Source organism: Eutrema salsugineum, unplaced genomic scaffold (genome assembly GCF_000478725.1).
Source record: "Eutrema salsugineum unplaced genomic scaffold, Eutsalg1_0 scaffold_9, whole genome shotgun sequence".
NCBI classification, from domain to species: domain Eukaryota; kingdom Viridiplantae; phylum Streptophyta; class Magnoliopsida; order Brassicales; family Brassicaceae; genus Eutrema; species Eutrema salsugineum.
The window spans coordinates 898,478-1,020,373 of NW_006256342.1; the positions used below are offsets into that span (position 1 = coordinate 898,478).

General features: G+C 36.7%; 28 protein-coding genes, 1 non-coding gene and 1 pseudogene across 37 annotated transcripts; 21 read left to right on the forward strand and 9 right to left on the reverse strand.

The window, feature by feature from the left end:
- Positions 1 to 1,400: 1,400 nt before the first annotated feature.
- Positions 1,401 to 2,141, reverse strand: LOC112089938 (annotated as a pseudogene).
- Positions 2,142 to 4,327: 2,186 nt separating this feature from the next.
- LOC18007955 (alpha,alpha-trehalose-phosphate synthase [UDP-forming] 1) lies at positions 4,328 to 13,382 on the forward strand. Of its 3 annotated transcripts, XM_024150820.1 has the most exons (19): positions 7,154 to 7,656; positions 7,818 to 7,872; positions 8,002 to 8,451; positions 8,625 to 8,722; positions 8,854 to 9,242; positions 9,483 to 9,597; positions 9,734 to 9,835; positions 10,006 to 10,156; positions 10,374 to 10,462; positions 10,763 to 10,811; positions 10,907 to 11,007; positions 11,128 to 11,315; positions 11,460 to 11,577; positions 11,705 to 11,881; positions 11,955 to 12,077; positions 12,171 to 12,258; positions 12,338 to 12,468; positions 12,561 to 12,659; positions 12,764 to 13,382. In XM_024150820.1, the coding sequence occupies exons 3-19, from the start codon at positions 8,070 to 8,072 to the stop codon at positions 13,217 to 13,219; spliced, it is 2,856 nt and encodes a 951-aa protein (XP_024006588.1). In that variant the 5' UTR covers positions 7,154 to 7,656; positions 7,818 to 7,872; positions 8,002 to 8,069; the 3' UTR covers positions 13,220 to 13,382. The 3 variants fall into 3 exon arrangements, with proteins under 3 accessions (XP_024006583.1, XP_024006588.1, XP_006389973.1); XM_024150815.1 differs by lacking the exons at positions 7,154 to 7,656; positions 7,818 to 7,872 and adding an exon at positions 4,328 to 4,516; XM_006389911.2 differs by lacking the exon at positions 7,818 to 7,872.
- Positions 13,372 to 16,330, reverse strand: LOC18007882 (trifunctional UDP-glucose 4,6-dehydratase/UDP-4-keto-6-deoxy-D-glucose 3,5-epimerase/UDP-4-keto-L-rhamnose-reductase RHM1). Its single transcript, XM_006389912.2, has 3 exons — positions 16,137 to 16,330; positions 14,118 to 15,707; positions 13,372 to 14,027 (listed from the first exon to the last, which is right to left on the reverse strand). The coding sequence occupies exons 2-3, from the start codon at positions 15,681 to 15,683 to the stop codon at positions 13,584 to 13,586; spliced, it is 2,010 nt and encodes a 669-aa protein (XP_006389974.1). The 5' UTR covers positions 15,684 to 15,707; positions 16,137 to 16,330; the 3' UTR covers positions 13,372 to 13,583.
- Positions 16,331 to 17,018: 688 nt separating this feature from the next.
- Positions 17,019 to 19,173, forward strand: LOC18008939 (probable sodium/metabolite cotransporter BASS1, chloroplastic). Its single transcript, XM_006389913.2, has 7 exons — positions 17,019 to 17,555; positions 17,786 to 17,879; positions 17,976 to 18,009; positions 18,103 to 18,157; positions 18,240 to 18,323; positions 18,417 to 18,704; positions 18,801 to 19,173. Exons 1-7 carry the CDS (start codon positions 17,055 to 17,057, stop codon positions 18,951 to 18,953), a joined length of 1,209 nt encoding a protein of 402 aa, XP_006389975.1. The 5' UTR covers positions 17,019 to 17,054; the 3' UTR covers positions 18,954 to 19,173.
- Positions 19,133 to 21,319, forward strand: LOC18009104 (protein SRG1). Of its 3 annotated transcripts, XR_002897440.1 has the most exons (6): positions 19,133 to 19,234; positions 19,315 to 19,595; positions 19,692 to 19,939; positions 20,013 to 20,337; positions 20,440 to 20,738; positions 20,873 to 21,319. XR_002897440.1 is itself a non-coding variant. In XM_024150600.1 (4 exons), the coding sequence occupies exons 1-4, from the start codon at positions 19,341 to 19,343 to the stop codon at positions 20,680 to 20,682; spliced, it is 1,071 nt and encodes a 356-aa protein (XP_024006368.1). In that variant the 5' UTR covers positions 19,260 to 19,340; the 3' UTR covers positions 20,683 to 20,831. The 3 variants fall into 3 exon arrangements, 1 of the variants encoding a protein (XP_024006368.1); XR_002897435.1 differs by lacking the exon at positions 19,133 to 19,234 and having other exon boundaries at positions 19,260 to 19,595; XM_024150600.1 differs by lacking the exons at positions 19,133 to 19,234; positions 20,873 to 21,319 and having other exon boundaries at positions 19,260 to 19,595; positions 20,440 to 20,831.
- LOC18008365 (SH2 domain-containing protein B) lies at positions 20,923 to 24,688 on the forward strand. Its single transcript, XM_006389915.2, has 11 exons — positions 20,923 to 21,375; positions 21,659 to 21,850; positions 21,942 to 22,151; positions 22,246 to 22,320; positions 22,402 to 22,479; positions 22,581 to 22,742; positions 22,999 to 23,247; positions 23,340 to 23,590; positions 23,676 to 24,176; positions 24,267 to 24,344; positions 24,443 to 24,688. The coding sequence occupies exons 1-10, from the start codon at positions 21,217 to 21,219 to the stop codon at positions 24,337 to 24,339; spliced, it is 1,950 nt and encodes a 649-aa protein (XP_006389977.1). The 5' UTR covers positions 20,923 to 21,216; the 3' UTR covers positions 24,340 to 24,344; positions 24,443 to 24,688.
- Positions 24,689 to 25,089: 401 nt separating this feature from the next.
- LOC18007953 (receptor-like serine/threonine-protein kinase At1g78530) lies at positions 25,090 to 26,646 on the forward strand. Its single transcript, XM_006389916.2, has 5 exons — positions 25,090 to 25,249; positions 25,341 to 25,688; positions 25,787 to 26,044; positions 26,140 to 26,273; positions 26,369 to 26,646. Exons 1-5 carry the CDS (start codon positions 25,114 to 25,116, stop codon positions 26,564 to 26,566), a joined length of 1,074 nt encoding a protein of 357 aa, XP_006389978.1. The 5' UTR covers positions 25,090 to 25,113; the 3' UTR covers positions 26,567 to 26,646.
- Positions 26,647 to 27,565: 919 nt separating this feature from the next.
- LOC18009162 (glucan endo-1,3-beta-glucosidase) lies at positions 27,566 to 28,440 on the forward strand. The gene is made up of 4 exons (XM_006389917.2): positions 27,566 to 27,639; positions 27,806 to 27,834; positions 27,920 to 28,157; positions 28,246 to 28,440. The coding sequence occupies exons 1-4, from the start codon at positions 27,585 to 27,587 to the stop codon at positions 28,275 to 28,277; spliced, it is 354 nt and encodes a 117-aa protein (XP_006389979.1). The 5' UTR covers positions 27,566 to 27,584; the 3' UTR covers positions 28,278 to 28,440.
- Positions 28,441 to 28,738: 298 nt separating this feature from the next.
- Positions 28,739 to 31,146, forward strand: LOC18009095 (solanesyl diphosphate synthase 1). Its single transcript, XM_006389918.2, has 6 exons — positions 28,739 to 29,270; positions 29,572 to 29,696; positions 29,786 to 29,913; positions 30,013 to 30,116; positions 30,208 to 30,335; positions 30,412 to 31,146. Exons 1-6 carry the CDS (start codon positions 29,045 to 29,047, stop codon positions 30,958 to 30,960), a joined length of 1,260 nt encoding a protein of 419 aa, XP_006389980.1. The 5' UTR covers positions 28,739 to 29,044; the 3' UTR covers positions 30,961 to 31,146.
- Positions 30,984 to 33,019, forward strand: LOC18009394 (heme-binding protein 2). Of its 2 annotated transcripts, XM_024150083.1 has the most exons (4): positions 30,984 to 31,087; positions 31,406 to 31,437; positions 31,621 to 31,839; positions 32,282 to 33,019. In XM_024150083.1, the coding sequence occupies exons 1-4, from the start codon at positions 30,995 to 30,997 to the stop codon at positions 32,682 to 32,684; spliced, it is 747 nt and encodes a 248-aa protein (XP_024005851.1). In that variant the 5' UTR covers positions 30,984 to 30,994; the 3' UTR covers positions 32,685 to 33,019. The 2 variants fall into 2 exon arrangements, with proteins under 2 accessions (XP_024005851.1, XP_006389981.1); XM_006389919.2 differs by lacking the exons at positions 30,984 to 31,087; positions 31,406 to 31,437 and having other exon boundaries at positions 31,527 to 31,839.
- A 4,210-nt stretch (positions 33,020 to 37,229) lies between these two features.
- LOC18009196 (gibberellin 2-beta-dioxygenase 1) lies at positions 37,230 to 38,593 on the forward strand. The gene is made up of 3 exons (XM_006389920.2): positions 37,230 to 37,600; positions 37,871 to 38,225; positions 38,345 to 38,593. Exons 1-3 carry the CDS (start codon positions 37,230 to 37,232, stop codon positions 38,591 to 38,593), a joined length of 975 nt encoding a protein of 324 aa, XP_006389982.1.
- Positions 38,594 to 39,615: 1,022 nt separating this feature from the next.
- On the reverse strand, positions 39,616 to 41,400 carry LOC18008381 (interactor of constitutive active ROPs 4). Its single transcript, XM_006389921.2, has 3 exons — positions 41,227 to 41,400; positions 40,795 to 40,846; positions 39,616 to 40,673 (listed from the first exon to the last, which is right to left on the reverse strand). Exons 2-3 carry the CDS (start codon positions 40,806 to 40,808, stop codon positions 39,710 to 39,712), a joined length of 978 nt encoding a protein of 325 aa, XP_006389983.2. The 5' UTR covers positions 40,809 to 40,846; positions 41,227 to 41,400; the 3' UTR covers positions 39,616 to 39,709.
- A 2,310-nt stretch (positions 41,401 to 43,710) lies between these two features.
- LOC18007846 (protein SIP5) lies at positions 43,711 to 46,913 on the reverse strand. The gene is made up of 9 exons (XM_006389923.2): positions 46,590 to 46,913; positions 45,886 to 46,308; positions 45,737 to 45,788; positions 45,599 to 45,644; positions 45,429 to 45,510; positions 45,171 to 45,315; positions 44,963 to 45,056; positions 44,592 to 44,658; positions 43,711 to 44,492 (listed from the first exon to the last, which is right to left on the reverse strand). Exons 2-9 carry the CDS (start codon positions 46,075 to 46,077, stop codon positions 43,941 to 43,943), a joined length of 1,230 nt encoding a protein of 409 aa, XP_006389985.1. The 5' UTR covers positions 46,078 to 46,308; positions 46,590 to 46,913; the 3' UTR covers positions 43,711 to 43,940.
- A 984-nt stretch (positions 46,914 to 47,897) lies between these two features.
- LOC18008327 (VQ motif-containing protein 10) lies at positions 47,898 to 48,648 on the reverse strand. The gene has a single exon (XM_006389924.2). It carries the CDS (start codon positions 48,540 to 48,542, stop codon positions 48,213 to 48,215), a length of 330 nt encoding a protein of 109 aa, XP_006389986.1. The 5' UTR covers positions 48,543 to 48,648; the 3' UTR covers positions 47,898 to 48,212.
- A 2,996-nt stretch (positions 48,649 to 51,644) lies between these two features.
- LOC18008558 (exopolygalacturonase) lies at positions 51,645 to 53,092 on the forward strand. The gene is made up of 3 exons (XM_006389925.1): positions 51,645 to 51,800; positions 51,931 to 52,758; positions 52,862 to 53,092. The coding sequence occupies exons 1-3, from the start codon at positions 51,645 to 51,647 to the stop codon at positions 53,090 to 53,092; spliced, it is 1,215 nt and encodes a 404-aa protein (XP_006389987.1).
- A 15,737-nt stretch (positions 53,093 to 68,829) lies between these two features.
- On the forward strand, positions 68,830 to 70,844 carry LOC18008196 (9-cis-epoxycarotenoid dioxygenase NCED9, chloroplastic). The gene is given in 3 exon segments (XM_006389926.2): positions 68,830 to 68,891; positions 68,893 to 68,979; positions 68,981 to 70,844. Coding segments are annotated over 3 exon segments (2,013 nt in total).
- Positions 70,845 to 75,191: 4,347 nt separating this feature from the next.
- Positions 75,192 to 77,575, reverse strand: LOC18009393 ((S)-2-hydroxy-acid oxidase GLO1). Of its 2 annotated transcripts, none has more exons than XM_006389927.2 (11): positions 77,454 to 77,575; positions 77,180 to 77,350; positions 76,951 to 77,075; positions 76,824 to 76,870; positions 76,673 to 76,750; positions 76,402 to 76,593; positions 76,256 to 76,318; positions 76,094 to 76,163; positions 75,878 to 75,978; positions 75,671 to 75,775; positions 75,192 to 75,592 (listed from the first exon to the last, which is right to left on the reverse strand). In XM_006389927.2, exons 2-11 carry the CDS (start codon positions 77,314 to 77,316, stop codon positions 75,401 to 75,403), a joined length of 1,110 nt encoding a protein of 369 aa, XP_006389989.1. In that variant the 5' UTR covers positions 77,317 to 77,350; positions 77,454 to 77,575; the 3' UTR covers positions 75,192 to 75,400. The 2 variants fall into 2 exon arrangements, with proteins under 2 accessions (XP_006389989.1, XP_006389990.1); XM_006389928.2 differs by having other exon boundaries at positions 77,180 to 77,353; positions 77,454 to 77,570.
- Positions 77,576 to 81,170: 3,595 nt separating this feature from the next.
- Positions 81,171 to 82,610, forward strand: LOC18009015 (glutathione S-transferase U19). Its single transcript, XM_006389929.2, has 2 exons — positions 81,171 to 81,589; positions 82,045 to 82,610. Exons 1-2 carry the CDS (start codon positions 81,275 to 81,277, stop codon positions 82,387 to 82,389), a joined length of 660 nt encoding a protein of 219 aa, XP_006389991.1. The 5' UTR covers positions 81,171 to 81,274; the 3' UTR covers positions 82,390 to 82,610.
- A 1,328-nt stretch (positions 82,611 to 83,938) lies between these two features.
- On the forward strand, positions 83,939 to 85,216 carry LOC18008541 (glutathione S-transferase U20). The gene is made up of 2 exons (XM_006389930.2): positions 83,939 to 84,376; positions 84,673 to 85,216. Exons 1-2 carry the CDS (start codon positions 84,062 to 84,064, stop codon positions 85,018 to 85,020), a joined length of 663 nt encoding a protein of 220 aa, XP_006389992.1. The 5' UTR covers positions 83,939 to 84,061; the 3' UTR covers positions 85,021 to 85,216.
- Positions 85,217 to 85,729: 513 nt separating this feature from the next.
- On the forward strand, positions 85,730 to 86,881 carry LOC18007870 (glutathione S-transferase U21). The gene is made up of 3 exons (XM_006389931.2): positions 85,730 to 86,126; positions 86,289 to 86,615; positions 86,660 to 86,881. Exons 1-3 carry the CDS (start codon positions 85,809 to 85,811, stop codon positions 86,675 to 86,677), a joined length of 663 nt encoding a protein of 220 aa, XP_006389993.2. The 5' UTR covers positions 85,730 to 85,808; the 3' UTR covers positions 86,678 to 86,881.
- Positions 86,882 to 87,156: 275 nt separating this feature from the next.
- On the forward strand, positions 87,157 to 91,979 carry LOC18008510 (glutathione S-transferase U21). The gene is made up of 3 exons (XM_024152904.1): positions 87,157 to 87,533; positions 87,673 to 87,937; positions 91,895 to 91,979. Exons 1-3 carry the CDS (start codon positions 87,213 to 87,215, stop codon positions 91,975 to 91,977), a joined length of 669 nt encoding a protein of 222 aa, XP_024008672.1. The 5' UTR covers positions 87,157 to 87,212; the 3' UTR covers positions 91,978 to 91,979.
- A 542-nt stretch (positions 91,980 to 92,521) lies between these two features.
- Positions 92,522 to 93,529, forward strand: LOC18008507 (glutathione S-transferase U21). Its single transcript, XM_006389933.2, is given in 3 exon segments — positions 92,522 to 92,644; positions 92,646 to 92,846; positions 93,030 to 93,529. Coding segments are annotated over 3 exon segments (669 nt in total). The 5' UTR covers positions 92,522 to 92,527; the 3' UTR covers positions 93,381 to 93,529.
- A 273-nt stretch (positions 93,530 to 93,802) lies between these two features.
- LOC18008316 (glutathione S-transferase U22) lies at positions 93,803 to 94,771 on the forward strand. The gene is made up of 2 exons (XM_006389934.2): positions 93,803 to 94,219; positions 94,381 to 94,771. Exons 1-2 carry the CDS (start codon positions 93,905 to 93,907, stop codon positions 94,720 to 94,722), a joined length of 657 nt encoding a protein of 218 aa, XP_006389996.1. The 5' UTR covers positions 93,803 to 93,904; the 3' UTR covers positions 94,723 to 94,771.
- Positions 94,772 to 97,776: 3,005 nt separating this feature from the next.
- On the forward strand, positions 97,777 to 98,958 carry LOC18009390 (VQ motif-containing protein 9). Its single transcript, XM_006389935.2, has one exon. It carries the CDS (start codon positions 98,003 to 98,005, stop codon positions 98,933 to 98,935), a length of 933 nt encoding a protein of 310 aa, XP_006389997.1. The 5' UTR covers positions 97,777 to 98,002; the 3' UTR covers positions 98,936 to 98,958.
- A 644-nt stretch (positions 98,959 to 99,602) lies between these two features.
- Positions 99,603 to 101,341, reverse strand: LOC18008555 (14-3-3-like protein GF14 omega). Its single transcript, XM_006389936.2, has 4 exons — positions 100,720 to 101,341; positions 100,429 to 100,551; positions 100,071 to 100,187; positions 99,603 to 99,976 (listed from the first exon to the last, which is right to left on the reverse strand). Exons 1-4 carry the CDS (start codon positions 101,197 to 101,199, stop codon positions 99,914 to 99,916), a joined length of 783 nt encoding a protein of 260 aa, XP_006389998.1. The 5' UTR covers positions 101,200 to 101,341; the 3' UTR covers positions 99,603 to 99,913.
- A 3,791-nt stretch (positions 101,342 to 105,132) lies between these two features.
- Positions 105,133 to 107,294, forward strand: LOC18007877 (serine/threonine-protein kinase SRK2C). 2 transcript variants are annotated; one of them, XM_024156996.1, is made up of 7 exons: positions 105,133 to 105,321; positions 105,566 to 105,720; positions 105,850 to 105,924; positions 106,006 to 106,107; positions 106,207 to 106,260; positions 106,391 to 106,780; positions 106,861 to 107,294. In XM_024156996.1, the coding sequence occupies exons 2-7, from the start codon at positions 105,601 to 105,603 to the stop codon at positions 107,143 to 107,145; spliced, it is 1,026 nt and encodes a 341-aa protein (XP_024012764.1). In that variant the 5' UTR covers positions 105,133 to 105,321; positions 105,566 to 105,600; the 3' UTR covers positions 107,146 to 107,294. The 2 variants fall into 2 exon arrangements, with proteins under 2 accessions (XP_024012764.1, XP_006390000.1); XM_006389938.2 differs by having other exon boundaries at positions 105,134 to 105,720.
- Positions 107,295 to 107,334: 40 nt separating this feature from the next.
- LOC18008366 (F-box protein At1g78280) lies at positions 107,335 to 112,655 on the reverse strand. Of its 2 annotated transcripts, none has more exons than XM_006389937.2 (16): positions 112,187 to 112,655; positions 111,805 to 111,915; positions 111,618 to 111,673; positions 111,356 to 111,498; positions 111,006 to 111,203; positions 110,696 to 110,895; positions 110,243 to 110,342; positions 109,583 to 110,161; positions 109,358 to 109,480; positions 109,175 to 109,255; positions 108,767 to 109,098; positions 108,459 to 108,677; positions 108,273 to 108,360; positions 108,027 to 108,189; positions 107,770 to 107,959; positions 107,335 to 107,681 (listed from the first exon to the last, which is right to left on the reverse strand). In XM_006389937.2, exons 1-16 carry the CDS (start codon positions 112,348 to 112,350, stop codon positions 107,555 to 107,557), a joined length of 2,874 nt encoding a protein of 957 aa, XP_006389999.1. In that variant the 5' UTR covers positions 112,351 to 112,655; the 3' UTR covers positions 107,335 to 107,554. The 2 variants fall into 2 exon arrangements, with proteins under 2 accessions (XP_006389999.1, XP_024012755.1); XM_024156987.1 differs by lacking the exon at positions 112,187 to 112,655 and adding an exon at positions 112,037 to 112,179.
- A 229-nt stretch (positions 112,656 to 112,884) lies between these two features.
- LOC18007968 (UDP-glycosyltransferase 85A4) lies at positions 112,885 to 114,907 on the forward strand. Its single transcript, XM_006389941.2, has 2 exons — positions 112,885 to 113,760; positions 113,845 to 114,907. The coding sequence occupies exons 1-2, from the start codon at positions 113,244 to 113,246 to the stop codon at positions 114,786 to 114,788; spliced, it is 1,461 nt and encodes a 486-aa protein (XP_006390003.1). The 5' UTR covers positions 112,885 to 113,243; the 3' UTR covers positions 114,789 to 114,907.
- Positions 114,908 to 115,219: 312 nt separating this feature from the next.
- Positions 115,220 to 118,569, reverse strand: LOC18008315 (RNA-binding protein 24). The gene is made up of 6 exons (XM_006389942.2): positions 118,227 to 118,569; positions 117,995 to 118,118; positions 117,410 to 117,533; positions 116,919 to 116,955; positions 116,365 to 116,662; positions 115,220 to 115,460 (listed from the first exon to the last, which is right to left on the reverse strand). Exons 1-6 carry the CDS (start codon positions 118,410 to 118,412, stop codon positions 115,363 to 115,365), a joined length of 867 nt encoding a protein of 288 aa, XP_006390004.1. The 5' UTR covers positions 118,413 to 118,569; the 3' UTR covers positions 115,220 to 115,362.
- A 2,931-nt stretch (positions 118,570 to 121,500) lies between these two features.
- TRNAM-CAU lies at positions 121,501 to 121,585 on the forward strand. The gene is given in 2 exon segments: positions 121,501 to 121,538; positions 121,550 to 121,585. It is a non-coding gene; the product is annotated as a tRNA-Met (tRNA).
- The last annotated feature ends 311 nt before the right edge of the window (positions 121,586 to 121,896 follow it).

Sequence of the window (121,896 nt, forward strand, 5' to 3'; positions counted from 1 at the left end):
GTGGATTTGTGCAATTTGAATTACTGTTGTAATTAAAAAAATCTTTATAAATGTAAATGTGATCAGATTCCACATCAAAAATAATCTTTATAAATATAAAAAAATCTTTGTAAATGTAAATGTACAGGCCAAGGACAATTCGCTTTACCGAATTTGTGATAAAAATGGAAATGTTTGCCTGTCAGACTTATTCGCCAAACCACTCCAAGTGGCGAAACTATCTTTGTTTTTGTGTTTTTGTGTTTTTTTTTTTGGTAAAATTGTTTTTGTGTTATGCTCAAGCGTTTTGGAATAATTAATTAGGTAACCCTATATAAGAATATCAAACCAAATTATGATGATTTAACCACTCCAAGTGGCGAAACCATCTTTGTTTTTGTGTTGTGCTCAAGCATTTTGGACTAATTAATTAGGTAACCCTATATAGGAATCTCAAACCAAATTATGATGATTTAACTCGTAGTGCTTCTGAATGATCTGTCCGATAAAAATCTTCAGAAGCTGGCAAGCAATATCATCTTTTTCGTTTTTGTTTTTGTTAGGAAAGGAGGCAAAAAAAAAAGTTGTAAGAAGTAGAGTAATAATTTAAAGCTAACACTACGTGCATGGAAAGATCAAACTACAAACAGTGACCAATCTCTAATCTTTATCTTTTTTTAGCGCGTGGGGTACAGTCTCCTCAGCAATTGATCATCGTTTTTGAATATTGCTTTCTAAAACCAAATCAATTTGTAATCACATATTTCTCCATCACATAGTTATATCAAAATTAATCCAAATACAAAGGTCAAATCTTCACACTAGTAAAAAAAAATCGTATAGCCACTGAACATTTCGTGGCTAAGACATAATTTCCGTGACTATATCATCATATAGCTACAGAGAGTCACGAAAATAAATCGTGTCTATAGAATCGTGACTAATTTTTTTGTGGCTTTTCGTATCTATTTAGTCACGATTTAGACACAGTATTTTTGTAGCTGATTTAGTTACGAAAAAGCCACACAATGATCGTTGTGGCTATATAGCGAGTGTTTATTTCGTTGTTATTGTGTGGGTAAAATTGCCACGATATTCATATGACTAAACCGTGGCTAAGTGACTAGCCATGAAATTGTCGTGACTATGTTTGTGACTTTTAATTTCGTGGCTAAACTCTAAAGCTACGAAAATATCACATTACCTTATATGGCTAATCTTAAATTAGGCAAAAAAAAAAAAAAAAAAAAAATAAAACCTGATATCTTGAATTTGAAATTCCAATATCATACATATACATTATGAAAGGTTATACAAAAGATCTAATCATACATTAGCAAAAGATTTATAAAGTTAAAAGTCTTACAAAAGATGCAAACTTTAACTTAAAAAGCATTAACACACCACTAATCTAAGTTAGACTATTGTGCTTGGGTAGTAGGAGAAGGTTCAGTAGTAGCAGGAACCGAAAGTTGGAGAGTAGTGATATTATCACCGAGATACTTTAGGATTGCATTTAGTGTAGCTCTTTGGTCCATCATATCTGCCTTAAAGTCATTCTTCAGCTCCACCATGTTGTCTTTGAGTGTTATCATGTCAGATTTGAGCTCTTGAACATTGTTGTTGACAGCTTCATGATGAGTCTCCAAACCAGATATGCGTATCTCTGTGTCAAGGTTGCGTTTAAGAGAAGCAGGGAAGGTTCAGATGGAGTGATATCCCTGTCTTGTACACTACCAATTCCATAAATACGCCCTCTAGTAGTTAGACCTCGCTGTGTCAAAAGAAAAAACCAAATGAGCTTCATTTAAGACGAAGAAAAGTAAAAACCGCTTAAGTCCTAGTTTTTATTTTCTTTTGCTAATGCAACGTTTCCATTAAGAACTATTTGAAGTCAAGCATTGAATATCTAAAATCAAATCCAATATGCACACAAACTCATTCCTTCAAATCAACAATAAGGAGATACATAATTAATCAACAAACAGCAAAAAAATTCATATTCTTGGTTGAGCTGTAATACAATAATGAAAGAATAAGTGAGATTTTCCAAGTACCTTGAGATATTCTTGGTTGAGCTTAATGCGTGAAGTAGCAGCTGTTGAGGCATTGGGAGATCCATCATCAGTTGTCATCTATGTAACAGCTTCCTCTACTTCAAGCACAATGGACTCAGCTCAGGCATCAATAAAAGTTCCATCTTTGCGTGTGTGTCTTCCACACAAGCGCTGTGTAAGGTGATGGTTCAGCAGAACCAGACTCAATCATCTGCAAAAACAAAGGAAAAATGAAGGATAAAAAAAGATATGACAGATTAAAAACTAAAATAGAAAAAAAGTAAAACAATTACCATATCATACTCAATCTTTCCAAAATGAACTGGACTAGCGAAATAAAATAAAACAAGATATTTTAGTTAAGTAATCTAAATTCAAACCAAACTCAATTGACATAACCCAAATTAACTGCATATCGAAGAATTATCTATCAAATATGAAACACATAAAAATTGCTGTCAAATGACAAATCTGAACCAAAAGTGAAGGAAACCAAATCATCAGCTTTTTTTACCCTGGTCGAACTTTTCTAGATCACACGATCTGCTTAAGTGATTAATATATCAATTTGGCCATCCAAACTTGAAACTCAAAACAGTTATTACTGTTTGAAAAATAAAACTTGTCTTACTATATATGTATTATATTAATGGAACCTTGGGGTATATGGTCCTTATGAAACAATCTATTTAAATCTGTTAATTATTTGATTTAGAATAGTGCTTAACTTTCAATAAATATCAAGAGTACAAAAGAAAACACAATTTACTCAACTGACTACGGCGGAACTACCGGTCAATGGTCATTTCTGAACTCTCGACTTATGAAAAACAGTAGACTTAAATGAATAAAATGTTGATGATGACGACAACCCAAAAAAGCCATAAATATGTTAATTAAGAAAAGCAAAATAAAAGTTTAGCAAAAAGTGATCCATGCGACCACGAGAAGCATCTTTAATTTATTACATTTCTCAAGTTAGAATCTATGGGAAATTATTTCTAAGCACTTTACAAGTTGCAGCCTTTGTAAAAGATTCGATGTATTATTGCAAACTATTTTAATTGACGATCTAAACCTCAGTCCTCTGAAACGGAATTTCGTCTGCACTGTATCTTCACTCACACACGTTGACGCAAGTCACGCAGTCAGATTTTATATAATATAAACAAATATATAAACCGTGTGTAAGCATAAACCCAAAAGACTTATTAAAAAAAACGTTAAAGAGTTAGATCGTTTTGAGATTGGAGACACTGGATTTATATCGACGGTACGGATCGTATGCAAACGCTTCAGGTCTCGAAGTTCTTGATCTATATCTATTTAGATAATCTATTCTCTGATATTGTCTTTATAATGGTGTTCTTCTTTTAGGCAGTTGGTTCTCGATCGATGATTAGATTCTGTCATTTACTTTTTGTAAAGTTTTTGGTATATAAGTTTTCGATTTATGCAGCTTTGTAATTTCTTTGGTTATTAGAATATAAATTATTGGTTAATAATTATAAAACAATAATAATCTAATGATAAGAACGTCAATAACAGCAATAGCTACATAAAATAATCATCGATTAATTAGTGATTATATTGGGATGAGTCAGATGATACCCATGAAGAAAAAGTTATATATACGCTGACGTAAAGGTCCTCGTCGTGGTCTCTCATGCGGCCAATCAACATATTATTGTATTATTTATGTAGCTTCACCATATTTTAATTTTCTATCGTACTAAGCTTTTGACCATAAAAAGTGTATAATAATTTTATTTAGCTTCAAATTATGAGTTTTTGCAAAATTCTAAATTATAGATAGTCAGAGGGTTTAATATTTTCGATTAATAATAAATGTAAATCCAAACCAACTTTTTGATTATCTAATTGGATGTGCCAAAAGTCGTAAATTTTCCAAACATAACATTAACTAACTCTATTTCTATCTATCAAACTTTCTGCAATCTGAAAAGATTTTACCAATGAATATTGTATATGTTTTATACCACAAAAAAATCCATTGAAAATAACAATGAAGCTCTTTGTTAGGATTTAGTGCATTACACACATTACTTTGACTTGGAAACTATAATTATAAATATAAAAAAAACCAAAAAGAAAGTAGTCAGCAGCAAAAATAATAATTATAGATTTGATATCGTTACTTTTGGTTGTGGGTGGGAGAAAACTGAGAGTAGTCCTGATTTTTTCTTTCCCCAAAAAAAAAAAAAAGAAGAAGAAATTTAAAAGGTGAAAAAAAGGGGGAACAAATTCCCTCCAAATGATTGGGCCATAAACCACACAAGGCTGCTCTCTCTATGCTCCTCCTTCCTTGCGCTCTCTATTTCTCTCTCTCGCCACAAACCTTAAGAGCTCTCTCTCTCTGTATCGATCTCTGATTGGTGACTCGATCGCTTCGTCGCTCTCATCATCGGCTTTTGTTGCTCTCTCCGGCGACTGCTTCGTTCGTTCGTTCGTCGATCTAGGTTAGTGTTCCCGTCAATCTCATCTAATTGCAAGCTAGATTCGTTGATTTGCTTGAATCTGTTTTTCCCCGAGAGTCGTTTCGTCTTCCTTAATCGCCGCCTTATGTTCGTTCAATCCCGATGATTGGGTTTATCGTTTTTCACTGGTGACCATCGATTGATATATTGCCTGATCTGCTTCCAAACGCCTTTCGATTCCAAATAGATTTATCCTACTCTCTTTTTTTCTTTGGTCGCCGAGGTCGATTTTGTTTTATCTCGAGATTTTGAGTTTGTTAGATTTTTTGAATGTATTGCTCTGTTTGAAAAGAAGCAGAAGCGAAATCAGCGTCAAGCTTCCGGAATTTACTCTTACGTTACTTTGACGCTCTTTTGGTTGATTTCAAATTTAGGTTCTGGAGTCAATCACTGACTTCTCTCCTCTTTATTTGTTTGTTTTTGTTTTCAAGTCAAGATCATTAGAATTTGAAATAGAAGCGATTAAAACTTGGCTGAAAGTGTTTGGATCCTAGACATTCATCCTATGGAAACATTGGGATTACTCATATATAACTGAGGAAGGTTTTTTTGTGCCAATCTAATAATCAGATTGACAGTAACTTCCAATAAATTAAGATTAGATTAGATTTACCTGCGTCTTGTTTCCTGATTAAGGTGTGTTTACAAATCTTTTGGTTATGATACTAAGCATTAATTTATAGTATTAAAAATTCCTAGATGCTTTTCAAGATCCAAAAAGGATAATAATGATGATATGATTTGTGTTCGTTGAGTTAAACATCCTCATCTCAACTTATGATTGGATTTGGATAACATCTTATATTTAAAGAAAGAATGAACCCATTACTTAAACAGATCATCTAGAGGGAAATTTATCTATTTAGTGATAAATGGTCCAGATCTTTTTCAAAGGGATGTTTTTTTTCTTTCTTTCCTCTCAATTTAGAAGATCTTGGTGGGGTCCTCGTGATTGTGGATTCCGTGCCTACTTGAATGAGTCACTGCTTTATGACTGCAGTCTTCACGGGAAAAAAGCAATCTCAATCTTAAGCGTTCTTCATATCTTTCATAGTTTGAAAATGGTTGATACAGTGCCACTTGGTTGTAGAATAGTTTTAGACGTTAATTAGAAACAAGTGCAAGGTGTGAGAGTTTCTTGTTGCCTAGTCATGCAGTTTTCTAGTGTTATTTTATTTATTTCACTCACATGCTTTGTGGGGTTATAAACTTATAGTTAGACTTTCAACAAAATTTATTAAATAAACGGATATACTGTATAACAATAGCCAAAGCAAAAGTGAGAGCAAATCGTATAATTTTTTTTCATAAATATATGATGCTTAGATTTGCTGTCTTATTAGGTGGACCACAAGTTTGTTATACTTTCTTTTTCCTTGCCTTTTGTTGTTACCGACAAATACTATTGGACGCATCGTATGTTGTTGTCCACGCACACACAATGTAAACACTAGGTCGGATCTTCTTCTTCTTCTTCTTCTACCATATAAACGGAACATCGTGTCCTCGTGCTTGTTTGTTGGCTTGGGAAATCATGTGACTTTTTGTTTCTCTTCTTCCAAAGTCAACATATGAACAGTGACGCGTTAACAAACAATAATGTTTTCCTCTTTATAAACAAGAAAATTTTCATCCCGACAAGAGACAGTAACCATTTCTTGGTGAACATTAATTTCAAAATGTGCATATCATTCAAAAGTTTGACATTGTTTGTTTATCTCTGCAAGAGAGTGTGTTGTAGAAAGTCAGTTGTCGAGTTTACCCTTTAAAAAGGCACATTTAGGTCAGTGCTGGGAAAAGAAATACTTTTTGTCTTTCTGACTTAAAGCATCTGATTCCCTTTTCTTCTGCGTTACTAAGCAAGAGTTTGCTTGAGGGTCCTCTCTTTTCTAACCTTTGTTCCTTACTTGGAAAATAAAAAAGGGTTTGTTGAAATGTATTCCATTTCGTGTGCACATTAGAACACGCACGCTATAACTTAATCATCCTCGTTTGCAAAATTTGGTTCGAGTCCTCACTGTTAGAACGGATATGATGTTTGGTTGTAATTGATCTTTGATAGTGTGGCTAGTGGCTACCAACTCTTGTTTTCCACACACTAATTTAAATCTATGTTTAATAGGGGTAAAAAATTCCGCTTTGTTTTTTTTTCCCCTTACTGGTCTACTGAAAACCAAAGTAATCCATTTCCAATGAAAGAAAAACAAGGGAGATCTTTCTTCGTTGTATTCCCCAAAATAATAATCCGAGTTAGTGTGAGGGGTCAATTTCAGCTTAAACTTTTTGAATGTCAATGCTCATAAAAAAATGACGTATATTGGATTAATATTTGGGTCTCCTTAGGTTAAAAAAAAACTTAAAAATTTATGTATTTTAAAATAAGAGAAAGGTTAAAAAAAGTTTGGTCAGGCGGAGGAGCGGCTCCAGGTTCCGGATAGGCGGGGGACCCACATGGCAAGTTGGCTATATGTAGGAGAAGAGAGGAATCCTTCAATGATTATTACGTCATCCCGTGTTATAGCAATAATCAGATCAGTCTTTAAAAAACAAAACCTAATATTTAATTCAAAACATTTTCGTTATAATATCGCCGTGATTGCGAAGTGATCTTTCTCCGCCCCCCCAAATTACACTCCGGCGGTGTTGAATCAACTGATTAGTTCTGGGGGAATTAATAAGATTTCGAGACTTTTTCGTAAAAAAAAAAAAAAATTAAAGTCTAGTCTCTGTTTTCAGACCGAATCTTGTGGTGTATCACTTGCATGGCTGTGAGGGCTCTGTGTAGTCTGTAAAGCTTACACGAGGATTTTGTTGCTCCCTCCCTATATCTCCTTCTCTCTCTCTATGATAATGTCTCTCCCACCGTTCCCTTTGGCCTTCTCTCTATCTGTTTTCATCTCTCTTTCGTTTTCTTTTGGCTCTATTTACTTGCCCTCCTTCTCGATGATAACGACTTGAAACCCACCTCAAGGAATTTAATTCCCTGATTATTAAATCCCCTACCCCCTTCTTTTTCTCTGTCTTGCTCGTGTTAAGGATCACTGGGCTCTTTTTTTTTTTTTTCGTTTGTATTTTTCTTTTGAATGGCCGTGAAGGCGTGATTCGGGTGCCTACCCTTCCTGGTTAGTATTCAGGAATTTTTTCCATTTTTTTTGTTCTCTTTCGAAATTCTTGGCCTGTTACGACCTCAGGATCTTGTGGATCCTATTCTCTTTGTTATCGTCTTCAGTGTTTGACACCATCTTGTGCATTTTTTTGTTTGTTTCTTTTTCAATAACTTTAGATGCTTATTCCTTGGCCTGATGGGTTCTTTTACATTCGGCAGAAGTGAAATCAGTGTATGGTGATAGACAACGACATTTGAGTTTCTTTTTTTTTTTTTTCATTTTCTTCTTATGGTTAAATATATACTTACTTGACACTTGGTTTCTTTATGTGGGCTGACTTTATTTAACAACAAAATGCAGGTTACCGTCGTTCTCTGGAGGGCGCATAACTTGAAACTGGGCTTTTGGTTCTGTTTTGGTGTGAGCGTATGCCTGGGAATAAGTACAACTGCAGTTCGTGTCATATCCCTCTCTCTCGCACAGAACGGCTCTTGAGAGATAGAGAGCTTAGAGAGAAGAGGAGGAGCAACCGGGCTCGTAATCCTAATGAAGCTGTTGGCAATTCCGACAACTCTGAGAACGACCTGCGTTTAGAAGGGGACAGTTCCAGGCAATATGTTGAGCAGTACTTGGAAGGCGCTGCTGCTGCAGGGGCGCACGATGATGTCTGTGAGAGGCAAGAAGCAAGGCCTTATAACAGGCAACGTCTGCTTGTAGTTGCTAACAGGCTCCCGGTTTCTGCGGTGAGAAGAGGTGAAGATTCATGGTCTCTCGAGATCAGCGCTGGTGGTCTTGTTAGTGCTCTCCTAGGTATATCATTATTTTTCTCATCCTGTTGCAACTCACTTATCCGTTCCACTTTTCACTTCTCATGCAGCATTCTTGAACAAGCATGAAACAAGAAGGCCTTAGTAGTCCTTTTGATGTTAGTCTTTTTAACCGATATATTTGTTGGCTGACATTAAAACTTTGGCGTTTTGAAGGTGTAAAGGAGTTTGAGGCCAGATGGATTGGATGGGCTGGAGTTAATGTACCTGATGAAGTTGGGCAGAAGGCACTTACCAAAGCTTTGGCTGAGAAGGTACAGAGTATCTCTTATTGATATGATGTTGCTTCCAATGAAAATGATCTTGTGTAAATATTTGTTGTCTTAATTGGTTTCCCTCCTGCTTAGACACTCTGTCATTCTGTCTATATTTCTCCAACTTGCAGAGGTGTATCCCTGTGTTCCTTGATGAAGAGATTGTTCATCAATACTATAATGGTTATTGCAACAACATTCTGTGGCCTCTGTTTCACTACCTTGGACTTCCACAAGAAGATCGGCTTGCCACAACCAGAAGCTTCCAGTCCCAATTTGCTGCATACAAGAAAGCAAATCAAATGTTCGCCGATGTTGTAAATGAGCACTATGAAGAGGGAGATGTCGTCTGGTGCCATGATTATCACCTTATGTTCCTTCCTAAATGCCTTAAGGAATACAACAGCAAGATGAAAGTTGGATGGTTTCTCCATACACCATTCCCTTCGTCTGAGATACACAGGACACTTCCATCACGATCAGAGCTGCTTCGCTCAGTTCTTGCGGCTGATTTAGTTGGGTAAAATCTCTACTTTATTTTATTTCTTGCTAGGACACTACCATGGTAATGGCTCAATGCGACAGGTTCAACTCTTTACGTTATTGTTGCAATAAGCTTTATTTGATTTGTCTGAATTTATCTCCAAGGTACATATATAAGGGTGAAATAGTTACCCATGGGTTTCTTGATATAGCTAGCTAGTTACAGTTCTGAAAATTTAACAGAAGTGTGTTAAATCTCATATTGTTTACTTTTCAGTTTCCATACCTATGACTATGCAAGGCACTTTGTGAGTGCGTGCACTCGTATTCTTGGACTTGAAGGAACACCCGAGGGAGTTGAGGATCAAGGCAGGCTCACTCGAGTAGCTGCTGTATGGCCATTTAATTACTTCAACCCTTACATTATTTGACAATTATCACCCCACAGTGACCAAATAACTCATAATACCCTGTCTATTTTCTTAAAGCCTTGTAACATTATCCTTTTTTTTTGGCTTTGGATTCCAGTTTCCAATTGGCATAGATTCTGAGCGGTTTATAAAAGCACTTGGAGTCACTGAGGTCGTAAAACACATGACTGAATTGAAAGAAAGATTTGCTGGCAGAAAGGTGCGTGTTTTTTCTATCTTTGATATTTTAGAACTTAAAAGTCGAAAGAGCCAGTTACCATGGGAAACCGAGCTGCGTTCGAAAGTTCTTCTGAGGGCAGTCAATGAACGTTTTACATAGAAGTATTTATCCTCCCTCTTCACTAACTTTTTTTTTATTTTTATTGACAGGTGATGTTAGGTGTTGATCGCCTTGATATGATCAAAGGGATTCCACAGAAGATTCTTGCATTTGAGAAATTTCTCGAGGAAAACGCCAACTGGCGTGATAAAGTGGTGTTATTGCAAATTGCGGTGCCAACAAGAACAGACGTCCCTGAATGTAGGCTTTCTTTCTTGGAGTCTCTTTTTGCATGGTAGCTCTTCAAATGGTTTTAATTTACTTCACTCATGAGACATTACAAAACATCTGCTCAATGGTCTCTTTTAGTTTATCTATAGCTGGTCAAACACTTTGGTAGGATTAGCAACCTAACCTCTTTTCAAGGCAGAGTATTTTGAAACCCGTTGCTAATGGATGTAGTTTTCTTTTCTTACAGATCAAAAACTCACAAGCCAAGTTCATGAAATTGTTGGACGCATTAATGGTCGTTTTGGGACACTGACTGCTGTTCCAATACATCACCTGGTCTGTTTTGCCCTCTCCATGCTTGGTCAGCGAGTTGGATATTATGATTTCTCACTAGTTGTAGTTTATATTTTGTGCTAGAAAAATGATCTTGTGTTTATACAATTGAATGTTAGACTTGTACGGGAGTTAGCTTTTATGAGTCACATGCATCCTTTTTATGTTAGGTGTTGAAAATTGTTTAGCAGATCATTCTTTCTGGTACCATGAAATTATCTGCATCATGCTACGTATTTGGATCTCATCGTTTGAACATGGAACACTGAGATAATGCTGATAAAAATTCTCATTCCATGTCAGGATCGTTCTCTGGACTTTTATGCTTTATGTGCACTTTATGCCGTCACAGGTAATTGTCTTAGCATGGCTTGTTACTTTCCAAGTCTCAGGCAGTATGTTCCTTTCCGTCATGATCTGATAAGTTTCTTCGATTTGTTTCATCAGATGTTGCACTTGTCACATCTCTCAGAGATGGGATGAACCTTGTCAGTTACGAATTTGTTGCTTGCCAAGAGGCCAAAAAGGGCGTCCTTATTCTCAGTGAAGTAATAACTCGTACTTCGCAGCTTTAATTTAAAAGAGCATAAGATTCTGGTTTTAGGTGGTTTAGAGACTTATTTATGTGTTTCCATCGAAAGTCGTCTTAAGTTGCATTTGTTCTACAGTTTGCAGGTGCTGCACAGTCTCTGGGTGCTGGAGCCATTCTTGTGAATCCTTGGAACATAACAGAAGTTGCTGCCTCCATTGGACAGGCCCTGAATATGTCACAAGATGAACGAGAGAAAAGACATAAGCATAATTTTCATCATGTGCAAACTCACACTGCTCAAGAATGGGCAGAAACTTTCGTGAGGTATGCAAAGTTAATTAGCAATGCCTTATTTCTTTCTTTGCAGGAAAAAGAGCTATTTATCTGGAAATTACTTATCATTTTCCTAGCTTTTAATGAGATGATCCTTGCAAGCTATTGAAATGCAACTCTATAACAAATCTGCAGTGAACTAAATGATACTGTAATTGAGGCCCAACTACGAATAAGCAAAGTCCCACCGGAGCTTCCGCAGGATGATGCAATTAGACGGTATTCAAAGTCAACCAACAGGTTACTGATCCTGGTAAGTGGTTGACGTCAACTTGTTTAGAAAACTAAGAATCTTGGAAGTACATTCATGTTATGGGGGTTGCCTCTTACCATGCTTCTGGTCACTTTAACTTTCTCTTGTAACTTATAAAAACATTCAGGGTTTCAATGCAACGTTGACTGAACCAGTGGATAATCAAGGGAGAAGAGGTGATCAGATAAAGGAGATGGATCTTAATCTTCACCCAATGCTAAAAGAACCGTTAAAGGCATTATGCAATGATCCAAATACAACAATAGTTGTCCTAAGCGGAAGCAGCAGAAGCGTTTTGGACAAAGTATATTTTCGATCTATTGTTTCCTTTTCTTGTTATCACACTTACACTGACCGACTTGGTTTACTTAAATCAGAATTTCGGAGAGTATGACATGTGGTTGGCCGCAGAGAATGGGATGTTCCTGAGGCTTACGAATGGAGAGTGGATGACGACAATGCCAGAACACTTGAACATGGAATGGGTTGATAGCGTAAAGGTATAAGTACATCTGCTGTCTAGACATACCGCATCTCAAACTCACTGAGCTTCTATTCTGTTCTTACTTTTTTTTTTCTTTTTCTATTTGTAGCATGTTTTCAAGTACTTCACTGAGAGAACCCCCAGGTCACACTTTGAAACACGCGATACTTCGCTTATATGGAACTACAAATATGCAGGTACTTCATCAATTTTACCTGATTGTTTTCGTTCTTTTGGATCGCCCCTGAAACACTTGTGATCTCACTCTTCATGTAGATATCGAATTCGGAAGACTTCAAGCAAGAGACTTGTTACAACACCTATGGACAGGTCCAATCTCTAATGCATCAGTTGATGTTGTCCAAGGAAGCCGCTCTGTTGAAGTCCGTGCTGTTGGTGTTACAAAGGTAAACAAAAAGAAAAACACTTTTTCCTGTCTACTCTGTATCAACCTTATCAAAATCAAGAGTCTTACTTTCCGGATTCTCTTCTTTCTCAGGGAGCTGCAATCGATCGCATTCTAGGAGAGATAGTGCATAGTAAGTCGATGACCACACCAATCGATTACGTCTTATGCATTGGCCATTTCTTGGGGAAGGTGACTAAAGCTTTTTTTTTTTTTTTTTTTTAATAATCTACCATATCGGATTCTAGTGTCTCGAGTGATTCTGATACAAAATGTCTCTGAAAATGTGTCTACAGGACGAAGATGTTTACACCTTCTTCGAGCCAGAACTCCCGTCCGACATCCCAGCCATTGCACGGTCCAGACCATCATCTGATGGTGGGACCAAGTCATCATCAGGAGACCGAAGACCGCCTTCAAAGTCGACACACAACAACAAAAGCGGTTCAAAATCTTCATCCTCCTCTAACTCTAACAACAACAACAACAACAACAAGGCCTCACAGAAATCTATGCAGAAAACAGAGAGAAAAAGCGAATCCAACCATAGCTTAGGGAACTCAAGACGTCCTTCACCAGAGAAGATCTCATGGAACGTGCTTGACCTCAAAGGAGAGAATTACTTCTCTTGTGCTGTTGGTCGTACTCGCACCAATGCTAGATATCTCCTTGCCTCACCTAACGGTGTTGTTTCCTTCCTCGAAAAGCTCGCCGACACTTCCGTGCCTAGCTCATCGTCGTCCTCATCTTAAAATTCCGAGCCGGTATGAATATATGAAGTTTGAGTTCGTGTAACCCAATAAATAATTGTTTTGTAACGAAAAGTAACCATTACCAGACTCTTTTTGTTGGTTGATTCTAATATAATAAGAGTAGAGCAAGTGATAAATAAAATCCATTAAACAAAAAAAAAACATTTTATGACAAAAACAAGATATTAGTAAATCAAGCTCTTATTAAATACAATAATAATCAAACTACAATACACCCCTAAGCAAATCTAATGAAAGAGTAAGGGGTAAAATTAAACAATAGAGCAAGCTGAACAATAAACGAAACTGATTATTAGAGGTGATGACTCTAGTGACGAATCACAACCTCTCTCTCTCTCTCTCTTCAGGTTTTCTTGTTTGGCTCGAACGCATACTTAATCAAAGACTCCTTGATGGAGAGTAGCTCAGGGAACTCTTTCTTGAGCTTAGAAGCATCCATCTCGTTGTTGCTTCTTGGAGCCACAATGACTTTAGCTTGCTCCTCTAATGTGAAGTTTGCCCATTTGAATTCAGGGTTGATGTACTCTCTGTACATCTCTAGGATCTCGTTGTGACTCACCACACCTGGGTTTGTGAAGTTCCAGATTCCTTTCAAGTTTCTCTTCGCCATCTCGATGGAGATTGGTAACAGCTCGTCCAACACCGTCATGCTGTTTGGGATGTTCACTACTTTGTTGTACCTTGAGATCTTGGTGATGAAGTTGCGTGGGTTGTTTAGATCCGAAGAAATCGGCATCCTTACCCTCAATGTGCATACGTTGTCAAACTCCTTTAGCAGCTCCTCCACCTGTAAGAGAAAGGAATTAGCATACGTACAGAAGGGAGAAAAACGTTAAAGATTAGAGCGTTGGATCTTGACAGAGCAAGAATGAATTACCATGGCTTTGGTTTTTGAGTAGAAAGAGCCAGTGAAGTTGGGAGTGTCTTCCTCTTTGAAGCCAATTCCTGAACCTTCCGGATGCTTGTCATCATATTCGAATATACAGCCAGTAGCGAAATTCATCATCAGGAGGCCATGCTCTCTGCAGACATCAGCTAAGGTCAAGGTTCCAGCTACGTTGGCACGGATAGTCTCGGTCTTGTGAGATTCACACCAGTCAACATTGGGCCTCCCTGTCACACCAGCGGAATTGAAAACATGCGTTGGCTTAACACTCACAATATCCTGCAAAAGAGACGATCGATCCTCCAACCTCCCTTTCCCATACTCGTAAGCAATTCCTTGCTTCTCACATAACTTTCCAAGCAGACCACCGATCCATCCGGTTTTGCCATATATCAAGAACTTCAGAGAAGGCTTCTGCGGTGTGCTGCTGCTCCTTGGGCTTGGAACCACCATGTGGTTCTGACTTGGTTTATCGGTGAAAGAAGCTGCCAATGAATTCTCCTCGGATCCATCAAAGTGTCGCCCACCAGGCATCATCAGCATCCTTGGATGAGGAAGTAATGCTCCAGAAACATCACCCCACCACTCGGGGTTCTGTGTGTACCACTCCATAGTTTTCTTCAACCCTTCTTCCCATGTGGTCCTCTCTGACCATCCCAACTTTTTGAGCTTCTCATCATCAAGGAAGTACCTTTGGTCGTTAAAAGGTCTGTTCTCGACAAACTTGATGCTCGCCTCAGGGTCCATGTTGAAGAGTTTGCAGACGTCTCTGGCAACATCATTCACTCTCCTCTCCTTCTTGGTTCCAATATTGTAAACATGGCCAACTTCTCCCTTGTGAAGAATAACTTCAAACGCCTCAGCAACGTCTTCACAGTATAGGTAGCTCCTGACATTTGAGCCATCTCCATGAATAGGAAGCACTTTTCCCCTCATCGCCAGCAAGATGAACTTAGGAATCAACTTCTCAGGAAACTGATTTGGGCCATAGACGTTATTCCCACGAGTGGTAATAACAGGCAACCCGTATGATCTACCATAGGCCATAACAAGCATCTCGGCACCAGCTTTTGTTGCAGAGTAAGGATTGGTTGGGAGAAGCTGAGAAGCCTCATGGTTACCGACAAGAGCATCCTCATCGGTTTCACCATAGACTTCATCAGTACTCACATGGATGAACCTCCTGATCTGACCAGTGACTTTACAGGCCTCGAGAAGTACATGTGTTCCATAGATGTTGTTCTTGGTGAACTCGAAACTGTTACCGAAAGAATTGTCGACGTGTGTCTGAGCAGCGAAGTGCATGATGGTGTCGATACCTTCCGTGATGAGGAGATGATTCACAAGATCAGCACTTGCAATGTCACCTTTGACAAACTTGAAATTAGGAGACTGCTTAGAGGGATTGAGATTCTTGAGATTGGAACAGTAATCAAGCTTGTCAAGAACAACAATTTTGTAATCAGGATAGCTCCGAATGAGCCTGTTGGCGACATGAGATGCAATGAAACCAGCAGCGCCGGTGATAAGAATGTTCTTGGGAGTGTACGAAGCCATTGAGAGAGAAGACACGATTATTTCCTGCGTTTTAGAATGGAATCACATTAGCTGAAATCGAAACAATTTGCATGTAGCAAGCTGAGAGAATTTCCAATAAAAATTATGCTGATTCACTAGTTTCGCTTCCACACATAAAAAATGCGATCTCGAAGTGCATAAGTAACGAGGAACGATTACTTGATCGAGGCTAGAGATCGAATCAGAGCGGATCTAACGAGTAATCAAACGTAAAACATCAAAACTAGCTATTTTTCATTGCGAAAACCTTAGATCCAGATCAGGCAGAGCAGAGTTAAAAACAAAAACACCAAAAATCTCGATTCTGTAACGACGGTGAGCCATCGGATCCAAGAAAAGTAAACAAGTTCAGAAATGAAACTCGGTGAAGAATTATGATCATGAAGAATTCGAGACAATGGCTATGCAAGGAGAGAAGATTGTCGAACATACCTCTGAATTTTCAGATCTTCACGATCAACAATCGTAGATCGGGCAAGAGAAATGGAGAAGACGATAGAAATATCGGAGAAAAAATGTGAAGAAATTCGACGGTGAGAAGCTGAGGAGAAGCGAAAGTAACGGAGAAGAACAAATTCAAAAAAGAGTCTTCTCGAGAGAGCAAAAATAGAGAACGCAAGACTCCTGGAGAGGGAAGGAGACTACAGGAAGGAATTCTTTATATACAGCTTTAAGTTACGAAAATATCCTTCGATCTCTCTCTGATTTACAGAAGCGAGTTGGTACACGACTTGAGTCGCGTGTTTGAGATCGCGCGTTTCGTCAACATTGACTTCGCATGTTATATTAAAAGTTACCGATCCATTCTAGTCGTTAGACTAAATTTTTGATTTAGAAAGATTCTGATTATAAGACTAAATTTGGATATGAAATTAGGGAGGATATTACCAAGTAAGGAAAGTAAAGGACGGTGGTCCACATAGCGTTTGCGTTTGCGTTAGCGATTGTGGTAGTGGTAGGTGCCATATATGGTGTTGGCTCTCTTCGTATAATACCAATGTACTATAAAGGACTCTTTCGTAATTGTACAAAGCAATGGAATTCTCGTATTAATAGTTGTCTAATTGATATGCAATCATTTATTGTGGTTGTCCATATGCTCAATCAGATCACCGACACATTCAATTATGGTAGTCACTTGTTAGTCAATATATAACTAGAATATAAATTCAAATTTATTGATTTGATTTTCTTAATTTATTCGATCGTTAACAATTTGAGCGCCTTTGTAAATAGGGGTTTTATTCAAGGACCATATTTGTAAATAAACGTTCGTGAGAGCACGTGCGTACACACATGTTTGGGTTTCATGTTTCACCGGCCCGATCAGAGAATCGCTGAGAAGAAAAAATGGCGTCCGCGATTTATCTCTCTCTCTCAAATGTAACAACGCCTTTGAAATCGACCTCGCTCCACAAGTCTAAACTCACTCCACTACATCTTCGTCTTATCTCTTCCTCTTATGCTTCCTCGAATCGCGAAACTTCTCTCGGATTGCGTTCCAGTTTCGACCGAGCTACAGTTCCTGTTTCGTGTAGGCGCCGGTTTGACTTCCTCCCTCGTTGCGGCATTTCGTCGAACGACTTTCCTGCGGAGAGAAAGAAGAGCTTCGGCGAGTGGGTTGAGTTTGTGGGAGAGGCGGTCTCGACTGCGTTTCCGGTATGGGTTTCTCTGGGATGCTTGTTGGGGCTTATGAGACCAAGTACTTTCAATTGGGTCACTCCCAATTGGACCATTGTAGGTCTTACGATCACGATGCTCGGAATGGGAATGACTTTGACCCTCGACGATCTTCGTGGCGCGTTAAAGATGCCCAAACAGCTCTTCGCTGGCTTTCTCTTGCAGTACTCGGTCGGTTTCTCTCTTACTGCTCTTGTCCCTTGATCGAATTTGAGATATCCGAGACTTTTTCCTTTCTTCTGCTGTGAATTGGGAATTTATAACTAGTTTTGTTGGGTTTGGTAACATAAGCTTGTGGAGTGTTTCAGCTAGCCTTGTTGCAATTACCAATTCTTTGGTTTGAAAGGGTACTATCAGAGCAGGAAAAAGGTCGTAACTTTCTGATGAAAATCGTGTTGCAGGTCATGCCATTATCAGCATTTCTAGTGAGTAAGCTCTTGAATTTGCCATCGCATTACGCAGCTGGTCTCATATTGGTTGGTTGCTGTCCAGGCGGTAAACAAAAAAACACATTTTTCTACTTGATTGTAATTTTATAGCCTTTTGGTCCATTTATCTCAGGCTCTGATGCTCGTCACTTGTTGTTTGAAGGTACGGCAAGTAATATTGTCACGTACATTGCGCGGTCTGTACTCTAAACAAAAGATATGTTTTTGAGTTCTACATATTGCTTGTTATACAACTAGATGATCTGAATTTCCCTTTTTTTCATTTACAGTGGAAATGTCGCACTATCAGTGTTGATGACAGCAGCTAGCACTGTTTCAGCTGTGGTTAGTGTCATCGGTTTTTCTCTTCTTCTTGTAGATTGAGGAGACCACATTCAGTAATCTTTTTCTCGATTACGTTTTATAGATTATGACACCGCTTCTTACGGCCAAGCTTGCCAAGCAATATATCACAGTTGATGCCCTTGGATTACTAATGTCGACACTACAGGTATGGTATGTACAGTTAGTTTGTTGTTTGAATTATAAAGTGCGAGTTTTCTGTTCATTGGATTAACTCTTCTTGGTTCTTTTGTGGCCACAGGTGGTTCTTCTCCCAGTTTTGGCCGGGGCATTTCTGAACCAATACTTTAAAAAGCTGGTGAATTTTGTTTCCCCTGTGATGCCTCCAATTGCGGTTGGGACCGTTGCAATTCTATGTGGGTATGCTATTGGTCAGAACGCGTCTGCAATACTCATGTCTGGGAAACAGGTAGTACTGGCTTCTACGCTTCTTCACGTCTCTGGATTTCTCTTTGGGTATCTGTTTTCAAGATTACTTGGAATCGATGTGGCATCGTCCAGAACTATCTCAATCGAAGTTGGCATGCAGGTAAGCAACACTTTCTCAAATGAAACTGTATACGAGCTGGTTTTGAAACTCAATTTCAGCTGATGCTGTTTCCTTTTTCTTTTGATTTTGGTGAAGAACTCGGTGCTTGGAGTTGTTCTTGCGACACAACATTTTGGGAATCCGCTCACTGCAGTACCGTGTGCTGTTTCTAGCGTCTGTCACTCGATCCTTGGTAGCATGTTGGCTGGAGTTTGGAGACGCAGTGCACCAAAGCAGATTGAAAACTGAAAAGAGAAAAAAATGGGTACTTCATGGAGTTTCTCACTGTTGCTCAAATTCGACAGTGATATTAAAGGTTTCTGAATAAAAGGATTATGTCGTGTTTTGTTCCGATATGGTGAAATTACCTTGGAATGTTTTGTTTTCTTAAGTATCAAGATGTCTTCGTGATCTATGAACAATAATCATTTTGTTGTAGCAAAGCAACGAGGTTAAAAAAGGCTATTTTGTAATTTCGAGTATTCTTGGAGTGTATTATTGGTATTTTCAGAGGATTAAAGACTTTAAAGGTCGTCTTCTCCAAATCGATTTTTTTCTTTTCTTTGCCTTTTCTCTTGGGTTTGATTTCGTTTTTGATCTTGTTCTTTAGTTAATTTGTTTTGGTGCTGGAAATCCATGGAGGCCGAAGGAGAAAGACAGTGGAGTTCTCTCATAGTACCTTGTGTTCTAGAGATGGTTAAAGAGCAAAACTTGACGACCGTTCCTCCGAGGTATGTTCGGTCTGATCAAGAAACATCTGAGAATTTAGATGATTCTAGTATGAGTTCCGAGATTCCAGTCATCGACATGAAACGCTTGTATTCTGTTTCCACCATGGATTCCGAGCTCGAGAAACTCGATTTCGCTTGCCAAGATTGGGGATTTTTTCAAGTTAAGTCCCTTTCTTCTAACACCTTGAATCTTAGTATCTCTCGCGGAATATAATTTATGCTAAAGCTCTCTTGGTGGGTTTCAATCTGTCCACAGCTTGTAAACCATGGAATAGATTCGTCTTTCTTGGACAAACTGGAGACCGAGGTTCAAGATTTCTTTAACCTCCCCATGGAAGAGAAGCAGAAGTTTTGGCAGAGAAGTGGTGAATTCGAAGGATTCGGACAAGTGAATGTTGTGTCCGAGGATCAGAAACTGGACTGGGGAGATATGTTCATCCTCACCACTGAACCAATTCGATCTCGCAAATCTCACTTGTTCTCCAAATTACCTCCTTCTTTCAGGTAGAAACTGCCGAGTTGTTATTACTGTCTAATCTCACAAGTATCAAACTGAAAATCCGTTTTTCTTTTGCAGAGAAACTGTAGAGACTTACTCCTCTGAAGTGAAGAGCATAGCTAAGATCCTCTTTGCGAAAATGGCGAGTGTTCTTGAGATCAAACGCGAAGAAATGGAAGATCTGTTTGAAGATGTTTGGCAATCTATCAAGATTAATTACTATCCGCCATGTCCACAGCCAGATCAAGTTGTCGGTTTGACTCCACATTCAGACGCCGCAGGTCTCACAATACTATTACAGGTGAATCAAGTGGAAGGACTCCAGATCAAGAAAGACGGCAAGTGGGTTGTTGTGAAACCTCTTCGAAATGCTTTAGTTGTTAATGTTGGGGAAATCTTAGAGGTAAGAGATGACTGAAAAGGCTAGTATTACCCATTGTTATGAAAAAAGATGTTTTTTGGTGCTTCGTTCTTCTGATTGTGAGTGTTTTTTTTTGTTGTAAAGATCATAACAAACGGGAGGTATCGAAGCATCGAGCATAGAGTGGTGGTGAATTCAGAGAAGGAGAGGTTATCGGTTGCGATGTTTCATAGTCCGGGAAAGGAGACAATCATTGGTCCAGCGAAAAGCCTTGTAGAAAAGCAGAAGCAACGTTTATTCAAAAGTATGAGCACACAAGACTACTTTGATGCCTTCTTTGCTCAGAAGCTCAATGGCAAATCTCACCTTCATCTTATGACTATTTAAGGACTGGACCCTCATAAACTCCATGTTTCCAGCAATACATAGGTTCTTTTTAAATGGTAAACCTTGTAAAACTCGTAGATATGTGTATTCTTTTTTCTTCTTGTAAAAGTCGTTAATGCTAATTGTAGTAATTATGGGTTTGTTCTTTACTCTGGTTCGCTTCTAATTAAGGCTATTGAAAATAATGCAGAAAGTTAAATTTGACTTATAACGTCAATCCAAAAGGAGGGTCATTGGCTGTTTAGTGTAGTGTTGGGTGGACGCGAAGCAGCAGATTATAGCATTTCTCTCTTCCCCACAAACTCAACCAGTAAACCACCGGAAGAAGATACCAACCGTTATTGTAAACAGCCGTCGGAGAAGCACAAAATACGCGAAACGCGAGGCAAACAAGAGAAGTCGAAGGATCAATTCATCACGTCTCTTTTAGCTAATCGATGGGTTTTTGTTGGTGACAAAGGGATTTCTCTGTTTCTCGGTGTTTTCTGGGTTTTAAGGGTTTCGTTTACAAGTCGAGCTTTTTGGAGGAGAGTAATGGCGGGTGTTTCTGCAATCGAGATGAATAAATACTCTCTGTTGAAGGATTTTAATGTTGATGTTGAAGTAGAAGACGAAGAGTACGAGACTTTCTCTCTTTGTTTCTGGGTGTATCTCTTAAATTCCACCACATTCCCGTCTACGATCATTAAACAGGTGTTTTTCTCCACAACTCAATCACAGCTTCTTCTTTTTTGTTTCCTCGGTGTTTCGCTGAAATGTTTCTTCTCCGCTAGTTCTCTGTTTAATTGTTCATATAGATGCCCCGCCTTGGAATCAGCTGTATTTGGAAATGAGACATTTCGATTTGGATGTTTTTGATTTAGGGTTTCCTCGAGAGTTTTCTGCGTCGTATATTGAACATTTCACCTTTTCTCTGAAGGTTTTTTCAGTCTCTTGTATAACATAGTTCAATGATCAAGCGGTTTGTCTTTAACAGGTTCACTCAAAGATGAGTGTTAGTGCACCTTTCCTTGTCCTAGATGAATATAAGAAGATGATGCTTTTGCCATTGACTCTGCTTCACAAGGAAGCTCCTGATCCTGTTGACACTTCTTCCTGGACTCAAGTTCCTAATGTGTCTACAAAATCCCATTTTCCTCTCGAAAAATGGGTTCATGTCGGTTGCCAGGTAAGATTCTTCCCAAGCAGCTCGATTTTCTTAGGAGATGCAAGATCCTGTATTTCCATTTTGAGATGGCTGTTTCTGCTGGATTTCTTAGGTTTCTAGAAATTACGTGAGGCTTCTTATCGATGGAGAGATTGTAGGAGAACAGTCCTTGACTTCTTTGCTGATAAAGAACACCAATCACGAATGTCTTCGAAAGATATCACTATTTAGTGTTGGCGGAGATGGTTATAGCGTTCAAGGTTTCATCCAATTTGCAGAAGTCTTGCCTGCTAGTTGTCATGTGGAGCATCATTATATGAAGGTCTCTGCTTGAATTTTGCCTATCTCTTCCTTTACAACAATCTTGTTCTGTATTTTGTTTATTTTCTGAAGTATTTTATTCATGTTTTTTCCAGGACCCACCTCTATGGTTATCTGTCGATAAGTCATCCTCATCGGGGATTGAATTAGACGATGACGGTGTTTGGAAGGTCAGACTTTCTAACGCTCATTAGCAGCATTTGATTTACATTTTCTCCTCACTTCGTCAACAGTTATGTTCTACTCTATAGGCATCTTGTAGGGAGATGTTTTCCTTGGATGTTGTTTTATCCAATGCTATTGGCCAGCCTGTGCACAAGGATGTGGAGGTTCATATTCTCTTACGGTTTCTCATCACTTAAAGGCACTAATTATCCTACTCTTCTTGGCTCCGAAATTCACGATATTACATGGTGGTGTAAAATGCAAGGTTGTTGCATCGCTACTGTATTCCGATACGCTTGTGGAGGCCAAGTCGAGTGAAACTGAGGCTCCTCTTTTGGTAAGCTATGAAGGAGTTGTATTCTCAGCTGATGATAGACCGATCAAACTATTGAACGGACGTTCATCCTTTAAGCTCAAGATCTCTCAGGTAAAAACGACATTTTACTATGTGTTTGATCTTTGTGTTCATTCTCCATGACTCGTATGGGAAATTGTACTATGTGTTTGATCTTTGTGTTCAATCTCCATGACTCGTATGGGAAATTTTACTATGTGTTTGATCTTTGTGTTCATTCTCCATGACTCGTGTGGGAAAACGATTGACCACTCAGGTTACAAATTTATAGCTTTTTTCTTAAATCACTAAAGAATTGTTGTTGTAAATTCTTTTTTCTTTTTGCCAGCTTTCCTCCAAGTGTGATAACAGATTGTTCTGCATCAAATTTCAAATACCAAATGCTAAAGATTATCCTTTCCTCCAAGCTCTAACCAACCCAATACGTTGCATTTCGATTAGTCCTAAAAGGTTGACCCTCATTGACCATCATCCATTAAGTACCGAATCACCGAACATTCTTCACAATACTTCCTCAGTGAAACGAGCCAGGTTTTGTAAAGAAAGTGTTTCTGGGAGTGAGGAATCATATGAACAGGTATATATAGTGTTTTTCTCTTTTCATAATGTTATTGCAAGTTGCATATCTTTATATCAACCTTACCTTTCTGCATTGCTTTGTGTGAGAAGTTCGATAATGGAAACGACGTGAGTATGCACCACGAAGAAGATAACTCATCAACTGATTCAGAAAACTCGGAAATGAGAGACTTGGTTTTGATGAGATATACAATCTCAGATTCTACCATCTTCAGATACTGTTTAGGAAACTTAACAGAGAGGTCTCTTCTTTTAAAGGAAATCACAAACAACTCATCAGACGACGAAGTTTTGGAATTCGCTAGTCAGATTTCTCTGTATTCAGGATGTTCCCACCACTGGTAATTTTAACCTAATACATTGATGGGAAGAAAGACTCCTTTTTATGATAATTGTGTTGAAGTTTATATTTTCGAAATATTTCAGCTATCAAATCAACATGGCAAAAAAGCTAATAGATGAAGGAACAAATGTGTGGATACTGATATCTCGGAACAATCAACATGTTCATTGGGATAATGTGGTCTATGAGATTGAAGAACATTTCATGAGGATTTCCAAATGCAGCAGCAGATCTCTCACCCACCAGGATTTTGAGATTCTAAGGAGAATATCAGGATGCTACGAGTACGTAACTCAGGAGAATTTCGAGAAAATGTGGTGTTGGTTGTTCCCTGTTGCTTCCTCAATATCCCGGGGCTTGATAAACGGAATGTGGCGTTCTTCGTCGCCTAAATGGGTCGAAGGATTCATCACTAAGGAAGAAGCTGAACATTCGCTTCAAGGCCAAGAACCGGGAACCTTCATACTCAGGTTCCCTATTTCAAGAAGCTGGCCTCACCCTGATGCTGGTAGTTTGGTTGTGACTTATGTCGGTCATGGTTTCACTCTTCATCATAAGCAACTCAAGATCGATAACATCTGCGAGTATATTTCCTCTCTTTTTTTAGTTTCCTTCCTTAAACAAAATCTTCTTGTTTATTGGATATCTGATTCATTTCCTTTTGTTCTCCGCAGAAGTATCGAAAGGTACACGGATGCAAAACTGCTGCAAGATATGTTGTTGGCAGAACCGGAGCTCTCTCGTTAAGGAAGGTGAGACAGAGGTTTTCTTCATTGTGTCGGAGCAAAAGATAGATTGACTTTTGAGATCAAAGAAACGTACTTTTGGTTTTGATTTTTGTTCTGTGCAGGATCATAAGAAGTCATTGATTGATATGTGGAGGTTCCTACATTTTCCAAATATACTGATGCTAAAATTTCATACAGTTTGTAGATTGTAAAAGCTCAGAAAGCTAACAGAGGCTCTAATTGATGTTAAAATTACAATTTGTAAGGATTTTTTTTTTTTAATTACTGATCTTCTTTTAGATGTTGAGCACAAAAGTGTAAAACCTGAGAGTAGTAAATCTGCTCAACTTAATGTTAAAATTACAATTTGCAAGGATATTTGGAATTATTTACTGAATCTTCTTTTAGATGCTGAGCACAAATTCAGCGACAAAAGATAGGTAATAGCTGGTAAGGCACCCACCTTCACGAGTTGTTTGATTGATCACATTTTTGTCAGAAAGTGTTGCATCTCAATTAATGATTTCAACAAAAGCGGATGGTTTCTTATGTAGAAACTCGATTTTCGTTTCATACGTAATAGTAACATATAAATGAATTATTTCGTGTGAGGCGTGTCCAATTGTTGGTGAGGATCAAAAGTTGTAAACCTACTTTCTCTTTTTCTGTCTATCTCCGTAACCAACTTCTTTGTCTTCTCTTCGTCTTCTTTTTTTTTCCCCCAATTTCAGATAATGAGATAAGGAATAGCAAAAGAAAGAAAAAAACTCACAAGGTTTTGGGAAGAGAAACAATGGCTAATGCAAAGGAAACAACTTTTTATATAACAATCTCTGTGGTTGCTTTTGTCATTGGTAAAATCGTAATCGCTCTTCTTCTATACAAGAGATGGAAGAGAAAACACACAGTTGATGAAAATGGATTTCCAGGTGATAGTCTAGCTTTTATTATCTGACTCAATCATCTCTCTCTCTCTCTTTTTCTCTGTTTGTTTAGTTTATGTTTTATATAATTCTTCAGTTAAAGGAGGAGGAAAAATGGTGATGTTCAGATCTCCACTACTAAACTCTGTTTCCTCCGACTTGTTTATGAAGAAGACACATAAGCTAAGTAACAAAGACATTCTTGGTTCTGGAGGATTCGGAACTGTTTACAGATTAGCCATTGATGACTCTACAGTTTTCGCTGTGAAGAGACTAAACAGAGGGACCTCTGAAAGAGACAGAGGGTTTCATAGAGAGTTGGAAGCAATGGCAGATATCAAACACAGAAACATTGTAACTCTGCATGGCTACTTCACTTCTCCACATTACAATCTCCTCATCTATGAGCTCATGCCTAATGGAAGCTTGGATTCTTTTCTGCACGGTACACGCCAAAAAAAAAAACAGAGCATTAAACACAAAAACGTGTATTTGAGTGGTTTCTTCAACCACAAGGTCCACAACATATGTTTTTATTTGCAGGAAGAAAATCTGGGGACAGAAAAGTTTTGGATTGGGCGTCTAGATACAGAATCGCGGTTGGAGCGGCTAGAGGGATTTCTTACCTTCATCATGATTGCATCCCTCACATTATCCATAGAGATATCAAATCTAGCAACATACTTCTTGATCACAACATGGAAGCTAGGGTTTCAGATTTCGGTTTAGCCACTTTGATGGAGCCAGACAAGACTCACGTTTCCACGTTTATAGCTGGAACATTCGGATACTTAGCTCCTGGTTTTGTACAACAAACAAATATATTTTCAATTTCCAAGTCCATAAACTAAAAAAATAGTTTGATCTGAGTATGTTCATGTGTGTTTTAAAAACAGAGTATTTCGATACCGGTAAGGCGACAATGAAAGGAGATGTTTACAGTTTCGGGGTTGTTCTTCTGGAGCTTTTAACAGGAAGAAGACCAACAGATGATGAGTTTTTTGAAGAAGGAACCAAGCTTGTTACTTGGGTAACAAGTTTTGTCTTTCTCTTTTTTTCCTTGTTAAACTTAATAGTTAATTTCTCTGGATCGCTAAACGACATCGTTAAAATTGTATACAACAGGTTAAAGGAGTGGTAAGAGACCAAAGAGAAGAGGTGGTGATAGATAACCGGTTACGAGGAGCACCGGTTCAAGAGATGAACGATGTGTTTGGTATAGCGATGATGTGTCTTGAACCGGAACCGGCAGTTAGACCGTCCATGACCGAGGTCGTCAAATTGCTAGAATACATCAGCCTTTCGAAACGTTCTTCCTTTTGATTTCTCTCTGATTAATTTTTTAATTTCATTATGTGTTCATTACTCGCGAGAAAGTGCGAGAGCATGTTATTAAGAAAATTGCTTCGCAGTCTCTTACTTTACGTTGGTGATACAGTATCATAAGGCTTGCTAAGCCTTCTAATCAGTTTCTCTTCAGATAAATTCTGAGATAAGATATAAGTCAATATAGTTGCAAATAGCCTAATGAGAGATGCAAGATTAAGATCTACGTACAAATTATGTAATCTCTTGGTTGTAATGACTCTTATTTAAGAACATATGCTGTATAACTTTAAACTTAATAAAACTGTAGTCGTCAAAAAAGATGTTATTAAGAAAATTAATTCTTCTTGAAATAATCAAATTTAGCTCCAAAATACAGTTTCGCTGAAGGAAAAAAGTTTTCGAGATTCGCTTCTTTGATAACTGGACTTGAAAGTTAAAATATAATTAGTATTACGAATCTAGAAGACAAACTATTATTGATTTTTTTTTTTTTTTGGTTTGTGAATAAAGCATTATACAGAAAAAAAGCCATATATATTATACAGTATTTCTTAAGATTCTCGTACAAAGTGGGCATTGGATCTGAAAGTTTCTTTAATCTACAGCTCGGCTCACGTTTTGATGTCTCGTTATTTGACGGTGGTGTCCCAAATATTCTTTATAGTTTCTAAAGACAGTTATTTCATTTTGCTTAACAAATAAAATAGTCAGTCGAGATTCTTAAGGTTCAAACGTTAAACCAAAGTGACATAATGATCTCTAACAATAAGGTGTATAGTGCCACTTTATTGAGAAAACTCTTACTTTACCTATCAGCAATTTGCTGGATTATTCACCTTAAAAGCCTGAAAACATTAATTAGAATTATTTGCGTTCTTTTTTGTAACTGTTTTAAAATTTAAAATCATCACTGACACACTTTTTTTTTTGTAACCGATGACTGATAGACTTGCATCATTTATATATAGAAAAAGATCGTAGAAGAGCTCTCTCACTCAGACAAAATCAAACAATGGCTAAAGCATGGATGTGCCTTTGCTTCCTTATCTTCTTCCACTTCTCTTCAGGTTAATCAATCAACCATATCCTAATTTACTTACTAAATTTCACATTAAATGTGACTCAAAATTTTAACTTTAAACGTAAGAATTTCCAAGTTCAGATTGTGAACCATTCCTAATCCTACTTATAACAGATTCATCTTCATATACTTTTTGGTTGTTTTTCTCACAGAAAGAAACTTCATCAAAGTCAACGCAGAGGTACATGCTTAGACCAGTTATCATAGGTAAAACGATGTTTGTTCTTCTTACTCAAATAAGTTTTGTTTCAACGTCGTTGTTGTAGATGAAGACCTGGTGTGTGGCTAAACCTTCTTCAGATCAAGCAACACTTTTGGATAACATAAACTACGCGTGTTCTCATGTCGATTGTCGGGTTCTTTCGAATGGGTGTCCATGTTACTCCCCCGGTAATCTCATAAACCACGCTTCTATCGCCATGAATCTTTATTACCAAGCTAATGGAAGAAATTATTGGAACTGTAATTTCAAGAACTCTGGACTCATTGTCATAACTAATCCCAGTGAGTTTGATATTTCTCTTTTCCTTCTTCTTCTTCTTCTTTCTAAGAAAAAAATAATGTCAGATTAAAGTTTCGTCTTATTTTGTAGGCTATGGAAACTGCTACTATGAATACTCATGAGCAAAAAGCATATGTAGGTCTCTGTTACAAGAAAACAGAGGAGGAGCATGTCTCTATGAGTTTTATTACTAAAAATATCAAAGTTTTATCCTGTTATAATCATTTTAGTAACATCCAAAAGAAAGAAAGTTTGTGATATATGAAAATGTTGATCTTAATTAATCCGTCAACGGAGGGTGTAGCATTTTTGTTCAAAAAGGTGTAGCATAAAGTTCCGAGATTTTAAATCATTCATTTTAATGTATACAAGAAGAAAAGGACTTAAAATTGAAAATGAAATTTAGAGAGGCTGAAAACATTAACTAGTAATAATACAAGGAAGAAAATGTTAAATCACTGGATAAGTAACACGTGGCAAGATCACAGCTTCAGATAAGATAAGTGGAGACGATGGACTCCCTTCACAGTTTCCCTCTTCTCTTCTCGTATTGAACAAAAACGAAGACAGTCGTCTCTTTCGTCCTCCCAAAATCCTCACACTTCCTCCTCCTCATGTGGGCTTCTCTCGTCCACCCAAAAACAGCAAATTGAATAATAAAAAAAAACCTCGATCCGCTAATTAAACACCCACTTGAATATATTTAATTCGTTTTTTTGGTTGTCGTATTTTTTATTCATTGCAAACGCAATCTCCCTGCGGAGAAAAGAAGTTAGCTTTTCGTTGCTTCCGCATGTAACATCTTCCAATCTATACAGACTCCTTCCAGTTTCAGAGAGCTTGATAATCCAAAGTCCTCAAAGCTTATTGGATTCTGGGTTTTGTGAGAATGATGACGTCATGTCGGAATATAGACTTGGGTACGAGTGTGCTTGATCTGATCGCGTGCGGGTGTGGCCGTCGTCAGCTCCCGTTAGGCAATTTCTCGAAGACGCTTTGTAAAGCAAGTAGCACGAGAAGCTATGGCGGCGGGAATCTGGTGTTCCTCCGGCGAGACATAGGTGAGAGTTGCAAAGCTGTGCCGACAAAATCCAAGGACATCTCTTTGGTCAACGGTATGAATCTCAGATGTCTAACTATTAGTTAAAGTTATCTGCTTTTGGTTCATTTGATTGATATCAGTTTGGTTTGGATTGAGATTTCTTGGATCATGTATCTGGTTGAATGATTGACTTGGCTAAGTATCAATTACAAAATCTTGTGAACTAATGTATGTCTCATAAGAGTGCATGTTCTGTTAAGTAGTTATTAGATTCTCCTTTATGAATTTTCTTTCAATTAGAACGAACTGTTGGAATCTGGAGTACTTCTTTTATGGTTAGGATTCATGAGAAATGAAATGATGATGAACTCTAGGTATTGGTCAAGCTAAGACAGTGAGTTTCGATTTGAGGCAAGAGTCAAAACAGCCCATATCGTTGGCAAATCTGTTTGAGGTAGTAGCTGATGATCTGCAGACGTTGAATGACAATCTTTTGTCGGTCAGTTTCCCCCAAAAAAAAAACAAAAACTCTTTTTTAGCACTGTCTTCTTCTTTCCACCGCTTGACACTGAATTACTTCTTCATTAGACTGTTGGTGCAGAAAATCCGGTTTTGATATCTGCGGCTGAGCAAATTTTCGGAGCTGGTGGTAAAAGAATGAGACCCGGTTTGGTATTCCTTGTATCACGCGCCACGGCAGAATTAGCTGGCCTAATGTAAGCAATCTATAGAATTATGTATTCCTTTCTTCTAATTCGTTATCCATCTTTTAGCACAAATTGATCATTTTCAGGTGTCTTAAAATCTTGATGCAGGGAACTAACTACAGAACATCGGCGTTTGGCTGAGATCATCGAGATGATTCACACTGCAAGCTTGATACACGACGATGTGTTAGATGAGAGTGATATGCGAAGAGGTGAGTTTCCATTCATGGTTATGATGGTTCATCTGTTTTTTTTTCCTGTAAAAATGTTTGGTTTAGTTAAAACTCTCTGTATAATTTACAGGGAAAGAAACAGTTCACGAGCTTTTTGGCACGAGAGTAGCTGTGTTAGCTGGTGATTTCATGTTTGCTCAAGCGTCATGGTACTTGGCAAATCTTGAGAACCTCGAAGTTATCAAGCTTATAAGTCAGGTACTTGATTACTCTTTACATTCAGAGAGCACTGTGCTCTGAAATCTCCTTTCATTAACTTAATATGTTTTTTCAGGTGATCAAAGACTTTGCAAGCGGAGAGATAAAGCAAGCGTCCAGTCTATTTGACTGCGACGTTACGCTCGACGACTATTTACTCAAGAGTTACTACAAGACAGCCTCGTTGGTGGCTGCAAGCACCAAAGGAGCTGCCATCTTCAGCAGAGTCGAGACTCATGTGACAGAGCAAATGTATGAGTTTGGGAAGAATCTCGGCCTCTCTTTTCAAGTAGTTGATGACATTTTGGACTTCACTCAGTCGACAGAGCAGCTGGGGAAGCCTGCAGGGAGTGATTTGGCTAAAGGCAACTTAACCGCACCCGTGATTTTTGCGCTGGAGAAGGAGCCAAGGCTGAGAGAGATCATTGAGTCTGAGTTTTGTGAGGAGGGTTCGCTGGAAGAAGCCATTGAAGCAGTGATAGAAGGCGAGGGGATCAGGAGAGCACAAGAATTGGCTAGGGAGAAAGCTGTTGACGCTTTGAAGAATCTGCAGTGCCTGCCTCGAAGTGGCTTCAGGTCAGCTCTGGAAGATATGGTGTTGTACAATCTCGAAAGAATTGATTAACTCTCCAAAAGAAGTTTTTGAAAGATTGAGACACATGCTTTTTAAGTACAGGAACTATAGTAAAACATACACACACAAGAGGATTTGGCTGCACTACAGAGATTGTGTTGTCAACAATTGTAACGCGGTTAGTTCATATTTCAGATAACACATGATTTCAGCTAAATCAAATCTTTTCAAGTCAGTGATTGAGTGAAATTTCAATTGGACTTTCAAATCAATTAAGACCACTTAAATCACCTCTTCATACATTCTATGCATATTATAATGATTACATTCATTTGTGACATCTAATCTCAGTGTTTGCTTGCGTTTACAACAATAACATTTTGTGAAAATTGGAAAATGTTTTATTCATTATTATCTACAGTATGTATATATATTCTAGTTTTAATTTCCTAAAAAGCATATTCATAATTGTCTTGCCATCTGATTCCAATAATAGGTCAAACTTGTACGAAAGTCATCTAGTCAAAGGTATTAATAACTTGTACTCTATTATTATCAACATCATTGCCCAAAAACGCATCTATAAATACACTCCATTACACAAGGCATATAAGAAAAAAAGTATCTAAACAAAACTAGGATATTCATTTTCAAAGCTATTCAAATCATGGAAACCGGTTTAACCATCTTGAAGCTGTCCTTGTGCCTCAGCCTAGTCGTGGCTGTATCATGTGCTAAGGCTCCTGCACCGTGGAACCCATCTATGGGGATACGTCCGGGAACGTGTGACCACTACGAGTGTCCCACCTACAATTTGGCCGAGGCTGGCTACGGCTATGAGATCCGCGTGTATGACTCTGCGGTCTGGATGTCCACTGCTCCCATCCCTGCCCCATCCATGACTCAAGCCACCAAAACCGGTTTCCAAAGGTATCTTACATTTTTTTCAATCTAGTGGGGTATATCTATTAAAGTCAGTGTTGTTATTGGTAAACTTTGATTTGGATAGAATTTTTGACTCTACGTGTGTAATTAGATTGATTCTCTTTTTGCATATGATTAAAAACGTAATCAAACCGAATAAAATTTGGTTTTCTTTCTGTTTTTTTTAATAACTAAGATATTTTGGATTTAAGTCCGTATATCCTTCAAGCCTGATATCAAAGCATATATATAGTCTAGTCCTAAGAGCCACTCGAACCAACAACCTCTAAGTTTTGCCTGAGATCTATATTAGTTGAGTTATTGGCTGTTGGTTTTTTGTTTTGTTTTTTTTTTTACATTTCATTAACCTAATGAATCATGATGTTATCGCATCCTACCTAAATTTATTAAGTTAAAATTGAAAGTGATGTCGTTTTGGGGGTTGCAGATTATTTAGTTACATACAAGAAGATAACAAGAGCAAGACAAAGATGAATATGACAGCTCCGGTGATCACACAAGCAACACCGGGAAAATCAGTACTCTACATGTACACCGTCTCTTTCTACCTCCCGAAGAAGAACCAACAGAATCCACCTCTTGCCGATGACCTCCACGTGCAGCCATGGAAACCAACTCACGTAGCCGTGAGGCAGTTTGGTGGGTACGTGACGGACGATGCAGCCAAGAAAGAAGCTGCAGCTCTGATGGCTAGCCTCAAGGGTACTGAGTGGAGTGTGTCCATCGAGAAGAGCAAAGGAAAGTCGCCGGATTATTTGGTAGCCGATTACAACCCGCCGTTCCAGACCACGGATAGAGTTAATGAGATTCTGGTTCCTTTTAACATGTAATGAGGTTATACGCCCTCACAATCCGATTGTTAAGACTTAGCAATTGGAATTACGAGAGGTGGTTTAGAAGCGAGAGGACTTTAACAGCTTCTTTATTAAACCGGTTCAATAAAAAAAATTCATGGTTAATATTTTCATATTTATCTTCTTCTGGTTAACAACAATAGTAGATTATTCGTAGTAAGGATAGGAAAGGAAACAAAAACAGAACCGCTTTCCAACTCAAGATCTCTCACAAGGTGTTAAACCAGTAAACCGGAAAAGAAAACAAAAGAAAAAGGCAAGATTTGCAGATCTTGAAGCGATTCTACATCTTTTGGTTGAAGTAAACTGAGTCAAGGCATCTTGAAGCGATTCTACACAACCGTATATCTGTAATGTAATGTGAATTCTATTATATTCTCATACCTTTATGTTCGTGGTCGGACCTTAAACATTATAAAGAAAGAGTTGAGAACTCGTAAAGTATAACATAGATAGTGAATAAAAAAAACTTCCAAGGATTTCAAAAGTAGACAGACACCTTTATTTGAGCGGAGTCGTCTACCAAACATATGCTGAATTAAAGTTGTTTCCTGTAATCTGGAGTCTACTTTACTTTCACAATAGTCAAACCAATGATAGTCATGATTCCAAACTATATGTTCTTTGAGAGGTTGTGGATGGATCATCTTTGGAATCCTTAGAAAGCCGTTTCTCGATCTTTCTCCCCTCTTTTTAGGTTTTTACTTTGTTGTAGAGTTCTTCTCTCCATTAGGTTACTTAACTTTCGTAAACTATATGACTTCAAAATCATATTCTTGTAATATTATTTCTTGCATTTAAATTAAAAACTTTTAAGAAAAAAGAAATCCATCTAATTTATGTGAAATTGCCCGAAAACTTATGCATCCTATAAAAAAGCCTAATATTGGCCCATCGTCGTTCTTATTTGCTATATTATGTTCAAGGTTCAGGGTTCCTGATTAATGTTTTCAGGGTTCCTGATTCTTTTCTTTCCAAATCGTTCATTGTCGTATCAGAAAGTAAAGCTTGTAAGAACATAAAATATCAAAACAGCAATGGATGGGATCCCCTCCAGTGTCATTTTTGGCCCGACATCATTCACATAATTGAAGCAAACAGACACTCAAAAAAAAAGACGAAACAACTTGAAACCATCCTTAGATATTGTCCATACATTTTTTTTTTTTTCTAAACCCAATTATTTGTTTTCTATTTTTATGGGATATTTTGTTGACTAACCTACTGAATAAAGATTGGATCATCTACCTGCTTACCAATATTCGATGTTTAGAGAATAACAAAATAGTTCTTCGTAGACAATGATCAGATGTATAAAACTTTGGTTTGTTCTAGTTATTTCTCGAATTAAACGAACCGACCTAATAGTTTTTTTTTAGTGCTACCGTATACTGATTTTAATTTTTAATATATGTAACTGATTTTAATTTTTTTATATACTAATTTTAAATAGTGCTAAATTGTTTATGGCCCGTACGTGTCGGTTCTTGCTTCTGAGGCTGTCCCTCCATGGCATCATATCGCGGTATTATTCAATCGAATACAATTACTATTGTTGTTGTTACTAGTCATTATTAAACACTGGAAACTCCAATACTATTATTTTTGGCAAAGAATCTAACATTATTATTAGTTCACATCAAACTTTTATAAGGGTGGACATGCGAGGAACCTACCATTGTAGACGACCAATACGAAGCTGTGTCTTTTTTCGAATCTTTTTTCTTAAACACAAGAGTTGTTTCTCCTCGGATTGCCTCCTACGTGGCATCTCATGTACCTTTCAACATATAACTTTTTATTTGTTAGTGGCCTTCGGCGTTGTCATATAAGAAATTTTGTTCGTAGATATTTTATATACCAGCTTCAGTTTTTTAAATAATTCCTTTAAAGTAAATCATTTGCTTCCTAAACATCTGCTTCCTACAAATATTTATAAGATAATTGTTTCATAACGCCTTTTTAATATGTAGACTATAATGACCGTGTAAGTAAAATCATAATGTGTCTTCTAATTTAAGTATTGTTTTATAAGACGGAAGAGTACTAAATACTAATATTACGGTAAACTACTAAACTGGATAGGCTATATTAATAACGCGTCTCAATTATTGGAAAGTGGACCATTGTGTTAGTCAAATAGGCATTAATAAAGTATCCCTTAAAGTAATTAAAAATGGTTGCCCAAAGAGTAATTACTATTTTGTAAATTATGATAGGCCAGTGAGCGTTACGAAAAATGAGTTATCAATGAACATACTACGATTTATTTGTTATTGTTTACAACTCACAGACTTCCAAACATGGACCAAAATTAAAAAATAATGTAAGATGGTCCATTACTCTTTTGTTCCTCAATATATCTATACTCATCCTGCTGAGTGCTGATGACAATGTAAATCCAAGTTTCATTTTATACAATCTGATGTTATAAAAGCAAAAAAAATAACAGTAAGAAAGGAAAAAATCAAAAAAGGTCACGGATAGACAGCCGACGTGGAACAATAACGGACTCTAGAATGGAACAAGACATTGCTGATTCGTTGACAGTGACATTGCCCGGTAATTTTTTAATGACACGTGTCATTATTGGCATTCATTACATAATTTTTATTTTTTTTTTTGGGTTGAAACGTTACATCTTATTTCTTATTTTTCTTTCTTTTTTCCCATAATACATTGAAGACATTTAGCTTATATGCACACCTAATTATGCAAACGTCTATTCTACTTTCCATTAATAAAAGTCTACTGTCATGTCGATGACATATTTTTCTTAATCTGAATAATATTCTTGGCGGATATACCAAATATTTAACACTAAATATTTTGATAACGGTCATTCTACTGATCAACATGTTAAAAAAAAAAACAATGTTTGGATAAATCAACGAAATATAAGTGCATTGTGTCTTTTAGATATTTGACTATTTTAAGTATCCATTTTTTTTATAAAATTAGTTAGCAATCATAAAAGATTTATGGACACATTTTTAAGTTTAAAGCAAATCTGATATTATATGGTTGCTTTAAACTTATAAGCACTCCATAAATAAAATATATAAACTTATATATAGAGAATGTCTTAGAAATATCTTATTTTAAAATTTGGAAAAGTGGAATAAAATAAATCAGAAGATTTAAGCTAATCTAATTATGTTTAGCTGGTTTTGACTTTTGAGTTGGAAACTCAAGCACACTTATTCAACATATAAATTATCCAATCGAACTTAAAGATTGATGAATTTCGAGATTAACAGTTATTTTAGTTTTTATCTAAAATGGAATATCAAAGTTAAATACAGATTATTGAGTAATTCGCCATAATTTGTAAGAAGTGCTCAAGAACATATCAAGTATTGAGAAATTTTTTGAGTAATATACAAATAATTTGGACTAGTTAACTAATTGTCAGTTATTTTTAGAAACTTACTCCCTCCGTTTCATAAAGAGTGTCGTTCTGACACTTTTTTTTGTTTAAAAAAATGTCGTTTTAGAATTCCAATGTAAATTTTGACATAAAATATCAGTTTTAACCTCAAAAATAAATTCAGAAAATTGTTATAAATTAATTTCCAAGAATCATTTTCTGCAAATTATTAAAGATATAAGAGACATTTAATCTTATTTCTGAATTTGTGTCAAGAATATCAGAACGACATTCTTTGTAAATATATCTTGTTTGTGAATATATCTTGTTTGTGAATATATCTTGTGGAGACAAGATAAACATTCGGATTTACTCCAAGCCATACTGTCCGCATCTTCTCGGGAGTTGTTGGTAACAACTATCAAAACAAGATCTCCAAATTTTAAGATCGTTATTTGTTACTAACATTAAGGGACGGTCACATAAAGAAAAATTAATTTAATTAGTCTAATTAGATTCATCGTACCGGTTGGTTCGAGGACGAGGATCGGTGTTGGATATGGACGTTTTGAGAGGGTCAAGTAAACCAATTAACAAATCTTGGAATATACATGTGAGCCAATTTATGAAAAAAAAGTAAAAAAAAAAAACTATATAAAAGAAAACTAGTACGAAAGTAGAGATTCACTAAAGCTTAAATTCCTTTCGCTCTCAGATATTTTATGTTTGGTCTCGAATAATTATTTTAAAAATTAGAACACATTACGTCCATGATAAAAGAAAAAAGAGAGGTTATTTTTTAATTTTATTGTTTTGTAATCGAATATTCAGTATTTTTAATAATAAGAACATATGCTCGATTAAATAATACTTAGATGATGGACGAACGATTTAAAATTTGTTATTGATAAATGACCCCTTCACAAATTTTGTTCCGAAATCACATTTATTGATATGGATACATTGAAGAGAAAATTATTGATTTTAGCTTGAGTTTTGAACAGTGTGGTCGTACGGCATTGTAAGATTTTTTTTTATCTCTCCTCTGCTATATATACACTCCTCCGAGTACATAACTCGATGTCTCAGCCTTCAAAGCTATCATAAGTAACGCCAAAAAAAGAAAATCTCTGAAACATACAAATATATCAATGGCGGTCTTGTCTAAACCGGTCGCAGAACCAAAATTCGGGTTTGCTCCAATCCCGGTTATAGATATCTCTGACCCAGAATCAAAACACGCCCTCGTCAAAGCCTGTGAAGACTTTGGTTTCTTCAAGGTGATCAACCATGGCATTTCTTCGGAGCTAGTCTCTGTTTTGGAACACGAAGCCGTCGAATTCTTCTCGTTGCCCAAGTCAGAGAAAACCCATGTCGCAGGTTATCCCTTTGGATACGGGAACAGTAAGATTGGTCGGAATGGTGATGTTGGTTGGGTCGAATACTTGTTGATGAATGCTAATCTTGATTCCGGTTCGAATCCATTCCTTCCAGGTCTCTTGAAAAACCCGGAAACTTTCAGGTTAGAATTAAAGGTTTTTTAATGTCCCTTGTTTAGTTAACACCTTTCGTTGTCACACTCTGTTTCTTCCCCTGTTTCATGCTCTGTTTTAATATTTCATCCTCTGACTCTTTCTATGCTTCATGGCTTATTTTTTTCTTGATGTAGTTACTTTTATACTGTATAATATCTTGTTCAATACAAAGAATTTTGTGATTCCATTTAGTTTTCATCTTTTTCGCTATTTGAAAATTGTTTACCCGTCTCAACTATTTATCTTTTGATATGCAGAAACGCATTGAAAGAGTACACGAAATCAGTGAGAAAAATGACATGTGAGGTTTTGGAGATGATTACAGATGGGTTAGGGATCAAACCGAGGAACACACTTAGCAATCTTGTATCTGATCAAAACACAGATTCGATATTTAGACTTAACCACTATCCACCATGCCCTCTTATAAACAAGAAGACCAATGCTGGCAAGAATGTCATTGGTTTTGGCGAACACACAGATCCTCAAATCATCTCTGTCTTGAGATCTAACAACACTTCTGGTCTCCAAATCAATCTAATTGACGGCTCATGGATTTCTGTCCCTTCTGATCACTCCTCCTTCTTCTTCAACGTAGGCGACTCTCTCCAGGTAAGTCTAGATCTTCAAGGTTATCTCTTTAGCTACCCATCTCAATGAGACAATGTTTAGATCTTCTTCGGTATTCTAGACCAAAATATCTAAATTTTGTGTGTGTGCTGAATATGCAGGTGTTGACAAATGGGAGGTTCAAGAGCGTGAGGCATAGGGTTTTAGCCAACAGCAGGAAATCTAGGGTTTCTATGATTTACTTTGCTGGACCTTCTTTGACTCAGAGGATCGCTCCGTTGACTTGTCTTATAGACAATGAAGACGAGAGATTGTACGAAGAGTTCACTTGGTCGGAGTATAAAAACTCTGCCTACAACTCTAGATTGTCTGATAATAGGCTTCAACAATTCGTAAGGAAAAATATATAAAATAGAGAAACCATTATATCGTTAAAATGATTCATAAATTTTGTTCGTAATTTGTAGATCTTATAAATCCAAGTGTGATATATAACTATGTTTCAAGTAATTGTTGATCCAATAATTGTAAAATGCGACTCTTTTTTTGTCTAGTAGTTTTGGTGTCTACGTACACTATATCAAGTAGTGTTTTGAATAATTGATAGAATATTTTATTTGGTCATAGAATAGCTGCTAGGATAAATACGAAGCTGGTCAAGAAAAAGAAAAAGAAAGAAACTTGAGCTGAAAAGTACATGATATTAAATTTGTTGGATCAAAGCTTAACATTTTATGGCTAACAACTTTATAACAATATTAAAGATATCGATAGAGACATTAGAACAGAAAATCTCAATATGACACGTCGATATTGTGGTCCGAGGATTTGATTTGGCCACGAAAATGTTTAGTGATCTAGAGAGATATTTATTTATATGAATTTCGACAGCGTGTCGTTTACTTACAGAGTGCGCCATTCTTTTAAAGGAAAGAAACTCGTCACTGTATTGTCAAATTCACATGCATGGACCAACTTGGACATCTCCAAGGTGTATTTGTTTCTTAACGTTATTAGCTAAAAAGTTTCCTATAACGACTTCAAACATCATATAATTGAACTGGCAATGTTGAAAGAAACTAACTAGAATTAAGTCTTACACTGTTAATTGGATTGGGACTTGGTAGCTTGTTTATTTGTAGAAAAAAATCTGGAGAGATATCGAACCGGAACCGAATGGGGGAGGTACTGCTCATTATAAAACCTAACCGGACGCAATTCATAAGAAGCCCTGAACCGGTTCCGATTTGGTAAAGAGTTTTACCAAACTTACACTTTTGGAGGAAATCTGAAAACAGAGAGTTGAAGCAATCCGAATCAGCAGATTTTGGCAATTTAAATCGGAATTTCGATTAGGTGAAGTAAGCACTGTCACTCTCTAAATGTTCATTCATCACTAGATAATTATACAGCTCGAAATGATTAGCCCTCATTTCGTAGACACACTTAGATCATCTCACCATGTAAAGAGGTACACTGCTTTCTTGAATCACACGCTACTCTTTTTTTTTTTGTTCTATCACACTTCATTTCTGCCCTTTCTTCCTCCACAGGTCACCGAACATCTTCATTCCCGAACCTTTCCTCTTCCCACTTCCTAAACCGTCATCGGAATCATCAGCCATTCCCGGTGATCCCATAAACCGACCTGCGAAATGCTTTTCCATTGACCCGCAACGCTCTGAGAACCGACTATTCATCTCAACTCCTCCAGATAGAACCGCAGCTGCAGCATCTGCTGCTTTCCTCCATTGCTCGGTTAGGACCTTTAGCTTCTTCATCTCTGTTTCTAAACTCTCTTTTGCTTCTTCCACGGATTCCAGCTTCTTCTTTAGCTTTGCCGTTTCCTCGTTGCTTTCTTCCAACTCTTCCCCAATCTGATTCACCTTTGAAGCTATCTCATCCTCTTTCGCCTTTACGCTGGACATTTCTGAATCCGTCTTCTTCAGCTGATTCCTCAAGCTCTCGTTTTCGTTACCAAGTGATGCCCTTTCTTTCTCCATGTCGTATAGTCTAGCTTTCAATAAGTTGATCTGGTCTTCCTTTGAAGCCAATTCATCTTTCTTCGTCTTCTCACATTCTTTTGCTTTCTCGACAGGAAGAACCTCAAACACATCGGTCTCTTGATGTCCATCTCCAGGAACATCGTCTCTCTCACTCGGTTTCGGTTGCTTGGGTTTCTTCTTATGAAGCTCTTCTTGAGCACGTTTCTTGGCAGCCTCAGCTTTAGCCAACTGCTCTTTGAGCAATCTCAACTCTTCTTGAGCTTGTCCTAGCTGTGACTCCAAACCAGAGATGCGGCTGCCAAGCTTCTTCTGAGTCAGTGGATCACTGTGAGGCCCGCCGCTCCTCGGAGATCTACGGTCAGGGCCGAGCCTCGGACTCCGGTCTGTAATCGGACGGTGGAAGTGATGCGGATCAGAGGAAGTGGATGATGGTAACCTCAGCCTTGGAGATTGCCTCTGAGGCAACTCTGAACCACCTCTAATACTTCTCAGATCATAAGAAGAAGATACAAAATGTTGCCAATTTATACTCATCATGCCAGATCACATAGAAACTAACAACAATAATTCCAAATAATAAAAAAAATTTGGAGGATTATAGTTACCTTGGTTTTGGCATTCTTGTTTTCAAGTTGTTGAGTCTCCAAGGTTACTGATCTGGTGAATAATAAAGCAGAGCTTTAATTACTCGGACGCATGACTCACATATACAAAGAGAGAAAAATAAATACATATGTGCCAAGCGCCTCTAAGTGCGAGTGACTACTTGATCTCTTAAAACCAAATTTCACAATGGGAATCAAACAGAGAGAAGCACACCTTATTATTAAAAAATAAAAAAATTCACTTTTTCTTTAACTCAAACGCATTAGAAGATTCAAGAGACAAATCTTCAATCTTTCACCAGACCAGAAAAAACCCATTAACCGGAGAGTACTTAAAATCAGATTTCTCTTTCTCACTGAGGAGAAGTTTCTATGTTCCGCTTTCTCATCCACTGCAAAATACAGCGATAGTGTCTAAATATTGAAACTAACCTGTAAAGGAGATGGGAATAATGTAGAAATCTGACTGCTTTCTCGGTTTCTTCTTTGCAATTGAATACGAGGGAGTGATTAGGATAAGTCTACATAAGTAACTAAATAACAAGCAAAAAAGAGAGGAAATATTTTGAATTTCCTGGTGTGATTAAAAATGTTAATAAGAACAAGAGCACAAAGACAAGAAAACCCCAAAACGTGGAGGAAAAGAGAACGGTCGTAGCTTTTGTTGTTATTGTTGTGAGAGTGAGAATGAGAAACAGAGAGAGAGAGAGAGAGAGAGAGATAGAGAGAGAATTATTTCGAGGCACTTCTCCCAATCCAAGAATAATAGAGACGTTTGAACATTTGAAATAAAGCTGGTGAAAGGAGAAAGATAAGAATAGGACAAAAGTGTAATTTTACACCGTAGTTAATCATAATTTTTGTTTACCTTATACTTTTTTTGGAGAAAAAGGGTTAATTTACTTATCTAGTTATTACATTCAGATTTTGCATCTTTGCATGATTTGACTGACACAAAGATGACATGTAAATACATACATATGTAATAGCGATTAATAATCTGTCAAACTTTAACATGTTTTTAGGTTCTTAATCATAAGAACTTAATTTGAAACAATCTTATATTATTTTTTTCTATTACATTCGTATTTTGTATGTCTATGTTGATACATGTGAAGCAACATATAGTGTGTTTTTTGTAAATACACACATGTGTGTACCCAGTTATAGGTCTGACATCGTTTGTTTCTTTTTGTCGGATCCACAAAGTTCAAACTCTTTTTTTAAGTTTCCCATCTTTCTTTTTCTTTTGTAATATTTACATTCCAACGTTTTCTTTCATTTTGGAATATATCATATACAGAACCGTACTTACCATGTAGTGAAAAAAGCTTTCGCCTCAAGTCCCCAATATATGTAAATTTTTTAGGACCCCCATTTTCTTAAGAGGTGATTAAGTGGTTTAAAGTTGGTGTGAGTTTTTTTTTACATAAGATGTTTTTTTATTTTTGTTTATAAAACGAGAAAAAAAAGAAATAGATTTAAAATTGAATGACCTAGCTATCATATCTATAGAAAGAGAACTAGTTAGGGACTTCGATTATAAGAATTTGGTGAAAGAGTTTATTGAAAAAGAAGGAAGAAAAATTATGTTTTAATTAGTTTTTTTAGATTAAGATTTTATTTTTGAATATTTTATATGATTTTAAATTATATTATATTTTTTGTTAAAAATTTCTATTTTTTTTTAACGGAAAAAGCCCCAATTTTTAAGTTTGCCTTAAACCCTTATAAACCTTCTTACGGTACTGATCATATAACACCAGTCACCATAATCAAATATTTAAAAAATAAAATAATGTACATTCAAATTTGTGTTAAAAATCCATAATAAACCAAAATCTTAATTTAATAACTAGTGTCATATTTCAGATTAACGTTCGGTAATATGCAGAAGTTAGTTGTAGGCGATAAGAAGAAGTAATCATAAATAATGTTTTTAAAACCCATGAAATGTTATATTCTAATCAGTTTTTTTCCGTTTAGGTGTGTCATGTGTGTGTGCTCGTTCAAATTGACATTTGACGACAAAAAAGAAGAAGAAGGTGTGTGTAATACCAAAAAGGCAAAGAGCCACTGGCAACAAACACATGTTACATGTGAATCTATCTTAAGAGAGAACCATAAATATTTACTAGCTGTATATACTCACTATGTTTCTAGTAGATTAATTTTCTAGGTCTTTTTTTTGTTCCATAACTTTTTTTAGATTTTGTATGCATTTTTATTAACAAATTGTATTGTTTATGAAATATTAGTTGCAAATATTTAAATTATTGGATTATTATTGGTTTATATTTTATGGAAAAGTGTGTAAAGTGAGAAAACTATATATTCATTGCTAAATATTAATCTTAATCTGTGTAGAAACTTTAGAAAATTTTATTTAAGGAACAGAGAGAGTATATTGTAGTTATTGTGTGTTAAATAATCATTAAGTGCTGTGCCACTATGATTTATGATTGTAAGTACCAAGTACGAGTAACAACCAACTTTAGCTTTTTCTTTTTTTATGATGATGTTGGTAATAATTCAAGTAACTGATTTTTGGGAGTATTGATATTGAAATTGAAGACCCAACTGTTCCCGTTTCGAATAAAAATACCAAAGAACAAATAAACAATTAAAAGAACTTAACACAAAAATGAGTTGCTCGAATCGAGATATTAAATGTTAAGAAATTGGTTAGTTGCTAGACATTAATCATAATCCATTGATTATCTTTACAGTTTTCATCTTAAACGAGCCCATAAAGACTCGAGACAAAATTATGTTGACCACCAAAAAAACGACTTTAGATACATAATGAGAAGAAAGGTAAACTCTAAAAGGTTAAAACCCTTAGCACTATTTTGGTCAACACTCTCCAACTTTGACTTCTCGTTCTCATTCATTGACTATCAAAGAGACAAACAACATGTGATCTTCTTCACTATTTGTCTACGAAGATCGAAAAGAGGAACCATAGAGATATAACATAAGAAGCCTAAACACAGCACAACTTTTTCTATTAAAAACTGGAGATTCTGTTTTTTTTCTTTCTTCCTATAGGAACGTACATTATATGAATGAAGTAAAAATATCATCAGATTCAGATTCATATTCATTTTCATATTCAGACCCATGAGTTTCCATTATTACCCTATTTATTGCCAAGTAACTTCAGTTGGTGCACTTGTGGTCGTGGCATGAACCTCTGCTAAAGACACAGCCATAGCCATCATCATCTGCTCCTCAAAACTCTCTGGAACAATGACCAGAGGAGGAGGAGGAGGAGGAGGAAAGTTGTGGAAGCTCTCGCCGTTCATGTAAGAGCTTACATAGCTATTGCTCCCTGTTTCTCCCATCTCGGTGTTGTTATTGTAATGCTGATGATGATGATGATGATGGTTGTCAATGTCATCTATTTCTTGTTCTATGTTGTAGTAACTGTCGCAATTTCCGGGAAGCATGCTGTATGGAGAAACGTTGACGTTGTGGTTTTGATTGTGATTGTGACTGGAGGATTCGCCAACCATTTGTTGTCGTTCAGCAAGTGCGGCGATTGCACAAGCAAGCCCATCAGATGATGAAGATGCTGTTTCTGGTTCTATAACTGGAGCCACTCGAGGTGGCGAATTAACGTAATGATGTTCTGATACGTACTGCCTAGATGGTGTCATCTCCCCACAAGCTGAATTTCTCTGCATCCCTGTTTCCTGTTTAGAGAAAAAAAAAAAGGTGAAAAAGCCATGAGAATTGATAAAATTGTCACCATAAATACAAAGTTACACAATTAACTAAATATAAAATTTTACCTGGACTGAGAGCCATATTGCTTCCATGACCATTAACTCTTCAAGGTCAACATCAACCTCATCATCCCTAAAGAGTTTCCAGACAAATCACACACACATATAGATATATAAAGCAGTCTAATATTGAATCACTCGGATCAAAGTTTCGTCAAGTGCATTTAGCTAAAGAATGATATTTGTGAAAATGACATTATAGTAGTTGAAAACATGGAGGCATAACAAACTTTAACTCACAACTTCCATATGTAAAACCGTATCCAAAGATCTTAGTCCCTAAAACAAGACTAAGTCTAATAACACTGCAGTATTTCACACGTGATATAGAAATTTCATGCTTACAACTAATCAGAGCAGCCAAAGGAAAGACAGACCTGTTTCCTCGAGGTCGGGAACGCTGTCTAACAACTGACGCGTTCTGCGATGGAGCAACATCCGCGTCTTCCATAAAAGAATTATAAGAAATAGCTGCAAAGCAAGGGACAAGAAAACGAAGCCTGTTAGAACCGTCTTTGTGATACCATTTGTTTAATTTGTTTCTGACTGAAAGATTTAACACGTTCTAGAAGAACAAAAACCGACCTGAAGCTGAACCGTATTCCATTTGACCAGTCAATGCGCTTGTGCTAGAGGAACATGATTCCATACGTTTCTGCATTTTCTCTTCATCATCCTGCATTTCTTTCTGCCTCATCCTTATTTTGGCTTCTATAACCCGTTGCTCTTCCTACCAAAAAAAAAAAAAAAAAAACAGAAACGGAGTACAGTATTACATATGAACAAAGCAATACCATCAAGCTTTACGAGAAAAGATACTGTCAAAAATTATTTCTGTCTTACAACTTGTTCAATGCCCTTTTCCTCCTTTGTCTTTACTCCACGGTACTCGACAGCATAATTGGGTGTTTTACAAAAGGGGCACCTCATCATGTTAAGGAGGACATACTAAAAAGAAAAGTTCCATCAAATCAATAAGACAAGTCAATGCACAGGATTATGATTAAGGATACTGAGTAGGCCGGGCTGAATTAGGATTCTTCATTTGCAAAAAACACTCTGAAAAAAAAGAAAGAAAGAAGGATTGCCATGTCAAATGAAATAGAAACATGAATAGAATAAAGAGGCTAAAAAGCTGATGAATATGTTACCTGTACAAATGCTTTTCATGCAACATCTTGATCTATTGAGGCTAGGATAGTACTAGGAAACACAAGAACAAATATCGTGGAGTTAGATCTACAAACGAGAAACGCGGCATTGTTAGGCATTCTTCAAGAGACTGAGAAAATTAACAAACCAGAAAGCAAATTGGGCATTCTTCAAGATCGTGGCAGCTTTCGTCGTCCCCAGGGTAGCAAGGAGCAAGCTTTGACTCTACAATCAGTTTCCTAAGCTTTTTAACGTCGACATCTTTATTCACATACAAACCTTGTGGCTTTGTGTACCTTTCTTCCACCACTTGCCTCTTCCTTCCCAGATAATTACCCATCTCACAAAGTTGTAATCTTTTTTCACTATCCTTCTCCTACTAAAATCCCTATTCTCCTACCTTCTTAAAAGCAGAGATTATGTTACTAATCACATTAACTAACAGCTTAAAACAAATTTCTTTCTACAATCCCCTCTTGGGGAAACAAGGATAGCCTCTAATTGCTAATCTAAAGGCACATGCTTCAAAAACTGGGGACAATCATTCTCCACCATAAGAAAGATGTCCAACCTGCGCAAACGTGAATTCAATTTCAGCACACAATTCGGGTAAAACCCTAATTTTTTCCAGCCGTTTCAAAATAACAGACATAAAAATCCTAACTTTGGAACTTTTTAATTTGGGGACGGATTATATCATTCATTTAATACCCAATCAACAGTACTCACTTTCAGATAATTCCACGAATTTAAACAGAAGAGAAACAAACAAAAATGGTAGAAACCCTACAAATTCTGTAAAAAGCAAGGATGAAGAAGTACGGAAATGATGATAAAATCGGAGAAGGAAACCTGAAAACTTCGAGGAACAAATCTCGACGGCAGAAGAAAACAAGAAACGAGATCAAGATGGGTTTGGGTAAACGATAAGAGACACGATCAGAACTTTACTCTGTAGAGAGAGAGAGAAGATATAAAAGCAAAGATACAGTGTTTGTGTGTGTCTGTTCGTATTATATAAAATTCAGAGGAAAAAAAAAACAGAAGATTAGAAGAAGTTCTGTATCTGAAATTTGTATTTTCTTGCTTTTTTTGTTCCTCTCTATTCTTTTTCACGGGAATTTTAAAAAAAAATATATTGACGGAAAATCACGAGAGAGAGAGAGAGAGAGGAGAGATGATGATGAGGTGGAGGAGAAGCAAAAAGGAACAGGAAACGATGGAGTAAGAGACGAGGCAAAGAATCCTCTTCTTGTTTCCATCACGCGCTTCTTTCCTCGCGCGTGATGTTCAGTATCTCTCAAACGGTGTCGTTGCGTTCAGTTTTTGGTTTGTTGACCAAAAAAGGATTAGAATATACGAAATCTTGTGAAGGCGGTTTTGTCTTAAGCACCGAGTTGGGTCAGCATGATATATGTCTTTCTCTTTTATACATTTCTTAATTAGTTTGATTGTATGTTTGTTTGTCGCATTCCATAAGATATTCGTTATTTTCGAATTTAATAGTGGAACAGAAAAAAAGGAAAGAGTTATTATCTTTGGGGTATTTATTGCTCAAATTTGGTGATAATTTTGAACCAGATTAGTCGGCGTTAATATTACGTTTGGTTTAATTAAAAATGTTCTTCATGACGACGACGATACTGCTTACGGGATTCTGTAGGCTTTAAAACATTATATCTTATGTTAACGTATAAATTTTTTAATAATCGTTGAATCGACCCGCTGATTACAAATAAAAAAAAAGACAAAATCGTGTTTTTGGGTTGATGGAAAAGAAATGGTTCACCCAACTCAAAATTGGTTAAGGTTGGTTAGAGAAGGTCAACCATGGGTTTTGTTGCTATTGATCTCAGCCAGTTACGCACTTACACAAAAAGATTAGTTCACATAATGCTTGATTTGGTTGTTGTGAACTATCAACATATTGGATTTAAAAATTTTGAAAACTTTTCCAACGAATATTATGGTACCAGCTTTCTAAAATTGATTTCTTTTAGGTTTCTATACATATTTCATATAATTAACTAAAGTAATAAAAAAAATATTTCTTTTTTATTCTTCAGATCCAGGATTACGTCCTGGATCATTAGATAGGAATCCAAATATGAAGAGAGAAACAAAGAATGTAACTACAGTGTAGACAAAATAATTCGCATTTACTTAAAATCCCAAAGTTTAGAAATTTCATTTCAGCACATTGACAAAAGTAATTCTTTGGGCTTCATGGGCCAGAAAAAAACATATGTAAGCTTGAAGCCCGTTCCAAATACGGAGAATTGGGGCGCAGTATACTACTATAATGAAAATCATATCAGACTTTCCAACATGTAGTTTTCGCAATTGGACCTAACCTCAAACCCACGACGATCCATTTAAGAGATGACTAATCAAATGAATCGCAACAATATCTTCTTAGTGGACGAAAAGAAAGAAATATTTGATTTTGAGGAGAAAAAAGAAGAATATAATGACTCAATTTTCTGACCATAGTTTATACAATTCCTCCATGGGAGGCATCTCCTTGAAAAATCTATCAAACTCCGTCGTAGTCCCCACTCCTCCTCCGCCGCCGCCGCCGCCGCCGTAGAGCCGTCTGGTATCTTCGCCGATTTTACTACCTCCGCCGTAACAACGATCGTCGGAAGCAGTGGGAGACTCAAAAGGACCTGCCGCGACTATGGCATCCTTGCCGGTGAGTTCTTGAACAACAGTCTTGAAGCTACGAGCATCTGTCTCAACGTATTGTGTGTTTATGAACACAACTTTCATCGGCTCCGATTTCACTTCCCTTCTTCCAGACATTATTATATTTATCAAGTTAAGAAAAGAAAAGAAACAAAATCTGAGATTTCTTTAGTGTTGATGTTGATGATGAACAATAATCTTAGTAAGCAGTTTTTAGCTCTCCCAGATGTTTGTAATTTTATATGCCTACTTGTGTGTCTGCATATATATAGAGAGAGAAAGAGATGTGATATAATCATATGATTTTAAACTTTGCAAGGCACTGAAGTGGGTCAATTAAGTAATTATTTTTCAAAACAGTTTTATTATCTGGTCCCTACATGAGATGACGACCTGTTTTTTACCTTTTTGTGACGACATATACAATTTTCCGACGACCAGCGTTTTATCGTAGAAATTATTGTGTATAAAACATTTATTTATTCTCAAACAAAATACAAATTAAATTAAATCATTATGTTTTGGGTTCCCATTTACAAATTAGGGTTTAGATTTTCCCTCTAAAAATGAGTTTTAAGTTATTATGAGTTTGAATTAATTAGTGGTACTATATTTGGAAATTTTATATATAAATCATTAATATCAAGACCAATACAGTATTTCAAAGTGTTATGTTAATTCATTTTGTATGTGGATGGAAATATTATTTTTAATATATTAATTTGTGGTAAACTGTTTTGGATATTCACAAGTTTTTAAATTCGCATGTCCATCCGACATGCACACGTTTTCTATCCATGCTTTCTATTGATTCTATTAAGACTTTCACAAACTTCTTTTATTGTGAATCAGTCAAAAACTAAACTAATTGTTCCAAAATTATTCTACACTTACTGAGATCAATCATTATCACGTGGCTTCCAAGTCCAAATATGCATATATATCTGATCAGGTTGACCGTTAACAAAAAATCCAGCAGCCTTGAAGGACCAGACATAATATTTTTTATATCACCATTACTCTCTAAATATCAAATTTAACCAAAATCATAATATATTTTCTTTTTGTCGGGTCAAAGCACACCTTCTTTGATAAAATGGCATCACATCACGTCAAACCAGGCTAGGAAAAAAAATTACAGAAAACTTAGAAAGTATTTGCACGTGTAGTAGAATTTACACGTCTTAAATACTATTGTCGTAATAACAAAATAACATCTTCTCCCATTAGGCTTCTAGAAAATATTAAGGTAATGCCTTTCGGAAGTGATAAAAATAAATAAATCATGTGTCTCAAATCTCAATGATACTATTTATATATATATATATATCCATGTTTCCCCGTTTCGAAACAAGAAAAAATATATGAAACATAATTTTATGAGGTAAATATACATATAAAATTTATGGAATCCAATAGATTCAAACAGTTATGAGGTATATTTGTACTTATATGCATCATGAATTTTATGAACTCGTAACTTGATAGAAAATTAGAAATGATTAGTTAACTTAATCATACTTTCAGAGATTATTATCTACAGTAACAGAGATTCGAAATTCCAAAATGATGCAAGAAGTCAAAGGATAGTTTTTTTTTGTAACAAGAAGTCAAGGATAGTAACATACGATGTTTCAATGAAAGTTTAAGGAACAATTGTGAACCTCTTAATTTACCCCCTTATTTTTTAACCAATCAAAATATGTCATTTAAAATTTAAAATAAATAAATATTATTTTCATAAAATAATTAAGATAAGTTTACTTTTTATCACATAATTAAAAATTTAATATTATTCAAATGAAATAATTTGATTTAGTTATTAAAATTATTCTTTTATTTACTCTTTCTTATTTAAACCAATAAAAATCAGCTAAATAATAAAACTAATTAAAGTAATTTATCAAAATAATACATTTAATTTTTTCTTTTCTAATATGAAAAAATTAAACCCTAAATTAAAATAGTGAACTCAAGCATAATATTAAATTTTAAAAAAATTAAAAAATAAAGCCTAAATCCTAAACCCTAATCTCTAAACCCAAACATTAATTTTAATAATAAAAATAAACATTAAACCTTAAACCCTAAATCCTAAATCCAAATATATATTATTAAAATTAATATTTGGGTTTAGAGATTAGGGTTTAGGATTTAGTTTTTATTTTTTAATTTTTTTAAAAATTTAATATTTGGTTTAAGGTTTAGGGTTTATTTTTTATTTCTAATTTTTTTTAAAAAATAAATATTTGGGTTTAGGAGTTAGAGTTAGTTTCTTTTTTAATTTATATATTATGGCTTAGGGTATCGGGATTATGGTTTAAAATTTAAAAATTAAATTTTGATTTTTTATTATTAATTCGTTTTTCTATTTTGTTTTTATTTTTATTTTTTTAATTCACTGACATATTTTGATTGGTTATAATAAAAGGGGGTAAATAACGAGATTCACACTAAGGGTGAATCCAAGAATTTTTCTGGGGACTATCCTCCCATTCATTGCTCCTTTTTTGGTTTTTTGACGCATATTCATTCCCCAAATTCTTTTTCACAGATTGCAAATTACTTACCGTCGTACGGTTGTACTTTTGCGATGTCTCTAATTACGTGTATTCAATCCATAGCCACACAAAATTGAAACTGACACAGATTATATTCCTTTTTTAAAAATTTTCTTTCCTATTAAAAACCTAAATCATAGGATGAATATATGGGATCAGATTAAGGAAACTAATCAATAAATTACTATGACGATATATTAAAAACTATTGCAAGAAATTGAATATTTATTCAGAAAGAATCTATTGTTAATTTTGAACCACAATTAATCGACCCAGATTGGAACAGATTTACCATATATACTAATATTATGTTTTAAAGGAAAATACAAAAGAACTCATTATAGTGAAGAATCATTAGAAGCAATTAAAAAGAAATCCATTGGTAAGTTCAGTTAAAGAAACAAATTAAATTTTAGGATTACTTTAAAAAATTAGTTTGTATGATTTAAGAAACAAATAAAATCTAGCCAAGAAATCGGTAACGATAATCAAACTACTGATATTCTTGTAGTAGTATCTAGAGATCCACTGACCACAGGGATATATTATCATTATCATCTAAGTCCTTTAAAAACTAATTAGAGGTAATCAAAACTCTTTCAATTTGTTTACATTTCAACCAGCAAAACCAAAAGATATCTAGCTGAAGAATAAAGATATGGCTTCCACTGTTTGTGGTTTTACATTAATTTTGTTCATCGCTGCCGTAACAAGTGGCGTTTCGGCCGCTGCGTCTACCTCTTTCGCCGGAAGAAAGATTTTCAACGTCCGAAAATACGGTGCTCGCAGTGACGGCAAAACAGATAATGCTATTGTACTGAAATTTTCTCCTTTTGTTTAATTTTCCGGCTAGTTATATAATTCAACATTAATATATTTCAAAACTGTTGATTAACTATAAACATTTTGTTAGGTTTGATTGTCTTGATTTCGTGTTTAATTAGGCGTTTACAAAAGCGTGGAAAGAAGCGTGCCAATGGAAAGGAAACCCTAGTGTGTACGTACCATTCGGAACCTTTTACCTCGGTGGTGTGACCTTCACGGGACCATGTAAAAGCCGGATCAGTTTCATCATCAAAGGAACTTTGTTAGCTCCTAAAGAAGCTAACGCCATCAAACAAGACACGTGGATCATTTTCAAGTATGTTGACTATCTCACGGTCTCAGGCGGTGGCACTCTTGACGGACAAGGAAGCTACTCTTGGCGACTCAACGATTGCAGCAGAAACCCTAATTGCCGGCCTCTACCTATGAACATTGGGTTCCAGTTCGTGAGATTCTCGAGAATCAACCGCATCAAATCGATCAACAGCAAAATGGGTCACATCAACTTCTTCGCTGTCGAATACTTTGAGGTCTCACGCGTCAGCATTAGGGCTCCTGGAGATAGTCCTAACACAGATGGGATCAAGATAGGTTCATCGAACCACATGAAGATCCACCACGTCGACATCGGAACAGGGGACGACTGCATCGCAATCTTGGCCGGAACCACCGATTTGGATATCTACAGGGTCACGTGTGGACCAGGTCATGGGATCAGCGTTGGAAGCCTTGGGAGGTATAAAAACGAGAAGAGCGTTCAGGGTTTAATCGTTAGGGATTCCATCTTTAGAGGTACAACTAATGGCGTACGGATCAAGACATGGGCTCCTTCTGCTTCACGGAACTTAATTTCGAATTTTCTTTTCAAGAACCTCCAGATGATCAATGTCGAAAACCCCATCAACATTGATCAACAATACTGTCCAAACAACCAGTGTCGCAAAACGGTAATTTCCTCATCAAGAAACAAACTTTTAGCTTTTTATTTTTATTTTTAAGATGATCGAATTTGATTTCTTATTTTATTTTTTGTTAAATAAAAATATGCAGTCTCATTCTCAAGTTCAGATACAGAACGTCAAGTTCAAAAACATCTGGGGGACTTCGACGAGCAAAGTGGCCGTGAAGTTGCAATGTAGCAAGATGGCTCCTTGCACAGACGTTGAGCTCTTCGGAGTTAACCTAGTGCACCGTGGACCCGATGGTCCAGCCACTGCTTGGTGTGAGAATGTTGCTGGTTGGACACGTGGCAATATCTTTCCTCCGTCATGCATCCATTGATCTACAGTTTTATATTTTGATTATATAGTGTCCTAATATTGGTTCATTGTAGCTTTTATTGTTTTAAATTCGTTGGCACTTTGATTATAGTTACTCGTTTAGTTTACTCATCAAGTTCTGAGCAATGATCAAAGGGAATTGAGAAATCTGGATCTCTTTGATTAGTCTCACTTTTAGAATTTTTGGGACATTAGTATAAACTGTTTATAAAACAACAAAACGGGAAGAAAAAGCTTTTTTTTTTTTTGTTGAACACAAAGGAACTACTCTTTCGCCTTTTACTAAAGAAAAAACAAAATTTAATTTTACGAAAAAATCGTTTTACTAATTTTAAATCAATAATATTCAAGATTTCATATTTCCACAGTAATTTCATCTTTCGGCGTCCAAGCTTCTTCACTCTCCCACTGATCCAGTTGTTGTGGACATTTAAGATGAAAAAATACAAAAGACACAGAACATAGTATTTTGGGCGCGCATACACACGCACAAAACACACAGAACATAATATTTTTTTAACCGACTAAGAGCATCATTATCCCTGAAACTTCTAATGAGTTTCTTAAGTGTTTTTTATTATTAAACATAGATTAAAAAACCTGCTTAAGAAATCTATTGTTTTTACTTGTACATTGGTAAAACCCTTAATGAATTTCTTAAGAATTGTTTTTTTTCTTAATCAAGATGAAAGAAAGAAGAAAGCTAAGATGAATAAACAGATGTGTAGAGAAGGAGCAGAAACAAAGAAAAGAAGCAGAAAGAAGGAGAAGAGCCAACGTTTAGAAGTAGAAGAAGCAGAAAAAATTGAAGAAGAAGCAGAGTAGACGAAATGGTGTGATCGGATGGTAAGAACGAAGAGAAGAAAAAGCAGAACGAAGAAGAAGAAGCAGATGAGAATCAAAAAGAAGAAGAAGAAGCAGACAGAAGCAGAAAGAAGAAGACGCAGATCAGAAGCAGAAACGAAGAAGAAGAAGAAGCAGTAGATGAGAAGCACTGGCTTTAATTAGTGTGAAAATGGGTTCGTCGAAGAGAAGAAAGAGAAGATTTCATCCTACTATTTTTTTTAACCAATGCAAACATGACACGTAACAACAAGAAACGGTTCCTCTTGATCTCAAATAAGAACCGATTTTTCTACTATTCATTATTTTTGATTTATTTTTTTTTAATTAATTGGGTAGAAAACTGTAGTAAAAAACTGCGATAATGATGCTCTAATGACATGGGCTGTAAGAGACTATGGGCTTTTCTTTCTTGAGGCGTAATTAAGGACGCAAAAGACCCGTAGTATCCTTTCATTTTTGTAGTTCCAACTTCCAACGGCTACTTTCTTTCAAAGCCTATAAATGCTATAATATGACATTATAGTTTAAATTTTTGGATTAATTAAAAAAGAACTTATGTGCTAAGTTGCAAATTTGTGAAAACAAACCAAATATGATATTAATCATTTGATCGTTATAAGTTAGATGTATTTTCACACCATGATATAAATTAAGAACTTACGGATCTAATTAAAAATCTCCTTCGCTAACAAATTAGATATTGTTTTTGGTTTTTAGCACAAAAGTGTAAATACTCTCCCATAAAAAAAGAGAGATGATATTAAAAAAAAAAGGAGAGAGGATTTTATTGTTGTCGACAAAGGAGCAATTTGACTTTGAATCGACTGCCGACAAGAAAAAAAAAACTTTTGACACGACTAATTTACTAAACTAGTTATAAAGGAATAGCTCCGTTATTATATTTTCTTCGCTGCAAATTAATTAACGTGTACGTATCACATCATGTGTGAACCACATACTTGCTTTTCAGTGGTTTCACCTGCCACTTTCTCTATGTTTTTTTTTTTGTAATTTGTATTTTTTTCTCTACTGTATTCAAAGTAAACCGAGGACAAAATGTAATACGTGAAATACTTAATCTATATACACAGAGACAAATCTTAGCGTACTTGGATACGTAATTGATTGTGTATGTCAATTATATACGTGTAGTAGTTGATATCAGAATTAAAGAGATGAGCTTGAAAGCTCTAAAGAGGAGAAAGATGAAACTTGGTTTTCTTATATTTTAACTTAACTTCACTAATTACACATTCTTCTTATTTATACAAGACAAAGGAAAACCCTAAGTTGTTATGGCATTCTCGTCTTTTACTTAAGGTTTTGCAAAACATCAAAGCGATTCCAAACTTGTGTCGTCATCTCCGTACTCTGTTTTTGCTTCTCTGTTCCAACAGATTTGTCTCCTTGTACAGTTGGTGAAGACCGTTGAGAAGAGAGAGAGGTTTCAGCTGAGTTGGGCTTCGTAGTGTCATGGCCCAAAGGAATGTGTGTGGGCTTCGTTGCATTTAGGCCCACGTGATTAACACCCCCCCGCAAACTTGGTGTGGTGGAAACTGGTGGTGGAACATCCACACCAAGTTTGGACCTCAAAGATGCAAATGCAGCATATGGCAACGACTTTGTGAAGATATCAGCGAGTTGCTCAGTGGCGGAGACATGAGAGACCAGAAGAGAACCGAGAGCAACCTGTTCTCTTACATAGTGATGATCCAGCTCGAAGTGTTTAGTGCGAGCATGAAAGCTTGGATTGGCGGATAACTTAACAGCTGAGAGGTTGTCACAGTATAGCTCCGGCACAGAGGGAATGGAGATACCAATCTCTTTAAGAATATCGCCAATCCAAGTTACTTCAGACGCAGCTTCAGACATTGCCCTGTATTCGGCTTCAGTGGAGCTTCGAGATACCGTAGGCTGCTTTTTAGACGACCAAGAAATGAGATTTGAGCCAAGAAACGTGCAGAGACCGCTTGTGGATCTTCGGGTTACCTTACATCCAGCCCAGTCACTGTCGCTGTAGGCTTTAAGCTTGAAATCCGAGTGTTTGGTGAGATGAATACCAAGAGAGATAGTTCCTTTGATGTAACGTAGAATCCGTTTCAGGTGAATGAAGTCAGACGTAGAAGGAGCATGCATCTTCTGACAGACATGATTAACCGCGAACTGGATGTCTGGACGAGTCAGAGTCAAGTATTGAAACTTGCCTGCAAGACTTCGAAAATAAGACGGCTCTGAAAACGGTTCTTGATTATCTAAATCTTTGTCTAACTGCAGTGGCAAAGGCGTGGATACAGAAGAGCAATTACTCATAGCAGCAACAGCGAGCAAGTCTTCAGCGTACTTCTGTTGGGAGAGGAACATCCCATTAGAGTGATGATGAGCTTGTATCCCTAAGAAATAACTCATTCTCCCCATATCCTTCATTCGAAACTGAGAGTTCAACTCAAGAAGCAGAGTTTGCAGAGTTGCAGAGTTATTTCCTGTTAAGATCATGTCATCAACATAGAGCAGGAGCAGAATAAGAGCATCACCCTTTTGATAGATGAATAGAGAAGGATCTTTAATACTGCAAGAGAAGCCAAACTGCAGAAGAAAGTTGCTAAACTTGTCAAACCAGGCCCTTGGTGATTGTTTTAGGCCATAAAGGGACTTGTGCAAGTGGCAAATATGATCTGGTTTATCTTTATCAATGAAACCTGCAGGTTGTCTCATGTACACTGTCTCAGTGAGATCTCCATGAAGGAAAGCGTTTTTAACATCCATCTGTTTAATCTCCCAGCCCATTACAGTTGAGATATCAAGAATAAGCCTCACAGTTGCGGTTCGGACCACTGGACTATATGTCTCAATGTAATCGATTCCTTCTTCCTGGTTGAACCCTTGAGCCACTAATCTAGCTTTTAGCTTGTCTAGCGATCCATCAGCATTAAGCTTCGTACGAAAAACCCATTTACTACCGAGGATGTTCACACCTGGAACTGGAGGAACGAGAGACCAAGTATTTGTCTCTTGACAATTACTGTATTCTTCATTCATTGCTTCTGTCCAACCAGGATCCTTGAGAGCCTCAGTGACAGTTTTTGGCTCGGGATAAGATACTTTGTGAGCCAGATAAATGTACCGCGGATTTGGTTTAAAAATCCCTGACCGTGACCTTGTCATCATCTGATGTTGTTGCGGAACAGCAGAGTCGGAAGATGATGCAGAAGCTGAGTCATGACCATTGGTGTACGATGAACTAGGAGACGCTGTTGATGCTGTCCCACTACCAGGAGTTAGAGCACTGTTGCCTATAGAAGCAGAATCGAAGTCTGTCGTACACTCAGAATACCCAACCCCTGGAGTAGTAGCAGCAACAGGTGACAAACCCGTGTGAGTATGAACTGAGGAAGCTCTGGAAGGTGCCTGTAACGGTGGGAAATCTTGAGCCGTGAACATAGGTCGAGAGGAAGCTGGAGGATCCTCTTCGACTGAAGTTGAGGGAGCAGTGACTGGAGCTGACTGCGAGAGAAAGCTCTTTTGCCAAGCAGAGATTAACGGAGTTGCTTGTTGCTCTTGCAGGTGAGAAAAAGTTGTGGCAAAAGGGAAAGTAGACTCATCGAAGATCACATGTCTACTAATATAAACACGACCAGTGGTTGGAAGCAAGCATCTATAGCCCTTGTACTTCTCATTATACCCTAAGAACACACATTGGAGTGCCTTAGGGTCAAACTTGTTTTGAGCATAGTCTCTTAAGGTGGGATAACAGGCACTGCCAAAGACACGAAGTGAAGAATATACTGGTGGTTTACCAAAAAGAAGCTCATAGGGACTCTTTGGATTAGCAAAAACCGTATGAGGAAGCAAGTTAGCCAAGAAATTTGCTGTAAAAAATGCTTCAACCCAGTATTTGTGTGGTAGTTTACTCTGAAACAACATTGAGAGACCCAACTCTGTAATGTGTCTATGCTTTCTTTCAGCAAGACCATTCTGTTGTGGTGTGTGAGGGCAAGAGATGACTTGTCTGATCCCACAACTTTGAAGGTGACTAATGAATCGTTTACTAGTGAATTCACCCCCACCATCACAGTGAAAGGTTCCAATTTTCTGTTGAAGCTGATTTTCAACCAACTTTTGAAAGATGAGAAAGATTGAGTAGAAATCAGACTTCAATTTAAGTGGATAAAACCAACAGAATCTGGTGAAATGATCAATAAACACCACATAGTATCTAAAACCTTGAACAGAAACAGTAGGAGCAGGACCCCAAAGATCACAATGGATCCGCTCTAAAGGTCTGGTAGTAGTTAAAGAAGAAGCAGAAAACGGTAAACGTGAGCTCTTTCCAAGGCGACAGGCTTCACAAACAGCATCCACGGCTTTATTGATGATGATGGCCTTGTCTGCAGACAACAACTGGAGAATTTGAGGGTTGGGGTGTCCCAAACGCCGGTGCCACACTTCATCACTAGCAGAATGTTGGCGAGAGGAGTAGAATGCGTGTAAGTGAGGCTTCTCCAGTAGATACAGACCATCATTATTGGTGCCCATTACCAGCAACCTCTTTGTTTCCTTATCATTAATACGGACACCATCACAGTCAAACTCAAAAGAACATGGATAGTCCTTAGTCAGCTTAGAAACCGAAAGAAGAGATTTTGCTATATCAGGACATACCAGAACATCTTTAAGGGGAAGATTACCTGAGGTTGAAGGTAGAACAGCAGAACCGGTGTGAGTAATGGGAAGATATTGGCCATTACCCACCATGATAGTATCAGACCCGTGATAAGGGTTCACCTGTTGAAGATGTTGAGAAGAACCAGTGATGTGAGCGGTGGCTCCTGTGTCCGGAATCCACTCCTGTCCAGAATGATCGGTGACATCCGTGATTCTCATAGCAGATAGAGCATTAACCGGATCATCATAGCGACTCCAGCAATCAATAGCAATATGACCGATTTTTCCACAGATTTGGCATGTAGGACGAGAGGTCTGAGTGGAGGATGAACCGCGGCCTGCAGTTTGTCCAAATTGCTGTGGAAAGCCACGACCTTGGGTAGAGTAAGAGGATCGTCCACGACCACCACGAGAACCACCACGATTCTGTCCCCTGCCACGACCATTATGACCCCCGCGATTTGTGTAGAAAGCCTGATGAGGTGTTACAGTAGTGGAGGTGTCATATTTCTGCAGCTTCTCATCAAAGCCTGTGAGCTTGTACACAACATCTTCAAAAGTGAGGCCATAAGGTGAGTCCATAGAGTGTTCGATGACCGTGACTATTGACTCGTACTCTCTTCCTAAACCAGTTAAGACTCCGTAAATCTTTTCATGTTCAGAAATAGGTGAGCCAATAGAATCAAGCTGGTCACAAAGAGATTTTATCTCTGTGATGTACTGAGCAAGAGACCTATTTCCTTTGACAGTGGTCTGAATGCGGCTTTGAATCTCTAGTTTGCGAGTAGCAGAGACCCTATTATACTTCTTGGCCAAAGAAAACCATACCTCCTGGGAAGAGTGAAGTCCGTATATGCCCTTAAGAGCATCTTCAGACAGAGAACCATAGATCCAAGCCATAATAAGCTGGTCTGTGTGAACCCATTTGAGGAAGTCTGGGTTCGTGACCTCCGAGACGCGTTCACCTTGACGGACTAAGATAGTAGGAGATGGCTTTGGCACAGCGCCGGTGACATGACCAAGAAGGAACTGACTTTGCAGAAATTGCTCAAACTGAAGCTTCCAAGACAAGTAGTTTGTATCATTGAGCTTGAGCGTGACCACTTGTGTAATGGAGAGGGCTGCAGGAGTATACATGTTTTGCAGTGGAGATGGCGTCTGCAAAAACGTCGGAGTTGGAGGTGTTTGCATCGTTGGAAAGACCGGTGGAGGGGTCGTATGAGGAGGGATCTGAGCATCAGGTGGGGGAAATGGTGGTGCAGGAGGCACTAGATCTGGAGGAGGTTCCGTAGAGCTGAGAGGCGGAACTGTCGGAGTTACTGTAGCAGATGAGACGGCGTGAGCCTGAGAAGTTGAGCCATCCATGGCTCTGATACCATAAAGAGATGAGCTTGAAAGCTCTAAAGAGGAGAAAGATGAAACTTGGTTTTCTTATATTTTAACTTAACTTCACCAATTACACATTCTTCTTATTTATACAAGACAAAGGAAAACCCTAAGTTGTTATGGCATTCTCGTCTTTTACTTAAGGTTTTGCAAAACATCAAAGCGATTCCAAACTTGTGTCGTCATCTCCGTACTCTGTTTTTGCTTCTCTGTTCCAACAGATTTGTCTCCTTGTACAGCTGGTGAAGACCGTTGAGAAGAGAGAGAGGTTTCAGCTGAGTTGGGCTTCGTAGTGTCATGGCCCAAAGGAATGTGTGTGGGCTTCGTTGCATTTAGGCCCACGTGATTAACAAGAATCAAGTATGTTTTTATTTTTTAAACAGAATCAAGTACACCGTAATGACTAATAGTTTACATTAATACTAACTACTATATAAGGAATATTCTTGACAAACAAAAAAAATATCTAATGAATATTAGGATATATCAAGTATGTGTGACATTATATATAATGGCCACTATTAACATTAATACTAAGGAATATTACTTGTTGTACCATATTTTGTTCGTTACAGCATCGATGACATTCGGACCAATTCGGCCCACTCCAATCATGACTGCTTTGGAGGCATTTAGAATACTTTTTTTCATTAATAAAATTTTGACAGAAACCCTTTATATACGACTCAAGATCGTGAAAAGAAAAGAAAAATTAATGTTTTTCGTTATATATGACAAGAAATTTTTGGTAAAAAAATGTCTGGAAATCAATACACATACTAGTCCGAAATTTGTTGAAATCCAAACAAGATTAATATGATAAAACTCATACTTTTCAAACTTCCGTAACTGAATTTGTTTTCCAGCGACGATTAGTATGTGTGTGATGTATTATAATTTGGGAATATATGTGCCATAGGGGGATATTTGTGTCTCCATCACTACATGTGAGTAGTTTCAAGCTACAATGAGAGAACATATATTTTCACGTTTTATTTTAAACCCTTCACCCTCTCAATGCCTTACAAATGTCTATACCTGGACTCATTATTACTTACCTGTCTCATCAAATCTTAGTTACATACTAAGTATATGCAAAATTGATTTGTATCTGTAAGTAAGGTTAATTTTAGTTAAGTGATAATTGTTTCTTTTTTAGCTAGGGATCCAATCCACATATCGTAATACACTATATCTATATGTGTGTATAAATATAATACTATAGACTCTATTAAGATTCCTTCGCTCCCCCAATCATCAACTGATGATTAAATCATGAATAAAGTGGTCGTATGGACCCATTTACAGATTTACTTATAAGCATATGCTTTAATCCAATAAATGATGTAGTCACTATATTCAGTGTTCTTCATTGATCAGAAGATCGGATACGCAGCCGACCATTGATTTAATTAAGCTGCTAATTGTGAAATTAATTGTATTCTTTTATGATACTATTAATTTTAGTGAATAGGACAAACTATTTGATACTAAATTAATTTGGTTTATGATGTGAATTCAATTATTGTATCGAAAATATCGCAAGAACGCATGTCTCAGAGAATTTTATAATCTAAATGAAAGCAATTTGCAGCCAAATGTCTGTTAAGTCATAAGAGTTTGGCAGTTTTTTCAGGTAAAGTCGGTTGGTCAAACTCTCGAATGCTTCCACCCCATGCTATAGGCTATATAGTGTATATATCTATTACAATAATATCTGCTTTTCTCTTTAGTATTTTCGTATGTGTATACATCATGCTTTTTTCTACGTAGTATCACATGTTCGACAAAGAAATTCGATTGCCAAATTATAAATATTATTATTGAGACCACATAATAAAATTTAGCATAAGAAACTCTTAATAGATTTTTAAAATGATGTTCTTATTCGAGACATATACTAATAGGCAATCAAATTTGGTTTAAATTCAGTTATTTCAAGCTAAAACCCATTATGTAGTCTCAGATAAGAACACAGTTGTGGAAATTTATTATGAGTTTCTTAAACATGGTTTAGTAGGTTCAAATAAGTAAACAAATATAACAAGCAACGATACCATGTTACTCATAATAATGGTCTTGGCCAATCATAAAGTTTGTTAGTTACTAGTTGGAATAGTTAATATATAGATTGTTGGACCGACCGTATCCTACCTTTCAATGGAATCCAGTAAATTTAAAGCCACTATTCATCTATATAAACCAAGATTTTAAGTTATAATATTTGTTTGTTGTTTATATATGTGCACTTTTGCTATTTGACAATAATCTGTATGAATCGGAGAAATGTGACTTGGTTTAAGCATGTGCTGGTTCCATGTGGCCACATGAATTGAACTACATTGCATATTTATACGTAACATATTGTAACTCCATAAGGTTAAATGCGCATATATATATATATTCTTTTTTTGGATGAATGTTAAATTGTTAAATGCGCATATATATATATATTCACATATTATACAGTTCAAACGTCAAACTCTTCTGGTTAGGGCATGTCCAATGGGGGGATGATGGGAGTCTCTAATGGTTTTTTTAATTAAAAAGAAATTTTTTAATCATGTTTTTAAGCAGGATCGATCCTAATTTAGTAGTTTTTGGAGACCCATTAATTATTCCGACGTGTCGCGTTGTGGTTGGTTAGATGATTTTATTTTATTTTTGATTTTATTTATTCAAACACTCTGTTTTGATTAGAGGGTTTGAAGTTGGGTTGGTTTTTATTTTTTGTCTAACCTTCTTCGTCTTCTTCTTCGGAGGAGACTTCGGTGATATCAGAGAGAGGCGAGAGAGAGGCGATTAAACGGACAACTGATCAGCGATGCTTATTTGATCGGTGGATGGATCAAATAAGATCGGTGGATGCAGATGCGAAGATCGGCGCTGCAGATGCGAAGATCGGTGGATGGATGGATGATGATCGGCGATGCTTATTTGATCGGTCGAGGTACAGACAACTGATCGGCGATGGCTTATTTGATGTAAATCAAAGCACAGTCAAAGCAAATTCAGAGATGGGTATATTACAAGTAAGATTTTTACTCAGTTTATTGATTTCCCGAAAATGTAGTGAGTTAATGAATTAGGAAGGCTTTGATGTGGTTGATGATTGATGGTTTGGATGGATTGGATTACTGATTGAATCAATGCTCTGTAGTGGTTAGGTTTGCATTAGATATTGTAGTCAATGCTTTGTTGAATTAGGATGTGATTTGTAGTTGCTATATGTCACGGTTGATAAATGTGAGAGTGGAATCAATGCATTTGTGTCACAATGAATGCTTCGGTTAAAACTCTAATAACTAGTTTCTTTTGCTCATGTCTTCAGAAACTACAAACTCTTAACTACAAACTCTAACTTAACTCTAACTTAACTTGAACTTTAAATCTATCTTCAATGCTAACTCCATCTTGAATAAGCTTCTATATATTGAAGCTCACTTTGTTTTTTTTAAAAGACACACACCCAAACTTCTTTCCACACTTTTTAAAAGACACACCGAAATCACACACCTAAACACATTCACTAAACCTTCCAATGGATTCAACTAATCCTTTTTCTGACACATCAGGCTTCATGGACCTGCTAACTAGCCAACAAAGAACCCAAACCCATAGCCTTGAACCCATGGAAACAACCATAGCACTCGGTGATTCACAAGTTCCAGTGTTTGGAACACAATGGAGTGATGCTCCAAGTCCAACTGATGCACAAGAGAAGGAGCGTAAGACCAGGAAGCCATGGACTCCTGCTGAAGATCTTGCGCTTATAAGCACCTGGCTTAATACCAGCAAGGATCCAATCATCAGCAATGGGCAAAGGGCAGATGCATTCTGGAAAAGAATAGCCATCTACTATGCGGCGAGTCCTGACGTGTCTGCTGAAGATAAGAGAGGGCCAACTAACTGTAAGGTACGAAACACAAATTCACCATGGAGCACTGCTGGAGAGAACTGCGTCATGATCAGAAGTGGGCAGGAAATGGAAGCTCAAAAAAAAAGAAGAACCGATGGTGCTAGAGTTGAAGGAACCGATGCTCTTTTGAGGCATGGAGATGATGAAGGAATTCCTCGGCCTGCTGGTGTAAAAGCTTCCAAGGGCAAAAAAAAAACAACAAAGACCAATGGTGGTCGTTTGGAAGAAGATGGTAAGGATTTAGTGGACTTTAGAAGCATCTTTGAGCTAAGGGAAAGAGAGTTAGCATTGAAAGATAAGACTAACAAGCAAAAGATACTCGAAAATCTGCTTGCAAAAACCGAACCTCTTACTGAGGTAGAATTCGAGCTTAAGAACAAGCTCATTAAGGAAATGTTGTCAAATATGTGAGAGTTTGTATGAGTGAGTTAAGGGTGAGGTCTGTTTTTCTTTGGTATGAGTTAGTTTTTGGGTATGTCATATTGTTAAGTCTTTTGGGTATGTCATATTGTTAAGTCTTTTTGGGTATGTCATATTGTTAAGTCTCGGGTATAACTTCTATGTCTTGTAATGTTTGTTCTATGTATTTTTATAAAGCCTTTCAGTTGTTTGTCTTTTGGTTTAGGTTCTATGTATTGTATTCAAGACTCCATATATATATATGATTCTGTTTCCTTTATCATTTGTATGACTTATATTCACTTGTTCATGATCTCTTTTTTCTTATTGCAGGTAACAAAGTCATGGACAAACGACTACAAAGGAGGCTTTGAAGAAATGGCTACAATTTGTATATTCATATAGGTTTGGGCCACCATTATTATTTTGGCCGATGTTTTGTGCAATATAAGGTTTGGAACTGGTACTTAGCTATATTTTGGGCCTGCTATTTTGTATTGGCCGTTAAAAACTTTTAGCCGATGTTTTTAAGTCCCACTTCTTTTTCTGTCCCAATTTGTTATGTCCCACTTCTTTTTATCCGATGTTTTTGGCCAAGTCTTGAGCAAGTGGTGGTTTTGTATTCATATGTACACACCACACAATTTATTACACAATTTATGGCACAATTTATTACACACCACACAACTCATCCCACCACATATTCAATGAATGGTGTAAACTCAAGCGTATTGTCTATATATTAGAAGATTGCAAATGCTCACAAACAAATCATCTTATTCAACATCATCTTTATTTCTTACAACTCTCTTCTTCCTACATCGTTTTCTAACTCTCTTCATCATCTTTCTTTCTCATAACAAAAAACCATCTTCTATGGCATCTTCATCCAATAATAATTTTGAGAAAATTATTGAAGACAAATTCGAGGAAGCTTTTGAAAATGCATATGAAAATGCATTTGAAAATCTACTTGTTAATCAGAGCAATCGTCAAAGATCAACAAAAAAAAAAGAGCATATATTGAGAGAGATCGGGAACAAGGCCATATCCGTTTATGGAACGACTATTTCCGGGAAGATTCAACATATCCACCCTATATGTTTCGTCGTCGTTTCAGAATGAACAAACCTTTGTTCATGCGTATTGTTGATGGCCTCTCTACTCATCTTCCATTCTTTCAACAAAGACGAGATGCTACCGGAAGATCCGGTCTCTCTGCACTACAAAAATCTACGGCAGTCATTCGTATGATGGCATATGGTTGTGCGGCTGATGCGGTTGATGAATACCTCCGGCTTGGTGAAAGCACCGCCCTTTCTTGCTTGGAAAATTTTGTAGAAGGAATCATATATCTTTTTGGAGATGAGTATCTACGAAGACCCACACCAGAAGATCTTCAACGCCTACTAGATAGTGGAGAATCTCGCGGATTTCCCGGGATGATAGGAAGCATCGATTGTATGCATTGGGAGTGGAAAAATTGTCCCACTGCTTGGGCCGGACAATTCACACGAGGATCTGGCAAACCGACAATCGTTTTAGAGGCTGTAGCTTCAGAAGATCTTTGGATATGGCACGCATTTTTTGGCCCGCCAGGTACTTTAAATGATATTAATGTGCTCGATCGTTCTCCGGTATTTGATGATATATTCCAAGGTAAAGCTCCGAAAGTGAATTACTTTGTCAACGGACGACAGTATCACTTAGCTTACTATCTCACCGATGGAATTTATCCAAAATGGGCTACATTTATCCAATCTATAAGCCGACCACAAGGTGACAAAGCATGTTTTTTTGCAAAACGTCAAGAAGCTACCCGTAAAGATGTCGAGCGTGCTTTTGGAGTCTTGCAAGCTCGGTTTGCCATTGTCAAAAATCCAGCTCTGATGTGGGATAAGGTGAAGATAGGAAAAATTATGCGAGCTTGTATAATACTTCATAACATGATTGTAGAAGACGAACGAGATGGGTACAGTTTGTCTAATGTTGAAGAATTCACACAAGGAGAATCAAACAGAACTTCACATGTGGATATGACGTATTATACCAATATGCCTTCAAATCTCACTAATATTATGGCCATCCGGAATTCACTGCATTCTCGAACTACGCATGAACAATTAAAAGAAGATTTAGTTGAGCATTTGTGGAATAATTTTGGTTCAATTCAAGATTACAACTAATCTTATTATTTCCGGGTTATGATTTGCATCTCTCTTTTGTTTTGTTTTTCTGTATTCTATGTCTAAGTTTGTATTAATTAAATATTTGTATTAATAAAATGTGTGTATTAATAAAATATTTGTATTAATATAATGTTTGTATTCATAAAAATATTTGTATTTGAAAAATTGCAAAAAAAAAAAAAACAATTAGAGCCTTCCTTTAAGAGACTACCATTGGACACTAATCTAATGAAAAAATTATAATGGAGTTCTAGTGCATTAAAAAGAATAAAAAACTATTAAAATTAGGATTAGATCCCCTTCTTTGTATACTATGGATGGAGGTGGTCTTAGGGTAAATGATATATGCATAATTTTTCAGGCCATAAGAAACTATACATTTTGGTGCTCGAGGTGTTTGACTTATAATTACTATAATCTCTTATTTTTACGACGCATAATATTTAAGTTTACGATTATCTTTCAATTCAAACCTAATACCCACAATCTAGTTTAGTAAATATATTATATTTTGTTAAAGATCCAATCAAATATCATGTAACAAAGTTTCTTCCTAAAAATCATGAATGGAATATTTATGCTATAGACAAACTCTAATGTTATACAATTGGGAGTTTGATTTATAAATCTGGTTCCACCTGAAGGCCTGCATATTCCGTTAATTAAGAACGAATTAAAATGATTAATTAATTGTGTTATTAGTGGACTGTGATGCATCTTAATATTCAATATTCAAGTGGATGTTTACTCAACAAATCATAACCATCCAACTTATTTTTCGTGTCTTTTTTTACATCAAAAAGGTATTTAATATCTAATTACTACTAAATCAACCAATAAAAATATTAATAATAAATTAATAAATCTCAATTTATTAAATAGGAAATAATAATAAATAACTAAAAAAAATACTGCAGACTATAAATAGTTATAAAATATCAAATTAATTTTGTATATATATTTGAAGAAAGAAATTCAAAGAAAATTAAACATTAAGAAATTTCCCTTTATTGTTCCTTTATATAAGATATTATTTGTTCCTTTATACTAAATTAGTAGAATTTATTTTGTTTCATTTTTACTATAAAATTCTATGTAAAATTTAATCTCACTCAATATCGGATCATTTTTGTTATGAGGTAGTGTTTAGTTGGTTAAAAAATGTTAATTAAATAATAGTATTATTGAATATGATTCTTTTATAATTTACTATTTCTGTATCTAACTAATATTTCTAAAAAACTTTCACACGTATTGATTTTTTTAATAATGATCATTTGAACTTTGTTTTTGAGAAAAGTTAGTTAAGTTTTATATTTAAGTAATAAATATTATAAAAAGAAATTAAGAGAAAAGAGCAATAACACATAAATAACTAAAAAAATGACTGTTTACTATTTATTTAATTTTACATTCGTGGGAATTAAGTCACAAGAACGGGGAAGTCGCCACGTGTGGTGCAGTTAAGGCGTTTGATGTGAAGGCAACAACGCGTCTTAACCAAAAAGACAGTCCACTCTCTAGAGTCCAGACTCTCCACTTCCATTAGCCGTGGAACACCAAACGCGTCTTCATTTTTAATTTATATACTAATCTCTGAAAATATCCATATGCATAATGCCAAAGTTTTGTTTGTCCAATTAATAATTTGATTTTTAAAACTAAGTAATAACATGATTTTCGTACTTACATATTATTTTCTAATTTCTAACTGGATTAATATGATTATCAGATTCACGTACGATATGCTCGTTATAGTATGATTCTCAGCCATTATTTTTGAAAAGTAAATTATGAATATTTCTAAGTAAAACGATCGTAAGTTCCCTAGCTAATGTCACACATTGTTGGTATCATCCCAATTGTTATAATATGACAAAAGGTTTTTTTGACATTAATTGAGAATGGGAACGTTAATTTTGTTGTTTGTTTTATGTTACGTGACATTATTGATAACTACACTTTTCGAGGAATATTATTGATTATAAATGCTTTGGACATACTAAAATACTACGTATTTAATTTATATTAACACCTGAATATATGATTTGATGAATATTTAATCAGATTTTTCAGAATATTGAGGATTTATGTTGTTACAAAAAAAAAGAAACATTTAAGGATTTATGAAATTTATTCTCACTGAATTTTTTTTTTTTTTGTCAACTTATTCTCACTGAATAAAAGGAGAAATTGATATCAGGCGAATGTCATATTTGTTTTTGTATATTTTTGCGGAGAAACAACCAGCAAATTCAGTCTCATCAGATACAGAACTAAAGACACATGTAAAAATGACTAGGAAAATCAGTCTCATCAGATATAGAATTTAGACACATGTAAAAATGACTACAAAGAGACGATATTACCCTTCTTTCATCCTTGCATATAAAATCTTCTTGCCCCTTGTTTTCGCAAAATACTCGCACCTCTCTCTCTCTCTCTCTCACAATATGGACAAAACACAAACTTGATCTCGACGAAACTAATACGAGACCAAAACGCAGCGTTCGAGTATGGCTTCTATTTCTACTACCTTACTTCCTTCTACTTCAACCCAATTTCAAGATCGAACTTTCTCAACCTCTTCTTCTTCTTCTTCGAGCCCCAGTATTCAATCTCTGTCGTTTTCCTCTTCCTCCACACTCGGAAACAAGAAACAAAACCCTTGCTCTGTTTCTCAGTCCGTCAACAAAAAACTAACCGTTTCGTCTTCTCAACAATCTCCAACGACATACCAACTACAAAAGGAACTATGTAACGATGCAGCCAGTTTGATCCCCAAAATGACGAACCAGAGCCCAAAATTAAACCCGGTGCAGAGAACCGCCGCGACGATCTTAGACGCGGTGGAGAACGCCATGCTTTCGCACGAGCGCCGCCGTCATCCGCTTCCTAAAACGGCGGACCCCGCCGTGCAAATAGCCGGAAACTTCTTCCCGGTCCCGGAGCAACCAGTCCGTCATAATCTTCCGGTGAGTGGAACAGTACCAGAGTGTATTCAAGGAGTGTATGTCAGAAACGGTGCTAATCCGCTTCACAAGCCAATCTCCGGCCACCATTTCTTCGACGGAGACGGTATGATTCACGCTGTCCGGTTCGATAACGGTTCGGTTAGCTATGCGTGCCGGTTTACCGAAACAAACCGGTTTGTTCAAGAGCGAGAATTGGGTCGCTCTGTTTTCCCCAAAGCGATTGGAGAGCTTCACGGACATTTAGGCATAGCCAAGCTTATGCTCTTCAATGCCCGAGGACTATTCGGGTTAGTCGACCCGACCCATGGACTCGGTGTCGCTAATGCCGGTTTAGTCTATTTCAACGGTCATCTCTTGGCCATGTCCGAAGACGATCTACCGTACCATGTCAGAGTCACTCCAACCGGAGATTTAGAGACTTCGGGTCGGTACGATTTCGACGGCCAGCTAAAATCCACAATGATTGCCCACCCGAAAATAGACCCGGAAACCCGAGAACTATTCGCTCTTAGCTACGACGTCGTTTCTAAGCCGTTCTTAAAATACTTCAGATTCACACCCGACGGCGAAAAATCTCCAGACGTCGAGATTCCGCTTGATCAACCTACTATGATCCACGATTTCGCGATCACAGAGAATCTCGTAGTGATTCCAGACCAACAAGTGGTTTTCCGATTGCCTGAGATGATCCGAGGTGGTTCCCCTGTGGTTTACGACAAGAAGAAGAAATCGAGATTCGGGATTTTGAATAAATACGCGGAAGATGCTTCGTCGATTCGATGGATCGAAGTAGCTGATTGCTTCTGTTTCCATCTATGGAACGCTTGGGAAGAACCAGAAACAGACGAGATTGTCGTGATTGGGTCATGTATGACGCCACCTGATTCAATTTTCAACGAACACGACGAAGAAACACTTGAGAGTGTTTTGTCGGAGATAAGGCTAAACCTGAAAACAGGGGAATCCACGCGTCGACCGGTTATCTCCGAAAAAGTGAACCTCGAAGCCGGTATGGTAAACCGAAATTTTTTAGGTAGAAAAACCCGGTTCGCTTACCTTGCTTTAGCTGAACCGTGGCCTAAAGTGTCCGGTTTCGCGAAAGTTGATTTGTCGACCGGAGAGATTCAAAAGTATATATACGGACATGGAAAATACGGAGGAGAGCCTCTGTTTATGCCGGATGTTTCCGGCGACGGAGAAGACAACGGTTACATTATGGTGTTTGTTCACGACGAGGAGAAAGTGAAATCAGAGCTCCAAATCATTAACGCCGTTAATCTGAAGCTTGAAGCTACTGTTACGCTTCCGTCGAGAGTGCCTTACGGTTTCCACGGAACGTTCATCAGTAATGAAGATCTAATGAAGCAAGCTTTGTGACAATCTCAGCTTTTAATTTTTAGGGTTATAAATGTTACTACTACTATATTAGTAGTATTGATAGAGAAACAGAGAGAGAGAGAGAGAACGGTTGCCTGAGGGATTGTTGTGCATGAGTCCCCGGTATCGAATCTCTTGTTTTTTTTTTTTTTTGCTTAGTTAAGATCACATTACAGAATTATAATTACATTCGCCACTCGGTGACCAAAAAAGAAAGAACAAATTTCAGTTTTCTCTCACTTGGGCTCTTTTGTTATTTGGGCTAATCCGCGATCTTGGTTATTCTTGGCGTTATTTTTGTGTGTAAAGGACCATGAGTTGAATACTACAAACTTTTAATTAAAAAAAGCATTGTTATTACTTAATTATAAAGTCAATTAGACTAGAAAACCTAAAATCGGGTTCCATTTTGTTTTCTCCGTCGCCTTGCTACCTAAAATCGGGTTCCATAGTCACAAATATCTCTGCGAGCTGTGAACAACGAAGAAATGGAGAGATGAAAAGAAGGTTCTTAGAAGGAATTTTGCCTTTGTTTGAAATAAAGTGATGAAGAGAAGGTTCTCATGTGATATCTCTGTTTGTTTGAGAATGGGTCCTACTCTTATTTTTGTCTTTTTCCAATTATCAGCTAGTTTTTTTTTGTGTTTTTATTAATGCAATTGTCAGCTAGTTTTTTTTTGTTTTGCCAACAATTGTCAGCTAGTTTAAAACTTACAATTTCAATGTCTTTTTCCTATTTAGTGGACTGGAAGAAAATTCAAATGCTAATTTTGATATCACGAAAATATTGAAGCAGTATTGACCTGTAATAAACATCTTGGAGTTGGTTTTCATAAGCAATCTATCGCAAGTGATGTTCTTATCCGCTAAACAACATTAATAATATTCCACATAGTATGGATTAAACTGTGTTATCAATAATTTGTATTTTGTATGTTACCTAATGTTTCATTTGCTATGCATGAATAACTTTATAAATCTATATTTTGCTAGTATAGTAGAAAAACAACTTTATAGGCCATAACACTTTTAGTTTGAATTTTCGTATAAGAAAATGTATTTATGGATTTATTTTATCGGATTACGACATTTATTTATGGATTTTACGTCGCGAAGTTGTTGCGCTTTCTAAGTTAGCAAACTTGATCTCATAATTTGGAATTGTATTAAAGAAATATTTTTGTGATCTTTTATCCTACTCTTACTGGTTCTGACTTCTGACGTACGTATACGTAAGCATATACATAAGCACTCGCATTTCACATTAGTGATCAATCGATTGATTCGACTCTTTAAACGTGTAATACACTCTCTTTATTGGGCATACTTAAATTCATTTATTTATATTTCGTATATACAATATCTACATGACTACATACATCTTATGCCTATAGATCGGCCTAGCTTCAAATTATATTACGGGTTTATACTGAGTAAACCATATCTTTTTAAAATATAGAGTTTTTTCGAATTGAAATCGTAAGTAGATAGGAATAGCTAGCCGAACAAAATTCGCAACAATTTTAAACAAACAAAAAAAAAAAATCACAAGTCGCAACAATAACATACGTAGTTTTAGGATATAAACCTTTTAACGAAGAAAAGTGTTTGAATATTATATTTACCGAAAATACGCTGAAGCTGTCTCGGAATTTGACGCCTTGAAAAGATTATAATACTTTAAAGAAAATCAAGTAACGAGAGTTTGTAGATAGAAGCTAAAATGCCACGGTGTACAGTATGTGAGTTCATTCGATGTAGAGATGTCAAACGGGTCAACCCGCGTCCAAATAGCCCGACCCGATGCGGATTTAATTTTTTTCCGGGTCTGGTGGATTGGCCCATCATAAGCTGTAGTCCTATATTGATGTGTCCAAGTCCGACCCGCCTATATTCTGCGGTTTTGCGGGCTGACCTGCGGATTCATACTTTCTTCTTCATCTTAAAGTTTTTATGACATTTAGATTTATAGTACCAGAAAATTTGCTAGAGGAGAATAAAATTTTCCTCGTAACTGAATTACAATATGCATAAGAAACAAAACTAAAGAAAATTCTTGTCTAAGTAAATTCGATGAACAAACAAATGAATTCGATAAACCTCTTATATAAAACTCCTAACCCTAGGATACCATAAGATTTGAAAAATCAATTTAACGGTAAAAATAAACACTTAGTTTTGAAAAGCAAATAAATGAATTACAAATAATGATACACATAAAAACTGGTAATTTAAGCTAAATAACCATCAAGATACAAGCAACAAGACATTCACATATAAAATAAATAATAAAAAATATGAACAAAGCTTATTTGTTAGTCTAACGTACAAACAAATGTGATTTTCAAGCAAAACTATTTATTGTCAATTCAAGATTTAAGCGATTCTAAATTACCTTTGCATCGCTGCAGACAAAATAAAACCACGTCCGTGATATAGTCGATGAGCAAAACCAACAAAAAACAAGCAAACTTATGACACTAAACTGAAATTAATTAAAACTCTAAAAAAATTACTTGTTTTTAGCTGAAGACAATGACCAGATTTTCTCTCAAATTCAAAAATCCAATCACAGAATCTGAATCGAATCGAATATAAAACATATACTAGTTTGATGATTCTTTGATCTCATTGAAATGAAGCTATCACAAAGCCCAATAGCTGAAGTATGATTCCACTAGGTTTCGATTCACTCTATGAAACTACTACTTCGAAATCTATTAATCAAAAATGACAAAATACTTCACTTTTCGAAGTTTACAAGAAAACATCAAATTTTGCGGGTTGGCCCGCAAACCCGCGGATCCGCTTTGACCCGACCCGCAAAAGCCCAACGTCCACGCGGGTTTGGACCGCAAAACCCGCTTTTTATTTGGACAAATTTTATGGTGTCCAATCCCGCACCGCTACGGTTTTACTTGGGCCGAACCCGCGGGTCAGAGCCCAATTTGACACCTCTAATTCGATGCTTCTAAAAATATCGTATTGTAAAGTCTACAGAGACTTCTAGATACAGGTTCTAAACAGAGCCGTGCTTAATGAACAAAAAATAAGGCATTTGCCTTAGGCCCCCTTAATATTAAGTAAGTTTTAGGATTCTTAATTTTTGTATTTTTATTTAGTATATTGGTTGGTGTCCAAAAAAAAGAAAATTAATATATTTGTTAAGATATATTTTTGTGTTATTTTTTGTGGTTAAAAAATTTATTATAAATTAATAAAAAACATTAATACTTTATAAATCTTATAAAATAATATTTAAATCTGATTTACAACTTATTTTTTAGATATAATTAAAGTAAAATGAAAATTTTTTCTTGTCATTCGCTTTAGACCTCTAATACTGGAACTGGTTCTAAACCAGTTTTATATGGAAAAACATATCAACTGTTTCTATCTATCTCCTTTTTTTTCGGAGGCCCCGAAGGAACTTCTATCTACACCTTCTTAATTATCTCTATGTGTGCGTGTGCTTTTTTGTTTTTTGTCAACTGTGTATTATAATCACGTTATGATGATAGTTTACTGCTACGTGTCGTTAGAAATCGAACGCAACGTACGCAAGCACATCCCGGTTGATTTAGATATCGAACGCAACGCAAGCACATCCCGGTTGGTTTAGATATCGGACGCTACGCAAGCACATCCCGGTTGGTCATATTATCAAAAAGATTTTGTTTCTTACTTTATTTGATTCTTCACGAAACAATCTATATATATGTATCTATAATGAATTGATCATATTATCAGAATGATCGGTGTGAAAATCTTATTTTTTCAGACAAAATAACCTAATTTAGCTGTTTTTGTTGGGTCCCCAAATTAGCTAAATTATTTTCTTATTTTGTTGTTTGTAATATACTATATTCGATCGCCAAAACAAACAAAAGAAATATAGCTACAGTATATTTTTTTTTGACATAAATACTTTCATCAGTAAAATTAAACTTTGTTACAAGTTTAAAGTTTATATTTGATTTGGATTTAGAAAGAAAATAGCTAAGTCTGGCTGTAGGAGTTTTGAAAGGACAGTGTGATTCATGCCAAGTTATTTATATATAAAAAAATGATTCGTTCCAAGTTTTTTGGGTACAACAACGTTAAAGGGTTTGGGATTGAACATGAAATTTTGAATTTTTTATTTTTGTGTGTGTTAAACTCAAGATATTCGGCAGTAAAATCAATGCCCCATAAGTCGTCTCCATGTCATATTATCAGTTTCCGAAATTTCGCAATATCGTTTTGTAGGCAAGTAAGGGGACATGATTTTCTTGTATTTCTCTTTCAGGAATGATTTCGTCATTTCGAAAGGAAAAACAATTTTTTTTTCTCACAAAAAACATAAAATTAAGGACTACGTACAACTACAAATCACGAGGTTTTAATATACATACAAAACACAAGGATTTACAAGTAGATATCAAGGGAATTAACAAAAAGATACGCAGAGAGAAAAGAAAAGGCAGAAGAATAGCGGTAGCCATTGAAATGTACATAGAAATCACAAGGATAGACGACGAAGAAGGCAAAAGATACATTTCTTTTGGTATATGTATTTACAGCTTTGGGACTAAACGTGCCTGAGGAGCATCCCAATCGGTGACAATGTGGTTACGTGTGATCTCCTTTAAACAAGTGCATCCACTTAATGCCATTGTGAGTTCGAACTCTTCTCTCATCATCTGAAGCACTTTTCTCACGCCGGCCTCTCCTTCCACCGCCAACGAGAACACCACCGGACGTCCGATCTGTTTCACAGATAAAAGATTAAGAACGAACAGTGAAGCAAATGATTTCTTGTGTTGCAAGAAACTATTGCCACTTACGAATATGCCCGAGGCTCCAAGCGCAAGTGCTTTGAAGACATCGGTTCCACGTCGAACTCCACCGTCTAAGAATACCGGAATCCTTCCCTGAGCTGCTTTAACAACCTGAGAACCATAATAACTGAGTCATCATCAAGAGTGAAATTGTAATAACAAACTTCATAATGTTTGAAAAATTAATAAGTTGATTTCTAGTTACTAATTAACCTCTTCAAGGGCTATGATTGTGGCTGGGACGTAATCAAGCTGACGAGCACCGTGGTTAGACACGATGATACCGGCTGCTCCTGCTTGTACCGCCATCCTAGCTGGCAGACAAAGAAAGTAACATACACTTCAACACTTATTTTTTTCACAAAATGTAAAGTAAAAAACACATGAAACTAAGAGAGTTATGTGTTGTTGAGTTTAGGGTTTTCTCACCATCCTCAGCTGTGAGCACACCTTTCACAAGAATAGGCAGCTTTGTGATTGTCTGAAGCCATTGCAAATCCTGTATCATGTATCCCAAAGAAGACCAATCACAAGAAGTTTTTTTTAGAATCTGTAATAATCTCCAATATCATTGATTTGTATTTGATTTACCTTCCAGCTCAAGGTACGATCAATTTGTCCAGCCACGTAGGATGCTAGTCCTGAGTCATTTGCCTACATAATCCACCGACAATGTTAGGAAAGTGCCATATCATTTGGAAATTACATATAATATCAAAGATCGATAATGTTGATACCATATCCATCTTGCCGAGGTCAAGACCTTCAAAATTCTTCAAAGTCAAGTAAGGTGGCAAGGTAAACCTGTTCTTAATATCAGATTCTCTGCGACCAAGCCTCGGTGTATCGACAGTGAGAGCGATTGCTTTGAATCCGGCTCTCTCTGCTCTTCTCACAAGCTGAGCAACCACGTTCCTGTCCTTGTAGACCTTAAAGTAGAAAAAAATTGAACGTTGCAGCTTCTTGATTCATGAGCGAGTAGTATATATAGCGCTCGATGGAACTTACATAGAGCTGGAAAAATCGGATTCCGGGTCCTGTTGAAGCAACCTCTTCAACGCTAGAAGTAGCCCATGAAGATAGTGTCTACAACAAGAGCTTTGTTATGTTGCAACGTTCAAATTGTTACTGTCCGAAGAATAAAGGGTCAGAGACAAACCATGATAGTTCCAGCAGCAGATGCAGCTCTAGCCGTAGCATACTCACCTGAACATCACATTCAAATTATAGATCAGAAATCATGATGCTCTGTTTTCTTACACTCTGTTCTCTTTTTAAATTCTTACCTTCAGGATGCGCCATCTTCTGCATAGCAGTAGGAGCAACCATGATGGGCATAGAAATCTTGAATCCCAAGACAGTTGTAGTCATATCAATCTTGCTTACGTCAATCAGAATCCGAGGCCGAAACCTTAGATTACATACAATAGAGAGAGACAAGGTTTGGTATGATCAGAGAAGCTTTCTTGATGAAGCAAAACAGATGATTAGGGTTAACTTTCGTCAGAAGCTCACAAGATTCTAGAGAAAGCGTTTCGGTTCTCTTGAAGAGTCCACTGATCTTCTGCGCCAGAAGCGTAGTAATCGTAGACCATCTTTGGTAATTTTTCCTTAGCGATGGCTTCATACTCGTTAACGTTAGTGATCTCCATCTCTTCTTTGAGCTTATCGATCTCTTATAAATATCTGCTAAGATCAGGGAGTACAGAGCAAAGACAATATCAATATGAGTAGTTCTACAGACATACATACATGTGTGAAGGACAAGAATCTCTGAGAGAAATCTCACCAAGTTGAGGAGACGAAGAGACTTGGGACTAGGGTAACAGAAACTATTCCATATATTGGGAATTTATCTGCACGAGGACAAAACTCACTGGGGGTTTATATGCTTATGTATGTGAAGAGGATGATAAAATTGGAGGTTGGGATTTGGAGAGGATGTAGAACCAATCAAATTAGGAGAATTCTTATCCAAACCAAACCTTTTTTTTTGTTGCTTATTGTTTTCTCACTCACTTGAAAAAGCAGAGACTATTTGTGATTTTTTCTAAAACTATGATTGGTGTTTTCGTGTTTCATTTCTGTTGCATAAGACTTTAGATTGCGATATGAATACAATATGATTGTACGAGCATGTTGTTGTGTTATATTTAAGTTAGATCTGCGTATTTGAAAGATAACTGATAAGATGAGGTTTATTAAACAAACAAAAAAAGCCTGTGTGAGTGACTCGTGAGTTCTGACCTGTTTTATTCTATATATAGCGATAATTAATCGTTTCACCTTTAGGCTCTCAAGAAATTGAAAGGGTGCGAATCTAATTTAGTGGAAACACACGAAATAAAACATATTATCATAATAACTTTACTAGAAATTATATACATTTTTATGCGCAAGAAAAACACTATCTTCAAGCACTTTTTAGTTTAAAAAAAAAAAAAAAGTGGTGGAGAAAAAATACTATTGGGCTGTGACGCAAAAATTTTAGTTGGATGTTCAAGTAAAAAAATAAAAAATGTATTCGTTCTATAAGAGAAAGGAGCCCAGCCCATACGAGTCTATAGCAAATTAGCAACTTCAAAAATCGAGAGCGTAATTTAAAAGGAAAAAAGGGTTATGGGATATTTCATAATATAATCATCCATATATTTTTAAAACAAAAAAGAGAGCAAGGTTCTTATTTATTTTCCAATGTCGGCGACGATAATCAATTCGATGAACAATAATAAAAAAAATTTCTCTTTTAAACCCGCTTGTAGTCAGAGGATTTATCAGCAACAAAAATTTTTGTACGAGGTATGATTTTCGACGATCACTGTATCTTTCAAATATGAAAAAGACATATGAGGGAAAATAGATCAATTTTTGTTTCAGAGGCATAGGATTCGGAGTAGTCAGAGGAGCTTCCTATAAAGCTGTAAAATATAGTGAGCAACAAGCCAACAACGTAATTAGTCAGAATTGCTTTAATTCGCAATCGTGGATATATGAAGTGTTGATTTTTTTTCTTAGTCGGCAAGTGCTGATTCAAAGTTAAAACGATGGAGAGTTGTTAATTGTCGTTATTTTATTCTAGAGAGGGGCCGGAACATATAAGTAGAGGTCGGTGGTAACTGGTATGGTAAGTAAAAGAATAATTATAACAAATACTCAACTTTAAACTCGTATTTGCAAGAATGACCATACACTATTTTAGTAACTGTTCAATTTTTTTTTAATGCCAATACACTCCTACACTCATCACCTCATGTCTATAAATTATAATGTCTCTTTTTCTTTCTTCTTTTTCTTTCTCCTTTCTCTTTCTCCTTTCTTTTTCCTTCGTCTGTATTTTCTTATGCCTCTTATGTAAATTTTTTCGCTTTCATCTTCTCTATCGTTCATCTCTCTATTTAGTTTCTCTTATATTTTTTTTACATTCATCTTCAAGATTGTATGCTCAAAAAAATATTTTCCAACAATATGAAATCACCATCACAATATCTGCTTATTGGAAAGCCAGATCTAAAATTAATTGGATATGATCAAAGCTGGATAAAATTTCACCTCTGATATGAACTTTCAATAAAAAAACTAACATTGATTTGATTTTTTTGTAAGTAAAAACAACTTTGTATTCAATTGCTAGAACAAACAATGATCCTATTAGATTGATGGTAACATATATAGTAGTGTGTATCTATCTGAATTACTCATATAATTCTATTGTTAGACTGCTAACAATACATATAGAGTGTTATATGTATTTGTAGCGCATTAATTACCAAAATAACATCTATAACAATATAGATAATTCATTATTGTTATTAGTCTAACATATTTTTTACCTAGTTAATTATAAGATTAGACGTTAATTTATATGTAACGTACTAAGTATATCAATAACATCTTTAATCATCTATATAATTTATTATTGTTATCAATCTAACATATTTTTTACCTAGTAAATTGTAATGTTAGACGTTAATTTATATGTAATGTGTCAAGTATATCAATAATATCTTTAATCATCTACATAACTCATTATTGTTATCAATCTAACATTATATTTATCATGTAAAATATAATGTTATATCTAAATTTATATGTTTATATATGATATAATAACTGTTAATCTATAACAAAATATGTAACTTGTTATTATAATGTATATAGTATGTTCAGGGGAAAAAAATTTGTGTGGCTGTGATTTCTTACTCTACAAAATCTCATAGCCACCATATAAGTACACAGTGAAAGATGTCAAACGCTTTTTTGCAAGTTGAGAGAAAATATCAGAAGGGCAACATTGTTTTTACTGTTAATCATGGGCACAGTATATTTTGTTTTAGGTGGACTCATAGTCATTTTGCTAATTTCAATTCTCATTTGGTTTATTCAGCTAATTGACTTTAAGTAAAATGAGGTAAGTAGTGGCCTAAGCATACAATACAAATTCTACACTAATCTCACCGAAACATATCGATCCAATCATCCAATTGACTCGGTCAACTTATGTTACTCTACTACCTTCTAGGCTTCTACCTTCTTTTCTTTAATTATATAGCTCACTTTTCTAAATCAAAATCACAAGTCACAACCTTCTATTTTTTTTTTTTGTTATTTTTTTTTTAGCAAGTTCAACTAAGAACTCCTCTATCTCAAAGTATCTCAACATATGACCAAAATATATATTTTCATTTTATTAGGTGGATATCTGGTGACTGGTATTGGATAGAGTTCTCAACTATTTGAAATAAAATAATAGTATTTTTTTGGTCCAATGGTGAAATACCTATGCTAAATACCATTTGATGGAGATACTCTAAGATGAATTAATTTTGATAACTCCTCTACAAATAAACAATTAAGTTCAACAAAATATCAAATGGTCCAATAGATTGCTTAATGCTTATATACAATTTTTGTTTTAAATTGTATGTTTTTTATTACCAAAAACTTGCAATTGTAACATCTTGATTTAAATCTTCCATATAAATCTTTCTTTACTCAACAAAAATCTATAATTCCAATATTTAACAATAGTAGACTCCAAAAGACTATCTGCAATTTCTTACTCAGTGTACCACTTAAAATAAGAACATCTACAATTTTACTCAGTGTACCACTTTACATAAGTCTAAAGATAGTACTGGGAGAAATTTTAAATCAAAAGCTTTTGAAGATATTTTCGACCACATGCTTGTAAAGATTTTGTGACGTAACGACTAAGAGGAAGCAAAATACATTTTCGTAAAAATTGTTTGATCAATAATAAAGGTACATCTAAATACAATCTAAATACAGTATAACTGCGTATAACCAATGCATGCACGGACGGACCATAATCCAGTATTATTTAAACTATACATTAATAACTTTTATGGCAAAAAAAACCTAAATGACTTTTAAATGCTGTATATTTGTCCAGATGCTTCTAAAGATTATGTGGCGTAACGATTAAGAGGAAGCAAAATCCATTTTCGTATTCTTTATTTTGCCAATATAAATTAACCAACCCCTCACACTCGCTTCTATACAAGTTTCCACCACCACAGATAATCTAGAAATACAAATAGTAACCCAAAAAAAAAAACACTTTTTTTGAGCTTGAGAGAGATCGCAACAATGGCGAACGAGGTGATCCTTCTTGATTTCTGGCCGAGCATGTTCGGGATGAGGACGAGGATCGCGTTGAGGGAGAAAGGTGTGGAGTTCGAGTACAGAGAAGAGGATCTGAGGAACAAGAGCCCTCTGCTTCTCCAGATGAATCCGATTCACAAGAAGATCCCGGTTCTCATCCACAACGGCAAACCGGTCTGCGAATCTTCCATCCAGGTTCAGTACATCGACGAGGTCTGGTCTCACAAGAACCCTATCCTCCCTTCCGATCCTTACCAGAGGGCTCAGGCTAGATTCTGGGTTGATTTCATCGACAAAAAGGTAATCAAAATCCCTTTCTGCTGTTTAGTTTTGTCCTTGATTTCGATTTCCTGCGATTGAAATCGAAATTCAGGTTTTTTTTAAGATGAATTGTTTGTTAAGTCTGATTAGAGCGACATCGTTTTTCACCTTCTGAATTCAAATACTGGGAAAATTTTAGGGATTTTGGTTGTGGATTCATCCTTGAGCTTGTCTGGGTTCGTCTAAAAGATAGTTCGATGTTATGTTACTGTAAATTGGTTTTTGAGTTTGCAAATTGATAGGTTTAGAGAAATCACTCCCAAATCTTATGGTTTCGATTTGTGGACTTATCTTCAAGCGATTTGTGGAAATTGATTGGGTTTTGCAAAATATGGCTAAATCTGTTGTCATCGTTGAGCTTTTATCTGCTTGGGTGCCTCTTGAGTTCTGACATAGCTCGATGTACCTATATAAACTGTTGTGCAATGGATCAGATGTACGATGCGCAGAGGAAGGTGTGGGCGACCAAAGGGGAGGAACAAGAGGCAAGCAAGAAGGAGTTCATCGAGCTACTCAAGACTCTTGAATCTGAGCTTGGAGACAAACCTTACTTTGGTGGCGATGACTTTGGCTATGTGGACATTGGATTGATTGGTTTCTACACCTGGTTCGGAGCATACGAGAAGTTTGGTAACTTCAGCATCGAATCAGAGTGTCCGAAACTCATCGGTTGGGCTAAGAGGTGTCTGCAGAGGGAGAGCGTGGCTAAGTCGCTGCCCGAGTCAGAGAAGGTCACTGAATTCGTCTCTGAGCTCAGGAAGAAATTTGTAGTTGAGTAGAGATCCGTTTCTTTGTCGTTTGGTTCCTGTGCTCGGTTGTGTTTCTGTTGTTCTTTCTTAAATAATGCAAGAGTAATCTATCTGTGTGAGGTGGTTTGTAGAGAATGTGTGTCTTTGTTTAAAGTGATTTCTGTTCTGGTTTGTATGCATCGTAAGTGTGGAACGAATGATCTTTTTTAAGTATCTTGTGATTTCTAATTAGAATATTAACTATTTATTTATCAGTGTGTTTCATTAGGGCAGATAATCATCAACAAATTAACAATCAAAGCTCGCTTACGTGTGAGCTGTTACACTCCTCGTACGACGAATTCCTCTTTATAACCGTTCGGATTCTTTCGAACATGTGTTTCTTTCTATCAATAGATAGCGCATTAAACCAGACGAAATAAAGTTGTTACCAATTTACTGTACATGGTATAGCTAATTGTGGAGATAGCTTTGATAGTGTAGACCATTGGATTGATAGGATTCCACACCTGGTTTAATGAATACGAGAAGTATGGTTAACTTCTCAGCATCGAATCAGGGTGTCCAAAACTGATCGGTTGGGCTAAGTAGATTCTAACTACGTATGTACATACATCCGTGAGGAGAGATGGGTAAAAACTAAAAACAGACATGGTGGAAGGTTGTGGGCTTGGCTTCCAATAATGAATATGAATGGGCTTAGGAAGCCCAAATTTAGCAACCTTATCATGTAGACAATGTGAAATAAGGATGATCGATGTGGTTTGTGTCCGGTATGCAATATCGGATGTGACTTTTACGTCACCGCCCGGATGGATTCCCTATTTTTGAAGTTTGTGGGAAGAAATTTTGTAACTCCGTTTTATTTAGTTTCTCGTATACAATTTTGTTTAGTCATCTATAGATAAATCTAAACATAAACGTGAAGTAAGCTGTAACTCTCTCCAAAATCCAAACGCTCATAAACTAGGTGAACGTTATATTGTCTTTTGCTTACTAAGGTGTATTATTTGTACGTTAGTTAAAATCACGTGTAAAATGTACAGCCACCTAACTGGGATACAATAATACAAAAGAGGATGTAGAGTAGGTGGCCACGACACAAGCTAAGTACCGAATATAGAACCGGTCATTCAAGATCTCTCTAAACTCCATTAATTATAAGTAACCAGAGACATTTCCAAATCATCGTACGTATAGGCTTAAAGAATTAATACAGTCGTATTTGGCGTGGAAAAGAAATGTGCATCCTCAATTTTGCAAGGGTTAAGAACTTTTCTTGCAAAAACAGTTTGCATGTAGTTTAATAGGATATCGGATTTCCCTTTAATATGACTTTATGAGGCATTCAATCATACGACTAAACGTAACTGTGGACAATAATAATAAATAAATAATATAATCAGTTCAAAAAGAAGTGTAAATATTCCATTGGAACACATATTATCGGCGGGTAGTGATCTTCTAAAAAAGTGAATGACATAAAATTATAAAGTTCTTACTATTTTTAAAAAAGACTGATATTTGGACCATAATTAATGCTTTTTATGAAAGTTGATGTGACGTTACAGAAAACAAAATATCTTTTACATGTCACAGACTCACAGTATCTTCCCCTATAAACGACGGTTACTCGCACCATTCTTCACTTCACACACTTTCTTGTGATCATTTCATTTGTGAGCTTCATCGATCGAAATCAATGGCGAACCAGACGATTCTTCTGGATTACTGGCCGAGCATGTTCGCGATGAGGGCTAGAGTCGCGTTGAGGGAGAAAGGTGTGGAGTTCGAGTCCAGAGAAGAGGACCTCACGAACAAGAGCCCTTTGCTCCTCCAGAGTAATCCAATTCACAAGAAGGTTCCGGTTTTGATCCACAACGGTAAACCGGTCTGCGAATCTCTAAACGTTGTCCAGTACGTCGACGAGGCTTGGTCCGACAAGAACCCTTTCTTCCCTGCCGATCCTTACGGCAGAGCTCAGGCTAGGTTCTGGGCCGATTTCGTGGACAAGAAGGTAACTAAATCCCTTTTGTGCCCCATCTGAGTCTGAACTTGGCAATAATGGTACTTTAGGGTTAAGTTTTGAATGTTGCATGTTGATTTGGGATTTGATCTGAGTTTGTCTGACAAATTAGCCCCAAAATTTTAGGGGTTTGTTTGTTGACTCATCTTTAAGCTTGTTTGATGTTTATTTTAAAAAAGCGACTGATAGGTTCAGACAAATAAAATTGTATGGTTCTGATGAAAATCTGAGCGTTTTGGTCTGATATAACTCGAAGTTTTGTCACAATGTGCAATGGATACATTCAGGTCAGCGAAGCCCAATTCAAGATCTGGGGGAAGAAAGGTGAGGAACAAGAAGCAGGCAAGAAGGAGTTCATTGAGGCAATCAAGACTCTTGAATCTGAGCTCGGAGACAAACCTTACTTTGGTGGAGATAGCTTTGGCTATGTAGACATTTCCTTGATTACATTCTACAGTTGGTTCGGAGCATACGAGAAGTTTGGTAACTTCAGCATCGAGGCAGAGAGCCCAAAGCTGATTGCTTGGTGCAAGAGGTGCATGGAGAAAGAGAGTGTGTCTAAGTCTCTCCCTGAGTCTCAGAAGATTGTTGCATACGCCGCTGCGTTTAGGAAGAATAATCTCGGATCTGAGTAAAATTCTTGTTGGTCTCTAGCTTGTGCATGCGTTCTGTTTCTGACGAAGCTGTGTGTTCTGTTTTTTTTTTTTTAACTTTTGGTTTCTTTCTGTTTTGTGATTTCCTAATAATGTGAGAGAGCATCAGTGTGTGTGCGGTGGTTTGAATGGATCCTTTATTTTAAATAAAATTTGTTTGGGTTTAAGCATCCGAATATGAAGCCGTATTCACAAAGTAGTAGTTTTAGTAGAATAAAATCGTTTGGATGGAGGATGAACATCCCTTTCAAAAAGAAAAATCACGAGAAAGTGTTAAGACTTCTTTGTCACACTAGCTACAATTTACTCACTGCTCACTAGGAGATATTTGTATTTTGTACCCCTCAGCAGATATATAATTGTCTTTTAGTCCAGCAAACGCATATATTATAGTACCGATTATAGTAATAGAGTAGGTGGCCACGTTACAATCATGCAAGAACCAATAATAGAAAATTTCCTTTTTCTAAGAAAATTATAAAACTTGTTGGGTACCACTTTTGGGAGGACATGGGCAAAGGATTTGTGTTTTGTTGGTTTTCTTAAGATTATATGTTGAATTATGTAACGTAAAAGCTGCAAACGCTGATAACGCGTGGCACTGGCCCAAAAAGATAGTGCGTTTTAAAAGTTTATGCTCAGTTCCCTCACTTTGAGGCTTTGAGTGGAGACTCCACTATGGATTCTTTTTGTTTTCTAGATATTATGAATGGAAAAGAAATAGTGAATAATAATTCATCACCAAGTAGCTTTGTGAAGGGATCACAAAAATGGCGGAAGAGGTAGTTCTTCTGAATTTCTGGCCGAGTATATTCGGAATGAGGACGATGATTGCTTTGGAAGAGAAAGGAGTGAAGTACGAGTACAGAGAAGAGGATGTAATCAATAACAAGAGTCTTATGCTTCTAGAGATGAATCCGATTCACAAGAAGATCCCGGTTCTCATACACAACGGTAAACCGGTCTGCGAATCTATCATTCAGGTCCAGTACATCGACGAGGTCTGGTCCGACAAGAACCCATTTCTTCCTACTGATCCTTACCAGAGAGCTCAAGCTTTATTCTGGGCCGATTTCATCGAGAAGAAGGTAACAACAATGGAAACTTTGTAACAATGAATGGAAAGAAAAGATCTTGACATTGCAATTAAAAGATTTCTTGAGGCTTTATATCGAATACTAGCCTTCTAGGGTTTTGCTTTTAACTTAGTATATGTAAGTATGTAATGTTACTTGTGCCATACGTATCAGTTGTGTGTTTGTGGGAGGAGGGCTTGGACAACGAAAGGCGAGGAGCTAGAAGCAACCAATAAGGAGTTTCTTGAATTACTCAAGATTCTTCAATCTGAGCTCGGAGATAAACCTTACTTTGGCGGTGCCAAATTCGGGTTTGTAGACATTATCATGATTGGATTTTACTGCTGGTTTCCTGCATACGACAAGTTTGGTAACTTCAGCATCGAATCAGAGTGTTGTAAACTGATGGCTTGGGGCAAAAGGTGTATGGAGAGAGAGAGTGTCGCTAAGTCTTTGCCTGATCCTGAGAAAGTTGTTGGATACGTTTTACAGCTTAAGAAGTTATATGGGATCAAAAAAAAAAAAAAAAAAAAAAAAAAAAAAAGTTATATGGGATCGAGTAAGATATGATCTCTAAGTAAATGCTTTTTATGTTCTGTTTAGCTCTTTTTTCCTAATAATGCAGAGTGTCAGTAAAGTGGAAGACTTTTTTTTCTGAAAATCGGATGCCTCTGTTTCGATTTAATAGTGAGAAAAACAAAGTTGTTGTATCATTCATCACCAACAAAAACATAAACATTGATTTTATCAGACTATGCAATCATTTCTATATATAAAAAAAAATATCTACTCTGTAAACAGTTATATGCTTTTTCTACTCTGTAAACAGTTATATATAGTAGCATGTCTTCTTAATAGACCACTAAGAATATATTAATATACGTGACATTATAGGAAAGGATTAACAATGTAATGCAAGAATTATAAAAGTACCACTAAATAATTTTTAAAACGGTTTAATACGGCTGGCCAAAAAGGTAAGTTTAATAATTTTGAATGACATTGGTACCCTATAAACAGCCAAATTCCACTACACATTTTGACAAAAACAGAGAAGAAGAAGAAATTTAATATTTGTGAGCTTCAGGGAACGCAACAATGGCGGAAGAGGTGATCCTACTGAATTTCTGGCCGAGCATATTCGGAATGAGGACGATGATTGCTTTGGAGGAAAAAGGAGTCAAGTACGAGTATATATCAGAAGAGGATGTGATCAAAAACAAAAGCTCCTTGCTTCTCCAGATGAATCCGGTTCACAAGAAGATCCCGGTTCTTATCCACAACGGTAAAGCGATCTGTGAATCTATGATACAGGTACAGTACATCGACGAGGTCTGGTCCGAGAAGAGCCCATTACTCCCTTCCGATCCTTACCAGAGAGCTCAGGCCTTATTCTGGGCCGATTTCATCGACAAGAAGGTAACAACATTCGTCTTTTAAAATCCATGAAACCGATCTTGGCTTTGCAATTAATAGGGTTTTTTTAAAGAGGCACTAGGGTTTTGCTTGTAACTTTTATATGTGAGTATGTTGATGTTACTTGTGCAACAAGGATCAGTTGTGTGTTTGTGGGAGGGGGACTTGGAGAGCGAAAGGTGAGGAGCTAGAGGCAAACAATAAGGAGTTTATTGACATACTCAAGATTCTTGAATCTGAGCTCGGAGATAAACCTTACTTTGGCGGCCATAAATTCGGGTTTGTAGACATCGTCCTGATTGGATTCTACAGCTGGTTTCCTGAATACCAGAAGTTTGGTAACTTCAGCATCGAACTAGAATGTTCTAAACTGATAGCTTGGGCTGAGAGGTGTTTGGAGAGGGAGAGTGTAACATCCCTATCCCAGGCTCTTAAGAGAGTGGAGAATCGGGTATGTTAGGTCGGCCATCGAACCGCGTCCGGTAGGATGTCCGATCTGGTGAGCAGGATCGCCAGGAAAACGCCCATGTAACAATCAACAACACAGACTTAGGCTGATCTCCCTACTAAACCTGAAAGACAAGGGGAGAGGAGGGGTGAGTAATTGAGATTACTCAGTGAAGGTGGACCTTAAGGAGGCCCACAACATCATCAAACTAGCATAAATTGGTTTTAAGAGATCTAATCCTAAAGCAAGCCCAAGCAACACATATATAGATATATTTACTTATATATATATAGACAATTCATTCCTAGCAATCAATCACACAGCATTCAAGGGTAACCCTACAAACAATTACACAAGTAACGGGTCCCTGGACGCGGCAGTAGTGGGCTGCCACATGGGCCCCCATGCCTCACCCGGAAAGGCAACCAGAATAATCCCATCCAATGGCTGGCCTATTACCATACCCATTAGTCAGGTTCACTCTGCCAGTCACACAGACTGATCCACAGCAATCACCGAGACAGGCTATGACACTAACGGGCACTCAGACAGCTGCTCATAGCGGTCTCACCAGAAAGCTGTACCCAGCGGTCCCTTTGGATGGCTCAATAAACAGTGGATCGCTAATCCACTCCAGCGATGGCTCTAGCCGTGCCTCACACGACAGCGATAGCCAACAAACAACACTGACTCCCGCCTCCGGGAGCCAGGGGTCCTATCAGAGATCTATCTGCACAATCATCCATTTCAAAGAATCATCCATTTCTTAAAGGTCCTTCCATTATTAAGATGCACGTTCGGTGATACCAATTGTAACAAAAAGGAACAATAATCAGGTTAACATCACACAATCAATATTTTAAAATCCAATAAGTTTAAATCCAAGTTCAGGTTAATTATCTCATTCCACCAACAACCAGCAATCATCAACAAACAGGCAACATAGATCCAGGTCCTAAACAATTCTAACAACCCTAACAAGCAGATCTAAGCCTGATCTAAGAAAAGGTCACTTAAAAGACAACCATGCATATGTAAGAGAGGATGAAGCCACAGAGCCCTCACCTTGGCTTAGAAGGCTGAGAAACTGGAGGAGGAGGCAGAGGAGAAGGAGATCTAAGAGGAGATCCATCAGAATCAGCTCCCATCTCACCCAAAGGAGAAGGAGGCGGCGCAGACATCACAGCAAGGCAAGGAAGCTTCGACGGCGAGAGAGGCTTGGAGGATGGCGGCGGCCGCGGCAAGGAGAGAGAGAGACGCAGCCAAGAGAGAGAAAGAAGAAGAAGAAACGCAGAGAGAGAGAAAGGAAGCAGCTCGGCGCAGAGAGGAGAGAAAGAGAGAGGAAAAAGGTGGCTAGGGTTGATTAGGAGCTTAATGAGGGTTTTAGGGATTTAATTAGGTATTTATATGGAGGTTAAATAGATGGGTTGGGTTTAATGGGCTCTTAGAAAGAAATTAGGAAAAACCCAAATAAAAAGGAAATAAATAGAAAAGGAAATAGAGATGATTTAATTTAATAAAACCGGAATTAGGAACTGGTAACATCCGATATTTGGTTAACCAAAAGTCGGGATGTTACAATCTTCCCCCCTTAGACAGGATTCGTCCCCGAATCCTATGAGAGAGAAGTTCCTGAAAGGAATTTCGAAGACTACAAACCAAGGGAATCGAAGGCACAAATGACAAGAGGACCTTGGTCGCAGAAGAGAAAGAATTCAGAAATGAATTCAGGGAATGGAAGCAGGAATGGAATCAGAAAGGAAATCAGAGAAGAGATCAGAGGAGGAATCAGGAAGGATTTCAGAAATAAGGCTAGGAATAAAATCGGAGAGGAGGACATGAATGAAATCAGGAGGATCAGGAATGAGATCAGGAAATGGGAGCAGAAAATGAAATGGGTCCATGAGGAGAATTGGAAATGAAATCAGAAGAGAAAGCAGGAATAGAAATTCGAAAGGAGATTAGGAATAGAACCACAAGAAATTATGGCACTATAAAAGATAAAGGCTAGGAAAGAAAAAGCAGAAGGGAAGCCATAGGACACATGGCGCCTAGAAGGAATTGAAGGCTAAGGGTCGTGTAGGAGGGAGAGTTTAAGGTATGATGCAATAAAAACATTTTGGGTAAAATCCAAAAACCATTTTATTAATGTGACAAGGAGGAGTATAACATTTTTTTTTTAAGGAAAAATAAAAGAACACTAGCATGGAATCTAACTAGTTCATAAGAAACCTAAAAGCAATCAATAATCCAAACAAATAAAAATAAAGTTATACTCCTTTGAAAACTTTTTTTTTTAAAATATAAAAGAGAACAATCAGAGGAAGGATCTTCTTCTGCTTCACTACCAGCGGAAATGACGACCAGCTCTTTGCTAAACTTCACTTGAGGAAGGAAGTGAACTTCTTGTGCGCAGGCTCTCGGATCTTGAACATAGGTCTACGGTAAAAGGAAGGAAGAAAAGGAAAAAGAAAGCTATTGGTTGAATTGCTGAGCAGGATTCGATACACACTAAAGCCACCGTGAAATCCTCTGAATCCGGTTAAGAGTATGAATTTCCAAAGGTATTCAAGCACACCCGTTCTCTTTGGATAACACAGCTAGGTTCCTCGTCATTCCGAGATGAAACTCGCCTGACTTTTTACAGTCTGACAATTTCTATGGACTCTTGCGACGCCTGCCTTTTAATACCTTAACTATGTAGACCAGGTCTGAACCTAATCATACATGTTGATGGCTGCTATAGAACCAAAGATTGCATAGTCAGGACTGGCATCGCACAGTGTGGTAGTTTCAGAACAACCACCATGGTACAGTCTAAACCACACCAATAACCAGTCTTGTCTAGAGGCAATTTTGTTGCAACTCTAAAGGCAGACTTAACTACCACATGGTTAAAGACATAACCCTCTTCCATGCGGTTTCTCGCGTCCTGAACCTAGGCCCCTAACAACAAACAAGAAAGAGGATAGAGAAAACTATAAGATCAGCATCCATAAGTTGTTGATTGTTCTAGGTTTGAAAACATTTTAAAAAGATTTTAATAAAAATGTTTTCGCAAACAGTTTTCTCTTTGAAATCAAAAACGGGCGGGACCACTTTAGAACGGAGCTAAAGTGATCTAATCCTGGGCTCTGATACCAATTGTAACAAAAAGGAACAATAATCAGGTTAACATCACACAATCAATATTTTAAAGTCCAATAAGTTTAGATCCAAGTTCAGGTTAATTATCTCATTCCACCAACAACCAGCAATCATCAACAAACAGGCAACATAGATCCAGGTCCTAAACAATTCTAACAACCCTAACAAGCAGATCTAAGCCTGATCTAAGAAAAGGTCACTTAAAAGACAACCATGCATATGTAAGAGAGGATGAAGCCACAGAGCCCTCACCTTGGCTTAGAAGGCTGAGAAACTGGAGGAGGAGGCGGAGGAGAAGGAGATCTAAGAGGAGATCCATCAGAATCAGCTCCCATCTCACCCAAAGGAGAAGGAGGCGGCGCAGACATCACAGCGAGGCAAGGAAGCTTCGACGGCGAGAGAGGCTTGGAGGATGGCGGCGGCCGCGGCAAGGAGAGAGAGAGACGCGGCCAAGAGAGAGAAAGAAGAAGAAGAAAACGCAGAGAGAGAGAAAGGAAGCAGCTCGGCGCAGAGAGGAGAGAAAGAGAGAGGAAAAAGGTGGCTAGGGTTGATTAGGAGCTTAATGAGGGTTTTAGGGATTTAATTAGGTATTTATATGGAGGTTAAATAGATGGGTTGGGTTTAATGGGCTCTTAGAAAGAAATTAGGAAAAATCCAAATAAAAAGGAAATAAATAGAAAATGAAATAGAGATGGTTTAATTTAATAAAACCGGAATTGGGAAATGGTAACATCCGATATTTGGTTAACCAAAAGTCGGGATGTTACAGAGAGTGTAGCTAAGTCTCTGCCTGATCCTGAAAAAGTTATTGGATATGTTTTATACCTTAAGAAGCTATATGGGATCGAATAAAATATGATATCTTTTGATTGCTTTACTCTCTCTTCCTCATTGAGCTTCACCAACAGCTAAAAATGGTGGAGGAGAAAGGAGTGAAATATGAGTGTACAGAGAAGAGGTTCTGACTTCTGAGTAACAAGCCCTTTGCTCCTAAAGACAACCCCAAAAAAGAGTTGTATCATTCATCACCAAAAAACTTCAAATCTTGATTTATCACTCTTCAGTTTTTTTCTTCAAAGACACTAATTATAAACTACAAATCTTGGTTTAATTAAAACACTGTATAACCAGTGGCATAAAGTATCATCACATATCTTTATACACCACTAGCAAATATTAAAACAGCCATTATAAAAGTTATTATAAAACTAAAGAAAGAAATTTATATAAATATGGTTTGCCAAAAAAGGTAAATTTTAATAATTTTGAATGACACTGCTACCCTTATAAACAGCCAAAACTCCTGGCTCTACCTAACCCCTCCACTACATATTTTGACAAGAGACAAAAACAGAGAAAGAAGAGAATTAATTAACATTTGTGAGCTTCACGGATCACAACAATGGCGGACGAGGTGATCCTTCTGAGTTTCTGGCCGAGCATGTTCGGAATGAGGACGATGATCGCCTTGAAGGAGAAAGGAGTGAAGTATGAGTACAGAGAAGAGGATCTTGTCAATAACAAAAGTCCCTTTGCTTCTAGAGATGAATCCGATTCACAAGAAGATCCCAGTTCTCATCCACAACGGTAAATCCATCTGCGAATCTATCATTCAGGTCCAGTACATCGACGAGCTCTGGTCCGACAAGAACCCATTTCTTCCTACTGATCCTTACCAGAGAGCTCAGGCCTTATTCTGGGCCGATTTCATCGACAAGAAGGTAACAATAAGTGTCTTTTCGTTTCACCTCCCTCGATTTAGAAACTTTCGAGACCTCATCTCGGGATTCTTGACAGTATTAGACCAATTAAAGAAAATATATATTGACTTTGCAATTCAACGAGCTTCTAGGGCCCTTTTTGCTTGTAACTCATATATGTGAGTATCTTACTTGTGTCACAAGGATCAATTGTATGTTTGTGGGAGAAAGATTTGGTCAACGAAGGGTGAGGAGCAAGAAGCGGCCAAAAAGGAGTTTATGGAAATACTCAAGATTCTTCAATCTGAGCTCGGAGATAAACCTTACTTTGGCGGCGACAAATTCGGGTTTGTAGACATTGTCCTGATAGGATTCTACTGCTGGTTTCCTGCATACCAGAAGTTTGGCAACTTCAGCATCGAGCCAGAGTGTTCAAAACTGATGGCTTGGGGCAAGAGGTGTATGGAGAGGGAGAGTGTGGCTACGTCCTTACCTGATCCTGATAAAATTGTTGGATTCGTTTTACAGTTTAAGAAGTTATATGGGATCGAGTAAGCTATGTGATCTCTTTGAATGGTTTCTCTGTTCTGTTTTAGATCTTTCAGTGTGTTGTCTGTTTCTTTAGGTTTTGGTGTTTCTAATAATGCAGAGTGTATCTGTAAAGTGAAGTGTTGTTCTGAAATTTGGTCGCTTTGTTTTCTTGAGTTCGATGTTTGCTCTTAAAATCACAGAATGCCTTGTCTAGTTATAATAACGCTTTAAAGTTGACCTCTTTGAGAGAGAGAGAGAGAAACTTTGTGATCTTGAAAAGAAACAAAAAAAGATTAAAAAAAAAACAAAACTTCGAGATCTTCTTGAAGACCTCTAGTCATAAGTATAATGACGTAAGCAGTGGCCTAAGCATTTTCTAAAACCCAATTTTAAAATTTCAGTTCTTGTTGAATCTCAATAACAGTAGTTGACAAATAAAAAACATTATCACTAAAACAAATCGAAAAAGAAGATAAAATGATGTGAAATATTCTCACAAAGCACTTACTCTGAAGTTTTGAATCAAGTTCATACAAGACTAGGCAATAATGGCGGATGAGGTGATCCTTCTAGATTTCTGGCCGAGCCCGTTCGGTGTGAGAGCAAGGATCGCACTTAGGGAGAAAGGAGTCGAGTTTGAGTATAGAGAAGAGAATCTGAGGAACAAGAGTCCCCTGCTTCTCCAGATGAATCCGGTTCACAAGAAGATTCCGGTTCTCATCCATAACGGTAAACCGGTTTGCGAATCCATGAACGTGGTACAGTACATCGACGAGGCCTGGTCCGACAAAAACCCCTTCCTCCCTTCCGATCCTTACCAGAGAGCTCAAGCCAGATTCTGGGTCCATTTCATTGACACCAAGGTACCACCTTTCTGTTATATTCCCCGAACCACACGATCTCTCAAGTCTTAAACTCGAGACTTAGTTTTGGACCAGTTGTGTTTTTAGTAAATTTTAGGCCTTTTTTTGCTTGTAGACTTATAGTTTTGATGTTATGTTATAACTCTGTGATATCGGACTAGTTGTACGAGCCAGCGGATAAGATCTGGTCTACAAAGGGCGAGGAACAAGAGACAGCCAAGAAAGAGTATATCAAAGCACTCAAGGTTCTTGAATCTGAGCTTGGAGACAAACCTTACTTTGGTGGAGATAACTTCGGATTCGTAGATATTGCCATGACTGGATATTACAGCTGGTTCGAAGCATCTGAGAAATGCGGTAACTTCAGCATCGAACCAGAGTGTCCGACACTGATGGCTTCGGCCAAGAGGTGTTTGCAGAGAGAAAGCGTGGTTAACTCTCTCCATGACCCTGAGGAGATCGTTGCCTTTGCCTTTAAGATTAGGAAGATCTATTGTGTATGAATCTTCTTTTCACCTTTGGGTTGCTAGTTGATTCCATCTCACGTGATGTCATCTCTGTTTTCTTAAGGTTTATGTCTTGTTTCACCAAAGAACACTTGTTTCTTGTCACTCAAGAATCCGGTTCCTCAATTCAATATATACACACGAAAATCCGATGTTCGTTATTACACACGGCACACAATCAACAGAATTCACAACCATAACCATTTAATCAATAAAAAACAGAGATTGTATTAACAATAAAAATCTATAAATTCATTAATTAAAGGTAAGATGTTGGAAACAGAAGGAATCATTATCTTAAAAGGATGTTTGTTGTAATTTGTAAAAAAAAAAAAATTCTGGTATACGGTAAAAAATGTTTTAGTGTTTCTTACAATAAGTATAAATTCCGATTTTTAGAGAGTTTAAGCTATTGCAGTTTAATGAAAACATCTTTATTGGAGATCTTTATTGTGGATAACCTCATTCGTTTTGTTTTTTTTCTTTATTATAAGTGTAATTATCCATTGTGAAATCGTTTTTATAGTTGTTTCCCATGATTATGTGTGTTCATGAAATTATATTATGTTTTGGATGATAAATCATTTGGTTAGCATAAACAATAATAATAATCATTTGTTAGTTGGGTTTTAGGACACTTCAATTTAGGTAATTTTTTTGGGTATGAGGACTCGGAGACAACTAATGACCCAAATTAAAAGCAAGACTTGCGCTGTTCGTTTAAGCTAATAAAGCTATCAATAGGAAGTTCAATAACCCTTCTGGCCCAAACGGTGAATCTTCTCAACCATCACCAAAAAACTTGGAAACTAATCAAATAAATTACTTTCCTCATGATATATCTATATAATAAAAAAAAAACCTTCTTCATTTCTCTACTCCAACTCTTTTTTTTTCTGTCGCCAACGTTAACGTCCTTGAAGGCAAAAGATGTCAAACAGAGTACAAAAAAAGAGAGGAAGTTGAGGCAACGCACCAAGAGAGTACGTTTACATGGGGACTTGTACTATGATGCTTTCAATATACTAATGAGCTCATGAACCCCACATTATGTGTTACCTTTATCCAATTACTTTTCTTTTGTTCTAAAATGTTTCCAGGAAGGAAAAAAATGCATAAAAGCATATTTTTCAACGTAGAAAAAATGTTAAGTTTCTTCATTTATAGCACGCAAGAATTATTTCAAATGGATTAACAGAAAAAAACGGAGTATTTAACAATACCAGGACAGAAAAATGTATTATTGTAGATATAATAGTATGAAATATTCTATTCTACTTGAATGGATCAAAGATTCCAAATTTATATATCGGTTATAATTTTCCTCACCGTTTAACCAAAATTATACCCAAACTCTTAGCCGTTCTATTTTTAGATATATATCCCTTCCATATACTGCGAATTTTAATTGTTAGTCGTTGCATAAAATGATAAAATGAAACATCAAGATTTTCTTTACTGTTAAATACCTATTGAGATTATGTGATACCATAGGTAAGGGGGTGTCTAAGAAAATGATCACCGGATTGATCGGGTCAAACAATCTAATATCATAATCCATGTATTACTATTTAATTTGTATCAACTACTGTTCGTAAAATCAAGACAAAAAAAAAACAGTTTGTAAAAGATAATTATGTTGTTCTATACTTGTATACCAAACTCCTCGGAAATAAAAAATTCGGCATAATATATATTAAAAGAGGTATTAGTCGCCAAAAACTTGAAAAATTTAATGTTACGATATAACGTTTCCAATTTAATATAATTAAAATCTAATTTTTAGAATAAAACGTTTCAGTTAAGCTGCTTTATAATGCCAGAATAGTTCAAGAATTATTTGATTTTAACAAAAGAGAAAAATAATATTTCAAACATTCATGCTCTCAACAAAGGACAATTTGGCCAAACACATCTCCACATCATGCTAATCAAACAAAGAAACCAATTTTTATCTTAATTAGTAATTGTACATGTTAATCACTACCACTAACCAGGACATTAACAGTGTCACTACGGGGAAAATTGAAAATGGCTAAATGTCACGTGATGTCTCGTGCTAATCACACAGCCGTTAGATAAGTCGTATGCTGACATGGATGGGAGATTTCGGTGGAGTGTGAAGTAGGAGATAACAACCCATGATTAAATGCTGTACGAATGTCGTTTTCGGTAATACTTTTTGGAGCTTTTGACCAAAATGGGCGTTGAATAACCCGACCCGTTAACCTTTCAAACATTCGTATTATATTATTATTTTATCTTTTTTTTTCCCTCATTGTTATTTCATCGATTGGCCATAAACCGATATAAAAGAATTACAGTTCTTTTTGTAAATTATTTCAGAAATTTTTAAGTTTTCTCTGATGTATCACTGAATTATTTTAAGAGTTTTTTTGTTTGAAGTTACACTAGATTAAACTCAGATGCTACAACTATTACTAGATTAACTGAAATTTTTAAATTTTAACAAAAACTGACAAGAAGCATTTTAACAAAAATATGCGTGGCGCAGTTTTGTGATACATGTGTGACAAACGTTTATTCTAGTTGAATAAAATACGGCACATTTATCAATTTTTGTCATTTAAGTTACCGTTTCCATTGACGAGAATATATATTTCACAAATACTACTTTTTTTTAGTTAGTGGATATTTTGAATGTAAAAATTACATACTCTCATTTCACTTCAGTTTTTTTTTTCCTTTGCTTTAGCTAAAAAAGAAATCAAAGAAACAAAACTTCGAAAGAAGAGAACTTACAACTCACAACATCTTCTTTTTTTTAGTTAAAACTGTGGGTGATATTTCCCAAATATATTTACGTTATGACATTATTACAACTCACAAAATTATATACAATTACAATTGGTCCAGAATAGAATATTGGAGGTACATGTTCATTCATACAAAACGCATTAAATATTAAAAATTCGCCTTCATAGGCCGATGGAGAATCCATCCGATACATAGAGACAAATTATTTCCTTTTCATCTTATTCTAGAAAAATCCAATTAAAGCTACTACTTATTAAGAGTCGTATAGCCTATATAAACCATGTATATATCTGCCATTATAAAACAAAACATTTTGTTTTTTTTTTACAAATATCTTTAATATTAGGGAAAACAAAAAAGAGGAAAAGCCATTTTCAACACCTTCGTCTTCTCCATTCTCTCTCTACCAAATCTGGCAGAGAAAAACAAAAAAACCGTAGAAGAAAAAACGAGATTGAAGCAGCTTAAACAAAGGGGAGAAAAATCGATTTTGGGGTTTATGATGGATAAGAGCTGTAACTCCTCCGACGATTCCTCCGCCGTATCCGCCTCCGCGACGAGTAGTACCGGTAACAATACAGGGAACAGAGATCATTACCTGAGACAGCTGAATAAGCTATCTCATAAGATATCAAAACCCACGGCAAACTCCTCCTCCGCCTCCGTGAACCGAGAAATTGATCATCAATCGTTTCCTCCTCCTCCGCCGCCGCCAATTAATCAGGGGAGTCTCCACCAGCATCAACCTCCTGTTTACAATATAAACAAGAACGATTTCAGAGATGTGGTTCAGAAACTCACCGGCTCGCCTGCGCATGAACGGATCTCTGCTCCGCCGCAGCAGCCGATACACCACCCTAAGCCTCAACAGAGTTCGCGTCTTCACAGGATCCGTCCTCCTCCGTTGGCTCACGTTATCAATCGCCCTCCTAATTTGGTAAATGACGCTCTTATCCCTCCAGGTGCTCATCATAATAACTGGACCGCCGGATTTGTCCCTCGACCAACGGCGCCTCTTTCTCCTCTCCCACCGCTTCCTCCTGTTCACGCGGCGGCGGAATCTCCGGTCTCCTCCTACATGCGGTACCTTCAGAACTCGATGCTCGCAATCGATTCGAATCGGAAGGAGTTCTCTGGTTTATCGCCGTTAGCTCCTTTGGTCTCACCTCGCTGGTTTCAACAACAACAGGAAAATGCTCCGCCGCCGCAAAACAACAGTCGCCCTCCTCATCCCGCGGCTCCGGGAACAGTCTCGCAGGCGGCGCCGACATCGATTCCGGCGCCTCAATTATTCGGATGTCTAAGTTCGCCCAAATCACCATACGGATTACTTTCACCGAGCATACTCTTATCGCCGACGTCAGGTCAATTAGGATTCCCGGTATCTCCGACGACGGTGCCTCTTCCTAGCCCTACATACAAAGGTCACTGATCCGAAAAAAAAAAAAAAAAAAACGGAAACCCCATGTCGGTCAATTTGAAAACGTGGTCGTTTGATCGGCACGACAAAATTCCCTTTGTTCTTTTTGTACATCATTAGTGGTGGATGATTTTTTTTTGTTTTAAACCCAAATTACTTAAATCCTTTTTTTACTTTCTTTTGTTCCATGTTTGTTCATGTTAGAAACAAACAGAGTAGGAAAAAGAAAGGAATACACTCTTTTGCAACTCTCTTATATGTCTGAGGTTATAATTTGTTGATCATCTCCTTGTAGATCAAATTGCATACAATTGTTGTTGTTTCCTGATTCTCTCTCTAATCAATCGGATTTAAGTTATTTTCTTTTTGGATAGATTCGTTGGTTGTTAAAAGGTAGTATTGAATACTATACCAATCACTTCACTGTTCCTTTGGTTGAATTTTTGCTCTGATGCTTTCATTTTCAGTTGAAACTTCAACACTGACGAAATCATGAACGTTTCCTCTTTTATTTTTTAACAAGTAAATCATTAACGAGTGTGAGTATACCTATATAGTTATTTTGAAAGTTCTTTTTGAATAATCAAAAAGATCATTGATTTAAGACATCGGTAAAGTAATGCGCTTTACACGGTCCAATAAACTAGCCCCGTTTTAAAATTGAAAACGATCTACGCCGTAAGATAAGAGACATAGCCTTTATGATCTTCAAATTGATGAGAAAACACAAAGCAAGGTACGATTGCAGACATCGAAATCGATAACAAAAAAACAAAAAAACAAAAAAAGAAGAGAAAGAAAATCAAGCAAAGAGATGAAATGTGACTGATGGTTCGACTTGCCAGAAAATATGATGAATGAATTTAAAAGCTCCAAAGGTTAGCGAATTGGCAAGCGACAGACAATCTGAGACTTAAGAAAAGGTGACATATAGACGAAGAGAAGAGAAGTTGGAAAGCCTAGAAAACTAGCAGTTCACTCAAAAGACTGTTACTGCTGTTCCTCACTCGGCTTTGGAGCTGATGCTTCCTTGATCTCCTCCGGAGCATCATCCTAATATGATCCACCAACACAGAATTTAGTCCACCAAAATTTAAGATTATTATTCCAAGAGAAGAGAAAAAGAGAGGATCATTTGGACCCGTACCTGCATGTCGGAAGTCCAGAGAGTGAGATTGTCACGGAGAAGCTGCATAATCAAGGTGCTGTCTTTGTAGGACTCTTCACCTAGAGTGTCCAACTCTGCAATCGCATCGTCAAAGGCCTTGATGATACATACAACAAACAACAAACAACAACCAAAGAAAGAGAGTCAAATTCATGTATTTGCAAAGTGTTGAGATGAAGAAATCAAGATAACATAGCAAAGTTGAGTGGATCAATATGATGAGTTGCTAAGATAGTGAAATAGGCGAGTGCTGATTCCCCAATCCGCATTTGCAAAATAATCCAAAGGATGGTGATGATTTGATGGATTATAGCTAATGGTGGATTCGAATATATACCTGTTTGGCGAGAGTGCAGGCACGATCAGGAGAGTTGAGGATCTCGTAATAGAACACAGAGAAGTTCAACGCCAGACCCAGACGGATCGGGTGAGTTGGAGCGAGCTCTGCATTTGCAATATCCTGCATACAGTCACAATAATCAACAAAGGCTCAACATCTTGAAACCCCAATTCATCTAGACGGTACAAATCCCTAAAACTGAATCCGGCAAGTACTCAAGGCACAGCGAGCGCAAACAAAACTAGATCTGAGATTTGGATCGTGAAAGAATGGAGATACGATGATTACCTGAGCAGCCTTGTAGGCGGAAAGAGTGTGCTCGGCGGCGTCTTTCCTCTCTTGACCAGTCTTGAACTCAGCCAAGTACCTGTGGTAATCACCCTTCATCTTCAGGTAGAAGACCTTTGAGTCACCGGAAGCAGCAGCAGGGATGAGCGTGGAATCGAGCAGCTTGAGGATTCCGTCGCAGATTCCGGAAAGCTCCGTCTCGATCTTAGACCTGTAATCGCGGATCGCCTTGACGTGGTCGTCGTTGCCGCGGCTCTCCTCCTTCTGCTCGATCGATGAGATGATACGCCACGAGGCACGGCGAGCACCAATCACGTTCTTGTAAGCGACGGAGAGGAGATTTCGTTCCTCGACGGTGAGCTCATCGCCATCGACGGCGGCGGAGACTTTCTCCATGAACTCTACCATCTCCTCGTATCTCTCAGCCTGCTCCGCGAGCTTGGCCATGTACACGAACTCCTCACGCGCAGAAACCGCCATTTTCTTCCTCCTTGAGAAAATCGATCCAAACAAGAAAACAGATAGAAAAGGATCTGAGAGAAGGGTTCTTGACGAGTCGACTCGATAATCGGTGTAGGTCAAAGGCTAAATGAGGGAAATCGATGATAGAATGCGTTTTAGGGGAAAAGAGTGATTTCTGGAACCAATATTGAATTTGGGCCGTTGGATTTGTTTGCTCTATTTGCGGGAGGTCCTGCTTTTTAAAGGGCAAATTTTTTTAGGCCTCTTTGGATTCTATATTATTATTATTTTTACACCTCGAATAAATAAAATTATTTTGACAGAATCTTGTAGCATCGAATTTCTTAAGGATGGCTATGAGAAATTTCGATTATATCTTACAAATGAATGATAATGTAATTTTACTAATATTATAAGTACATGACTTTTTTTCCCCACCCTATGGAAATTTTAACAATTTGGCCTAGCAGTTAAAATAAAGGCTTGTTTTTGTAGACAATGTAAATATAGTTTTTTTTTTAATATAGAGTTATCTACAAAAATAAATTGATAAAGGAGGTTATTATATACAATAATGGAAGCAAGTTGGGTTAGCAAAAATGGAGACAGCTCAGAGGGACACATGTGTTGCGAGCATGTCAGGGGATCCAAAGAACTTTCTTCTCCAACTCATCTCTTTCATATTTTCGTGGCTCCTCGAACGGTTATTTTTCGCAATTTTAAAACTCTTAGTGAATATTTATTGTCTTTCTTCAAATCTATAGACATTAATACTACATAGACGATTCTTGAAAACATTCGATATCAGTTATGCTGTTGTATATTCTTACCGAAATAAATATTTTTTAATCGTCAAAAGTCAATCGTCTTTTTGTGGTCATTTGGATTTGATTTCGGTTTAAGTTCGTCATATGATCTAATAGGGGTTAGAGATGATAAATTAAAACTTATTCATAATAACTATATTGAAAATTAAAAGTGAAAGTGTGGGGGATTAAAAACGTGTATTTGGTTTATATATAAGATTTATTTTTATACTTAATTGATTAATTAAATAAATAAGCCTCTTGGTTTATAAGTTGGGTTTTAAACTAAACCAAACTGAATCGGTCAGGTTGTGAAAACTGATTACAAAGGTTGTGTATAGCGCGTGGTTTGGTTTGGATTGGTTGGTTCGTTTGTTTTTTCCACCTTAATTAGTTTTGTTATTGGACTAACTTTTCTTTTGTGAGATAATTAACAAACATGATTTGTCTTCTCCTTTATAGTGTTGTTTATTATATTCATCAAACACGTATCCTTATCCGTGATTATGTTTTGTTTTAATGACTTACTTCTTCGTTAAGTTGTTTTATTATTTTATGGGTCTTGTTGACGGAGCATGACATCAGTACTTTTGGCAGCCCGATTAATTTATTAGATATAGTCGGATAGTAGTTTCATAAGTGCATCTTCTTATGCGAAGATGTTTTGATACTTGATGAATGATGATGATGCTTAGTCAGTCCCTCGTGGAGTTGTCTTGCATGCTTGAGCAAGATTTGAGGAAGCCAAGATCAGGATTACTTCAAGAAATATGTAGTTTTTTCTGCTTCCAGTTGTTGAATTGTTCACCAGGGGACTTCACTAAGTGGTTAACATCTATCAATAACTAATGGTTTTCTTACGAACATCTCGGACTTTGTATAAACAAATATCTATATTCTAATATTTAATTGTAATTTTACATATTATTGTTATTAGTAATTTTACAAAAGAATCCATAATGTTTTCTAAACCAAACATCAAAAATTAAAGTCTAAAAAATCAAAACATAAAATCTGAGTAAAAGGAACCATTAGAAAAAATAATGTATATTGTTTCCCAAAAAACATACAAAAATCTACTCAAGTTTTCTTGTAATTTTGCTTTTTTTTACATTAACCTGAGATATATATCTTAACTTTACTATGGATTGATGTACTGATGTACCATTTTCTAATGGTGGTGTGGGTACTGAGTAGTTGGTTTAGTTACAAAATTTTAATATATCAGTTTTCAGCCATGAATTTGAGTTTAGAAAGCACAAAAAACTTTTTGATTCTCGGGCTTCCAATATTCTTTTGGATTGAGACGGGAGTTCCTCTTGGACGACTACGTTCTACGAAATATTAAAACCAAGAGAGGAGTTCTTGCTTCAGATTCAGTGTTATATCGTGACAATACTACGAGAGCAATCATTGACTCCTACTTGGTGGAAAACGATAGCTTGAAGTCGGACTTTGCTGCAGATTTCGCTCAGGCAATGATTAAGATGGGCACCATCGGGGTTAAAACCGGTATCAATGGAGAGATAAGGCGCGTTTGCATTGCGACCAACTAGTTTCGCGTATTAATGCTTAAGTTAAATAAAACAAACATCATGTTGTTTGTAGAGTTCAGTTGAACTTTTGTTATAATATGAAATAGTTAATGGGAGTTGTTAATTATATTACTTGCGCAAATGAACTTGTTTCTTCTCTTTTGATGGCCAGTTGTGAAACACTTGTTCTGTTATCTCATGTAAATATTACAATTACAATTAATATATATATATATATTACATATTATTGTTATTAGTAATTTTACAAAAGAATCCATAATGTTTTCTAAACCAAACATCAAAACTTAAAAAAATTCAGACCATAAAATGTGAGTAGAAGGAACCATATAAAAAAATAATGTATATTGTTTCCCAAAAAACATACAAAATATACCCTAGATTTCCTGCAATTTTGCTTTTGTTTTTTTTTTTTAGCTGAGGTATATATCTTAATTTTACTATGGATTGATGCACAGATGTACCTTTTTCTAATGGTGGTGTGTGTAGTTGGTTTAGTTAAAAAAATTTAATATACTTCAGTTTTCAGGCATGAATTTGAGTTTAGAAAGTAGAAAAAAACAATGAAACGGCAACTCTTTTGAGAGCAAACAACTAACAAATGATGTTTCCTTGATTTGTTTTGCTTTCGTTAAAATTTTTTTTATGGATTCAGTTTGGAAAGAAATTTTAGTTCGATGAACTATATAATAACCACAGCATATAGTTACAGACAGTCCCCCACCGACCAATGAGAAAGCGAGGTCCAAATTCAGAATAAAGTCTTTTTAATTAGGAGAGTTAAAATATACAATTAGAAAATTGTTACTTTCAATAGGACCAAACAATCCATACCCACAAGTTTCGGGGTCCGTCTCTAATATCTCCAAAGCTCTCAATGCCAGTAGTTTTAGGGAATGTCGACTTGATGTGATCCATGAGTCTATCTCGTTATCATATTGATAACTAACGACAGAAGTTTTGCTGATAACAAAAAAAAAAACTTATAGTAATGTTTTTTTGGATTAAGTATAATCTTACAATACGATATCTTATAGGTTGAACACAATTAAACGAAAGAGAAGTTTTTCGAGCAAAATGTACATTCTTCCCAGTTCTCCCTCCCTCCCTTTTTATAGAACAATTTTCTTTCCGTTTTCTTATATGTATGTAAACCACTACTCAAATACTACTCCATAATAACTGAAAAAAAAACAATAGTTAATTCTCTTATAAAAAAACATAATTAATTGCCATAAAAGAACACAACCATTGATTTTGTTACTAGACTAAAGTAGACAAGTCTTTTTTTCTCTGCATCTATTAAACAACATGCAATTTCTACATCTTTCAAAGTTTAATATATAATCGTCTACAATGGAAATGTATAATTAGCCAAAAGTCAACAAAACAATGTGTAATTTGTTATGGTTTGTGATTTTTTTGTTTGTTTAAATGTCTCTCATAGTTTGTTTTTTTTTTAGGTTTTCCCCTATTTTTGTATGGTTTGTGACTTTTTTGGCCAACAAAAATAAAATATACTTATAGAAGATCTTTTAGAAAAACAAAATACAGTAGTACTAGTTGGCAATTCAAAAACCCCAGCACATTTGACACGTGTCATTTTCTCCATCGATCCTTGCTCACAGTAACATACAAACGAAGTCAAAAGCAGTGACTCTTGCTCCAAAAGCAAAGCAGGTTCCCAAGAAGATCAAAATCCGAAAATGTGCGATCGATCTTAATCGCTTTGTATTATTATTACATCATTTCCCAAAATTCTGGTGAAATAACATCCAAAGGTTTGTTCCTTCTTGTTTAAGTTACCTCTCAAGATCTCCCTCTCTCTTCAATAAATTTAGCTGGTTCTTCTGTCTTCTGAACAAGAACAGAGGAGTTTTGTCTCGATTCCTCTTACTTCTCTCAGATTCTCTTACATACAGACAAACACACACACCGACACACGTGTGTATTTGATTTCTTCGTCTTGGCTTCTATCTATAAAAAAGTGACAATCTGTTGCTTTATTTAATCGTGAGAGAACAGAGCATACATCGAAGCTCTGTTTTGTGTTGCAGAATATGGAGAGGTATGAGATAGTGAAGGATATTGGGTCTGGTAATTTCGGAGTAGCAAAACTTGTTCGCGACAAATTGTCGAAAGAGCTTTTCGCTGTTAAGTTTATCGAGAGAGGCCAAAAGGTCTCACAGCTCTCACTCTTTTATTCTCTCATCCCACTCTATCTCTGAGCTAGTTACAGAAAAATAATTTTTTCTATTAATTTTGTTTGTTTTTTCTTCTTAATATGTTTATTTGTGGGTGTTATGAAGATTGATGAACATGTACAAAGAGAAATCATGAACCACAGGTCACTCAACCATCCCAATATAATAAGATTCAAGGAGGTATACAACAATGTATTTTTTTTCTGTTAATTAAGTTACATTAAAAATGATGATTTTGTGAGAAAAAAATTAAATAATTAGGTTTTATTGACGGCGACACATTTGGCGATAGTAATGGAATACGCAGCCGGAGGAGAACTCTTCGGGAGAATCTGCAGTGCCGGAAGATTCAGCGAAGACGAGGTCTCTTTTATTTTTTAATCATTATCTAAATAAACACTTTTTTATTTTTTTTTATAGAAAAGCTAAAGAAGAAATTCTGTTGTATAAATTTGGTTTCAGGCAAGGTTTTTCTTTCAGCAGCTGATATCAGGAGTTAGTTACTGTCATAGTCTTGTAAGAATACAAATTCCACCTAAATCAACAAAAACTTGTTTATTTTCACATTTTGCTCTGTTTTTGTTTGCAATGGAAATTAAAAAGTGCTTCTTTTTTTTTTTGGTTTTTTTTAAATAATTGAAATAAGCAAATATGCCATAGAGATTTAAAGCTAGAGAACACGCTGTTAGATGGAAGTGCAGCGCCACGAGTAAAGATATGTGATTTCGGATACTCGAAATCAGGAGTTCTTCATTCGCAGCCAAAGACAACAGTGGGAACACCAGCTTACATCGCACCAGAGGTGCTCTCGAAAAGAGAATATGACGGCAAAATCGCAGATGTTTGGTCTTGTGGAGTCACTTTGTATGTAATGCTTGTTGGTGCTTATCCTTTTGAAGATCCTTCTGATCCTAAAGATTTCCGCAAAACCATCGCTCGTATTCTGCGATCTCACTATTCTATTCCTGATTATGTCCGAGTTTCAGATGAATGCACACATCTTCTCTCTCGTATTTTCGTCGCTAACCCTGAAAAGGTACGTTTACAACTGTTTTTTTTCTTTTCTCTTTTAAATTCCAAAGTTAAGGCTAATTAGCCTTGATTGTGTGAGAGCAGAGAATAACGATGGAGGAGATAAAGAATCATTCTTGGTTTCTCAAGAACTTGCCGGTGGAGATGTCGGAAGGATCATTGAGGATGAACGATCCGTCTCAGACAGAGGAAGAGATAGTTTGTGTCATTGAGGAAGCTCGGAAATCGTTAACCGGACCTTCTGGACTCTCCGGTGCTGGTGGCTCCGGTGGGAGCAGTAGTGGTGCAATCGGAAGTAGTATGGATCTTGACGACTTGGATTCAGATTATGACGATATCGACACTGGTGATTTCGTTTGCTCTTTGTGACCATTTTTTTCATTTGCATTAACACACAAACGTGATTATAATGTTCTTTCGATCTTTCATTTTTTTTTCTATATAAATTTTAAACGCATACACTGATTAATAAATTAGTGTGCTTTATGTTAAAAGTATTATATATTGGACATTTTTTATACATGCATGATACGTATATATATAACAGAAACAAACATATATGAATACTTATAATTTTAGTCACGTAATAATGTAAAATAATCATATGTAAAACGTCTGTTCTCTATCAAGATAAACAGCCTTATCTGAGTCGCAAAAGAAAAAAACAATTATAAAAATTATATCTATCAGGAAAAAAACTTATATTTTCTGCAAATTGCCAATACAACAAACACAAATTAAAAAAGAGATTTTGAAGGTAAATATCAGTCGGAAAGAATCAGTAAGAGTTAAGTAGACCCCAAACAGTTTGCTCAATCTGTTCCCATGATTCGGCTGTCCGAAGTTCGTCCCAAATACTGAACATTGCACCCAACACATTCTCTTCATGTAATATACAGTAACACCTGAAGCCAAACCACAGTTATAAAAACACACAACACAAGAAAAAATTCAAGGCTATTCTATTATGTGTAAGACAGTCTTATTACTTACATTGTACGGTAAGAAGGACAAAGTACTTTCTTCCTCGTACTGTCTGCTGTTTTTGTTGTTGTTCCATTCTCTGCCGACGACTTACTTCTGTTTAACGGAAGCCCGTAACTTTCAAGAAGCTTCTTGAAAAGATCAGCGTCTCCCCTAATGACGTCCAAGTATATTGGTATCAAGTCGTAGATGGGATCTCCTGCAATTTTCTCACTCTTTCAGACAACTCTCCCAAGAGATTTTAGAAATCATTCATTAAAACGCACCTATCGATAAATCGCTGAAGTCAAGAATATGACTGGGACGCCATGAATTGTGTTGACCACTGACCGAATCATCATCTGCGTATGGTTCCATGTGAATGTTGTCGTCCATCACGTCTGAGTGTATCCAGGTGCAGGATTTCATTTCGTCCCCAACATCCGTGTCCTATGATCCCAGACAGAAATTAACTCATTTCTCTAAACTTTGGCTGATTTTTAAGGACAGAATAGAAAGATAAGAGAAGCAACCTTGAAAACATGGAGCAAATCTACAAAAAAATCATCAGGAATGTATTCGTCTATTGTGTTCATCAGAGCCCGAGGAATCGGATTTCCCCTGAAAGGTTTTAAATCAAACAATCACCAACAGTGAGCTTTTTTTAGGGCAAATGAAAACAGAGTAGATATGCGAAAAAATAACTTCACGAAGCGTACCAGTTTTCCAGACGGCTAGTGACGTCCTTTTTCTTTTGGCACAAAGCATCGACAAACACTTTCCATTCTGGTGGAATCTTCAACTCCTCATGAACATCATTTTCATTCAATAATTCAGGACGTGTGACTGGTGGATATGGCAGTAGATGAAGGTTGCGTAGTTGTTGTCCTAGAAAGGAAGCCAAGTTCTGAGCGTCGCTCCACGTCAGGTCATCTCTTCTGCAACAACAGCTTCAAGTTAAAGATAATGCATTTTTGGTTTTAAATATGAGTCTCGCAAAGATGAATATGAGGAAAAGAGCACTCACAGTTGGGCAAATATCTTCCCTTTGCATCTTTGTGTTATAATATACGGCCAAACATGTGAACTCAGTGAACCAAAAGAGTCGGGTGCTGGCTTCCCCTGGTTTCTATGTTCAAGTAGCGTTTTGTTCCAAATACCAAATGGGAAGTCGCTCTTCAACATTGATGCATCAAAAGCGAGATTGGAGCTAGTGAGAATCTCTGGGATTTTCTTGCCATCCCAAGGGACAACTTTGTAAGATCCTTTTTCGAAGTAAAGAATCCCACTTGCCAGAACATCAGGAATATGGCTTTTCAGAGGAGAACCAGCGCGGCCAAGAATGTCATAAAACTCGAGCTGCACAAAAGAAAACGAGTTACAATCGTAACAGATGCTCAAAGGGTGCCAAAATTGTTGTACACGGATTACTTGCCTCAGTTCCAAGACCGTACATAGATTGTTCCAGCCCTCCTTCGACAAACAGTTTTACCGCATAGTCAGAAAACAGATAAACCTAACAGAAAAAAATAAGAGAAGTAAGAACAAATAGGTGAAATAATTCGGAAAATTGAGGAACTTTTGTACGAAGGTTTTCTACGAGAGACAGTCAACTCACAGGATTGCTGCCAGTTCCAACTGGAAGCTTTTCATCTTCGGTTACCGACGGCAAGTTGTGGAAAGTACATACTTCCTCTAGGCATCGCAACCATTTCTCAGCATTTAAAGCAATGCATGCTCCCTAAAGAAGAAAAAACAAAGCACAAAGAATTTGATGATGGAGAGACATTCTATAAAGCTACAAATTCTATAAAGCACAAAGAATTTGAATAGTAGGAATTACCTTCCATATCAGCTTTCTCATCTCAGGCTTCAGAACCCAAAGCTTAGATAGCCAGCCCCTCATTTCTCGTTGACCTACAGAGTTCCCCATAGACCATGGGAAGTTGTAATGGTCTCTTTCTTTATCAAGAAACGTCGCCAGGAAATCAATATCGTAAGAGAATCCATTCTTCCACATATTGTATCTTTTTGATACTCCATTAGCATCCTCTTCGCGGTTTTCAGTCTCTCCCCCTCCAATCATCCGTACCCTCTTCTCTTTCCTGGTAAGGTCTGAATAGCTCAAAGTATTTTCGTCCTCATCGTGTGTTTCTTCTTCCATCTCTTCAGAATTTCCATCGTCAAGAGCAAGAAGCCCGGCACGACAAACCCCTTTGTGTTGGTAACCAGGCGCCATATCCAAACACACGAACCCAAAGTTTTCTTTGTTCACAAAATTCTGGGTAACGGCCACTGTTGGTTCAAGATTAAGGATACAGTGCCACCAACCACTTGGAACATAAATCGTTTCACCAGGTAGTAGTGTGCACTCAATCGGTTTGTCTTCGTCGGCGAGGAGAGGATAATAGTCTAACCACCACTGTACATGGATCGAAAACTATCAACAGGATACAGTAAAGAATAATGGAAATGTCAATGCTCGAATAGTTCAGCAGTATACCTGCAGAGATGAGGGGGTGTCGATGCTGACATCACCATCATCTTCATTTACATGGACTGTAACACCCAGGGGCACTTTTCCAGGGGGATACAACGCCCACCTATTTTAAGAACAATGACGTCATCCTCAAAATATCACATAACCTGATCTAAATACATATATACTGTGTGTATAATGTCTACTAAAGTGAGATCAAGGAGACTACGTGCTTGATCACAGTTTTCTAGCCCTATGAGACCTGATAAGTGACAATTATGATGGCTATTATCCTTATAAGTTGAAATTATGAATACTTAATTTGACTTAAGTTAAAAACAAAAAAAAGCTTGAACTGTCCCCTGTTCAGTTCTATATGGTGGTCTTAAATTGTATGTGAGGTAGAATATATGTTACGAACAAGTCTGCTAACAATTAGAAAATAAAATACTTATTCAAGCCAAAAAAGATGTCTACCTTTTCCGACCGCAAAGCAGGGTGTTCCAGGCGCTGGTAAGAGCTGGATCGACATGCCAAGATGCACCAGACCTCTCCGGACCAACTATAAGCCATCTGTATGGCGGACGGTTTTCTTTGTCTAAGATTTCAAACCAATCTTCTTGAAACAAGTGAGGCACACTATAGTCTTTCAATAACTCAGGAGCAGCATCTCCAAACTACATGAAATGTGGAATCCTTATTTTCACTACAAAATTCTGGTTCTTCTGCAACTATATCAACCGATACGAAGAAAGTTTTATAAAAAATTGCACAACAATTTCCGTACTCTGTCATCGAAAACGTATAGAGGATCTTCATCCCGCTGGAGTTTCATATACGAGATGTAGTCCTTGAACTTCATAGAAATTTTGTTGGGACTCCTTTGAGATATTCTAAATGCGACTTCCCCATATTTCTCTGATAGTTGGTCGATTGTCCACGTATTACTGGCTGGCCAAGAATCAGCGAGGCCAGAGAGCAAGACCTAAACCATAGATAGGAACAACATTACAAAGACTCTCATGCCTGATATTGTGTAACAGAGTACAATCTTCTGTTATTTGCACACGAAGACACAACCTTGCACATATGAAAGACAAAAGAATTAGATCAGCAAATGAAATGATTGGAACATACAGGTTTCTTGGCATCGTATTCCTTGGAAAACTCATCCAAGGAAATTTCTCTCCTACGTTCCACATTCCCGTCATCAAAAGAGAAGCCGTCAAGAGACGTGTTACACCTATAGAATCGTTTATACAAGTACAACGAATTGAATCCTGCACAACAGCAGAGTCCGTGAGAACAAAAGATAGAACCAACATGATCATATCGTAAGAGAATGGAAGAAAAAAAAACATCAGTGAAAAATCGATTAAGTTATCCATCAATATTATACCATCAAAATGCAAAGGTTTTCTGTATGCATCCTCATTTTCCTGAGTAACTCCTTCTCTGTACAGCAGAAACCAATCGGTCACTAAAATTTTAGATAAGCAGGGTATAGGCAACTTCGAGGAGGAGCCTGATAACTCCAAGATTAGCCAAAAGTCACATATCTTAGAGATAGTTTGAAAAGTACTTACAGATGCAATGTCGTTTTTTTCCAGGAACCTTTGTACTCAAGTGGACCCTTTGCTCTTCTGAGACAAAGGCTCATCCATAGTGGCTCTTCGTTACATAATATATACATGACACTGCAGTACAAATATATATATGATTATCAAAAATTTGCGTCTTCTCAACATTACAAGTAGTGTTTGAACAGATCATAATAAAGATGAAATGTCATGAAATCAAAATTACTCGCACAAGTACCCAACGCAATAACGTATTGAGGCACAAAAGCCTGACTTGCTGAAAAAATTGAAATCCATATCCAACGAGCAGATAATTCATCTAGTTAAGAGTGTAATTCTGATATGAAATCGATCAAAGAGTCAAGTCCAGAGACAGAATTTAGGAAACCTGCTGACGCAGGCGAGGTGAGCGATATCTCGGGGAGCAAGGTATTCGAGAAGAACACAGATTGTCTCATCTGGGAGGACACTGAGACTACCGAGAGCTTCCGGTCGGCGATCTCTCTGTCCAAACGGCGTCGCTGCACCACCTGAATCCTCCATTTGCTGCATCGACGAGTTTCAAATCTCTCTGGGATCTGATTCTTCTTTTCTTCCTGGAATTCGAATTCTCGGCTTTCTCATACAACTCGATGCGGTGGCGCGTGATGATCCGAGTCTCGTATGGTCACCGAGTGCGCGGGATTACCGATGGTAAATGCCTTTCGCACGTTGGGACGCGTTTATGATACCGAAATTTTGCAAACGGCGTCGTTTTAATGATCGAATCGGATAAAAATTGGGACAACGCGTTTAGCTTACGCTGATCCTTTTTGTAAAGGATAAACGCTGCAACGCGGTTTTTCCTCCCGGAAGAATAAAACACACAACAACGCAAAACTCGGTAAACCCCAATATGTATAATTGTATATGTCCTAAGTATAATTATATTCCTTTAATTGAACGCATTTCTTTCGTGTCTTTTTTCTTTTTTTTTGTTTTGGTGAAATACTCTCGTGTCTTATTCCTTCAATTCAATTCATTTCTCGTGCTATTTTCCAAATGATTGATCTCTTCGGGTCTACATGGAAAAATCTCAAATTTACATCTAGAATTTATAGCCTAATATGTATGTGCAATGACGTTGTAAAAGACACCAAGCTGGTTACAATCCTCCCTGTATGATCTGCCATCTGTACAAGCTTTCTATTGGAGTTACAGATTCTCAGCCACTCAAAAATGGAAAAAGAAAAGTTACAGTTGCTTATGGAAAAAATTTATGTACAGAAAAGTAGTTTTTTTGTACTATAACTCTGAAAAAATACTATACGACTCACTCTCTATCATCACCTCTCTTTCTGTTTTCTTATATAACATACAGCCACCTTCGCACAGTCCATCATCATCACTTTCTTATTGTTTCTTCCTCACAAGTACAAACAAGCTAAACAGAACAAAAAAAAAAAATGGAACCACATGCCGTTTCTAGCTCACAGAAACGACACGCAATTTGCATACCTTATCCAGCACAAGGCCACATCAACCCAATGCTGCAAGTGGCCAAGCTTCTCCACGCCAGAGGCTTCCACGTCACCTTCGTCAACACCGACTACAACCACCGCCGTATCCTCCGGTCACGTGGCCCTCACGCTCTCGACGGTCTCCCATCGTTTCGCTTCGAGACTATTCCCGATGGTCTTCCTTGGACCGACGTCGACGCTAAGCAAGACATGCTCAAGCTTATAGACTCAACCATTAACAACTGTTTATCCCCATTCAAAGAGCTTCTCTTCCGGTTAAACTCCGGTTCTGATATACCGCCGGTTAGCTGTATCGTCTCCGACGCTTCCACGAGTTTTACAATTGACGCGGCGGAGGAGTTTCAGATTCCGGTGGTTTTTCTCTGGACGAACAGTGCTACTGCCTTAATCTTGTATCTCCATTACCATAAACTCATCGAGAAGGGGATAATTCCTCTCAAAGGTATGCATCAATCGATTGATTTCATCATCTGCTTCTTCTTCTGAATATTACTCACTAAACACAAATTGCAAAAATCCCCACCAGATGAGAGTAACTTAAAGAAGCATCTAGAGACGGAGATAGATTGGATACCGTCGATGAAGACCATTCAGCTCAAGGACTTTCCAGACTTCGTCTCCATGACGGATCCTCAAGATCTGATGCTTAATTTCATCTTACATGTAACCGGAAGATCCAAATGCGCTTCTGCGATCATCATCAACACTTTCGAAAACCTCGAGCATAACGTCCTCTTATCTTTGCGATCACTGCTTCTCCCCCACATATATCCGATTGGACCGCTCCCGGTTCTCGAGAACCGAGAAATTGATCGAGACAGCGAAATCGGAAAGCTGGGATTGAATCTATGGGAAGGAGAAACGGAATCTCTGGATTGGCTCGATACCAAGGGTAAGGACACCGTCCTTTACGTCAACTTCGGAAGTCTAGCGGTTTTGACGCGAGAACAGCTTTTAGAGTTCGCTTGGGGTTTAGCGGGAAGCGGGAAAGAGTTTCTATGGGTGGTACGATCCGGTTTGTTCGACGGAGATGCGTCGTCTCTTCCGGCTGAATTTCTATCGGAGACGGCGAATCGCGGAATGCTGATCACAGGCTGGTGTCCTCAGGAGAAGATACTCTCGCATCCGGCTATCGGAGGATTTTTGACTCACTGCGGATGGAATTCGATACTGGAGAGTATTTTCGCCGGTGTTCCGATGATTTGTTGGCCCGTCTTCGCCGATCAATTAACGAATCGAAAGTTCTGTTGCGAGGAATGGGGGATGGGGATGGAGATCGGCGGCGAAGTAGAGAGAGAGAAAGTGAAGGCGGTGGTCTGTGAGCTGATGGACGGAGAGAAAGGAAATAAGATTAGAGAGAAGGTGATGGAGTGGCGGCGCATGGCGGAAGAAGCTTCGGCGCCACCGTCTGGTTCGTCGTACGTCAATTTTGAGACGGTGGTTAGTAAAGTCCTTCTCGGTCGCGATTAGATCGACCTAAACTGGGCTTTAAGTATCCAAAGGCTTTGTTGAAATAAGAAAAGCCCATTATAAACGATCCATTTGTTTGCTAACATCAATTTGCCAATATTATTATCTGCCTGATTATACATGGAGAATGTCGCAGTATTTAAGCTGGCTTTAAATCTCAGTGATAATTTTCTCACCTGGGCTATTTAATAACCTATATCGAAACTCCCAAGAAACTGAGAGGATAAAAAGGAGTAAAAAGATATAGGAGAGAGCAGGATCATATATAGCAGAAAGTTGAAATTATTAGAAATATATAATTAATGAATAAGAAGAATATGAAGAACTCGATTTTATATTATAGAGATTCTGTCAGGAAAAAATGGGAAATACTATGACAAGAGTATTATAAAGGGATAGAGCCGTCTTAAAGTTTGACAGTCTTGAGTCGTCTTCTTGTGGCTCAAGTCATAGCTCTGGTTGATAAATAAATGAATTAGCTGTGTCTTTTTAATTCTCTCCCAAGAGAGAGTGAAGAGAAAGAAAGGGAGAGGTAAAAATGTGAAGATTGTACAAATTGGGAAATGCCGAGAGATCAAGAAGAAATTGGTTCTTTGTTGTTGCTGGTTGTAATTTCAGGTGCTGTAGTCGTTGCTTCCCCTTCTGCTGATACTTGTTGCGGTGCTTCAGATTCTGGAGTTAAAAAAGACCATAAGAAAATTATAAATTGCTGATTAAAATTAGATAATAAATGCAATTTGGACTGATTTATCTGAATACTATGAGAGAAAGTTTATCTGATTTATCTTAAAAATTGATCGTTATCATTGAAAAAAGTGATAGAAACCAATTGCAATGAGCTTTGCTGGTTTTAGGCACATACACACACACACACAATGTCCAAAACATAAATATGTGTGTAGATATGTTGTCAGTGAATGGTGGCTTCACTGGCATGGCGACCAAATTGACAGATGATGGAGAAGAGACACATATACCAATGTAGTGAAAATAGACAGCTCATTCCACATGCATCCCTTTATTCACTGTTCTCTCCAATCATTCACTCTCTTTTTCTTTTTCATTTCTTCACATATTTGGTCGAAACCCAAATCCCTTTTTTTACTTAAGAATGGCATAATAAATTTGTTTTTTTGTGAAGTTTGAGACAACTTTGAGGATCGATCAATTTACGTGCATGAATGATCAATATAATGCGCATAATGAGAAACGGTGTCGTTCAATAAGAGCGGAATATATATTTTATAAATGAAAAAAAAAAAGAATATATATTTTATATAAAAAATGTAACAACCTATATTTGTTTTTTTTGTCGTCGTAACAACCTATATAATAACCATTAAGTCTTATAGATTTTCCTTTAACAAATAGGTCACTTTGTTTTTTTTTATGGAGCAATAGAAGATTTTGATAATATTTTAAGTTCATTATTTCAGTTTAAAGCTAATTGGCCATGGATATCTCTATTCATGTCACTTATCTATCTTACTTTAATCACATCTTAATTATTTTAAATGTAGGCTTCCTAACTAATAGAAAAAAGGAAGAAGTTAAGAGAAGGTAAGTAAGTACGTACCTGTGGAAGACGAGGGTAGTCCTTGGAGAGGAGGTGCAAAAGAGGAATTGGATGGGTATACGACGAAAGAAGGAGAAGTAAACCGTTGATGGTGATGTTGTTGGGGGTTATATGGTTGAGGAAGATGATGATGATGGTGTTGATATGGCACTCTAGGAGCTTGAAGAGAATAACCGTAGTAGTAAGGAGAAGGCATGATGGTTGTTGATGATGATGATGGTGATGTTGCTCCTCCTCCATATAGCTGTTGCTGCTGTTGATAGTACTGTGCTTGTTGCAACTGTGTGTTGTACAGTGCCTGTAAAATGTATATATATGAGCATCATCATCGCCATCATAATCGATGTCTATATGTTTACAACAAACATGCATGTGCTAATGTTTTTCATGCATTATGTAAGTGGTCGACATGTGCAGGATACGTTGTACGTAAAAATCCCCATTATTGATTTCGTATCTTGCATTTCATGATTAAATTCGATTTTGCTTTATGTTCATGCTGGGTATGTGTGTATGTTGTGTGTCGAATTTTGGGGAGAGAAAGAGAAACTGACTTGGTGGTACCCGAATTGATCAGGGTTATAGGTGTACCTGTAAATCAAACGAAGAATTCAATGATTCTATATATAACAAAATTTAGAAAAGTGATCAGTTTTCCTGAGCCAAAAAATAAAATTCTACTTGTTTATCATTATAATCTAAACATATTATAATAGAAAACCACCTTCTAATTTGCATTTTCTTTCATTAACTAGTACGATAAGGGTTTCTCAACTTCCAATCAGACTATATATCATTTTGAAGATGATCAATTATGCGTACACTGCAGGCTTTTTCTCTACATATATATTTATGTTATGATATTTACAGCCTGACAACAAGTGGTTCGATAGACACATTAAATTGTCTCCTACCATATTTCTATCGCAATGGACCATCTCCTTATCTACGCAAATTAAACATTTCTCTCCTAAACTAAATATATGAGGTTTTGAATAATTGAAGCCTGTTATATAAGAAAATAATAATAATAATAATAACTCACCCGTAGGATGGATACATGAGCTGGTGGGCAGCTGCTGCCACCGGGAGCTGCGGTGCAGCCATTCCCGTATAGGCTGATGGTCCTCCACTTTGGTACTGACTCGGACTTCCTGTTTGTCCTCGACCTATAATGAAAGAGTAAAGAACACCATTAGGAACAAACAAACAAAAAACAAACAAAAAATCTATTAAGGAATTAACATCGGTACTTAAATTAGCAATTCTATGATAGCTATTTCTAAATATTTTAAGAGTAAATTTTTAAAAAATTTATATCCTCAAAATTGGATGTGATTGGTCACATTTACGTTGTACATTACTCTACGCACATCGGCACATAATTACATTATTGAACAATGTACTTATTCTAATTCCAACGATTACAGCTAATCTCGCTAACGTTATACGATAAAAGACAACAACAACAACAACAACAAAGAGAAAACTATTCTCTTGACAACGTACCAAACTATATTAATATATCAAAGATGATGAAAACGAAACTCATCAAATAAAGTAATAATCCCTCGGAGTGAACAAAAAGATAGATTTAACGGATTTAGTTTTTAAGTTTAATAAACAAAACCTCGAGGTGGAGATGGTCGAGGCCGTCCAAAAGAAGCAATATTACAATTGGCTTTTCTTCCGTCGATCACCGGATTTGGATCAGCGACGGCTTTAGTCGCTGATTCCGCCTCTCGAAACGTCACCTAACCAAATAATCAACGGTCGGAAAAACCCATCAACAAAAACAAAGAAAAAAAAACAAAAGAGATAGAAAAAAGTGTGTGATGATTTGAGAAAATTATAGAACTTACGAATCCGTAGCCTTTAGATTTTCCGGTGTTTTTATCGGTGATGATGACGGCTTCAAGAATTTCTCCGAACTGATCAAAGTAACGACGCATTTCATCGGTGGGAGTTTCCCATGCTAATCCTCCAACAAACACTTTGGTGTAAGTCGTGTCTCCGAACGGTGATCGGTAATAGCTCGTTTGAGACATTTATTTTAATTAATTACCAAATTATGGCGTTTGATTACCGATGGTAATGTAGATCATACGCCCAAATACAAATAAAAATTGAATAAAAAAAATATTATGGAAAATTTGGGTCTGACTAGAAAATGAGCAATGAAGGGAAAGGGGAAAAAAAAAAGAGATTTGGTATGGACAACGTTGGCTTCTTTATATCATCAAATGTTGTTTTTGGTTGGGTAAAGAAAAGATAAACCAATCAAAAGGTTGCAAATTGCAACCCTTAAAAACGGTATCGTATTTGTCTCCGACCCTACACATACGAAGAGAGAGAGAGAAAAGAAAGGCAGAGAGAGATGGAACAAGATTGTTTGGGGATGTTAGAATTGGGATTGGAGGGTTTTGTAAGAACTATGAAGGAGAAGAAGAAGAAGAGAGAGAGAGAGAGAGAGTGTGACAAGGCAGCACTTGAGTATGTCTTCGCTGTCTAATTTGCCAGGTTTTAACATTATAGCTCCTCCACAACTTTTCTTCTCTATTATATATAATTAGAGAATACTTCTTTTTAATTATAGCGACGTTCTTCTTGCGTATTTGATCGTTATGTGATATATTTTAAACTTTAATTCTGTATTATCTGCACTATATCTTAAATACTCAAGCTACTATTAGCTAGTCTAACTGATTTCTGTTAATATTTAACTCTAGATTTAAGAATCTCTTTAACCAAAACAAATTATTACTTATTAGTATTACACTTATATTGTTAAAAATTGAATGTTACATCTGTTATTAGAATATATTGAATACTTTGATGTTTATCTGTTCAAAAAAATTTAGGTGATTAAGGAAATATCTATGTTAATATTCCTTAAATAACAACAAAATATAGTATACATATTAAGATGCAGATCATGTCAAATTACAGTTGTTTAAGAAGTTTGGTCACTTTTTCTCTTCCTCTGCTCGTATATTGGTTTCTTGTGATTGTGACACATCTACTGATAATTTCTATTGACGATGAAATTAATATATAGTGTTTCAATCCCTATTAATATAAATGCATACGTATACTGTTTTTAATTGAATAATGGAACTTATTCCCTATTCTCACATGCTAACATGTACTTAACCTTCCCTTTAATCATTAGCTTACTGGAAAGCTATGAACGGACGAAAAAAGAACAGTCTGGATTTTAGAATTACATTCTTTGTGTTATTTTATAATTTCATATATCTTATCTGGTTTGTTTTCAATATAGTTATAGGCATAATTCCTGATCCTATAGTCTGATTTGGGTATATAATCATAAAGTGGAAATGTATAGCTAACTGACAACCCGATGTTCATATTAATATAAATAAAATATGTTAGCTGCTACACTCGATCATATTGTCAGAATGATGTAAAGTATGTGTGTGTGTGTATCAAATATCAGGTATTTATTTTATGATTAAGCCAAACAGATTTTGTAATGAGTTTTCATGATTAGTGGAAGTCCATTATTCTTTCCACCAAACTATGTAGAAAATTAATCAAAATATTGACGAAGAGGCTCTTGACTTTCGGATAGATCCCTTTGACGATTTCTCATCCTCTCCATATTTACAACTATATATGAAATTAAAATTATAAATATCATGTAGTCATTCTGACCAAAAAAAACTAAGTATATATAATGTTGTCATCTTCCATATTTAATAATCGAAATTTAGTGTCTAGTGCAATATTAAATACGCTATCTCTTACTTATCAAAACCAAGCCATGATAGCTGGTCAGTATAATCTAAATTTTACATTCTTAGATTATGAGACGACTCGTTCCCAATTTTTTTTTTAAAAAAACGATTATACGAGACGACTCTAAGCAAAATATTTTTTCTCTATATATATTATCCTAACATCTTTTTTTCAGAAAAAAAAATCTCAACATGACTTCATGATAGAGGTATGTGTGTATATCTATCGCCTGATAGTTATACTTATATGCTTATTTAAAATTTAAACGTACATAGATGGAATAGTTTGCATTGTTACTTCTAACTCTAAGCATTGAGTTTTTATTTTTGTTTTGTTGTTAACTTATCTGAATTCTGTATGTCAAGGTGATCTTTTAAATAGCTAAAGTGACCTTATACCGTTCTTTAGAAAAATTTATATTTACACTTTCAATAAACATGTTGACTTGTAAGGTATATGAGATGAAACAATACAAACAAAGTGTTGCTGTTTCTATGTTCGTCACATAATGAAGACATTCTATTGTTATTACAAATATAATATGCAGAACTATAAGAACATTGTAATCTCTTTTTTTAGACGAATATCCTAGACTAAAAAGAATCATATATTTAGCAACGCTTTGAATAACATATCGAACGACTTGTCTAATTCTCTTTTAGTCTTCAAAAGAACGTCCATGTGCACATTAATGTAAATAGTTTCTATTGATATAACGTATATGCGTCTAGATAAAAACACATATATGTACATGTTGTAAAGGATTGCATCATGAGATGAGCTCATTGCAGCGCATCTTTCATAAACGCACGCACGCACGACCATCGTTTTTAATCCCCTTTTTTTGGTTTTGGCTCTTTCCACTAAGTCTATGTATTATGATGCTGTATTTTTATCCTTAAATATATTACAAACTCGAAATAGATAACCTTTTTCTTCTAGAAAAGATAGTATAGAACTAAAAAAAAAAACTGAAAATGATAGTCTGGATTTTAAAATAAAAAATTGGGAGACCGGGGAAGCAAAGTGGGGCCAAGCAACGTGGCAAAGAGGAGAGACAGTTGGAAGGAAGTTTAGAGAGAGCTGTTTAAGAACGAAATTTGGAGAGATTCTGTGAAAGTGTGAACTATCAGCTCCTTCCACGTGGACTTCCTGTCACACTTAACTGCTTTCAAATACGTACTCTAGTGGTATATAATGTAATGTTGTCTGAATACAAATTGCAGCATCTATCAGTAATTAAAATGTAATTACGACAATCATAGGGACATCATGAAGAATTAAATGTGAAATTTATGGATTAGAGAGAGTTATTTCAGTTTGGTCATAAAGAAAATGAGTTTATAATTTTTACATTCGATTGAGAATGCATCTGGGGTGGTGGCGCAGTTGGCTAGCGCGTAGGTCTCATAGCTACTGAGTGATCCTGAGGTCGAGAGTTCGAGCCTCTCTCACCCCAATCCTTTTAAGTTTTTATGTCAAATGCACATGTTTTGGAAAGTTTTGATTTTCTTTTTTTGAGAGAGCCCATGAAATTCCTATATCTAAAATACGGGCCCAAACTATGACTTTCTGCGTTACGAAATAATATATAGGAGATTCTCGAAATTAGACTTTTGGAAAGCCCACAAGGTTCGCAGGTTTCTTACGACGAAGTGGGTCATCGGTCATGTCATGGTCATGAATGCGTCACGAAGCAATTATTCGAGAGACAAACTGATATATTCAAAGAAAAAAAGAAGAAGATGAAAGCATGAGGATATTGGTACC

Coding starts and splice junctions, on each gene's coding strand:
- LOC18008558 (XM_006389925.1), top strand. CDS start 51,645: ATGGCTTCCACTGTTTGTGGTTTTACATTAATTTTGTTCATCGCTGCC. Junction 51,801..51,930: donor GCAAAACAGATAATGCTATT/GTACTGAAATTT, acceptor GTGTTTAATTAG/GCGTTTACAAAAGCGTGGAA. Junction 52,759..52,861: donor ACAACCAGTGTCGCAAAACG/GTAATTTCCTCA, acceptor AAAAATATGCAG/TCTCATTCTCAAGTTCAGAT.
- LOC18008365 (XM_006389915.2), top strand. CDS start 21,217: ATGGCGGGTGTTTCTGCAATCGAGATGAATAAATACTCTCTGTTGAAG. Junction 21,851..21,941: donor GGGTTCATGTCGGTTGCCAG/GTAAGATTCTTC, acceptor TGGATTTCTTAG/GTTTCTAGAAATTACGTGAG. Junction 23,591..23,675: donor TCAGGATGTTCCCACCACTG/GTAATTTTAACC, acceptor GAAATATTTCAG/CTATCAAATCAACATGGCAA.
- LOC18009095 (XM_006389918.2), top strand. CDS start 29,045: ATGATGACGTCATGTCGGAATATAGACTTGGGTACGAGTGTGCTTGAT. Junction 29,697..29,785: donor TGAATGACAATCTTTTGTCG/GTCAGTTTCCCC, acceptor CTTCTTCATTAG/ACTGTTGGTGCAGAAAATCC. Junction 30,336..30,411: donor TTATCAAGCTTATAAGTCAG/GTACTTGATTAC, acceptor ATGTTTTTTCAG/GTGATCAAAGACTTTGCAAG.
- LOC18007882 (XM_006389912.2), bottom strand. CDS start 15,683: ATGGCTTCGTACACTCCCAAGAACATTCTTATCACCGGCGCTGCTGGT. Junction 14,028..14,117: donor ACTCAAAAACCAAAGCCATG/GTAATTCATTCT, acceptor TTTCTCTTACAG/GTGGAGGAGCTGCTAAAGGA.
- LOC18008316 (XM_006389934.2), top strand. CDS start 93,905: ATGGCGGATGAGGTGATCCTTCTAGATTTCTGGCCGAGCCCGTTCGGT. Junction 94,220..94,380: donor TCCATTTCATTGACACCAAG/GTACCACCTTTC, acceptor ATATCGGACTAG/TTGTACGAGCCAGCGGATAA.
- LOC18009162 (XM_006389917.2), top strand. CDS start 27,585: ATGGCTAAAGCATGGATGTGCCTTTGCTTCCTTATCTTCTTCCACTTC. Junction 27,640..27,805: donor CTTCTTCCACTTCTCTTCAG/GTTAATCAATCA, acceptor TTTTTCTCACAG/AAAGAAACTTCATCAAAGTC. Junction 28,158..28,245: donor CATTGTCATAACTAATCCCA/GTGAGTTTGATA, acceptor CTTATTTTGTAG/GCTATGGAAACTGCTACTAT.
- LOC18009390 (XM_006389935.2), top strand. CDS start 98,003: ATGATGGATAAGAGCTGTAACTCCTCCGACGATTCCTCCGCCGTATCC.
- LOC18009393 (XM_006389927.2), bottom strand. CDS start 77,316: ATGGAGATCACTAACGTTAACGAGTATGAAGCCATCGCTAAGGAAAAA. Junction 76,871..76,950: donor GAAGATGGCGCATCCTGAAG/GTAAGAATTTAA, acceptor TGTGATGTTCAG/GTGAGTATGCTACGGCTAGA. Junction 76,319..76,401: donor ACCTCGGCAAGATGGATATG/GTATCAACATTA, acceptor TGGATTATGTAG/GCAAATGACTCAGGACTAGC.
- LOC18007877 (XM_024156996.1), top strand. CDS start 105,601: ATGGAGAGGTATGAGATAGTGAAGGATATTGGGTCTGGTAATTTCGGA. Junction 105,925..106,005: donor ATATAATAAGATTCAAGGAG/GTATACAACAAT, acceptor TTAAATAATTAG/GTTTTATTGACGGCGACACA. Junction 106,108..106,206: donor GAAGATTCAGCGAAGACGAG/GTCTCTTTTATT, acceptor ATTTGGTTTCAG/GCAAGGTTTTTCTTTCAGCA.
- LOC18009015 (XM_006389929.2), top strand. CDS start 81,275: ATGGCGAACGAGGTGATCCTTCTTGATTTCTGGCCGAGCATGTTCGGG. Junction 81,590..82,044: donor TTGATTTCATCGACAAAAAG/GTAATCAAAATC, acceptor GCAATGGATCAG/ATGTACGATGCGCAGAGGAA.
- LOC18008541 (XM_006389930.2), top strand. CDS start 84,062: ATGGCGAACCAGACGATTCTTCTGGATTACTGGCCGAGCATGTTCGCG. Junction 84,377..84,672: donor CCGATTTCGTGGACAAGAAG/GTAACTAAATCC, acceptor GGATACATTCAG/GTCAGCGAAGCCCAATTCAA.
- LOC18009104 (XM_024150600.1), top strand. CDS start 19,341: ATGGAGGCCGAAGGAGAAAGACAGTGGAGTTCTCTCATAGTACCTTGT. Junction 19,596..19,691: donor AAGATTGGGGATTTTTTCAA/GTTAAGTCCCTT, acceptor ATCTGTCCACAG/CTTGTAAACCATGGAATAGA. Junction 20,338..20,439: donor ATGTTGGGGAAATCTTAGAG/GTAAGAGATGAC, acceptor TTTGTTGTAAAG/ATCATAACAAACGGGAGGTA.
- LOC18009394 (XM_024150083.1), top strand. CDS start 30,995: ATGCTTTTTAAGTACAGGAACTATAGTAAAACATACACACACAAGAGG. Junction 31,438..31,620: donor CGAAAGTCATCTAGTCAAAG/GTATTAATAACT, acceptor CTTGTGCCTCAG/CCTAGTCGTGGCTGTATCAT. Junction 31,840..32,281: donor ACCAAAACCGGTTTCCAAAG/GTATCTTACATT, acceptor TGGGGGTTGCAG/ATTATTTAGTTACATACAAG.
- LOC18008366 (XM_006389937.2), bottom strand. CDS start 112,350: ATGCAGCAAATGGAGGATTCAGGTGGTGCAGCGACGCCGTTTGGACAG. Junction 111,499..111,617: donor AAAACCTTTGCATTTTGATG/GTATAATATTGA, acceptor GCTGTTGTGCAG/GATTCAATTCGTTGTACTTG. Junction 108,678..108,766: donor GGGAAGATATTTGCCCAACT/GTGAGTGCTCTT, acceptor CTGTTGTTGCAG/AAGAGATGACCTGACGTGGA.
- LOC18007955 (XM_024150815.1), top strand. CDS start 8,070: ATGCCTGGGAATAAGTACAACTGCAGTTCGTGTCATATCCCTCTCTCT. Junction 10,157..10,373: donor AAGAACAGACGTCCCTGAAT/GTAGGCTTTCTT, acceptor CTTTTCTTACAG/ATCAAAAACTCACAAGCCAA. Junction 12,259..12,337: donor ATGGAACTACAAATATGCAG/GTACTTCATCAA, acceptor CTCTTCATGTAG/ATATCGAATTCGGAAGACTT.
- LOC18008327 (XM_006389924.2), bottom strand. CDS start 48,542: ATGTCTGGAAGAAGGGAAGTGAAATCGGAGCCGATGAAAGTTGTGTTC.
- LOC18007968 (XM_006389941.2), top strand. CDS start 113,244: ATGGAACCACATGCCGTTTCTAGCTCACAGAAACGACACGCAATTTGC. Junction 113,761..113,844: donor GGGGATAATTCCTCTCAAAG/GTATGCATCAAT, acceptor AATCCCCACCAG/ATGAGAGTAACTTAAAGAAG.
- LOC18007846 (XM_006389923.2), bottom strand. CDS start 46,077: ATGGGTAATTATCTGGGAAGGAAGAGGCAAGTGGTGGAAGAAAGGTAC. Junction 45,789..45,885: donor AATGCCCAATTTGCTTTCTG/GTTTGTTAATTT, acceptor TGTGTTTCCTAG/TACTATCCTAGCCTCAATAG. Junction 44,659..44,962: donor TCCCGACCTCGAGGAAACAG/GTCTGTCTTTCC, acceptor GAAACTCTTTAG/GGATGATGAGGTTGATGTTG.
- LOC18008555 (XM_006389936.2), bottom strand. CDS start 101,199: ATGGCGGTTTCTGCGCGTGAGGAGTTCGTGTACATGGCCAAGCTCGCG. Junction 100,552..100,719: donor CCGCCTACAAGGCTGCTCAG/GTAATCATCGTA, acceptor GACTGTATGCAG/GATATTGCAAATGCAGAGCT. Junction 99,977..100,070: donor TCTGGACTTCCGACATGCAG/GTACGGGTCCAA, acceptor GGATCATATTAG/GATGATGCTCCGGAGGAGAT.
- LOC18008939 (XM_006389913.2), top strand. CDS start 17,055: ATGGCGTCCGCGATTTATCTCTCTCTCTCAAATGTAACAACGCCTTTG. Junction 17,556..17,785: donor GCTTTCTCTTGCAGTACTCG/GTCGGTTTCTCT, acceptor ATCGTGTTGCAG/GTCATGCCATTATCAGCATT. Junction 18,324..18,416: donor TACTAATGTCGACACTACAG/GTATGGTATGTA, acceptor TTGTGGCCACAG/GTGGTTCTTCTCCCAGTTTT.
- LOC18009196 (XM_006389920.2), top strand. CDS start 37,230: ATGGCGGTCTTGTCTAAACCGGTCGCAGAACCAAAATTCGGGTTTGCT. Junction 37,601..37,870: donor AAAAACCCGGAAACTTTCAG/GTTAGAATTAAA, acceptor TTTGATATGCAG/AAACGCATTGAAAGAGTACA. Junction 38,226..38,344: donor ACGTAGGCGACTCTCTCCAG/GTAAGTCTAGAT, acceptor CTGAATATGCAG/GTGTTGACAAATGGGAGGTT.
- LOC18008510 (XM_024152904.1), top strand. CDS start 87,213: ATGGCGGAAGAGGTGATCCTACTGAATTTCTGGCCGAGCATATTCGGA. Junction 87,534..87,672: donor CCGATTTCATCGACAAGAAG/GTAACAACATTC, acceptor AACAAGGATCAG/TTGTGTGTTTGTGGGAGGGG. Junction 87,938..91,894: donor GAGGTGTTTGGAGAGGGAGA/GTGTAACATCCC, acceptor GGGATGTTACAG/AGAGTGTAGCTAAGTCTCTG.
- LOC18008315 (XM_006389942.2), bottom strand. CDS start 118,412: ATGTCTCAAACGAGCTATTACCGATCACCGTTCGGAGACACGACTTAC. Junction 116,663..116,918: donor ATCAATTCGGGTACCACCAA/GTCAGTTTCTCT, acceptor TACATTTTACAG/GCACTGTACAACACACAGTT. Junction 115,461..116,364: donor ACTACCCTCGTCTTCCACAG/GTACGTACTTAC, acceptor TTTTAACTCCAG/AATCTGAAGCACCGCAACAA.
- LOC18007870 (XM_006389931.2), top strand. CDS start 85,809: ATGGCGGAAGAGGTAGTTCTTCTGAATTTCTGGCCGAGTATATTCGGA. Junction 86,127..86,288: donor CCGATTTCATCGAGAAGAAG/GTAACAACAATG, acceptor CATACGTATCAG/TTGTGTGTTTGTGGGAGGAG.
- LOC18007953 (XM_006389916.2), top strand. CDS start 25,114: ATGGCTAATGCAAAGGAAACAACTTTTTATATAACAATCTCTGTGGTT. Junction 25,250..25,340: donor TGATGAAAATGGATTTCCAG/GTGATAGTCTAG, acceptor ATAATTCTTCAG/TTAAAGGAGGAGGAAAAATG. Junction 26,274..26,368: donor GAACCAAGCTTGTTACTTGG/GTAACAAGTTTT, acceptor TGTATACAACAG/GTTAAAGGAGTGGTAAGAGA.